At 45.9% G+C, this 144,179-nt stretch overlaps 4 protein-coding genes across 7 annotated transcripts in view; 2 read left to right on the top strand and 2 right to left on the bottom strand.

Annotated features, from left to right (window-relative positions):
• Positions 1 to 23,190, top strand: part of eif2d (eukaryotic translation initiation factor 2D) — a 34,033-nt gene extending 10,843 nt beyond the window's left edge. Inside the window, exons 5-15 of the mRNA XM_055655046.1 lie at positions 1,563 to 1,670; positions 2,669 to 3,012; positions 4,413 to 4,530; positions 6,694 to 6,739; positions 12,094 to 12,197; positions 13,471 to 13,623; positions 16,695 to 16,784; positions 17,613 to 17,708; positions 19,514 to 19,634; positions 21,610 to 21,784; positions 22,699 to 23,190. Coding sequence (XP_055511021.1) covers positions 1,563 to 1,670; positions 2,669 to 3,012; positions 4,413 to 4,530; positions 6,694 to 6,739; positions 12,094 to 12,197; positions 13,471 to 13,623; positions 16,695 to 16,784; positions 17,613 to 17,708; positions 19,514 to 19,634; positions 21,610 to 21,784; positions 22,699 to 22,772 — 1,429 coding nt within the window. The 3' untranslated portion in view covers positions 22,773 to 23,190. The remainder of the gene's footprint in view (positions 1 to 1,562; positions 1,671 to 2,668; positions 3,013 to 4,412; positions 4,531 to 6,693; positions 6,740 to 12,093; positions 12,198 to 13,470; positions 13,624 to 16,694; positions 16,785 to 17,612; positions 17,709 to 19,513; positions 19,635 to 21,609; positions 21,785 to 22,698) is intronic.
• Positions 23,191 to 26,471: 3,281 nt separating this feature from the next.
• LOC129709001 (TBC1 domain family member 30-like) lies at positions 26,472 to 45,921 on the bottom strand. Its single transcript, XM_055655130.1, has 11 exons — positions 45,771 to 45,921; positions 44,446 to 44,507; positions 42,398 to 42,463; positions 40,596 to 40,712; positions 39,682 to 39,867; positions 38,305 to 38,473; positions 36,236 to 36,404; positions 35,350 to 35,446; positions 32,203 to 32,300; positions 32,003 to 32,112; positions 26,472 to 28,595 (listed from the first exon to the last, which is right to left on the bottom strand). The coding sequence occupies exons 1-11, from the start codon at positions 45,919 to 45,921 to the stop codon at positions 28,090 to 28,092; spliced, it is 1,731 nt and encodes a 576-aa protein (XP_055511105.1). The 3' UTR covers positions 26,472 to 28,089.
• A 4,470-nt stretch (positions 45,922 to 50,391) lies between these two features.
• LOC129708951 (ras association domain-containing protein 5-like) lies at positions 50,392 to 130,778 on the bottom strand. Of its 4 annotated transcripts, none has more exons than XM_055655030.1 (6): positions 130,524 to 130,778; positions 97,809 to 97,930; positions 61,512 to 61,622; positions 60,560 to 60,857; positions 59,581 to 59,696; positions 50,392 to 55,354 (listed from the first exon to the last, which is right to left on the bottom strand). In XM_055655030.1, exons 2-6 carry the CDS (start codon positions 97,827 to 97,829, stop codon positions 55,148 to 55,150), a joined length of 753 nt encoding a protein of 250 aa, XP_055511005.1. In that variant the 5' UTR covers positions 97,830 to 97,930; positions 130,524 to 130,778; the 3' UTR covers positions 50,392 to 55,147. The 4 variants fall into 4 exon arrangements, with proteins under 4 accessions (XP_055511005.1, XP_055511003.1, XP_055511004.1 ...); XM_055655028.1 differs by lacking the exon at positions 130,524 to 130,778 and adding an exon at positions 120,621 to 121,146; XM_055655029.1 differs by lacking the exons at positions 97,809 to 97,930; positions 130,524 to 130,778 and adding an exon at positions 88,247 to 89,200.
• A 404-nt stretch (positions 130,779 to 131,182) lies between these two features.
• On the top strand, positions 131,183 to 142,410 carry psma5 (proteasome 20S subunit alpha 5). The gene is made up of 9 exons (XM_055655027.1): positions 131,183 to 131,337; positions 134,122 to 134,188; positions 135,215 to 135,341; positions 136,138 to 136,205; positions 136,589 to 136,696; positions 137,945 to 138,003; positions 139,832 to 139,934; positions 140,997 to 141,083; positions 142,101 to 142,410. Exons 1-9 carry the CDS (start codon positions 131,309 to 131,311, stop codon positions 142,176 to 142,178), a joined length of 726 nt encoding a protein of 241 aa, XP_055511002.1. The 5' UTR covers positions 131,183 to 131,308; the 3' UTR covers positions 142,179 to 142,410.
• Positions 142,411 to 144,179: the final 1,769 nt, after the last annotated feature.

Raw genomic sequence — 144,179 nt, 5'->3', positions numbered from 1 at the left:
AGTCTGGAAATAGGCAACGTTTCCTTCGCTCCATGCAAAGAGATGAACAATCACCGCTATAGGAAATAGGCAACGTTTTGGGCCGAAACCCTTTCGGGTTTCGGCCCGAAACGTTGCCTATTTCCTTCTCTCCATAGACGCTGCCTCACCCGCTGAGTTCCTCCAGCAATTTTGTCTGCCTTCCATTTTCCAGCATCTGCAGTTCCTTCTTGAACATCTGCAGTTGCTTTCTGCACATGAAAAAATAATTGCTGCCTTACAGCGCCAGAGACCCATGTTCAATCCTGACTATAGTCTGATGGAGTTGGTACGTTTCCCCGCGGCCTGCGTGGGTTTTCTCCGGGTGCTCCGGTTTCCTCCCACATTCCAAAGATCTACAGGTTGGTAGATCCAGTGGCTTCTCTAAATTGTCCCTAGTGTGTAGGATAGAATGTGTCCATGTGGGCCGAAGGGCCTGTTTCCACACAGTCTCTCTAAAACTAAAACTAAATATGGATACAATTGCTAGTTTTAATAGACATTTGCACAGATATATGTTTAGTTTGTTTATAGATACAACTTGGAAACAGGCCTTTCAGCCCACCAAGTCAATGCTGACCATCGATCACTTGTTCTATGCTATCCCACTTTCTCATCCACTCCCTACACACTAGGGGGCAATTTACAGAGGGGCCGATTAACCTACAAACCCGCACGTCTTTGGGATGTGGGAGGAAACCGGAGCGCCCGGAGAAAAGCCACATGGTCACAGGGAGAGCGTGCAAACACCGTACAGCCAGCACCTATAGCCAGGATTCAACCTGGGACTGTGGCGCTGTAAGGCAGCAACTCTACCGCTGTGCAACCGTGCTGCCCTCTTTAACAAAGCCGTGATGCGTCCACCGTAAATCCTCTTTATGGGTCAGTGTCAGTTTTAGTTTGACGACGTTTCTATGACACCCTCAGCATGTGCTTGCTTTGTGGACGGGCCTGTGTTGGCACACGCACTTGTTGGCAGTCTCTGCTCTTACAACACAAATAAAAGAATGGAATGTTACAAGGCCAGAACGTGGGAAATGTCGGTGTAGAGGCACAAGAGACTGTAGATGCTGGAACCGTGGGCAGCAAACAAGCTGCTGGGCAAACTAAGTGTGTCAAGGAGGGAAAGCAGGCAGCCAGCGCTGGAGGCCAAGTCATTGGGCATTTTTAAAACAGAGATTGACAGGTTCTTGATTAGTACGGGTGCAAGAGGTAATGGGGAGAAGGCAGGAGAATGTGAATGAGAGGGGCAGATAGATCGGCCATGATAGACTCGATGGGCCGAATGGTCTAATTCTGCTCCTGTGACCCATGAGCATGACAACGTCTTGTGTCAGGACCCTTCCTGTCACCCATTGCGTTTGCCAACCTTCTGTTTAGCGTCTGAGTGACTGCTGCAGCCAAATGTGGGTTCATCTACTGCATCTAATAGTAAAATTACATTTCAAAAACACATTCCCCCTCAACAACTGAAGGGACTTGGAAAATGAAAGTTCAAATGAATGTTGCACTATAGTTTGACTTTGTGTTCTGGTGTTTTCCAGAGCCCCCGTGGCGATCGGCTTGGCCAACATGTCGACAGCAGAGATGCTTGCGGCTGGAATGAAAGGGAGAGGCCTCACCATCCTCCATGCATACCTGGACCAGCTGTGGTAAGAGAGCACGCTGCTCCATGCAGATGTGTCAAACTCAATGCTCACATTTATATCAAGAAGGCTTGTGTACAAAAACAGGGGTGTAATGCTGGAGCTCTATAAGGCGCTGGTCAGGCTGCATGTGGAATATTGTGAGCAGTTTTGGGCCCCGTATCTGAGGAAGGATGTGCCGGCTCTGGAGAGGGTCCACAGGAGGTTTACAAGAATGATCTCAGGAATGAGTGGGTTAACCTATGATGAGGGTTTGTCAGACTTATGAGCCTGTCTCACTTAGGCGACTTTTTATGCGACTGCAGGAGACTATGCAGTCGCCACATGTTCACGGGTGGTTGCCGGGGAGTTGCCTTCATGGTCGTGAGGAGTTCCCGCATTCTGGGAACTAGTCGCGGCCTCATTATGGTCGCCGCGAATGTTTCAACCCGTTGCAAAATTAGCGGCGACTAGACTGAAGCGGCGGTCTCAGCTCACCGGAGCTCCAGCGCGGCGACCCAGGCAAGGCATCGCCCGCTCCACGATAGCGCTCCAGCGCTGTGCCGCCGCCGAAGCCGAGGTTATGGGCGGTCCGCGACAGGAAACGCCGCTCCAGGCCCGCTAGTAGGCCGCGAGGACGGGTCGAAGCTGCAGCCCGGAGAAAAGCTGCCTCTCCGACCAGGTAGGGACCATGAAAAGCAGTTTCCCCTTTCCCCCCACCCCCCACCCCCCCCCCCCCCCCCCCCCCCCACCCCCACACAAAAAAGTCTAGACCTCCAAACAAAAGTGGAAGTGGTGGAGGCAGGTTCGATTTTATCATTTAAAAATAAATTGGATAGGTATAGGCGTGAAAGGAATGGAGGGTTATGGTCTGAGTGCAGGTAGATGGGACTAGGGGAGAATACGTGTTGGGCACGGACTAGAAGGGCCGAGTGGCCTGTTTCCGTGCTATAATTGTTACATGGTTATATGGGTTGCTTCCCACTCCATCTCTAAACTAATGCAGCTGAATGATTTCTCTGCAGGGCGTTTGGGGAGAAGATGCATCCACCTGTGATCGTGCGTGAGCTCAGTGACCAGCAGGAGGGGGAGGAGGAGGAGGAGGGGATGACTGAAGCAGTTGGCGTGGGGAATGGGGCGGTGAACCTGCCCGTGACGGTGTCGGACGCAGACGCGGACACTCCAGACCTGGGTGATCTGCGTCTAGACGTGGAGACGGAGCAGGAAGGGGTGACCTCGCGGGCGAGCCAGGCCGGGGCTGGAGCCGGGGACGATGGTGTGGACGACCCAGAGACTCTTTCCTTGGCGCAAACGTCCACCGATGCCGGGAGTGCGCGGGAGGCTGCACACGCCGTCGTCACCACGCCCGGTATGAGGGGGTTAATGACATCTTGGCGCAGCGGGCAGAGTATCAACGCCACTGCGATCCCACCATCCATCCCCTCCACTCTGGTCCTAGACTCTCCCACTAGTGCAAACATCCTCTCCATTTCCAATCGATCCAAACCTTTCATAGGCCATCATAGTTCTATGTTATCCCACTTTCCCCTCCACTCCCTACACTTGAGGGGCCATCTTACAGAGGGGCCGAATAACCTACAAAACCCGCACGCCTTTGGGGTGTGAGAGCGAGCTGGAGCTCCCGGAGAGAAAACCCACGCAGTCACAGGGAGAACGTACAAACTCCACACAGACAGTGCCTGTAGTCAGGATCGAACCTGTGTCTCTGGTGTGGTGAGGCAGTGGCTCAACCCGCTGCACCACTGAGCCATCCCTAGAGGTATAAGAAAAAACCTTGGACAGGGTCAAAATCAGTAGAAACATAGATATTAGGTGCAGGAGTAGGCCATTCGGCCCTTCGAGCCTGCACCGCCATTTAATATGATCATGGCTGATCATCCAACTCAGTATCCCGTGCCTGCCTTCTCTCCATACCCCCTGATCCCCTTGGCCACAAGGGCCGTGGATTAAATTGAATAGTTTCTTAACATGAAGATGTAACGTGTTGCAGAGCTGTGGACAGGGTGTCATCAAGGAGAGGAATAGAATTAGGCCATTCAGCCCATCAAGTCTACTCCACCATTGAATCATGGCTGATCTATCTCTCCCTCCTAACCCCATTCTCCTGCCTTCTCCTCATAAGCCCTGACACCCTGACGATGGGGAAAGCTGTTCAGTCTGTCTACATACACTGTATATATTGCGGTTCCTTCTTAAACATTACTCCATCAGGTATCCATGCACCTGTATAAATGTTTCTTAAACGTTGCGATATCTGCCTCAACACCTCCAGCAACTTGTTCCATACACCACCCACGCTTTGGGTTCTTAAAAAAGTGATCACCTGGTTTCCTTTTAAATCTTCCCCCCCCCCCTCACCTTATACCTATGTCCTCTGGTTCTCGATTGCGTGACTCTGGGCAAAAAAACACGATGTGTTTACCTGATCTATTCCTCTCATGGCAGCTTCTGGGCTGGACAGATTGCAACCTTAAAAGTATCCCCTGACTTGGACTCCACAGCCGTCTGTGGCAAACAATGAGCTCACTAGTGTATTCCTGGAGTGAAAATAGCTGTCCCGTTTACGCGACATGTCGCGGGGTGAAGCCTGTATGGCCGTGAGTGGTCGCCCAAAGAGCCGTACCTTGTTCTGGTCGCCGCTGGATTTTCGGCGACCTGCTGCGACTGTGACGGGTGCCGGCAAGTCGCCGAAAAAAATGGCGTAAGTGGGACAGGCCCTTCATTTAACATCCCATCCTGTTGTTACAGCACAGATGGACGAGCTGCTTCACCAGTGTTTCCTGCACGCGCTGAAGCGTAAAGTGAAGAAAGCAGACCTGCCGCTGCTCACTAGCACCTTTCTGAAGATGTACATGTACCCATGTTGGTGAGTGTGTCGTTCACTGCCCCTGCAGCAACTTGACACTAATTCCTCCACACAATGCAACCTGTTAGAAGATTGAGGGGGGATCTTATAGAAACTTACACAATTCTTAAGGGGTTGGACAGGCAGGAAGATTGTTCGCGATGTTGGCGAAGTCCAGAACAAGGGGACCTGTTTAAGGATAAGGGGGAAGTCTTTTAGGACCGAGATGAGACAAACATTTTGGTGGTGAATCTGTGGAATTCTCTGCCACAGAACGTAGTTGAGGCCACAGTTCATTGGCTATATTTAAGAGGGAGTTAGATGTGGCTAAGGGGATCAGGGGGTACGGAGAGAAGGCAGGTACAGGATACTGAGTTGGATGATCAGCCATGATCATACTGAATGGCGGTGCAGGCTCGAAGGGCCGAATGGCCTCTACTCCTGCACCTATTGTCTATGTTTCTATGTAAAAGTGCAGGTGTCAAGCACGGCCGAGTTATAAGCTGCCATCTTCTTCTTCTTCTTCTTCTTCTTCTTGCGTAGGCAGTGCACAGCCTAAAGTTGTGGGTCAACTTGTTATATTTGATCTATTTGTTTGTGCACGTCAAGTTGATTGCATTAGTGGAAACAGGGCAGACCAAGTGCAGGTTGCCATCTCAGGCTATAGGTCAGGTAAACGCGCTGAGTTTTTTGCCCCGAGTCGGGCAATCGAGAACCAGAGGACATGGGTATTAGCTGAGGGGGGGAAGGTTAAAAAGGAACCCAAGTGGTCACTTTTTTTAAGAACCCAAAGCGTGGGTGATGTGTGGAACAAGTTGCTGGTGGTGTTGAGGCAGGGATATCGCAACGTTTAAGAAACATTTATACAGGTGCATGGATAAGATAGATTTAGATTGATACAGGCCAAACACAGGCAGGTGGGACTAGTGTAGATGGGGCATGTTGGGCAGTGTGGACAAGTTGGGCCGAAGGGACCTGTTTCCACGCTGTATCACTCTATTACTCTACCACGTTAGAATTTAATTGCTGACAAAAGAAGAAACAAAGAACTGCAGGTGCTGGGATCTTGAGCAAAACACAAAGTATTTGAGGAAAGGATACAACGTGATGGAGTAATGTTTAAGAAGGAACCGCAATATATACAGTGTATGTAGACAGACGGAACAGTTTTCCCCATCGCCCACCCCTTCTCTCCACTGCCGTTGTAATAAATCCAGCAGCTGCCGTTTGTAGAGCGGTCTCCGGGATGAATGACTACACCTGTGCATCAATCCACCTCGTGGAAGTGTAACATGTCCGTCCCATCTTCACAGGTTATAAGAGATGGCCAGATATTTTAAAACATTGGATGATGGTCCCAGGGCAGCACAGTGGCGCGGCGGGTGGAACCACTGCTTCTCAGCGCCAGACACCCGGGTTCTATCCCCGGTGGAACAGTTACGTTCTCACTTGAATGCTCTATGATCTGTTGCTGGATCTGTGGAGGAACTGAAGTCCAGCAGGACTGTTCCACCACTCTAACTATTCCTCTCCATTACAATCCTGACCTCACGGTGCTGTCTGTGTGGAGTTTGCACGTTTTCTCCCTTTGACCACCTGCGTTTCCACCAGGTGCACTGGTTTCCTTCCACTTCCCAAAGACGTGCGGGTTTGTAGGTTAATCGGCCCCTCTGTAAATTGCTGCTAGTGTGTGGGGGGTGGATGGGAAAGTGGGATAGTATAGAACTAGTGTGTGAACGGGTGATCGATGGGTGGTCAGCATGGACTCACTGGGCTGAAGGGCCTGTTCCCACGTTGTATCTCTAAACTAAACTAAAATCCCAAATTACATAGAAGATAGAGAAGTACAGCACAGGAACAGGCCCTTCGGCCCGCAATGTCTGTGTTGAATACCATGCCAAGTTAAACTGATCCCTGTTAGCATGTAATCCCTCCATTCCCTGTATATCCATCTAAATAAGCCTCATAAACGCCACTATGGCGCCTGCCTCCACCGCCATCTCTGTGTAAAAAAAACTTGCCCCGCACATCTCCTTTAAACTTTGTCCCTCTCACCTTGAACGCTTGCTCTCTGGTGTTTAACATTTCCACACTGGGGGGGGGGGGGGGGAAGATTCTGACTGCCTACTAATTGTAAGTCAACGTTGATTCACTGTACGATTGTTCTGGTTCCTCCTTGCACAGCCCTGAAGGCAGAAGCGTGGACATCAAGAAGTCAAGCTACAAGAAGGTAGGCCAAGGGTGTTTTATCCCCGGTAGAACAGTGACGTTCTCACTTGAATGCTCTATGATCTGTTGCTGGATCTGTGGAGGAGCTGAAGTCCAGCAGGACTGTTCCACCACTCTAACTATTCCTCTCCATTACAATATTGCACCTTTTTTTGTTTTCCTTCAATTGGTACATTGTCAAAGTCATTCTAGACTAATAGAAGCTTTCTATTTTTGGACATGCGAGATGTCCGCTCTCCTCGATGAACTTGTTCTCCGTCCCCCACATGTCCTCTGCGTCCCACTGTACTGATCAGGGAACAATAGGTGCAGGAGTAGAGGCCATTCAGCCCATCGAGTCCACGCCGACCATTGATCACCCGTTCACATTGAAACATATAAAGGCAGGAAACATGTTCCCGATGTTGGGGGAGTCCAGAACCAGGGGCCACGCACAGTTTAAGAATAAGGGGTAAGCTATTTAAAACGGAGACGAGGAAACACTTTTTCTCACAGAGAGTTGTGAGTCTGTGGAATTCTCTGCCTCAGAGGGCGGTGGAGGCCGGTTCTCTGGATGCTTTCAAGAGAGAGCTAGATAGGGCTCTTAAAGATGGCGGAGTCAGGGGGTATGGGGAGAAGGCAGGAACAGAGTACTGATTGGGGATGATCAGCCATGATCACATCGAATGGCAGTGCAGGCTCGAAGGGCCGAGTGGCCTCTATTCCTGCACCTATTGTCTATTGTCACACCAGTTCTGTTATCCCACTTTCTCATCCTCTCCCTCGGGGCAATTTACAGCGGGAAAATAACCTACAAACCCGTAGGAAACCCACGCGCTCACAGGGAGAACATGCAAACTCCACACAGACAGCACCCGAGGTCGGGAGTGAACCCGGGACTCTGTGAGGCAGCAACTCCACCAGCTGCTCCACGGTGCCACACTGTTAAGAGTATTCTTTTTCCTAAAGTCTCATCCTTCTGTTTTCCGTCGTGAATCCTTCACTTTACTTGGCATTCATTGACATTTTCCAGGATCACGGATTTGTTTTCATTTCTGTAAGCTTGGCACAAAAGTGACCCAAATAGACACAAAATGCTGGAGTAACTCAGCGGGACAGGCAGCCTCTCCAGAGAGAAGGAACGGGTGACATTTGGGTCTGAAGAAGGGTCTCGACCCCGAAACATCACCCATTCCTTCTCTCCAGAGATGCTGCCTCTCCCGCTGAGTTACTCCGGCATTTTGTGTCTGTCTTCGAATTAAACCAGCATCTGCAGTTCTCTCCCACACAAAAGTAAACTATGTATCTGTGTCATATGTGTTTCATATGAAGAAAAACTAGAAAGACTGGATAGGCTCCGCTTGTACTCGCTAGAATTTAGAAGATTGAGGGGAGATCTTATAGAAACATACAAAATTCTTAAGGGGTTGGACAGGCTAGATGCAGGAAGATTGTTCCCGATGTTGGGGAGGTCCAGAACAAGGGGTCACAGTTTAACGATAAAGGGGAAATCTTTTAGGACTGAGATGAGAAAAACATTTTTCACACAGAGAGTGGTGAATCTCTGGAATTCTCTGCCGCAGAATGTAGTTGAGGCCAGTTCATTGGCTATATTTAAGAAGGAGTTAGATGTGGCCCTCGTGGCTAAAGGGATCAGGGGGTAGGGAGAGAAAGCAGGTACAAGATACTGAGTTGGATGATCAGCCATGATCATATTGAATGGCGGTGCAGGCTCGAAGGGCCGAATGGCCTACTCCTGCACCTATTTTCTATGTTTCTACAATGTGAACCATCCTGCTTTAAAGTTACCTCTTCAACTAGGTAGACAAAATTGCTGGAGAATCTCAGCGGGTGCAGCAGCATCTATAGGAGCGAAGGAAATAGGCAACGTTTCGGGACGAAACCCTTTTGGAAATAGGCAACGTTTCGGGCCGAAACCCTTTTGGAAATAGGCAACGTTTCGGGCCGAAACCCTTTTGGAAATAGGCAACGTTTCGGGACGAAACCCTTTTGGAAATAGGCAACGTTTCGGGCCGAAATCCTTTTGGAAATAGGCAACGTTTCGGGACGAAACCCTTTTGGAAATAGGCAACGTTTCGGGCCGAAATCCTTTTGGAAATAGGTAACGTTTCGGGACGAAACCCTTTTGGAAATAGGCAACGTTTCGGGCCGAAACCCAGAAGGGTTTCGGCCCGAAACGTTGCCTATTTCCTTCGCTCCAGCTGAGTTTCTCCAGCTTTTTTGTCTACCTTCGATTTTCCAGCATCTGCAGTTCCTTCTTAAACACCTCTTCAACTAAACCAACTGGCCTCTTGCCTGATATATTCTCCAGTTGCTTTGTGTAACCACGGCAACTGTTATTGCTACGTCAGACGCACTATTAATACATGTTGCTATCTCCCAAAAGGAATTCTTGTGATGTCAATAAATGTTTTGTCAGCTCTCAGAACGTGAGCCAAAGAGCACTTCAACGCGCTTGCTCTCCGTTTGTTATTCACCCATGTTTGGAAACAACTTCACAAGTTGCTGGCAGCGGCTGCCTGGAGATCTGCGATCTTGTAGCGCAGGGTCAGGCTGACTTGGCCCCAGTTACAACGCAGTTCTGGTCTAGAGGTGGAAGCAGACATCAAGAATAATGGCCATTATTAATGTAATCATACAGCTGTGAAACACTGTGTGCTGATGGCCTCTATTATACTGGAGCTGCCCTCACCGATTAACATAGAAACATAGACAATAGGTGCAGGAGGAGGCCATTCGGCCCTTCAGCACCGCCATTCATTGTGATCATGGCTGATCGTCCCCAATCAATAACCCGTGCCTGCCTTCTCCCCATATCCCTTGACTCCACTAGCCCCTAGAGCTCTATCTAACTCTCTCTTAAATCCGTCCAGTGACTTGGCCTCCACTGCCCTCTGTGGCAGGGAATTCCACAAATTCACAACTCTCTGGGTGAAAAAGTTTTTTCTCACCTCAGTCTTAAATGACCTCCCCTTTATTCTAAGACTGTGGCCCCTGGTTCTGGACTCGCCCAACATTGGGAGCATTTTTCCTGCATCTAGCTTGTCCAGTCCTTTTATAATTTTATATGTTTCTATAAGATCCCCCCCCTCATCCTTCTAAACTCTAGTGAACACAAGTCTAGTCATGTCAATCTTTGTTCGTATGACAGTCCCGCCATCCCAGGGATCAATCTGGTGAACCTACGCTGCACTGCCTCAATCACAAGGATGTCCTTCCTCAAATTAGGAGACCAGAACTGTACACAATACTCCAGGTGTGGTCTCACCAGAGCCCTATACAACTGCAGAAGAACTGCAGTCCACGATTAGTGCAGGAGTTGGGGGTTACGGGGAGAAGGCAGGAGAATGGGGTTAGGATGGAGAGATAGATCAGCCATGATCGAATGGCGGAGTAGACTTGATGGGCCGAATGGCCTAATTCTGCTCCTATTACTTATGACCTTATGAGGACTCAGGGCTGTGGTTGGCCTGAACCCTGTACATTTTGAGTTATTGGTTATTTAATAGACCAGCACAGAAACAGGCCCTTCGGCCCACAATGTCTGTGCCAAACACGATGCCACCTCCAACTCTTAAGGGCCTGTCTCACTGAACAAGTTTACCCAAGAGCTCTCCCGAGTTAAAAAAAAAAAAATCAAACTTGTGATAAGTACGTAGAATGCACGTAGCGGGTACGTCGGAGCCCGGGGCGTCTCTTAGCGGCTCGTAACGCTAACGGCAGGTACTCGGGAAACGTGGTAAGCACGGGAAGACTCGAGAAGTTTTTTCAACATGTTGAAAAATGTCCACTAGAGCCCCGAGTGCCGACGAGTGGCCATTACCGTAAATCACTGAGTTCGAATCAGTGGAAACTCGGGAGAATTTCCTCGTACAGTTTCTATAGATGCTGCTGCATCCGCTGAGTTTCTCCAGCACTTTTGTCTACCTTCGATTTTCCAGCATCTGCAGTTCCTTCTTAAACATTCTGATAGACCTCTTCTGCACCGTCTCCAAAGCCTCCACATCCTTCCCCTAATGGGGCAACGAGGACTGGCCACAATATTACAAACGCTTCCAAACCAACATTTTATAAAGCTGCGTCATGACCTCCGGACTGACCTGTCCTGACCATACCACATGCCTTCTTTGTCACCCAAGGGATCTCGGAGTCCATGTCCCTAACTACCTGAAAGTGGAACCACTCTAATGATAATAATAATGTATTTTACTTATGGGCGCCTTTCAGGACTCTCAAGAACCCCTTACAGTCAAAACAAGCAAACCACAAATATACAAATAAAATGAAACAAAAACAAGAAGTATTAGGGACAGCAATAATACATAATTCGAAGAGGAGCAGCGAGAGCTAGTCGCCCCAGCGTTCACTCTCACTTCCGGCGGCCATCTTGGTAACCGAACAATCAAAAACACATTTTAACAACAAATGCCATTGAGGGTCACTCCATTGATTGGATACTTTCCCCTTGCATTCGGCCTCCCAAAGCGCACCACCTCAAGAAGGCACGTTGGCGCAGCGGTAGAGTTGCTGCCTTACAGGGCCAAAGACCCAGGATCGATCCCGACTACAGACGTACGGAGTTTGCACAGTTCCCCCTGTGACCGTGTGGGTTTTCTCCAGGTGCTCCAGTTTCCTCCCACACTCCAAAGACGTGCAGGTTTGTCGGTCAATTAGCTTTGGGAAAAGGTTGTAAATTGTCCCTAATGTGCAGGACAGTGTCAGTGTGCGGGGATCGTTGGTGGGCGCGGACACGGTGGGCCGAAGGGTCTGTTTCTGCGCTGTATCTCTAAACTAAACTAAACTAAACTTCTCGCTTGCCTGGACGAAACCATCCGCCACTTCTCCCCCCAGTTCTTTAAGGGCCTGTCCCAATTGCATGCGTTTGGCGCGACCAAACGGAAGCGGAGTTCACGCGAAGTTCGCGCTAAGTACGCGCGTGACGCCATTTACATCATACTTACCAATCAGCTGGGCAGGCGGCGGGTCAACTGAATTTGGGCGTCACACAGCATCAGGCGGTGACATCATCACGTAACGCCACGCGCTAGGCGTACGCCTCAAGACTGTCAAGACGCTGCGTACGACCGCAATGCGCCTGCGTGCCGACAGGCCGTTGGCGCGCGAAGATTTCGGACACTGTCAGATTTTCGGAGTCCCGCGCAATGTCGGGACCAGCCCCGCACAACTCCGCGCTTCTAAGTGGGACCGGCCCCGCGCGGCCATACGGTGCCCGCACGCCTCAAGCGACCACGTTTGGTCGCGCCAATCGCATGCAAGTGGGACAGGCCCTTTAGCTGATCTAAAGCACACTGTATACTTTGACAAATGATTACGTTGTGGAATCTCACCCCTCAGCTCTCCAGGTTTCTCCAGGCCATGCAGCACAAGCAGATCATCCAGATGAGGGAATTCTCCAAAGGAGTGGAAAGCATCGCAGTTGTGAACTGGCACCACACAGAGTACGTACGCAGAGCCGAACCACCGGTCACTGTAACCTCACCTGTACCCGTACACCCAACGCCGCCCGCTCGCCGTGACGTCACCGTAACCCCATCTGTACCCGTACACGGGAGGCTGCTCTTAAACATTCATTGTGCTGCTCACCTCAGCAAATATCCTCAACATCTCTCTCACATGCAATGGGAATGGTTTAGGAGTAACTCAGCGGGTCAGGCAGCATCTGTGGCGAACATGGATAGGTGACGTTTCACAGAGTGCTGGAGTAACTCAGCGGGTCAGGCAGCATCTATGGAGCTAAGGAAATAGGAAACGTTTCGGGCCGAAACCCATAAGGGTTTCGGCCCGAAACGTTGCCTATTTCCAGAAGGATTTCGGCCCGAAACATTGCCTATTTCCTTAGCTCCATAGATGCTGCTGCACCATAACTGAGTGGGTCAGGCAGCATCTGTGGAGAACATGGATAGGTGACGTTTCACAGAGTGCTGGAGTAACTCAGCGGGTCAGGCAGCATCTGTGGAGAACATGGATAGGTGACGTTTCAGAGAGTGCTGGAGTAACTCAGCGGGTCAGGCAGCATCTGTGGAGAACATGGATAGGTGACGTTTCACAGAGTGCTGGAGTAACTCAGCGGGTCAGGCAGCATCTGTGGGGAACATGGATAGGTGACGTTTCACAGAGTGCTGGAGTAGCTCAGCGGGTCAGGCACCATCTGTGGAGAACATGGATAGGTGACGTTTCAAATTGGGATCTTCAGTGTCTGAAGAAAGGTCCCGACCTGAAACGTCACCGATCCTTTATCTCCAAAGATGCCGCCTGACCCGCTGAGTTGCTCCAACACTTTCTATCCCTCTTCAGTCCCAATATATGTTAGGTTTAGGATTATTACTGTCGTATGTACCGAGGTTCAGTGAAAAGCTTTGTATTGCCTGCTATCTAAACAGATACCGGACATAAATACAATCGTCAAACTCCATTCCAATAGGTAGAACAAAGGGGAAGATACAGAGTGCAGATTATAGTTCTCAGCATCGTAGCGCATCAGTTCCACAGACAAAGTCCAATGTCCGCAATGGGGTAGAGGTGAATCGGACAGTACCCTAGCTTATGGAAGGGCCGTTCAGAAGCCTGATAGCAGAGGGGACGAGGCTGTCCCTGAGTCTGGTGGTGCGCGCTTTCAAGCTTCTGTACCTTCTGCCGGACTATTTGGAATAGTTGTGAAGTTGACTTGCCTCCAGGTCGTGTAGAAATGTACTTTTATCTTTCCGCTCACAGACTGAGGTCCTTCACGGTTCCTGAGGAGGCCCCAGGTGATGAGACGCCGCAGGCTGCGAGTGAGACCGAGGTGGTCTACCAGCCTCCGGAGATCTGCTCCTACTACAGCATTCCCAGTAGACTGGTTCCCTTGTTTCAGCACGCGGGACTCAAGTAAGTCTGTTTCAAGCTTCGTCCTGTACACAACCATATAACCATATAACAATTACAGCACGGAAACAGGCCATCTCGGCCCTACAAGTCCATGCCGAACAAATTTTTTCCCCTTAGTCCCACCTGCCTGCACTCATACCATAACCCTCCATTCCCTTCTCATCCATATGCCTATCCAATTTATTTTTAAATGATACCAACGAACCTGCCTCCACCACTTCCACTGGGAGCTCATTCCACACCGCCACCACTCTCTGCGTAAAGAAGTTCCCCCTCATATTACCCCTAAACTTCAGTCCCTTAATTCTGAAGTCATGTCCTCTTGTTTGAATCTTCCCTATTCTCAAAGGGAAAAGCTTGTCCACAACATCTCTTGTCTGTCGGGACAGAGGATTGTAGAACTCAATGCGCGGGGCTGAGAGGGAGAGCGACTTCGGAGGCCACTTTCTCACTTGGAGGTCAAGACGGGATCTCCAATAAGCTGCCAGAGCGAGCTGTAGAGTCGGAGGCAATTCTGACTTGTGATTGAATTCTGACCATCGATGGCCCTCGTTATACGTTATCCCATTTTCACATCCACTCCCTACACACCAGGGACAGTTCACCCACAAACCCCGCGCGCCTTTGGGATGTGGGAGGAAACCAGAGCACCCAGAGGAAACCCACGCTGTTACAGGGAGAACGTGCAAACTCCACACGGGCAGCACTCGAGCTCAGGATTGGACCTGATTCTCTGGCGCTGTGAGGCAGCAGCCCCACCCGCTGCTGACGGCCACGGGTCAGTAGCAACGTTCATGCTCTGATCAACGACACGGTCACAGCCCAGGCTCTGCCGTGAAAAGCAAGCGGTTTTTGGTTTACAACTTTGGGTGGACAAAAGGGCTGGAGAAACTCAGCGGGTGCAGCAGCATCTATGGAGCGAAGGAAATAGGCAACGTTTCGGGCCGAAACCCGGAAGGGTTTCGTCCCGAAACGTTACCTATTTCCAGAAGGGTTTCGTCCCGAAACGTTATCTATTTCCAGAAGGGTTTCGTCCCGAAATGTTACCTATTTCCAGAAGGGTTTCGTCCCGAAATGTTACCTATTTCCAGAAGGGTTTCGTCCCGAAACCCTGGACCGAGGATTGGACCTGATTCTCTGGCGCTGTGAGGCAGCAGCCCCACCCGCTGCACCACTGGGACGCTTAGAAGACATTTTGGATGGAAATAGACAACAGACAATAGGTGCATGAGTAGACCATTCGGCCCTTCGAGCCAGCACCGCCATTCAATGTGATCATGGCTGATCATCCCCAATCAGTACCCCGTTCCTGCCTTCTCCCCATATCCCCTGACTCCGCTATTTTTAAGAGCCCTATCTAGCTCCCTCTCTTGAAAGCATCCAGAGAACCGGCCTCCACCGGCCTCTGAGGCAGAGAATTCCACAGACTCACAACTCTCTGTGAGGAAAAAGTCTCCGTTCTCAATGGCTTACTCCTTATCCTTAAACTGTGGCCCCTGGTTCTGGACTCCCCCAACAAGAAGGGTATAGTGGGCAATGGGCCAAATGGGACTAGCCCAGCATGCCGACTTGGCTAGCATGGGCAAGATGGGCGGAAGGGTCTGTTTCCATGCTGCACATTTGCTCAGTCATGTAAGACAAGTGAATCAGCGACTACCTGTGTCTATCTTGGGTGTAAAGCAGCATCTGCACTTCCTTCCGACACGACCTCCCGGTTGCTCAGCACTTCAACTCCTCCTCCCATTCCTTATCCGACCTCTCTGTCCTGGGTCTCCTCCATGGCCAAAGCGAGCAACACCGATAAATTGGAGGAACAGCACCTCGTATTCCGCTTGGGGAGTCTGCATCCTGGGGGCATGAACATTGAATTCTCCCAATTTTGTTAGCCCTTGCTGTCTCCTCCCCTTCTCAGCCCTCGTGCTCCTCCTCCTCCTTTTTCTTCTTCTCCCCGCTCCCCCCCCCCCCCCCCCCACCCCCATCAGTCTGAAGAAGGGTTTCGGCCCGAAACGTTGCCCATTTCCTTCGCTCCATAGATGCTGCTGCACCCGCTGAGTTTCTCCAGCATTTTCCGACACACTTGCTTCACCTGCACGCCTCCCCCTTGTTGGGTCAATGATCCTGTAGCAATGAATCTACAGCCTGGCTGGGTTGTTGACGGTTACACAATGAACGACCCGAGACACATTGATGGCGTCATTGAGCGGCCAAGCATCGAGAGGGTGCGTCTGCTGGCTTGTTGCAGTTGACTGCTGACGGCCACAGGTCAGTAGCAACGTTCATGCTCTGATCAACGACACGGTCACAGCCCAGGCTCTGCCGTGAAAAGCAAGTGGTTTTTGGTTTACAACTTTGGGCTTTGCACAATCGCCTATTATCATTTGGATGTGGGTGGACAAAAGGGCTGGAGAAACTCAGCGGGTGCAGCAGCATCTATGGAGCGAAGGAAATAGGCAACGTTTTGGGCCGAAACCCGGAAGGGTTTCGTCCCGAAACGTTACCTATTTCCAGAAGGGTTTCGTCCCGAAACGTTGCCTATTTCCAGAAGGGTTTCGTCCCGAAACATTGCCTATTTCCTTAGCTCCATAGATGCTGCTGCACCATAACTCAGTGGGTCAGGCAGTATCTGTGGGGAACATGGATAGGTGATGTTTCACAGAGTGCTGGAGTAACTCAGCGGGACCTTTTCCTTTTCTCCACAGATGCTGCCTGACCCGCTGAGTTACTCCAGCACCTTTTGTCTTTGGTCAGTGTAAACCAGCATCTGCATTTCCGTTTTACCACCTATCACTTGCCAGACTTTGTCCAGTTCCCACCTCTCTTCAGGCCTTCGTCCGCCTCCTACAATCAATATAAAGAAGGACCCTGCCCCTCCCCAGATGCTGCCTGACCCACTGAGTTTACGTTTAATACACTTCGTTTTTAACGAACTTCAAGGGCCTGATGGCAAATGTATGTTTGCTGCAGATGTTTCTGCCGTTTTGTGAACACATTCCTTGCTAACATTAGAGGGGTCAGTATTGCAGCATTCCCACCTCCTCCGCTGGTAAATATATCTTATTTTTCTTTTGTAGAAAAGATGCCGAACTCTCCAGTGTCGATGTTAAAAATATCGTCACAGATTACGTCAAATCCAATGAGCTGATAGATGACTGCAATAAAAAGTAAGTGACAAGTGTGGAAACGTTCATCAAAAAACAGATCCAGCTTTAGATACGTCTGTGGAATCTGTCATAGAAACATAGACAATAGGTGCAGGAGTAGAGGCCATTCGGCCCTTCGAGCCTGCACCGCCACTCAATATGACCATGGCTGATCATCCAACTCAGTATCCTGTACCTGCCTTCTCTCCATATCCCCTGATCTCTTTAGCCACAAGGGCCACATCTAACTCCCTCTCAAATATAGCCAATGAACTGTGGCCTCAACTACCTTCTGTTATGACAATAGACAATAGGCGCAGGAGTAGGCCATTCGGCCCTTCGAGCAATTACTGCTCTGAGCCCTGAATTGATGGAAATCCACATCGTGTCACACAAATCTGGTTTAAACTGGACTAAATCTGGATGTTGGGGAAGTCCAGAACAAGGGGTCACAGTTTGAGAATAAGGGGGAAGTCTTTTAGGACCGAGATGAGGAAAACATTTTTCACACAGAGAGTGGTGAATCTGTGGAATTCTCTGTCACAGAAGGTAGTTAAGGCCACAGTTCATTGGCTATATTTAAGACGTAGTTAGATGTGGCCCTTGTGGCTAAAGGGATCAGGGGGTATGGAGAGAAGGCAGGTACAGGATACTGAGTTGGATGATCAGCCATGATCATATTGAATGGTGGTGCAGTCTCGAAGGGCCAAATGGCCTCTATTCCTGCACCTATTGTCTATGTTTCTAAACAGTTGTCTAATACATTTAGTAATGTTGATACAAGTGCAAGATTAGTTTCATTGTTGTTACTGTATTTGGGTGATAACTATGCTTTTGTTTGTCCGCCAGTTACGTAATTATTAATCCCACCCTGTGTGACTGTGTATTGGAACCATCGGAGTATCACAATGTGTCCAAACTCAAATGGGATGACCTCTTTACCAGGTGAGTCATTACAACTCTGCAGTAAAGCTGTAACGTTGCAATGTCATTCACTGAGTTAAGGTAACAATAAGATTCACATCAACTGCCATTTCTATATCTTTAATGTACAAAAACATTCCAGAGTGCCCCAACAAAATGTGGAATGGGAGTAAGGTCTTCACCAGTGATTAGTGTTGAGAGGAATGGCAAACATATTGATGGGAACGACACAGGGAACTGCAGGCGTTGGAACCGGCAGCAAACGCAGAGTGCTGGAGTAGCTCAGCGGGTCAGGCAGCATCTGTGGAGATCATGGATAGGTGACGTTTCACAGAGTGCTGGAGTAACTCAGCGGGTGCAGCAGCATCTATGGAGCTAAGGAAATAGGCAAACGTTGCCTATTTCCAGAAGGGTTTCGGCCCGAAACGTTGCCTATTTCCTTAGGAAGATTTGCGGCCCGAACTCGTTTGCAGGCTATTGTGGGGAACATGGATAGGTGGTTTCACAGCTGGAGTAACTCAGTGGGTCGCAGCATCTGTGGAGAACATGGATGCCTACGTTTCACAGAGTGCTGGAGTAACTCAGCGGGTCCATAGATGGTGCGTTTCACCTGGAGTAACTCAGTGTCAGGGTCAGGCAGCATCTGTGGAGAACATGGATAGGTGACGTTTCACAGAGTGCTGGAGTAACTCAGTGGGTCAGGCAGCATCTGTGGAGAACATGGATAGGTGACGTTTCACAGAGTGCTGGAGTAACTCAGCGGGTCAGGCAGCATCTGTGGGAAACATGGACGTTTCGAGGCGGGACCTGGAGAATCTGATTGGGTCTGAAGATGGGTCCCGACCTGAAACATCACCTGTCCATTTTCTCCAGATGCTGCCTGACCCGTTGGACTTTACAGGGTTTATAGATACAGCGCAGAAACAGGCCCTTCGTCCCACTGAGTCCGTGCCGACCAGCGATCACCTCCTACACTAACACTATCCCACACGCTAGAGACAGTTTAGAATTTTACCAAAGCCAATTAACCTACAATCCTGCACGTCTTTGGAATGTGGGAGGAAACGCACGCAGTCACGGGGAGAACGTACAAACTCCGCACAGACAGCAACCCGTAGTCTGGATGGAACCCGGGTCTCTGGCGCTGTGAGGCAGCAGCTCTACCCGCTGCGCCGCCCCAAGCTGACGAACATGCTGAGTCACTCCAGCATTTAGTGTCGATTTTCCATGTTTAAATAAATCTGTTCCCGTCATTCATTCATAACTCTCTCCAGCCATCGAGAGAGAGCAGGAGGGGACATAATGTCGCCTGCCTTTTTGAAATGCAGAGCGTGCAGGCTCACGGGAGCGAGGGGAGTTAATTCCCTCAAAGGAAAGGGTTTAATGAACAAAGAAACATAGAAAAAGAGGTACAGCAGGAGGAGGCCATTCGGCCCTTCGAGCCAGCACCGTTCATTGTGATTATGGCTGATCGTCCCCTATCAATAACCCGTGCCTGCCTTCTCCCCATATCCCTTGACCCCACTAGCCCCTAGAGCTCTATCTAACTCTCTCTTAAATCCATCCAGTGACTTGGCCTCCATTGCCCTCTGTGGCAGGGAATTCCACAAATTCACAACTCTCTGGGTGAAAAAGTTTTATCTCACCTCAGTTTTAAATGACCTCCCCTTTATTCTAAGACTGTGTGTGGCCCCTGGTTCTGGACTCGCCCAACATTGGGAACATTTTTCCTGCATCGAGCTTGTCCAGTCCTTTTAACATTGAATCAACTCCTTGCTGAATCTGATGTAATGCTGGAACGGATTAGAGCTGCTGGTGTTTTACAGATGCTTGCAGAGGCTGCAGAAATGTCACCAAGTGACGTTCCCAGGGCAGAGGCCATTCGTTCGGAAGGGGGACATCAAAGCAATTATCATTGATGTGGCCCAGCGTGCATCCAACAAGAAGGTCAGTGACTGAGAGCTGCATCCCAGCCCGTGCATTCCCAATTAACGGCGGTACGCCAGGATTTGCTGCACTCTCATTTCAACAGCTCCTGTGCAGGAAGGAGCTGCAGATGCTGGTCTAAATGGAAGATAGACACAAAGTGCTGGAGTAACTCAGCGGGACAGGCAGCATCTCTGGAGAGAAGGAATGGGTGACGTTTCGGGTCGAGACCCTTCTTCCAACATTTCAACAGCTTATATTAACTGGGGCAGCGGTAGAGTTGCTGCCTCACAGCGCCAGAGACCCGGGCTTGATCCTGACTACTGGTGCTGTCTGTACGGAGTTTGGATGTTCTCATAGTCTCATATGTGATGGGAGCAGAATTAGGCCATTCGGCCCATCGAGTCTACTCCGCCATTCAATCACGGCTGATCTATCTCTCCCTCCTAACCCCATTCTCCTGCCTTCTCCCCATATCCCCTGACACCCACACTGATCAAGAATCTATCTTTGCCTTGTAGATAGACACAAAAATATAGATGAAATAAATTTTAAAATATCCACTGACTTGTGGCCTCCACAGCCGTCTGTGGCAAAGAATTCCACAGATTCACCACCCTCTGACTAAAGAAATTCCTCCTCATTTCCTTCTGAAAGGAACGTCTCCTTTAATTCTGAGGCTGTGCCCTCTGGCTCTAGACTCTCAGTATCCTGTTCCTGCCCTCCCACTACTTTGGAACATCTAATCCTCTTAAATATAGCCACATGGCCCAACTCTATCCACCGATTCACCCTCTCTGTGTGAAAAAGGTTTTCCTCATCTCGGTCCTAAAAGATTTCCCCCCCTTAAACTGTGACCCAGTTCTTTTCGGGAACAACATCTAGCCTGTCCAACCCCTTAAGAATTTTGTAAGTTTCTATAAGATCCCCCCTCAATCTTCTAAATTCTGTACAAGCCGGTCTATCCAGTCTGTGTTCATATGTCCTGACATCCCAGGGATCAGTCTGGTGAACCTTCTCTGTACTCCCTCTATGGCAAGAATGTCTTTCCTCAGATTAGGGGTGGAATACTCCAGGTGTGGGCTGAAGACCCTGTACAACTCCTCTCCACATCCCACGCCTGCCCCCAACTCACCCCCCCCCCCATCCTTCATCCTTCGAAACTCCAGCGAGGACAGGCCCAGTGCCGACAAACGCCATGGCTGCATGAGTTTAGTCCGGGATCTGCGGTTTCTTCCTACACTCCATAGACGCACAGTTTTGTAACATTGTCCCTAGTGTGTGTAGGCTTGTGTTAATGTGCAGGGATCGCTGGTCGGTGTGGAATCAGTGGGCTGAAGGGCCTGTTTCCACGCTGTATCTCTAAGCTGAGCTGGGCAATTTCCCTGACTCTTTTGTTCTGCATCCATGGATCCCACTGTGAATCTGCCGACTCCACTCTTTGATCATATCTCACTGTGATTAAAATAAAAGATTGTTTACAGAAACAAAATGGGGAGGATCTCAGCGGGTCAGGCAGCATCTGTGGAGGGAGGTGACGTTTTGGGTCGGGACCCTTCTTCAGACTGATTGTAGAAGGGAGTGAACTACACGTCGCGCTGCCTCGGCAAGGCCAGCAGCATCATCAAGGACCAGTCTCACCCCCGGCCACTCCCTCTTCTCCCCTCTCCCATCGGGCAAGAGGTACAGAAGTGTGAAAACGAACGCACGCACACACACCTCCAGATTCAGGGACAGTTTCTTCCCGGCTGTTATCAGGCAACTGAATCGTCCTCTCACCAACTAGAGAGCGGTCCTGAACTCCCATCTACTTCATTGGTGACCCTCAGACTATCTTTGATCGGACTTTGCTGGACTTTACCTTGCATTAAACGTTATTCCCTTTATCCTGTATCTGTACACGATTGTAATCTTTCCGCTGACTGGATAGCACGCAACAGGGAGTTGGATAGGCTGTGGTTTGTGAAATAGAAATCCATCCTTTGCTTGTTGACAGGTAACTTTGATCAAAAACCTGGACGTGTACGGCATCGATGCTCAGACGTTTGGAAACCTCCTCCAGCAGCGAGCTCAGGCCAGCGTGACTTACAACACGGCCCCTGGGACAAAGGACAAACTGGACCTGCAGATTCAAGGCAACCAGGTCCACCACATCGCCAAGATCCTCACAGGCAAGTACTTGCAGTTTAGTTTGTAACATGGGTGCAGGAGTAGGCCCTTCGGCCCTTCCAGCCAGCACCGCCATTCAATATGATCCAGTATCAGTACCCCGTTCCTGCTTTCTCCCCATATCCCTTGATTCCGTTAGCCCCAAGAGCTCTATCTAACTCTCCCTGCATCTCCCAGTTTAGAGATACAGCACGGAAACAGGCCCTTCGGCCCATCGAGCCCGCGCCGACCAGCGATAACCCTTTTCACACTAGTTCCATATTATCCCATCTTCTCGTCCACTCCCGACACACTCGAGACAGTTTACAGAAGGAAAATTAACCTGCAAACCCGCACGCCTTTAGGATGTGGGAGGGACCGGGAGCGCCCGGAGGAATCCCACGCGGTCACAGGGAGAACGTGCAAACTCCACAGTGGCAGCATCCGAGGTTAGGATCGAACCCGGGTATCTGGTGCCACCCTAGCCAACCTTGTCAGGGGTTACGGGGAGAAGGCAGGAGAATGGGGTTGAGAGAGAGAGAGAGAGAGACAGATCAGCCATGATTCCTGGGATGTCAGCACTTTCATATCAAGAAAGACTGGATAGACTCGGCTTGTACTCGCTAGAATTTAGAAGATTGGGGGGGGATCTTATAGAAACTTACAAAATTCTAAACAGGCCAGATGCAGGAAGATTGTTCCTGATGTTGGGGAAGTCTAGAACGAGGGGTCACAGTTTAAGGATAAGGGGGAAATCTTTTAGGACCTATTTTCTATGTTTCCGTGTTTCTATGATTGAATGGCGGTGTAGGACTTGATGGGCCGAATGGCCTAATTCTAGTCCTATCACTTATGAACTGTGTGGGCATGGTTCGCAGAGGGGTTTCTGCATAAATGTTGTATTGCAGCTAAGTATTGTTTTGTCATCTTGTTACAGAGGAATACAAGATCCTGTCGAAATATATCGAGGGCTTGGATAAGGCCCCAAAAGTTGGCAAGAAGAGGAGGTGACGTTGAATCATCCAACCGCAGTAACGGCCGTAAGCAGCTGCCGGCATCAGTCTCGTACAGAACTCTTTCAATAATGATATCCAGCAGCCGGTGAAACACGGAGATGTTACCCGTCCCGCCCAGTTACTCCGGCTTTCTGTGTCTATCTTCGGTTAAGAACCCAGCTTGGTGTTTGCAGACTCGTCCACTGGAAGAAGCAGTCTGGAAAGCACCAGGATTCACCGACAGCTGCCCAAACCTGGCAGGGGATGGAGTGATTTGTGTTTGCTCCAGGCAGGGCAAGATAGTTGGTGACCCACAGCCCGCTGTGTCCAATATTCTTCAGGGGACGTCACTGCTGGAGAAAAACTCATTGTGCAAAGCTCTTGAGGTGAAGGGCACCGTTAACTTGGAATTGCAATAAAAAACCACAGACACTGGTGCTTCTGGCAGCGTGTTTTAATTCAGACGGAGCGTTCATTGTTTTAATTCGCACACATCTGTGGGTGTCGCTGGTAATGTCTGCGTTCGTTGGCCATTCCAGAGCAGCTGAAAGCAAATGTCCTCCAGCGAGCAAGATCGGCCACTCGACGAGAAAGACGGTAGTACGGTCATGGGCAGATTTCCGGCCCCATTCCCGTAACCGGCTTCCGTCTCCGCGCCAAAGATCCCGTCGGAGCGGAGCAAAGATACTCGTGCGGAGACGGAAGCCGGTTTACGGAAACACCCTCGTGAAAATACAAGTTCTTTGGGGAAAATCTCCTCGTTTTCAGAATGATAATTTATTAACACAAACTGTTCCCCCCGCAATGTTGATTACACTGCGGGTCGGGTCGGGTCCGGTTACGGAAATGGATGAGGAAAAGTACCCACGTTCCGCTCTGTTGCGGCTACTACACGTCAGCCTCAGTCTGAAGAAGGGGTTTGGGCCCGAAAATCGAAGGTAGACAAAAGTGCTGGAGAAACTCAGCGGGTGCGGCAGCATCTATGGAGCGAAGGAAATAGGCAACGTTTCGGGACGAAACCCTTCCGGGTTTCGGCCCGAAACGTTACCTATTTCCAGAAGGGTTTCGTCCCGAAAAGTTGCCTATTTCCAGAAGGGTTTCGTCCCGAAACGTTGCCTATTTCCTTCGCTCCATAGATGCTGCCGCACCCGCTGAGTTTCTCCAGAACTTTTGTCTACCTTCGATTTTCCAGCATCTGCAGTTCCTTCTTAAACCCATTGCATTCAGCAGGAGTGGTCTATCTTGCTCCGCTATAGGATCTATGGCTGAAAGCAAGAGAGGGTGGGTGGGGGGGGTCAAATACTTTAGAGAGGCAGGTACAGAGTGGAGACAGTCCCTTCGGCCCATCGAGTCCAGGCCGACCAGCACCGTCCTACACACTAGGGACAATGTTACAGCTTCATGAAACCTGCACGTCGGTCTTTGGAGTGTGGGAGGAAACCGGAGCATGCGGAGAGAACCCACGCAGGTCACGGGGAGAACGTGCAAACTCCGTACAGACAGCACCCGTAGTCAGGATGGAACCCGGGTGTCTGGCGCTGTGAGGCAGCAGCTCCACCCGCTGCACAGATGCTGCCTGACTTCCATTCCCTATTAATTCTGATTTCTAACATTCCCAGCATTTGGCTTTTGTATAATAAATGTTTGGGTTCTGTAGTTAGAAAACTATAGAGTTTGTTGATCTATTTACAGAGACTGCATGTCTGCGTGAAGCAACAAGGCGGTTTGTGGGCATTCACAGCAAGTGAGGCATCTTTTTGTTCAATGAAACACAACTCACAACAAACACATTTCATGGCAAGACCTTATAATCCCACTGACGTATCTGGACGTTGTTTTCAGTTTTCAAGACATGTTTTCCAGAGAGTGTTAGACTTAGCTCTTAGAACTAATGGAATCGAGGGATATGGGAAGCACTGACTTTGGATGATCAGCCTTGATCAAATTGAATGGCGGTGCTGGGCCGAATGGCCTCATCCTGCATCTAGTGTTTATGTTTCTTCTAAAATGGAAGTATTTTATGATCAATGCACAGAAATCCACACTTCATGTATCAAATAATTTTATGCTGCATTGGTGACCAATGTAATATTAATGTAATCTAGGATGCTTTGATCATAACTCGATCATAACTCGAAATTCCGTGAAGCCTCTGTCCCACTTAGGCGATTTTGTTCAGCGTCAGCAGGTGACTAGGCGGTGGCCACGTGGTTGCGGGGAGAAGCCTGTACGGTCGTGAGTCGTCTCCTCAAGTCGCCTAAAGAGTCGTAACGTTTCTCTCGTCGCCGCTGGATTTTGAAATGTTCAAAACTTTTTGGCGACTGTGGGCTTGACGTACTTGTCCTGTCGTGGGTGCTGTTGTAGATTGTCGCTAGGATGATGCGGGTTGCCGGCAGGTGAAGGTTGTCGCCTGTGTGGTCGTAGGTGTGGCGGTAGACGGACGTCCTAGGTCGCAACGATTGGGTTGTCGGTTGCCGGAATTTGCCGTGGCTTGATGTCGACTAGGTGGGAGCTTGCCATAGACATTATTGTAGAGGGGGGGGTCCAGTTACTGGTTTTACGGCGACCTGCTACATCTATGACAGTCGCTAAAAAACATTGCCCGAGTGGGACAGGCCCTTCATGCACAAAAATTGTACAATATTTTGTAATTGGGAAAGATTTCTAACAAGCATTTTTTTTTTTTTTTTTCCTCGAACATGTTGCTCAGTTGAATTGTTCCTAAGCTAAAATTCTGCAAAGGGAAATCTATCTATCCTGATGTTTCAATAATCATTCATCTAGTCTCTCCTCTTCTGCCTTGGATATTAGTCGTTACTTTTTACGGACGTGCTCGAGACCAAACATAGACTTTTTGACGGTTTTTGCCGAGCACTATTTTAACTCTTCCCATTCCCATACTGACCTTTCTGTCCTGAGAAAGACACAGAGTGCTGGAGTAACTCAGCGAGTCAGGCAGCATCTGTGGAGAACATGGATAGGTGACGTTTCACAGAGTGCTGGAGTAACTCAGCGGGTCAGGCAGCATCTGTGGAGAACATGGATAGGTGACGTTTCACAGAGTGCTGGAGTAACTCAGCGGGTCAGGCAGCATCTGTGGAGAACATGGATAGGTGACGTTTCACAGAGTGCTGGAGTAACTCAGCGGGTCAGGCAGCATCTGTGGAGAACATGGATAGGTGACGTTTCACAGAGTGCTGGAGTAACTCAGCGGGTCAGGCAGCATCTGTGGAGAACATGGATAGGTGACGTTTCACAGAGTGCTGGAGTAACTCAGCGGGTCAGGCAGCATCTGTGGAGAACATGGATAGGTGACGTTTCACAGAGTGCTGGAATAACTCAGCGGGTCAGGCAGCATCCGTGGAGAACATGGATAGGTGACATTTCACAGAGTGCTGGAGTAACTCAGTGGGTCAGGCAGCATCTGTGGAGAACATGGATAGGTGACGTTTCACAGAGTGCTGGAGTAACTCAGCGGGTGCAGTAGCATCTATGGAGCTAAGGAAATAGGCAACGTTTCGGGCCGAAACCATTCCGGGTTTTGGCCCAAAACGTTGCCTATTTCCTCTGTCCTGGGCCTCCTCCATTGTCTGAGTGGGGTCACACACAAATTGGAGGAACAACACCTCGTATTCCAGCGGTATGAACATTGAATTCTCCAACTTTAGATAACTAACCAAACCCCACACCCCTTCTCCTCTCCCCCCCCACCTGGACTCGCACCCATTTCTCCCCTCGCCTTCCCCTTCCACCTACATTCCTTCCTCTGGCTTCACAATTTGTTCCTCTTTGAACTTTCTCTTGCGCCTTTTGCCTTTTCTTCTCTGGCCACCCTGTCACTTACATAGAAACATAGACAATAGGTGCAGGAGGAGGCCATTCGGCCCTTCGAGCCAGCACCGCCATTCATTGTGATCATGGCTGATCGTCCCCTATCAATAACCCGTGCCTGCCTTCTCCCCATATCCCTTGACTCCACTAGCCCCTAGAGCTCTATCTAACTCTCTCTTAAATCCATCCAGTGATTTGGCCTCCACTGCCCTCTGTGGCAGGGAATTCCACAAATTCACAACTCTCTGGGTGAAAAGGTTTTTTCTCACCTCAGTCTTAAATGACCTCCCCTTTATTCTAAGAGCTTTACCCGTCCCCTCTGTCAATGTTTGCACAAAACATGACGTCAAGACCACTTGAATCCACATCCATCCATTGCCTACATATCCATGTACCTATCCTAATGTTTCTTTAAACGCCACTATTGTACCAGCCTCCACCACCACCACCAGTGAATTCCAGGCACCCATCACCCTCTGTGTAACAAAAGAGCCCGCACATCTCCTTTAAACTTTGTCCCTCTCACCTTAAAGCCCCGCCATCTATATTTAGCTTTTCCATCCTGGGAAAATGGTTCTGCCGATCTACTCTATCCACGCCTCTCATAATTGTACACACCCCGACCAAGTCTCCCTGACACCTCTAGTGTTGCAGGGGAAACAATACAAGTCTGTCCAACCTCCCCCTGTAGCTAATACTCCCTCATCCAGACATCGATCTGGTAAACCTCCTCTCCCAAGCCTCCACTCACTGTGATGGGGTGCCCAGAACTGCACGCAATACTCCAGGTGTGGTCTCACTAGGGGCAATACTCCAGGTGTGGTCTCACTAGGGGCCTGTGATGCGGTGCCCAGAACTGCATGTTAGAAGATGTTGTCAAGTTTGAAAGGGTTCAGAGAAGATTTACGAGGATGTTGCCAGGACTAGAGGGTGTGAGCTAGGCTGGGTCTCTATTCCTTGGAGCGCAGGAGGATGAGGGGTGATCTTATAGAGGTGTACAAAATCATGAGAGGAATGGATCGGGTAGATGTACAGTGTCTCTTGCCCAGAGTTGGGGAATCGAGGACCAGAGGGGGGCAAAGATTTAATAGGGAGGTGACATTTCCATGGGTGTGTGGAACGAGCTGACAAAGGAGGTAGTTGAGGCAGGAAGTATCGCAACATTTAAGAAGCAATTAGACAGGTACATGGATAGGACAGGTTTAGAGGGATATTGTCCAAATGCGAGCAAGTGTGACTGGTGTAGTTGGGGCATGTTAGACGGTGGGGGCAAGTAGGGCCGAAGGGCCTGTTTCCACGCTGTATCACTGATTTTCCTCTCTTCCCCTCAGCCACCCACCTCCCGTCCCTGCCACATGCTCCGAGTCATTGGCTGAGTTGGGACATGTGAACGGTGCCTCTGATCGCTGTGTTCTTGTGACCGAGGGGTTTGGTGAAGAGATTCGCCGGCAGAGGCGCGTTGGTGCGTTTCCCCGTCGGATCGGCGGTGGAAGCGTTTGTCTTCAGCGGCGAGGAGATGTCCGGGGGGCCGGCGATGGGCCGGGTCGTTGCTCCGATATGTGAAGAGTTTGGAGCAGCGTTTCGACCGCCGACGGCCCACCTCCATCCCTCTCCCACCACGGTTCCGAGCGCTTCCCGTCCCGATCCCAGGACGTTCCCGGATTTTCCCAGCTTCCCTCCGGGGGAGGGCGGGCAGAGTCGGCCGTTTTGGGAGGGTCCGCCTTGTAGACGTCGTTGGTCTCCTGGAGCAAACTGACCGTGTCGCTGCAAGCTGACCGCCCCTTCGAGCCCCGACACAAGGTTCTGCGGGACACCTGCAAACACCACGGAGCCAGCAGCCTCTTCCTCTGCTCCTTGTGCCCCGTCTCAGACGTCTCACCCAGCTGGTGGCCTCCATTACCCCTGGCCTTGGTACCATTCTCCAGCCTTTGGTCAGCGAGGAAACGGTTCATATTCTTGGTCTTGCTGGGGTACGGCAGTGTCGTGCCTGATTGGGAATCCGAGCTGCCTGTGGGAAGAGGAATTGTAAATCCATTCATAGAACCATTTGCTGAACACCTCCGCTCAGTCCACCTTAACCTGCCTGATCTCCAGGTGACCCAGCACTTCAACTCCCCCTCCCATTCCCACACTGACCTCTCTGTCCTGGGCCTCCTCCATGGCCAGAGTGAGGCCCAGCGCAAATTGGAGGAACAGCACCTCATATTTAGCTGGGGCAGCTTACACCCCAGTGGTGTGAACATTGACTTCTCTAACTTCAAGTAGCCCTTGCTTTCCCTCTCTCTCCATCCCTCCCCCATCCCAGTTTAATCTCTGTAATACTTCATTGTCACTATCCCCTGGCTAACAATCATCTATTCTACATTATTCTTGAACCTCGTTCCCCTTTAATGCATCATTTTCACACCTTACCCTTCCTTATCTCTGTGTCTCCCAGGAATCACTCCAGCACTTTGTGTCCGTCTTCCAAATAACTCCCAAGATAAACACAAAGCGCTGGAGTAACTCAGCGGGACAGGCGGCATCTCTGGAGAGAAGGAATGGGTGACGTTTCAGGTTAAGACCTTTCTTCAGCCTGAAAGTCGGGGGAGAGGGAGACACAGAGATAAGGAAGGGGAAGGTGCGAAAACAACAGATCAAAGCAGATGATGATCAAGGAGATGTAGACTGGTTCATTGTTGAGGGGAAGGTGACAACGAGGCGTACACTGTAATAGGGCGGCACGGTGGCGCAGCGGTAGAGTTGCTGCCTCACAGCGAATGCAGCGCCAGAGGCCCGGGTTCGATCCCGACTACGGGCGCTGTCTGTACGGAGTTTGCACGTTCTCCCCGTGACCTGCGTGGGTTTTCTCAGAGATCTTTGGTTTCCTCCCACATTCTAAAGACGTACAGGTTTGTAGGTTCATTGGCTTGGTGTAAATGTAAAAATGGTCCCTAGTGTGACAATAGACAATAGGTGCAGGAGTAGAGGCCATTCGGCCCTTCGAGCCAGCACCGCCATTCAATGTGATCATGGCTGATCATCCCCAATCAGTACCCCGTTCCTGCCTTCTCCCCATATCCCTGACTCCGCTATCTTTAAGAGCCCTATCTAGCTCTCTCTTGAAAGCATCCAGAGAACTGGCCTCCACCGCCCTCTGAGGCAGAGAATTCCACAGACTCACCACTCTCTGTGAGAAAAAGTGTCTCCTCGTCTCCGTTCTAAATGGTGTGTGTAGGGTAGTGTTAGTGTGCAGGGATCGCTGGTCGGTACAGACTCGGTGGGCCGAAGGGCCTGTTTCTGCGCTGTATCTCTAAACTAAACTAATCAGGACAGTGAAACTAATTGGAGAACGGGGGGGGGGGGGGGGGGGGGGGGGGGAGGGGATACAATAAACTACAACTTCCTAAATACAGACGTCCTAAATCAATAACCAGGAGTAGACACGAGGATCTGTGTCAATGTCACCCTCCCAGATACCGGTGGTGCAGCGGGTAGAGCTGCTGCCTCACAGCGCCAGAGACCCGGGTTCGATCCCGACTACGGGCGCTGTCTGTACGGAGTTTGCAAGTTCTCCGGGACGTGCAGGTTTAGCTTGGTGTAAATGTAAATGATCCCTAGTGTGTGTAGGATAGTGTTAGTGTGCGGGGATCGCTGGCGGGCGCGGACTCGGTGGGCCGAAGGGCCTGTTTCCGCGTTGTATCTCTAAACTAAACATAACCACACGCGGGGGGGGGAGCTCCCAGCCGCCACGACTGATTCACGGGCGTCGTTCCTGAAATAGCTCGGCAGCAGAATCTTCTCACGGGCGATAAAGATAACGGCTGCTGATGGTGAGAGCTACATCCAGGTGTCGATATTTAACACCTTCACTTTTTAATTAACATCCAGACTTCCTGTGTTATGATCAGTGTCTAAGAAAGAATTGCAGATGCTGGAAAAATCGAAGGCAGACAAAAATGCTGGAGAAACTCAGCGGGTGAGGCAGCATCCTTCGCTCCATAAATGGCCTGTTGGCCTTTATAACAAGAGGAATCGAGCATAGGAGCAAAGAGATCCTTCTGCAGTTGTATAGGGCCCTTGTACACTCTGGAGTTTAGAAGGATGAGAGGAGATATCATTGAGACATATAAGATTGTTAAGGGTTTGGACACGCTAGAGGCAGGAAACATGTCCCCGATGTTGGGGGAGTCCAGAACCAGGGGCCACGCACAGTTTAAGAATAAGGGGTAAGCCATTTAGAAAGGAGACGAGGGAACACTTTTTCTCAGAGAGTTGTGAGTCTGTGGAATTCTCTGCCTCAGAGGGCGGTGGAGGCCGGTTCTCTGGATGCTTTCAAGAGAGAGCTAGATAGGGCTCTTAAAGATAGCGGAGTCAGGGGATATGGGGAGAAGGCAGGAACGGGGTACTGATTGGGGATGATCAGCCATGATAACATTGAATGATGGTGCTAGCTCGAAGGGCCGAATGGCCTCTACTCCTGCACCTATTGTCTATTGTCTTCATCTTCTTTCTAAAGGAACATCCTTTAATTCTGAGGCCGTGCCCTCTGGTCCTAGACTCTCTCGCTGGTTGAAACATCCTCTCCACATCCACTCTATCCGGGCCGTTAGCCGGTGCGGCAACAACATTAAGTACAGGCCACTGCTGACTTCCCGGCACCCGCGGTTCCAGAGCCGTGTTGCCGGAGTATCCGTGTTGCCGGATTATCCAACAGAGGTCACGGCCTCTGAGAGGAGTCCAACGGTACCGGAATGTTCCGCCTATGCCGTCGGGGGGGGGGGGGGGGGGCTGAGACGCGGGCCGGCAAAGTCGGCAATGGGAACGGATCTGGCCGCTGAGGTCGAGATCGGCCCCCTCGCCCGGCCTGGACGACACATTTTCTCGGGGAGTTCCGGGGAGGGATTTCAAGCGCTGCCTAGTGATTATTTCCGGATTAGAGGATTTGCGGTTGCGGGATGGTTGTCAGGCGGTTGCCGGGGGGTTGTCAGGCGGTTGCCGGGGGGGTTGTCGTGGGGTTGTCGGGCGGCCAGGGGTTTGTCGGGTGGTTGCCAGGGGGTTGTCGGGGCGGTTGCCAGGGGGTTGTCGGGGCGGTTGCCAGGGGGTTGTCGGGCGGTTGCCCGGGGGGTTGTCGGGCGGTTGCCAGGGGGTTGTCGGGCGGTTGCCGGGGGGGTTGTCGGCCGGTTGCCGGGGGGGGTTGTCGGGCGGTTGCCGGGGGTTGTGCCAGGGGGTTGTCGGGCGGTTGGCCGGGGGGTTGTCGGGTGGTTGCCGTGGGGGGGGTTGTCGGGCGGTTGCCGGGGGGTTGCCGGGGGGGTTGTCGGGCGGTTGCCAGGGGGGTTGTCGGGCGGTTGCCAGGGGGTTGTCGGGCGGTTGCCAGGGGGTTGTCGGGCGGTTGCCGGGCGGGCGGTCGGCGAGACTCCAGCATCACCCCAGTACCTGTGTTATGCTGGTTCTGTGTCTGTGCGTAACCAACAGCAGCCAGGAAGGTGCAGTGACCATTGGTCTCGCTGCCTGTCTTCCTCAACGATGGGTCATTGGGCCGGACACTAGGGACAAGGCAGAAAAGTCACATCACCCTCCCTGCCGGCACACGCATGGACAATTACAGCTCATTGTTACAGCGGCAACCATGATACCTGGCAACGCTGGGCTTGGTCTGCGGAGGCCCACGGCTGTATTTCTCCCTCAGTTCCCTCACTTTAAGGGACGGAAACGCAGCCATTGATCGCACCGCCTGTAAGATACACAACAGTGCACAGTAACACAACGAGGGTCCCACCCAGAAACGTCACCTATCCAAGTTCTCCACAGATGCTGCCTGACCTGCTGAGTTACTCCAGCACTCTGTGAAACGTCACCTATCCATGTTCTCCACAGATGCTGCCTGACCCACTGAGTTATGGTGCAGCAGGAAATAGGCAACGTTTTGGGCCGAAATCCTTCTGGAAATAGGCAACGTTTCAGGCCGAAACCCTTCTGGGTTTCGGCCCGAAACGTTGCCTATTTCCTTAGCTCCATAGATGCTGCTGCACCCGCTGAGTTACTCCAGCACTCTGTGTCTTTTTTTCACAATAATGTTACTGGGACGAGGTGGTTGGAGTTATGAGGTGAGAACAGATTGGCTCGTACAGAGTGTGGTAAACCAGCTTTATAACATGGGCCCAAAATACGACTCCAGCTTCTTGTCACAGACAATAGAGGTTGTCCATGTCTGATAGGGACGGGGGGGGGGGTGGGGGCTGGGTTGCTGCTGGCAACTTGGGGTGGAGTGGGGATGCACCATCCTCTCTCTGTTGCAAAGGCTGGAGGAATGAGGGCAGGGACATCATAGGAGCCATTCGGCCCATCGAGTCTACTCCGCCATTCAATCATGGCTGATCTATCTCTCCCTCAACACCATTCTCCTGCCTTCTCCCCATAACCCCTTACCAATAAAGAATCTGTCTATCTCTGCCTTAAAAATACACAAAGACTTGGCCCCCACAGCCGTCTGTGGCAATGAATTCCACAGATTCACCACCATCTGACTAAAGAAATTCCTCCCCATCTTCTTTCTAAAGGATCGTCCTTTAAATCTGAGGCCGTGCCCTCTGGTTCTAGACTCTCCCACTAGTGGAAACATCCTCTCCACATCCACTCTATCCAAGCATTTCACTGTTGGGTGAGTTTCAATGAGGTCTCCCCCTCATCCCTCGTCCAGCGATTACAAGCTGTGCTATTCCATTTGCACCTGCACCTGCACCAGCCCCACCTGCACCAGCCCCCCCTGCACCTGCACCAGCCCACCTGCCTGCACCCCACCGGCCCCACCTGCACCCGGCCCCTGCACCAGCCCCACCACCAGCCCCACCTGCACCGCCCCCCACCTGCACCAGCCCCCCCCTGCACCTGCCCCCAGCCCCCCCCTGCACCTGCACCCAGCCCCACCTGCACCTGCACCAGCCCCACCTGCACCAGCCCCACCTGCACCAGCCCCACCTGCACCAGCCCCACCTGCACCAGCCCCCCCTGCACCTGCACCAGCCCCCCCTGCACCTGCACCAGCCCCCCCTGCACCTGCACCGGCCCCACCTGCACCAGCCCCACCTGCACCTGCACCAGCCCCACCTGCACCAGCCCCACCTGCACCAGCCCCCCCTGCACCTGCACCAGCCCCACCTGCACCTGCACCGGCCCCACCTGCACCAGCCCCACCTGCACCGGCCCCACCTGCACCAGCCCCCCCTGCACCTGCACCAGCCCCCACCTGCACCTGCACCAGCCCCACCTGCACCGGCCCCACCTGCACCGGCCCCACCTGCACCGGCCCCACCTGCACCGGCCCCACCTGCACCAGCCCCACCTGCACCGGCCCCACCTGCACCGGCCCCACCTGCACCAGCCCCACCTGCACCTGCACCGGCCCCACCTGCACCGGCCCCACCTGCACCAGCCCCACCTGCACCTGCACCGGCCCCACCTGCACCAGCCCCACCTGCACCGGCCCCACCTGCACCGGCCCCACCTGCACCGGCCCCACCTGCACCGGCCCCACCTGCACCGGCCCCACCTGCACCAGCCCCACCTGCACCTGCACCGGCCCCACCTGCACCAGCCCCACCTGCACCTGCACCGGCCCCACCTGCACCAGCCCCACCTGCACCGGCCCCACCTGCACCGGCCCCACCTGCACCTGCACCGGCCCCACCTGCACCGGCCCCACCTGCACCAGCCCCACCTGCACCTGCACCGGCCCCACCTGCACCGGCCCCACCTGCACCAGCCCCACCTGCACCAGCCCCCACCTGCACCAGCCCCACCTGCACCTGCACCAGCCCCACCTGCACCGGCCCCACCTGCACCAGCCCCACCTGCACCTGCACCGGCCCCACCTGCACCGGCCCCACCTGCACCGGCCCCACCTGCACCGGCCCCACCTGCACCAGCCCCACCTGCACCTGCACCGGCCCCACCTGCACCACCCCCACCTGCACCAGCCCCACCCCCACCTGCACCGGCCCCACCTGCACCAGCCCCACCTGCACCAGCCCCACCTGCACCTGCACCGGCCCCACCTGCACCACCCCCACCTGCACCAGCCCCACCCCACCTGCTGCACCGGCCCCACCTGCACCACCCCCACCTGCACCAGCCCCACCAGCCCCACCCCCACCTGCACCACCCCCACCTGCACCGGCCCCACCTGCACCAGCCCCACCCCCACCTGCACCACCCCCACCTGCACCAGCCCCACCTGCACCAGCCCCTCCTGCACCAGCCCCACCCCCACCTGCACCAGCCCCACCCCCACCTGCACCAGCCCCACCCCCACCTGCACCAGCCCCTCCTGCACCAGCCCCACCCCCACCAGCCCCACCTGCACCAGCCCCACCCCACCAGCACCAGCCCCCCACCTGCACCTGCACCAGCCCCACCCCCACCTGCACCACCCCCACCTGCACCAGCCCCACCTGCACCAGCCCCACCCCCACCTGCACCAGCCCCTCCTGCACCAGCCCCTCCTGCACCTGCACCAGCCCCACCCCCACCTGCACCAGCCCCTCCTGCACCTGCACCAGCCCCACCCCCACCTGCACCAGCCCCACCCCCACCAGCCCCACCCCCACCAGCCCCACCCCCACCCCCACCTGCACCGGCCCCCACCCCCCACCCCCACCCCCACCTGCACCGGCCCCACCCCCACCAGCCCCACCCCCACCAGCCCCCACCCCCACCAGCCCCACCCCCACCAGCCCCTCCTGCACCAGCCCCACCTGCATCATTCCCACCTATATCAGTCTCACCTGCATGAGTCCCACGGGTTCCAGAACCTTCCTTGCCATCATCTCCCGGCTTAACCCGAACGAAACCTCCTCGATACTCTGGCACCGCCCGATCCACCTGTGACACAAAGCGGCTGAGAGTCGCGCAGGAACGTGAAATTGTCATCACAGAACAACAAACTACCCACTTGCAGCGGCACAGCAGTGTAAACACATCACTGCATTACTCCTTGTAACACAGGAGGCTGACGGGCATCTTATAGTTTAGTTTAGAGATACAGCGCGGAAACAGGCCCTTTGGCCCACCGAGTCCGCGCCGACCAGCGATCCCCGCACACTAACACTATCCTACACACACACACTGGGGACAATTTACATTTACACCAAGCCAATTAACCTACAAACCCGCATGTCTTTGGAGTGTGGGAGGAAACGGAAGATCTCGGAGAAAACCCGCGCATGTCACGGGGAGAACGTGCAAACTCCGTACAGACAGCACCCGCAGTCGGGATCGAACCTGGGTCTCTGGCGCTGTGAGGCAGCAGCTCTACCCACTGCTCCACCGTGACGAGCTTATGTATAAATTCATGAGGGGAATAGATAGGGTGAACGTACAGAGTCTTTTACCCAGAGTTGAGGAATCAAGAACCAGGGACATGGGTTGAAGGTGAGAGGGGAAAGATCTTATAAGATTTAAGAGGGACAACTTTTCACACTTCCTATAATCTTGGTTATAATAATGAAGTGCGATATAAATCAGAACGATTGTTTTCTCCTCAGGTTCAAGTTACGTTACATTTATTGTCACATACACCAATGAGTGCAGTGATATATCAGTTACTATGTAGCCACACAAATAAAATATCAATGTTCCATCCTCCACATGTTTCCGGCACATTCCACCTACTCTGCCAGCTGAGCCCATATCGCCAGGGCAACCCGCAGCATCACCTCCGAACCCTCGAAGAAGATGGCATCGAAGATCCAGATGACGGAGTCTTTGGGCAGACAGGAGGTGAAGAGGGTGAGGAGCCAGTGCATGGTGACCACACTGTGGAGCGGCAACACACACCTCCCTGTGGGAGACAAGGGCGGGCACACGTCAACATCCAACACTGTCACACACAGTTCACAAGCTCTAGGTGTCAGCTGATCTACATCAGTGAGACCAAGCGTAGGCTTGGCGATCGCTTCGCCCAACACCTCCGCTCGGTCCGCATTAACCAACCTGATCTCCCGGTGGCTCAGCACTTCAACCCCCTCCCATTCCCAATCCGACCTTTCTGTCCTGGGTCTCCTCCATGGCCAGAGTGAGCACCACCGTAAATTGGAGGAGCAGCACCTCATATTCAGCTTGGGCAGTCTGCACCCTAGCGGCATAAACATTGACTTCTCCAATTTCCGGTAGCCCTTGCTGTCTCCTCCCCTTCTCAGCTCTCCCTCAACCCTCGGGCTCCTCCTATTCCTTTCTCCTTTCTTCTTCCCACCCTACATCAGTCTGAAGAAGGGGTTTGGCCTGAAACGTTGTCCATTTCCTTTGCTCCATAGATGATGCTGCACCCGCTGGGTTTCTCCAGCATTTTTGTCCACCTCATAACTCACACACTTCCCCCGGCAGGCCAAGGCAACACCACACGGTCAGGCGGAACATGTTCGAGTTGGGAAACTTCGGACAGATTGTAGTGGAGGGTGGGGAAAGCTGGAAGAGAGGTGGGCAAAGCTGGGACAAAGCCTGGTGAGTGATTGGCGGACTCACTCATGTGGTGGGATCGTAGATCGTGAAGATGGTTGTGGAAGATTCCAGTGGGGTCTTCTTGTTTAAGATGGCCAGCCCTGGCCAGCAGTCTGTTCGGTTTTTCATCTTTTTGTTATTTTAGTGTTTGTTAAAAGTTAGATTTAATGTAATTCGGTTTATTTTATGCGGGGGGGGGGGGGATCTGGGATTGCTCCCACCGTGGCCTGCGGACTCACCAACAAGGGCTCGCATTCACGGGAGAGGCAAGTCGGGAGCTCCAACGCAGAAGGTTCGACCAGCCCCGACGCGAGGTTTCATCGCCCAGCGCGCGGAGCTGACAAGCCTCGACAAGAAGGGCCTGAACGCCACCGGCTACGGGAGTCAAAATTATCCCGTCAACGGAGGCCCATGACCGAGGAAGAACAATAGGGAAGGACAAACTTTATTTGGCCTTCCATCACAGTGAGGAATGTGCAGGAGTCACTGTGGTGGATGTTGATGTTCAAATGTGTTTTTTGAGTCTGTTGCTTTTTTTAAATTGTATGACTGACCTGGCCAGTGAAATTCCTCATATGTTGCAAAACATACTTGGCGAAAAAAATCTGATTCTGATTCTGAAAAGAAGGAACTGTAGATGCTGGAAAAATCGAAGGTGGACAAAAATGCTGGAGAAACTCAGCGGGTGCAGCAGCATCTATGGAGTGAAGGAAATAGGCAACGTTTCGGGCCGAAACCCTTCCGGGTTTCGGCCCGAAACGTTGCCTATTTCCAAAAGGATTTCGGCCCGAAACGTTGCCTATTTCCAGAAGGGTTTCGGCCCGAAACGTTGCCTATTTCCAAAAGGATTTCGGCCCGAAACGTTGCCTATTTCCAAAAGGATTTCGGCCCGAAACGTTGCCTATTTCCAAAAGAGCGAAGGAAAAAGGCAACGTTTCGGGCCGAAACCCTTGGGTCTCCACAGATGCTGCCTCACCAGCTGAGTTACTCCAGCACTCTGTGAAACGTCACCTATCCATGTGCTCCATAGATGCTGCCTGACCCGCTGAGTTACTCCAGCACTCTGTGAAACGTCACCTATCCATGTTCTCCACAGATGCTGCCTGACCCGCTGAGTTACTCCAGCACTCTGTGAAACGTCACCTATCCATGTTCTCCACAGATGCTGCCTGACCCACTGAGTTAGTTACTCCAGCACTCTGTGCCTTTAATTGAAGTGCAAGGACCCTGTGCTCCACACTCACCATCGCTAGCTTGCTTGGCCGCCCGGTACAGATGTTCCAGATGTTGCCAGAGGTCGGGCAGCTGGATCTTGAGCAGCTCATGAAAGACGGTCACGTCAACAGTCAGGGCGCTGATGCTGTTGGCAAAGTAACTGTCTGGAAGCACGTGGTCCAGGAGATAGAGGAGGACCTGGAGGGGGGGAGACAAGGCATGTAAACGGCAAGAGAACAGAATGTGAATACACAATACAGAATATGGAACAGGACATGGACAGGGGAAAGGAGAAGGTAGACACAAGTGCTGGAGAATCTCAGCGGGTGCAGCAGCATCTATGGAGCGAAGGAAATAGGCAACGTTTCGGGACGAAATCCTTTTGGAAATAGGCAACGTTTCGGGACGAAACCCTTCCGGGTTTCGGCACGAAACGTCGCCTATTTCCTACGCTCCATAGATGCTGAGTTTCTCCAGCACTTTTGTCTACCTTCGATTTTCCAGCATCTGCAGTTCCTTCTTAAACAGGGAAAAGGAGACACAGGAACTGCAGTCGCTGGTTTACTAAAAAAAACACACAAAGTGCTGGAGTAACTCAGGCAGCCTCTCATTCTGTGGAGAACATGGACAGGTCTATCCATATACTCCAGACATGCTGCCTGACCCGTGGAGTTGCTCCAGCACTCTGTGTCTTTCTTCGATGGGAGTGGGGAGATGGTTTGGTTCAGTGATGCCCAACCAAAGGGGCCATAGCAAATCTCAGTGGGGCCACAGGTTCAATGAAGGGGGCCACAGAGCTACCACCCTGTTTTGCCTCCAAAATGTCAGTTCTAATAAATTTAAATCTATGTAGTTGAAATATATTTTTAATGTATGATTATAAATAGTTGTTTTATTGAACCCACAAAATATTTTAGATGTTTGTGATAGAATAAACAAGAATATATAATTAATAGACATTGATATTTATGGAAGGTACTTTAATATTGAAGTACTTTTTTTCCGCTAATAATGTCGGGGGGGGGGGGGGGGGGGGGGGGGGGGGGGGGGGGGGGGGGGGCACAGAAAAATTACAAGATCCCAATGGGGCCATGAGCTAAAAAAGGTTGTGAACCACTGGTTTAGTTGCCCATTAGAAGATTGAGGGGGGATCTTATAGAAACGTACAAAATTCTCTGCCACAGAAGGTAGTTGAGGCAACAGTTCATTGGCTATATTTAAGAGGGAGTTAGATGTGGCCCTTGTGGCTAAAGGGATCAGGGGGGATGGAGAGAAGGCAGGTACAGGATACTGAGTTGGATGATCAGCCATGATCATATTGAATGGCGGTGCAGGCTCGAAGGGCCGAGTGGCCTACTCCTGCACCTATTGTCATGTTTCTATGTTCCAACAATGTGGTGACTGACCTTTAAGGCTGCTCCCTCGTCGCTCCCCATGGCGGCGAGGATGACAGCCGCTGGCGTGATGAATCCCTGGCAGTAGCCCGTGTGTTGGTTCCAGCGAGCGTACGCCACCAGCAGGCGCTTGAGCGCGGCCAGGAAACGTTTCAGGTCAGCGCCGCCGTATTGCTTCAGGCTGGACTGGCGCAGATCCTGCAAGCAAACGTCCAGAGAAAACATCAGTAGCACAGTGGTGCAGCAGCAGTTACTGCATGGGGGCGCAGCGACAGTGTTGCTGCATGGGGGCGCAGCGGTAGAGTTGCTGCATGGGGGCGCAGCGGGAGAGTTACTGCATGGGGGCGCAATGAAGAGAACAAAATAGTTCTGATTTATATCGCATTACATTATTATAACCAAGATTATAGAAAGTATGAAAAGTTGTCCCTCAAATCCAACTGAACTGGAGTTTAGAGGAATGAGGGGGAACCTCATTGAAACTTACAGAATAGTGAAAGGCCTGGATAGAGTGGATGTGGAGAGGATGTTTCCACTAGTGGGAGAGTCTAGGACTAGAGGGCACGGCCACAGAATTTTAAGGACGATCCTTTAGGAAGGAGATGAGGAGGAATTTCTTGAGTCAGAGGGTGGTGAATCTGTAGGATTCATTGCCACAGACGGCTGTGGAGGCCACAAGTCAGTGGATATTTTTAAAGCCGAGATAGATAGATTCTTGATTAGTGCGGGTGTCAGGGGTTATGGGGAGAAGGCAGGAGAATGGGGTTAGGAGGGAGAGATACATAGATCAGCCATGATTGAATGTTGGAGTAGGTTTGATGGACCGAATGGCCTAATTCTGCTCCTGGAACTGATGAACATTGACAGCCAGTGAGTGAGAGGGAGGGGGGGGGGGGGGGGGGGGGGGGGGGCTTGTGATGACGTACCTTCTCCACTCGCACTCCCAACACATCCTGGTCCAGGCCCGCCATCACCCTCTCCACTGTCTTCCCCCAATCCACAGCGATGGTGTCGAGATAGTGATCAGCCATCATCACCCACATCTGCAACAGGAGGGGACAGAGATTGAGCAAGGATGTTGGCAGGACTTGAGGGTGTGAGCTACAGGGAGAGGTTGAGCAGGCTGGGTCTCTATTCCATGCAGCGCGGGAGGATGAGGGGTGATATTATAGAGGTGTATAAAATCATGAGAGGAATAGATCGGGTAGACGCACAGAGTCTCTTGCCCAGAGTAGGGGAATCGAGGATCAGAGGACATGGGTTCAAGGTGAAGGGGAAATGACTTAATAGAAATCTGCGGGGCAACTTTTCACACAAAGGGTGGTGGATGTATTGAACAAGATGCCAGAGGAGGTAGTTGCTTTAAGATAAGGTAAGGACTTTAAGAAACAGTTAGACTTACAAACTTACAAAATTCTTAATGGGGTTGGACAGGCTAGATGCAGGAAGATTGTTCCCGATGTTAGGGAAGTCCAGGACAAGGGATCACAGCTTAAGGATAAGGGGGAAATCCTTTAAAACCGAGATGAGAAGAACTTTTTTCACGCAGAGAGTGGTGAATCTCTGGAACTCTCTGCCACAGAGGGTAGCTGAGGCCAGTTCATTGGCTATATTTAAGAGGGAGTTAGATGTGGCCCTTGTGGCTAAGGGGATCAGGGGGTATGGAGAGAAGGCAGGTACGGGATACTGAGTTGGATGATCAGCCATGATCATATTGAATGGCGGTGCAGGCTCGAAGGGCCGAATGGCCTACTCCTGCACCTAATTTCTATGTTTCTATGTTTCTAGACAGGTATATGGATAGGACAGGTTTGGAGGGATATGGACCAAATGCAGGCAGGTGGGACTAGTGTAGCTGGGACATGTTGGCCAGTGTGGGCAAGTTGGGCTGAAGGGCCTGTTTCCGTGCTGTATCATTCTATCAAGCCAACATGAGCCCACAGACGAACACTGTGTCCGCGTCCACAGTTTGTTACCAATTGCGCTAAATATTCCTAACAACATTACAGACGGCAGATGCTTGCATCTAACAAGCTGTATCTGTGAATATCAAATTCCAGAGGACACAGCTTTAAGGTGATCTCCTGTGTGGAGCGTAGTGTAGATGTGCGGGGATCGCAGGTCCCTAGTGTGTGTGGGGGGGGTCGGTAGAGTTGTGAAGTTTCAAGGAGATGTTTCAATGAGGAGGAATCTCTTTGGTCAGAGGGTGGTGAATCTGTAGGATTCATTGCCACAGACGGCTGTGGAGGCCACAAGTCTGGGTATATTTAAGGCAGAGATAGATAGGTTCTTGATTGGTGCGGGTGTCAGGGGTTAGGGGGAGAAGGCAGGAGAATGGGGTTAGGAGGGAGAGATAGATCAGCCATCGGTAGACAAAAGTGCTGGAGAAACTCAGCGGGTGCAGCAGCATCTATGGAGCGAAGGAAATAGGCAACGTTTCGGGCCGAAACCCGAAAGGGTTTCGGCCCGAAACGTTGCCTATTTCCTATAGCAGTGATTGTTCATCTCTTTGCATGGGGCGAAGGAAACATTGCCTATTTCCTTCGCTCCATAGATGCTGCTGCACCCGCTGAGTTTCTCCAGCATTTTTGTCTACCTTCGATTTTCCAGCATCTGGCAGTTCCTTCTTGAAAACGATAGATCAGCCATGAGGGAATGGCAGAGTAGACTTGATGGGCCGAATGGCCTAATTCTACTCCTATCACTTGTGACCTTATACACCACTCACCCGCTGTCTCCATGCAGAGGGTATTCCAGCTGGGAGCCACACGATTGGCCTGCAAGTGTCCACCCACTGAAAACACAAACACACACATACACACAGCGGGAAGGTCAGTGTTTGCAAACGTAGCATATTTACATTTAGTTTAGTATAGACACACAGCGCGGAAACAGGCCCTTCGACCCACCGAGTCCATGCCTACCAGCGATCCCCGCACACACACACACACTAGGGACAATTTACATTTATACCAAGCCAATTAACCTACAAACCTGCACGTCTTTGGAGTGTGGGAGGAAACCGATGATTGATCGCACATCAATCAATACTGGACTTTCCCACTCGTCACTTTAACTTCATGTTTAAAAGGGAGTTAGATGTGGCCCTTGTGGCTAAAGGGATCAGGGGGTATGGAGAGAAGGCAGGGATGGGATACTGAGTTGGATGATCAGCCATGATCATATTGAATGGTGGTGTAGGCTCGAAGGGCCGAATGGCCTCTACTCCTGCACCTATTGTCTATGTTTCTATGTTTCTGTGTATCTTGTGTGTTAATGACAGTTGGCGGATCAATTTCCCTCCTGGGATCAATAACGTTCTATCGTATGGTATCATCGTATCCTGGAGAAACCCACGCAGGTCATGGGGAGAACGTACAAACTCCGTACAGGCAGCACCCGTAGTCGGGATCGAACCTGGGTCTCGGGCGCTGTAAGGCAGCAGCTCTACCCGCTGCGCCACCGTGCGGCCCTAATGCTGCAATCGTGAGCAAAACACAAAGTGTCGGAGAAGCTCAGCTGGTCAGGCAGCATCTGTGGATAAATGGGCAGGCAACGTTGGGAGAACAGAGATGAGGAGGAATGGGTGGTGAATCTGTGGATTTCATTGCCACGGGCGGCTGTGGAGGCAAGGAGGATTTTTAAAGCGGAGTTTAATATGTTCTTGATTAGTGCGGGTGTCAGGGGTTATGGGGAGAAGGCAGGAGAATGGGGTTGAGAGGGAGAGATAGATCGAATGGGCCGAATGGCCTAATTCTGCTCCTGCCTCATGCTTTTGGGTCAGGGCCCTTCGTCAGACCAGAGTCAGGGGGAAGGGAAACAAGAGATATAGGGTTAGGATTATATCTCTCGTTTTTCCGCTCCCCTGACTCTCAGTCTGTAGAAGGGTCTCGACCTGAAATGTCACCCATTCCTTCTCTGCAGAGATGCTGCCCGTCCCGCTGAGTTACAGAAACATAGTTACTCCAGTATATTGCGTCTATCTTCGGTTTAAACCAGCATCTGCAGTTCCTTTACTACACATGTTGATAGTCCAATAGTGGTGAGCTGCAGTTTGTGACGTTAGAAGTGTTTTCTGGAGCTGGGGATTGGTGGGTCGAAAGGCCTGTTTCCGCACTGTATCTCTAAACTAAACTGGTCCATGCCTCGAGAGTCGTATTCAATGCCGCTGCCAACAATAGATAGACACAAAAAGCTGGAGTAACTCAGCGGGACAGGCAGCATCCCTGGAGAGAAGAAATGGGTGACTTTTCGGGTCGAGAACCACCTTCAGACCCAAATATTCCTTCTCTCCAGAGATGCTGCCTGTCCCGCTGAGTTACTCCAGCATTTTAAACAATAGAAAATAGACAATTGGTGCAGGAGTAGAGGCCATTCGGCCCTTCGATCCAGCACCGCCATTCAATGTGATCATGGCTGACCATCCCCAATCAGTACCCCGTTCCTGCCTTCTCCCCATATCCCCTGACTCCGCTATCTTTAAGAGCCCTATCTAGCTCTCTCTTGAAAGCATCCAGAGAACTGGCCTCCACCGCTCTCTGAGGCTGAGAATTCCACAGACTCACAACTCTCTGTGAGAAAAAGTGTTTCCTCGTCTCCGTTCTAAATGGCTTACCCCTTATTCTTAAACTGTGTGGCCCCTGGTTCTGGACTCCCCCAACATCGGGAACATGTTTCCTGCCTCTAGCGTGTCCAAAGCCTTAGTAATCTTGTCTCTATCTTCGGTGAAAACCAGCACCTGCAGTTCATTCCCACACATTTCTGCTGCCAACAAACCTGCTGAAAGCCATCGTGATCCACCAGGTTTCCTCCGCCTCGCTTTAGCCTCGTGTCAACGCCTGGAGACACCAACACACAGTTAACACAACGCAGACGCCCCTCACAGCTGACACACACAAATAACACACAGCGGAAAAGCTGTCTGCCAAATAGTTCAAGTCAGGGGTTATGGGGAGAAGGCAGGAGAATGGGGTTAGGAGGGAGAGATAGATCAGCCGTGATTGAATGGCGGAGTGGACTCGATGGGCCGAATGGACTAATTTTGATCCAATGGGATGGGGGAGATCTTGGGGCAAATAACATCAGGGACCCCCTCCCCCCCAACCTGACCATGGATCCGGGACGGGGGGGGTGGGGGGGATGTGAGAGGGGTTGGGGTGAAAGACTGAGGGGGGGGGGGAGAGAGTAGGGGACACACAATATCAGAGACCCCTCTCCCTGGGCACTGAGTGGGGTGGTGGGGGTTATGGAGGGGGAGGGGGTGTGAGGAGGTAGAGGAGAGGGGAGGGGAGGGGAGGAGAGGGGGGAGGGGGGGCTCGATCGGGGTCAGAGGGGGGGGGAAGGTAGAGGATGTGGGAGAAACGGGAGAGGGGATGGAGGAGAGGGGGGGAGGGGGAGAGAGAGGAGAGAGGGGAGAGGGGAGAGAGGGGAGAGAGGGAGAGAGGGGAGAGGGGGGGAGAGGGGGAGAGAGGAGAGAGAGGGGAGAGGGGAGAGAGGGAGAGGGGGGAGAGGGGGAGAGGAGGGGAGACGGGAGAGGGGGAGAGGGGGAGAGAGGGAGGGAGAGAGGGAGAGGGAGAGGGGAGAGAGGGAGAGGGGAGAGGGGGAGGGGAGAGGGGGAGGGGAGGAGGGGGGGGGGGGAGAGAGGGGGGAGGGGAGAGGGAGGGGGGGGGGAGGGGAGAGGGAAGGTGAGGGGAGGGAGGAGGGGAGAGAGGGAGGAGAGGAGGGGAGGGGAGGAGAGGAGGAGAGAGGGGAGAAGAGGAGGGAGAGAGAGAGGGGGAGAGGAGGAGAGGGGGAGGGAGAGAGGGGAGAGGGAGAAGAGAAATAGGGAGGGGAGAAAGAGGGGGGGGGAGAGAGGGAGGGAGATAGATTGTAGAGAGGGAAGGGGAGAGAGGGAGGGCGAAAAGAAGGGGGGAGAGAGGGGGAGAGGGGGTGAGAGAGAGAGGGAGAGAGAGGAGAGAGGGAGAGAGGGGAGAGAGAGGGGGAGAGAGAGGGAGAGAGAGGAGAGAGAGAGAGAGAAGGGGGGAGAGAGAGGGGAGAGGGGAGGATGGGGAGAGGGGAGAGAGGGGAGAGGGGAGGGGAGAGAGAGGGGCCGGTGCCGCTACCTGTGTCCGTGTCCCGGGGCCGCTGTAGACGAGGCGCTGCCCGGGAGATTCGCCTCCTTTTCCGCAGGACTTCGCCGACGACCTGCCCGAGGCTGCGGCTCCTCCAGCGGCCGCTGTCCCGCCCCGAGGCCGCTCGGCCCGCCGCGCTCATGCCCGCCCCGACCCCCGACCCCCCGACCCGCAGCCCCCCGCTCCCCACCCGCCCGCTCGATCCCGGCGTTAATGCAGCGGCTGCTCGTCGCCCGTCCCCGACCCAGCGCTGCTGCACCTCCTCCTCTCCTCCCCCTCCCCCCCGTCCCTCTCTCCTCCCTCCCTCTCTCTCTCTCCTCTCTCTCTCTCTCCCTCTCTCTCTCTCTCTCTCCCTCTCTCTCTCTCTCTTTCTCTCTCTTTCTTTCTCTCTCTCTCTCTCTTCTCTCTTTCACTCTCTCTCGTTCTCTCTTGTTCTCTCTTTTCCTCGCTCTTTTCCTCTCTCCCTCTCACTCTCTCCCTCTCTCTTTTTCTTTCTTTCTCTCTCTTTCTTCCTCTCTCTCTCCCCTCTCTCTCTCTCTCCCTTCCCCTCTCTCTCTCTCCCTCTCTCTCCCTCTCTCTCTCCCTTTCTCCCCCTCCTTCCCCCTTATCTCCTCTCTCTCTCCCCCCCTTCTCTCTCTCCCCCCCCCTCCCCTGTCCCCTCTCTCTCACCCTATGCCAGGGTCCCGGCAGCTGCACAAACTCTACAAGGGTCATTCCCTCCACAGACGCTGCCTGACCCTGCTGAGTTCCTCCAGCGCCATGCGATTGCCCCCCCCCCCCAGAATACCAGGGCTAAAGATGATTTATTCCCCCCCCAACGGTTTAGGGGAGGTGGGCGTGAGAAGTTAAAATTAATCTCCCACATTGTCGACTCAAGGAACTGCAGAAGCTGGGATCATGAGTGAAAACCGCAGAGTGCTGGAGGAACTCCGGAGGTCAGGCAGCATCTGTGGTGGGAGTGGACTGACGACGTTATGGGTCAGGACCCTTGGGCAAGACTGGAGTGGTCAGAAGAAAGGTCCCACCCCCAAATATCACCTGTCCATTCCCTCCACAGACGCCGCCTGACCCACTCAGTTCCTCCAGCGCCTTGTGTTGAACATTCTGTCGATGCGATTATGAGAAGCATAGAAATGGTAGACAGTCAGAACCTTCTCCCCAGGATGGAAAATAAACAAATACTAGCGAGATATGGGGGTGGGGTGGGGGGGGAAAGAAAGCTGGAAACATAGAAACATAGACAATAGGTGCAGGAGTAGAGGCCATTCGGCCCTTCGAGCCTGCACCATTCGCCATTCAATATGATCACGGCTGATCATCCAACTTAGTATCCCGTACCTGCCTTCTCTCCATACCCCCTGATCCCTTTAGCCACAAGGGCCACATCTAACTCCCTCTTAAATATAGCCAATGAACTGGCCTCGACTACCCTCTGCGGCAGAGATTTCCAGAGATTCACCACTCGGGACAGGGCAGGACAACTGAGGCAGCACGGTGGTGCAGCGGGTAGAGCTGCTGCCTCACAGCGCCAGAGACCCGGGTTCCACCCTGACTACAGGCGCTGTCTGTACGGAGTTTGCACGTTCTCCCCGTGACCTGCGTGGGTTTTCTCCGGGTGCTCCGGTTTCCTCCCACACTCCCAGACGTGCTGGTTTGCAAGTTAGTTTGCTTGGGTAAATATCGTGAAATTGTCCCTGGTGTGTGTGGGATAGTGCTAGTGTACGGGGAGAACGTGGTCACGGTGGGCCGAAGGGCCTGTTTCCACGCTGTACCTCTAAAGTCTAAAGACAATAGACAATAGGTGCAGGAGTAGGCCATTCGGCCCTTCGAGCCAGCACCGCTATTCACTTTGATCATGGCTGATCATCCCCAATCAGTACCCCGTTCCTGCCTTCTCCCCATATCCCCTGACTCCCCTATCTTTAAGAGCCCTATGTAGCTCTCTCTTGAAAGCATCCAGAGAACCGGCCTCCACCGCCCTCTGAGGCAGAGAATTCCACAGACTCACCACACTCTGTGAGAAAAAGTGTTTCCTCGTCTCCGTTCTAAATGGCCGACCCCTTATTCTTAAAGCCAGGTCAGTAATAGATGAGGGGGGATTTTGATCGGCTGATGATTGGACCAAGGCTTGAGATGAACAGACAGGAGCTGCGAGATGAAGGAGAGGTATTCCTGTTGCTGTCCACCAGAGGGTGAAGTCTTCACACTCAGTACGAGTGCTGTGTGCTGGCCGGCTGGCTGCATGGACCGACCCTCACCCCCTATACACAGCGAAGATAGACACAAGGTGCTGGAGTAACTCAGTGAGTCAGGCAGCATCTCTGCAGGAAAGGAATAGGTGACGTTTTCGGGACGAGGCCAAACATTTACATCAATCTTTCACAGCGGCAGGATGATAAATAAACTTTTGAATTATATGGATTGTGAACATATAAAATAATGTGAGGCATAGATAGGGTAGATAGTAGCGGTAGAGTTGCTGCCTCACAGCAACAGAGACCCAGGTTCGATCCTGGCTACAGGTGCTGTCTGTACGGAGTTTGCACGTTTTCCCCAGTGACCGCCTGGGTTTTCTCCGGGTGCTCCGGTTTCCTCCCACATCACAAAGACGTGCGGGTTTGTAGGTTAATCGGCCCCTCTGTAAATTGCCCCCTAGTGTGTAGGGAGTGGATGAGAAAGTGGGATAGTATAGAACTGGTGTGAACGGGTGATCGATGGTCAGCACGGACTCAGTGGGCTGAAGGGCCTGTTTCCGTGCTGTATCTCTAAACTAGTGTTACCAACCGTCCCGTATTAGCCGGGACATCCCGTATATTGGGCTAAATTGGTTTGTCCCGTACGGGACCGCCCTTGTCCCGTATTTGACCGCTACTACTCGGGTCGAGGGGACTGTCGGGTCGGAGCGCCGCTTCCGGAGCCCCGCCTCACCCGTCCCGACATAGTGCAGCCCGTGGAGCGCAGCAGCAGCAGCAGCAGCAGCGCCTCGACCGTGGCCCCGTCGGTCGGTCGGCAGCCCGGCCAGCTGTCTGACCTTCGGACCTTCACTTACCGACACCACCCTCCTTCTCACAGCCGATCATCGGTTCATGAGTTGGACGGGGTGCCGGACTTTGCGCGCGGCCCCCAGGCCAAAATTCCTCAGCTGGCTCCACCCGCCGGCTGGGCTTTGTGTGTAGTCCAGCACCCGGGGCCAACTCATCATTCACCCAGACACGGCCCAGTCGGTCAACCAATTGCCGTGGGGAATTTGACCCGTATTTTGACCTTTTGTCGCCTATTTGTGAGTGTGACAGTTGTCATCTTTAAACTAAATAAAACAGAAGTGATCAGGAACTATTCCCATTGGGGAGTTTTATCCGTGTGGTTAGGTACTTGTGTTAAGACTCGTCTCAAACAAGGAAGTGGTGAATTTAATTTTCACGAAACTAAAGGGAGTTTTCCCTTCTGCATTTTATTCCTCTGCACAAGTTGTATCTCCGTCAGAATCCAGAACGTTTTCCCAGGTAGATCCCTCGGTAAAGATCCCTCGGTGGTTATGTCCTGTAGACTCCCCCTGGTCTCCAACTGTCGGGGGCTGCCTGTACGGAGCTTGTACACTCTCCCCGTGACCTCCGTCCCTAGTGTGTGGGACAGTGCTGGTGTACGAGGTAATCGCTGGTCGGCACGGACGCGGTGGGCCGAAGGGCCTGTTTCCGCGCTGTATCTCTAAAGTCTACGTCCTAGCCCCGTATGAGTTGACCCCAAAATACTCCACCTCACACCTGTCGGGCTTCACCTACACCTGTCCACGCTCCTCCCCAACCTTCACCTGACCTACATCCTGCAGATTGCGTACAGTTTTGGTCTCCTAATCTGAGGAAAGACATTCTTGCCATAGAGGGAGTACAGAGAAGGTTCACCAGACTGATTCCTGGGATGGCAGGACTTTCATATGAAGAAAGACTGGATAGACTCGGCTTGTACTCGCTAGAATTTAGAAGATTGAGGGGGGATCTTATAGAAACTTACAAAATTCTTAAGGGGTTGGACAGGCTAGATGCAGGAAGATTGTTCCCGATGTTGGTGATGTCCAGAACAAGGCGTGAGAACATTTTTTTTTTCACACAGAGTGGTGAGTCTGGCCATTTTGCAACTTTTAACTTCTTTAATTGTAGCTCACTCAGATAGTCGAAAGGTTTAGGGAAGTGATAGCTATAAAAACAAGAATACTTTTTCAACAGATGGGTAGATTTTCAGACCATGACAATCAGTGATTATGAGCTCCAGATCATAGCACATCCTTTGATTTCATGCCGCTAACGGCAGGACTTTCCCATCTTTACTTTCCCAGCTCCAGCGCCAGCGAGTTTGTGTATATTCAGCACTGTAACCACAGTCAGTGGAGAATTGTGAATCCACCACAGATCAGGACTGGATCCCAAAACTGCAGCATATGTGGAAACGGGGCTGATAGTGCAAAAAACAAGTCATTACAGCTGCAAGCTGGACTCACCATCAAGACAGTAAGGAAATTGCAGTGTTAGCATTATTTATATATATATATTTATTTAGTGTGTATGTGTGTGTGTGTGTATATATATTTAATTACTGTAAATAGCACAGTTCCAAAGGATTCTTGTTCAAAGTTTCAAATTTATTCAAAGAAAACGTCATCAAATATAATTCTTGTATAATCTTCCAGTTTTTACAATTCTGACAAATACATTTTGTAATGAAAAAGGACCATATAGACTATCAGCAGTTTGCCAGCAGAGATGCTGATCTCTCTTCAGTATAAGGTTTGTTGATCATTTATTTAACATTTACACCGTGGTTTACTTTTCTACCCGTAGAGATTTATTGGCAGCATCTTCAGTGCTGAAACGACTCGCCACTAAGCAAGTTCATCGTCATTGACCTCCCCGACATAACAATCAAAGCATTAATACACGGTCTTACTGGCCACTTTATTCTACTGGGTCAAGTCATTTGCTGTGGCCGTTTGATTTCATGTTGGAAAGGGGAACATTATTATGTTGGCACCAGCAAAAATAAAGAATAAATCATAGCCTGCAAAATACATCAATTACAAAAATAGATAACAAGACAAATGCACCTCACACACAGGGTTTAAATCTGTAATACTTCCGTGTTATGTTCGCTTGCAAACCGCCCGTGATGGGGAAAGATTGATGCACCTATCAATAAAGCAAGAGTCCTGGCCTTTGCTCTCTGGAAGAACACGGTCTTTGATTCATTTCATTCTGTACAAAAGTATGTGTAAGTAAATCTAACATGATTTGATGAATATGATGCCCCAAAGTCACGTTGCAGGACACTACGGGGCAGATCCTGTGACAGCCTAACACTCCTTATTTATTCAACATCCTCTCTTTATCTTAAACTAATTTATGTAACAAATAATACAAATGCAATTACTTCTCTTTCAAAGGTACTTTGGAAAATTCCTTACAATATTTTAATCAGATAAACACACCGCTAACAGAGTGAGCTGATTTATATTTGTATAAAAATGACAGTTTTTGCATAATTTAAGATCTGGTAATGAGATTGTAGGTTTATATCAACAGTGACTGAACACGTGATCTCGTAAAGCAGCAAAGATCAGACGTGAATCAGATATTTCACTATTACCCATTTGTGTGGGGTGGATACAGTATCAGGGGAACCTTCAATGGTAGGTGGGCCCTGTTGCACAAAGGTAAGTTTGTACAATGAATTAAAATGCATAATATCCACACTTGCATTTCCTCTCGCTCAAGGAAAATGCTTCCATGCTGTAATGTTTACAACGAGCTACTCCTGTTCTCCAGCAGCACCGGCCAAGGCACAGAGTGATAGTACACGTCCCGACATAATACTGAACATCACTGCCCTCTCACACAAGCATTGTTCCGCTGTTATGATGACTGTCAAAGATACCTTGCTTTCTCATAAGTGTTCAGCGTCTACACCAGTCACCAATAATAATCCCTCTGCAGTGTCTAGCCACTCCTGAAAGATCAGCTGATTCTGAAAGGAAGGACTTGTTTGTATTCATCGAAGGTAGACACAAAATGGTGGAGTAACTCAGAGGGTGAGGCAGCATCTCTGGAGAGAAGGAATGGGCATCGCCCATTCCTTCTCTCCAGAGATGTTGCCTCACCCGCTGAGTTACTCCACCATTTTGTGTCTACCTTCGATGAATCTCGACCCGAAAGGTCACCCATTCCGTTGGGTCTTGGCCTGAAATGTCACCCAATGAATGGCGGTGCTGGCTCAAAGGGCCGAATGGCCTCCTCCTGCACCTATTTTCTATGTTTCTATTCCTTCTCTCCAGAGATGCTGCCTCACCCGCTGAGTTACCCCATCATTTTGTGTCTACCTTCGATGAATCTTGACCCAAAACGTCACCCATTCCTTCTCTCCAGAGTTGCTGCCTCACCCGCTGTGTTACTCCAGCATTTTGTGTCTACCTTTGATTTAAATCAGCATCTGCAGTTCTTTCTTACACGACTTGTATTCATCTCTATCTGCCATTTTATGGGGCCAGCACACGCCGCAGCTTTGCAGCTGGATAGTTACTTTGAAAATCTGTGTGGTAACCATACTGAGTGTAACAAAGTTCCTCACAGTTATAGGATCCACGATCAATAATCTTAAATGGAATCGACCGGGAGATTAATGTTGGCCTGAGTAGTGGCTGAATTCTCTGCTAATTTTCAAATTTGATGGCCAAAATTATTTTTAATGGTTTATTTGTTTCTTAATTATTGGTCCACAGACTTTCAAACATCAAGAATTAGATATTTAGCTTATGTTATGCTTACAGTAATCTTTAAATACACCTTTATTCATATTTAAGTTAAATAGGTCACTTACAAATTTGATCGTTGAGGCTCTTATTGTATTTGAAAATGTCTCAGCTGCATTGTCCAATAGTTGGGAGTTAAGTGAATTTTGTAAAAAGAAAAAAAAAAAAAAAAAAAGAAACCGATTTTAAAAAGAGATTAGTTAACTATTTACTCTGAAAAAAGTATGGGAAAAATCTATACATGCAAGATAAAATCTAAGGTGCTGGGAAACTCAGTGGGTCAGGCTGCACCGGGGAAAAGAATGGACAGACAACATTTCAGTTCCGGACTTGTTCACTGATGGGAGTGTCGCGACCCGAAATGTCACCTATCCATGTTCTCCACAGATGCTGCCTGACCCGCTGAGTTTCTCCAGCATTTTTGTCTACCCTTGATTTTTCCAGCATTTGCAGTTCTTTCTTAGGCATAAATATAAAACAGTTTCATAATGAACAGCAATGCAAAAATAACGTGAATATTCTTAGTTAAATAAACCTGGGCAAGACATTAAACAAAATACTCAGGTTGCCCGACAGTGATAATGTTTATCAAGTACCAATGCAAAAAAAAGCCTAACAAAGACAATCTGAACATTCTCAGTTTGAAGAAGGACCTCAACCTGAAACGTCACCTATACCTCTTCTCCAGAGATGCTGCTTGTCCCGCTGAGTTACTCCAGCACTCGGTGTCTGTCTTTGGTGTAAACCAGCACCTGCAGTTCAGTCCTGCACAAGCGGATTGAACAGTAGGCAGAGTCATGAATGGTGTAGGTGTCAAGGTCGGCATTAATAGTGAGTGAATCAGCGCACGTTCAGATGTCACATTCTTCCGCTGTGTTTAAATCACAAGCTTCATTCACCCTGCTGGATTTGATGACTTCTTCTCTCAGACCTCGACGGCCCATCACTGCTGGTTCATCTACAACCTTCTCTCCCCAAATCCTGCCTCTCCCCGTTCAGCAACTTGCCCGGGTGTCTGGTCTGGTCACCTCTCCTAAATATTACATATTTGTCCCAGAACCCGTTTGCCTTTGGCTTTTATGAGGAGTCTTGAGGACCATTACTGAGAATAAGACATTATTTACACTCGGCCTCTATTGAAATCTGATTATTTTTATTGAAATTAGCCAGTACTGTTAAAACACTCGGAGATTATTTGCAGTTATAGATAAAACTTCCTCTATTCTGCTGCTTAAAGAGTCTAATGCAAGGGTTCCCAACCTGGGTTAAATGTACATTTATGGGGTGAATTTGTTGATTGTGGATTTGTACATATTTGTTCTCATTGACTGACTGTGTTTGGTTCTGGTATACGGGTATCTGTTCATCATTAGTTGTTCATAAATAAGTGAAATAACATTGTTATGTGCTATTAAAGTTGCCGGGGGTAAACGGGCCAAATAAGGTTGAGAACCCCTGGTCTAATGTGATAATTGCACTTCCCACACAAGTTATCCATTTGGCCTTTGAGAAAGATGATAAAAGTTCGACCACACCCTAACACAAGATGCTTGAGTGCGGAAAAATCCTTAAGGTCGACACGCTGGAGCTCTTTCTAGGTTCTAAACGTAATTTGGAGCAGCTAAATCACAGGATTATATAAAGAATGGTCTCTCAATAAAGATTTATTTTTAAATTAGACTAATATATCAGAACTAATACAATACAGAATCAATGCTAGAGGAAGTGGAACGGCACACGACCAAAAGCAGATTTCAGCAGGTCACTAGAATAAAAAATGCAAAACTATTTCCCAATATTTGGAAGCAGCAACTGTAACGAAAAGATGATTTATTCAGAAAATTTAGGGACATTTCTATCAATATTATTGTTTTTTTTGTATGGTTAGAGATGTATTATTAATGACAAACAGGGTGTGTGTTGAATGTTTTATGTAACGAGGCGTTTGGCCACTTGCCTGTAACTAGAGATCTTCATTGTCCATGACACAACACAACTCTCCTTAAGAGATCCAATCCAGAAAGTTGTATACATTGGGACAACTGTGGATACAATGGGATTCTATCCAATTACGCAGAGCTCTCAGGCATGCATCACTCGCTTAAAGATTGTTTTTTTTCTTTGAAATGAACAAGAATTAGTTAGGTATAACATGCAGAAAAAGCTACCAATATTTGGTGAGCAGTCATAAAGATGCTGGAGATAATGGTTTGGTGCACAGCAGAACAGCCAACACAACCTTGATGCATTCAGTCCACTCTGTGGTCTCGGAATGGCATGGTGATTTTTGCCATACCCAAATGTACAGGCGATTTCCAATCTTGACATTAAAAAGCAAAGAAATACACAAGCGCAGATGGGTTTTAGATTCACAGTATTCTTTGAATAGACTTTAAAGATGGCCCATAATATGTTTTGCCTTCAGGGGTTTTTATATCAAACAATGTTAAGAAAAAGCGACGGTTCCTTTGGTCAGTCCAAAGTGGGAGCTCCAGCAGGCTGTAACGTTGCTCATAGCTGTGGCTATGTTGATGCCTTCTTGCACTTGCCCCTTGACATAATCTGCTCAAATGACTCAAGCAATACTTAAAGATAGATTCATACTCAGAGTCTGGTGTCTCTGTGACCCGGTTAGCCTGGTTTCCCCCGCTGCCTTCAAGGCTTGCTCCAGCTTCCGACGAAACGCAAGGAACTTCTGCTGTGCCTGGTGGATCCGTTCCTTTTCCTCTTTCTCCAGTATGATGAGGAAATTTGACAATTCAGGCACACTAAAGGCATCCCACTGCAGAAATGAAAAAGTTCCTAAAGGTTAATAGGATCATTCCAAAGTATAAATTGAATGTTTCACAATTGTTTAAATTTGACCATGGATTAAAGTAGGCAAAAGAGAAGGTAGTGGAGGAACAGCAAAAACTTCCTGTAGTTAGGTTAGTTACCAGACCCACTGTGTTGTTTCTTGGACTGAAGTTGGGCTGAAGGGCCTGTTTCCATGTGGTATAACTTTATGACTGCTGAGGATGGGAAGAAATTGCCAAAATAGTGATAGTGGGACAGGAACAGAGAATTTCTTAAATTACACCCTTGTTCAAAAACTGGGGAAATGGATACAGTTACAGAACCCCAGCAACTGTGGTTAATGGGTGATTCTTTTCCAGTGGTGCAGCGGTAGAGTTGCTGCCTCACAGCAAATGCAGCACCAGAGACCCAGGTTCGATCCTGACTACGGGGGGGGGGGGGGCTGTCTGTACGGAGTTTGTACGTTCTCCCCGTGACCTGCGTGGGTTTTCTCCGAGATCTTCAGTTTCCTCCCACACTCCAAAGACGTGCAGGTTTGTAGGTGAATTGGCTTGGTAAATGTAAAAATTGGCCCAAGTGTGTGTTGGATAGTGTTAATGTGCGGGGATCACTGGTCGGCGCAGACTCGGTGGGCCGAAGGGCCTGTTTCCACACTGTATCTCTAAACTAAACTGCAGAATAACAGGAAATTTCAAAACATAATAATCTGTAAAAAATAGTATTGATCAATGTGATCTAATTAATGTAAACAGCATGGTGTAAAGACAATATAGTACTTGCTTAACCTATTTCGAGACCTTTAAAGAGATTACAGAGAAGGTTAATAAGGGCCATGCAGTAGATAAGGTATGTGGGGATTTATGAAAGGCATACTTAATAGTCTGGTCACAAGGTTAAATGCTTTGAAATAAAAGAGTCAGTGGCCTCCGGACGAAACAACGGTTTTGGTAAATGTTTCTTGCTTGGACCGGAGGAAGTGATAGTTTCCAAGGGAGGGGTTGGAACTTCTGACTGGTTTTATAATAATAATTTGCCTGCACAGTCGACCTTTTCAAAACTCCCAGATGATAAATTTGCAGGTAAAGTGAACGCGGCGAGGATAGAGACAGCTGTCGAGAGGACAAGCTGATGGAAATGGGTAGACAAATGTCAAATGAAATTAATACAAAGAATTGTGGCAATATTTCCTGTTAGGATGAAAGGGATCAGTTAAAAGGACACAAAGTGCTGGGGTAACTCAGCGGGTCGGGCAGTATGACCTAGTGATTTATTCCAGCACTTTGTGTCACACAGAGAGTGGTGAATCTGTGGAACTCTCTGCCACAGAAGGTAATTGAGGCCAGTTCATTGGTTATATTTAAGAGGGAGTTAGATGTGGCCCTTGTGGCTAAAGGGATCAGGGGGTATGGAGAGGAGGCAGGTACAGGATACTGAGTTGGATGATCAGCCATGATCATATTGAATGGCGGTGCAGGCTCGAAGGGCCGAATGGTCTACTCCTGCACCTATTTTCTATGTTTATGTATTCTACTCTGATCAAGAAGGCTCATCAGCGTCTCTTCTTCCTGAGGAGACTGAAGAAGGTCCATCTGTCTCCTCAGATCCTGGTGAACTTCTACCGCTGCACCATCGAGAGCATCCTTACCAACTGCATCACAGTATGGTATGGCAACTGCTCTGTCTCCGACCGGAAGGCATTGCAGAGGGTGGTGAAAATTGCCCAACGCATCACCGGTTCCACGCTCCCCTCCATTGAGTCTGTCCAAAGCAAGCGCTGTCTGCGGAGGGCGCTCAGCATCGCCAAGGACTGCTCTCACCCCAACCATGGACTGTTTACCCTCCTACCATCCGGGAGGCGCTACAGGTCTCTCTGTTGCTGAACCAGCAGGTCGAGGAACAGCTTCTTTCCGGCGGCTGTCACTCTACTCAACAACGTACCTCGGTGACTGCCAATCACCACCCCCACTCCCCCGGACACTTATTATTATTTATTCAAATCGTTTGCTATGTCGCTCTTCAAGGGAGATGCTAAATGCATTTCGTTGTCTCTGTACTGTACATTGACAATGACAATTAAATTGAATCTGAATCTGAATCTGAATTTATGTTTCTATGTGTCCTTTTGTGTAAATCAGCATTGGCAGTTCCTTGTTTCTACAGGGATGAGTTAAATTGTTAGATACAATTCTATTAAAAGGATGCAGGATGCAGGCTGACAGAGGCGTAGGTGTGGATGTACATGAATGTTTCTGATAGCGGGACATTTTGAGATGGCAAATCATGAAGGATGTCTGACCTCACAAATGTTGGCAGAATTGTACAAAGCAAAGGAAACTTTCCAAAAGACTAGGTCAGCGACCTCTGGAGTAGGGCTGCTAATCGTGACCAAGGCACTTCGTGAAAGAGACACAGACCTTAGGATGATTTCACACATCATGGACCTAGGCTTCAGGGAAAAGGCTGTTGATACTGGTTGCCTCTTAGAGCAAAGAGGTGACGCGAGACGTGATGGAGGTGTTCAAAATAACGAGGGATTTCGATAGCTAGAAACGGTTTCAATTTGATACAGGCCAGGTGGCAGAGTGTTTCAATTAGTAAACTAGTCGCCAGGCATAAGGGCCATTGATCAAGAGACGAGTTTGAATATCACCTTGGCGTATTTAAATCTAAGTAATTAACTTTAAAAATTCTGGAATAAAAAAATGTATATAAACTAATCGCCATGACAGTAACCATAAAACTGCAGATGTTATAAAAACCCACCTGCTCTATTAATACACCTAAGGTAGATAAAAATGCTGGAGTAAATCAGCAGGTGCAGCAGCATCTATGGAGCGAAGGAAATAGGCAACGTTTCGGGCCGAAACCCTTCCGGGTTTCGGCCCGAAACGTTGCCTATTTCCAGAAGGGTTTCAGCCCGAAACGTTGCCTATTTCCAGAAGGGTTTCGGCCCGAAACGTTGCCTATTTCCAGAAGGGTTTCGGCCCGAAACGTTGCCTATTTCCTTCGCTCCATAGATGCTGCTGCACCCACTGAGTTTCTCCAGCATTTTTGTCTACCATCGATTTTCCAGCATCTGCAGTTCCTACTTAATACACCTAATGTCCTTCAGGGAAGGGAATCCACCATCCTTATCTGGTCTGGCCTTTTTACGCGACTCCAGAAACACCAATATAATAGACTTTAAACTGTCTCAAAGGCAGTTAAATGGCAATTAGTTGTAGACGAGAAGTGCTATTAATGTTCCCAAGCCATGAACGAATGAAAGAAAGAGATGAAAGGTTTGTGAACCAGAGGACATGGATGTAAATGGCAGCAGAGTGGAATGTGACGAAGGAACCCTGCATTTACACTGGCAGGTGGTGCAGCAGTGAAGTTGCTGCTTCACAGCGTCCGAGACCCGGGTTTGATCCTAACTACGGGTATTGTCTGTATGGAGTTTGTGCGTTCCCCCTGTGATCACGTGGGCTTTCTCCAGCTGCTCCGGTTTGTAGGCTAATTGACGTTGGTACGATAGTGTTAGTGTACGGGGTGATTGCTGTACGGTGGGACGAAGGGCCAGTTTCTGCGCTCAGTCTCTCAAGTCTAAATTGGTTGGCACGGAGACGCATTGCCAGTCTGGGTTAGCGGGAGCAGAATCAAATCAGCACTTTCATTAATAAATTTGAAGAGTAATCAAAAGAAAAAGGATTTACAGGTCCGTGGATTTAGTTCAGGGAGTGCGACTCAAAGACTTTGTGCTTTCTCCGTTCCTTGAATGTATTCCGTGCAACATTAGCAAGGACTCGGAAAGAAAGGAATGCCAGGCCTGTGCTGTTTCCTGATTATTGGGATTTTGAGCAGCAGTTTTTGTTGTCAGTGTCTCTGAGACTTGCTCTGCTTCAATAACTCATATCATCTTGCACAGGACACTCCCACTCCACGCACACACATTTCACAGACATTACACTTGTAATGCTGCCGTTTTTCCAGCAAGCGCCACTGAATAAATTACAGTTCTTCACACGTGTTGGAATACCATGAAAAAGGAAGAGCTTCTGTTGCACCAGTAGATTGGTGCCAGCAACACAAGATGGTGACTCATTGACACCTCAAAGGTGATTAGTGATAAATTATGTACCAGAACATTAAAAAAAGAATTACAACTAAACACAAGCCAAGCTGCTCTTTTCTTTCTGCAAACAAGGGGGGGAATAAATGACAAACGCCTACCTCAACTTCCCCCGTTTCGTTCTCCTTCAATGCAAAACTTGACGCTTCGGTGTCTGGACCAGCCAGCAGACGGATTAGAAGCGGCTGCTCATTTCCTTTCAGTTTCTGCAGGTGGACTAGAAATGTTTCAAATGTGTGGGTTTGATTTATAGCAAAACAATAGACAAAGCAACAAACAAATTCCTAACTGAGGCAAGCTAATGCACAAGAGGAGGAAGAGGCCATTCGGCCCCTCAGGTTTACTCTACCATTGAATATAATCATAAGGACAGAGGGACATGGTGTAGCAGTAGAGCTGCTACCTCACAGCGCCAGGGACCCGTACTCGATCCCGACTACTGGTGCTGCCTGTACGGAGTTTGGACGTTCTCACCGTGACAATGTAGGTTTTCTCCGGGTGCTCCGATTTCCTTCCACATTCCAAAGATGTGCAGGTTTGTAGATTGGCTTTTGTAAATTGACGCTAGTGTGTAGGATGTAACTAGTGTACAGATGATTGTATGTCAGCATGTGCTTAGTGGGCCGAAGGGCCTGTTTCCATGCTGTATCTCTACGTGGGTAGATGGTTGGATAAAGGCCTGAGATGAAAAGACAAAAATGTCAGATATGGAGAGAAGAGGCATGAAATGTGAAGCCACAGGCAGGAAGGAAGTGAGAGACATAGGTAGGTGACATTTTGGTTCTTTATGGGCTGTTTATTTATGTGAATAACCCCTCTCTGGCTTTAAAATGGAGGGTATTCTGGAATTCTAGTCTTTGTCCATCTTTAGATTAAAGGGCGTCCCACTTACGCCATTTTTTTCGGCAACTTGCTGGCACCCGTCATAGTTGCAGCAGGTTGCCGAAAATTTTCAACATGTTGAAAATCCAGTGGCGACCAGAAAAAGGTACGACTCTTTGAGCGACTACTCACCACCATACAGGCCTCACCCTGCGTGTTCTAACATATTATGGAAAGTACAAACAGATATTTAATTACCATCATTCCCTTTTTTTGTCTGGTAGAAGAGAGCATATTTTTGTGGATTATCGATGACCATGAACTTCTTGAGCAAGCCTATGATCACTTGGTTGGCCGTGGTGCTGCCGCTGATGTGAAGCTGTTTGATAGCATCCAGCGGCAGGTAGAATGATGTGCGTTTGTCTGTTATTTCCGCTGGATTCACTTCCTTCAGCACGTCGTAGATTGACTGTGGTCTGATGCCTGCTGGGACAGTGACAGGGCGGCGCAGTTTGAGGTGCACCTTGATGAAGCCCGTGTAACTACCGTCTGAATTCTGAAAAATAACACCATCATTAGAATTCAGAAAGAAACTCACGATTCACGAGTTGAACTCCATATATACCTTGGACATCAGACAATAGACAATAGGTGCAGGAGTAGGCCATTTGGCCCTTCGAGCCAGCACCGCCATTCAAAGTGTTCATGGTTGATCATACTCAATCAGTACCCCGTTGCTGCCTTCTCCCCATATCCCTTCACTCCGCTATCTTTAAGAGCTCTATCTGACTCTCTGATCTCTCATTCCCTATGGCATTGATAAAGAGTGGGAGAGTGAGATGCCAAATTTAAAGAGCAAATGATCAGGAAGCTGAGTGGCAGTTCAAGTCGTCCAGCAAATATAAATATAGCAGACCAGATAAAGGCAACGTATTGACTCTCTGATACTAACGACCACCATGGAAAAGGTACAGCGCGTTCCTTTGGAGGTGGAGAGGAACCGACTACTGACAGTCAGATTGTCCGGGAGGAAGCTTAAAGATAGTAGCTCACAGGTATCTCTGGACTCATTTCCATACACATTTATCCACTGCAAATACAGCATGCTCCATTCTGGATTCCACAGGAAATTCAACAGCACATTGTGTTCAAATCATATTTACCTTGGTATTTATAACAATGGCTACATTTACATTTTAATTGTACTTACCAAGCGCATTCCCAAACAGTTTTTGACGGTTCCATTATATTCTTCTATTTTTTGTTTAATCTCCTTTTCCGTAAGGACCAGTGGTTTCTCTTCCTCTTTAGTTGCCACATTCTGAAACATAAAAATAAGTCATAGTTCAGAAGGGCTTTGTACATTTTTAGTCCCCTTCCACTGTTGTTATCGGTACTTTCTCTGGAGCTCCGACACCATATTCTACACGGTATATTGCACTAGCTGATGTAGTATGGCAGGATTTTGTCTATATATCATGCAAAATAAAGTTTGTATCGCAGTATATGTAACAGTAATAAACCAATATCAACTCCAAAATCATCACTCACTAACTTGAACTCCATCAGTATCATTTGCCAAGTGAACACTTACAAATTGTTTTGAGACAGGATAGTTAAAATAATCTTGTGATCCAATACTTTGAAATGCAACCCTTGCAGTTTTCTGTCTGAAGAAAGGTTTCGGCCCGAAACGTTGCATATTTCCTTCGCTCCATAGATGCTGCCTCACCCACTGAGTTTCTCCAGCATTTTTGTCTACCTTGCAGTTTTCTGGTGACTCTCAAAAGTCCCTGTAAGGAACCTGTTTGTTGATTGTTCATTTCCCTTCACTGATGGATGCTGCCTGGCCTGCTGAGATCCAGCAGTAGTTTTGTCTTTTTGCCCAGTAAGGAAGCAGTGTAGTTGCATAGTGTGTTCAAGAAGGAACTGCAGATGCTGGAAGATCGAAGGTACACACAAAATTGCTGGAGAAACTCAGCGGGTGCAGCAGCATCTATGGAGCGAAGGAAATAGGAGACGTTTCTCCTATTTAGGAAATAGGAAATGTCGCCTATTTCCTTCGCTCCATAGATGCTGCTGCACCCGCTGAGTTTCTCCAGCAATTTTATGTACCTTAGTTGCATAGTGTGTCTTGTTATCCGAACCCGCTACTCACTGAACTCACGACAGCTCCATTTTGGACAATAGTTGTGAGATCCTTCATTAACACAAACAGAAGGGCCAATGGCTATTGGCGATATCTGTCTGAACTTCTAAAATTGGACTCAAAGATTGCAGACACTTGAGCCCAGCTCATGCCACTATTAAAATAACAAAATTCTGCCCATTTTAAGTCCCCAAAAAATAACAATCCATCCAATTTCTTCTCCAGAGTTCAAAAGAAGAATGTTGTTATGAAGCATTGTCTTCAAAATAGACTGTGGGATGGTGCAGTCCATTTTAACTGGGGCTATTTGTATCCGCTTAAATAATATTGCAGTTCTATTTTACAGGAGATATCTGGGTGTTGTGGAGGTTCCCAAGCAAGAGCTTCCTCAGGGACCAATCTGAAGACAAAAGAGCTGCAGATGGTAACTTGATTTGATTGTCACTCCTAAATACCTATGCTGCCATAAAATGATGAAGGAATAAAAAGTAAATGTGTCAAAGGTGGTGGCGTTGGAAGCTCCATACAATCAGCTAACCTTAACAACAACAGTAGAGTTGCTGCCTTACGGTGCTTGCAGCGCCAGAGACCCGGGTTCCATCCCGACTACGGGCGCTGTCTGTACGGAGTTTGTACGTTCTCCCCGTGACTGCATGGGTTTTCTCTGAGATCTTCAGTTTCCTCCCACACTCCAAAGACGTACAGGTTTGTAGGCTAACTGGCTTGGTGTATTTGTAAATTGTCCCTTGTGTGTGTTGGATAGTGTTAATGTGCGGGGATGGCTGGTCGGCAGGCCGAAGGGCCTTTTCCCGTGCTGTATCTCTAAAATTAATAAAACTAATACTGAACATTGTCCCAGAAGCACAAAGTATCCAACTATTAATATCACCAAAAGCAATTTCTAACATTGTCATGAAATACATTGGCTTAGACAAAAGTGCTGGAGAAACTCAGCAGGGTGCAGCAGCATCTATGGAGCGAAGGAAATAGGCAACGTTTCGGCCCGAAACGTTGCCTATTTCCTTCGCTCCATAGATGCTGCTGCACCCGCTGAGTTTCTCCAGCACTTTTGTCTACCTTCGTTTCTCCAGCATCTGCAGTTGCTTCTTAAATACATTGGCTTAACTTGCGACAGGCACATAAACCATGGAACAAGTGGAAACATCTATGCAGTACGCTGCAGAGGGGCTGTGCAGGATCATTGGGGAAAGAGGCAGGCCTGCCTTATACAGGAATGGGCACGTCCTACCCATGGTCAATTGTAAACTCAAAGTAAGTAATCCTCTCAAGAAAATAAAGTCAAAAACGTAAGTATGACATTAAATAGATATGCCAAACACTAAAAAAAATAATCAAAAATTGGACAAATGGGAAGGATGTGATTGCACTGGAGGGGGTGCAGAGAGGATAATGGCTGGAATGGGATGTTTTAGTGATAAGCATGGCTAACCTGGGTGGGGGTGTCTGTAGAGAAGGAGGCTGAGGGATGATCTGAATGAGCTATATAAAATTATGAAATTAAAAAGGGCACACAGTGAAATACTCTTTCCCTTTGCCAAGGTAGGTTACAGGATGTGTGTGTGTGTGTGTGTGTGTGTGTGTGTGTGTGTGTGTGTGTGTGTGTGTGTGTGTGTGGTGTGTGTGGTGTGTGTGTGTGTGTGTGTGTGTGTGTGTGTGTGTGTGTGTGTGTGTGTGTGTGTGTGTGTGTGTGTGTGTGTGTGTGTGTGTGTGTGTGTGTGTGTGTGTGTGCGCATAACTTAAAAAGCAACTGGAAAATGTGATTAACAGAGAGGGTGCATTTCTATGCTGCATGACAGTCATTCAATGATTCCAAACACATGTTGAATTAAGCAATAAAATGTCCCAAAGAGTGATCCATCAGTGGATGACCAAGGACATTCAAAATAGTTTCAGATAAGAGGCTTCAAACTTTGCCAAATATAGCAATAAGGATGAGAAGAGTACTTTGATGCCGAAATGCATGACCAATAATAGATGAAGGGGGAGGCACAATGAGAATAAATGAATAATTATGGGAAAAAATGATTATAAATTCTATGACAATGTAAAAAGGATCAGTTATTTAGAATTGGGATGAAGAGAAATCTCTTGAGGCAGTGAGTTGCAAATCTGCAGATATGTGACCACAGAGTGCAGCTGCGAAGCTCAGACATTAAATATCGTCAAGCCTGGGATGAATAGATTTTAGACAGTAGGCAATCAGAGGGAGAGAGGGTGAGGTGATTGTACAGGAAAGTGGCAGAGGTGCCAGACTGCCAATAATGGTATTGAACAGTGGGGTAAGGTTGGGTACTCAGGCATACACAATTCCTTTTTAAATATGCTTCTGTGCTGCCCTGCTCCCATGATGTTCCTAACTCCACTGCTTGGCCTGTTTGGTATGGCCATAACCGGCAGTCTCGGAGCCATGATAACTGGGAAGCGTCTGCTGAACACCGCACCAGCTGCATCACCCTCAGCCGGTCTAACCTCCTCCATGTGTTGGAAGGAACTGCAGATGCTGGTTTAAAAAGGTAGACAAAAAATGCTGGAGTAACTCAGTGGGTCCGGCAGGCAGCATCTCTGGAGAGAAGGAATTTCGGGACTTGACCCTTCTTCAGTATCTTTAAACTCCTCGATGAATGCATTATTGGAATATGAACTTCCGCAGATTTCCTAGCTCTTTGTTCTTAAGTTGCATGAGATTTCATTTCCATTATTGTTCATTTTTTAACATTTTTAATTGTTTTAATTTGCTCCACAACAAGAACATCAAACACAATTTCATAATCTTTCAGAAAAAGGCAACCAGATGAAAGGTAACCTATTTGTTTCTTGTTTCCCGATTGTCAAGCTACCCATCCTGGCTGAGGCGAGCGAGTCCAGCACAAAACATGAAAAGTTCAAAATAAAAATACTGCAGTTGCTGGAAATCCATAATTAAATAGAAACTTATATATTGATTGCTCCCATTTCTGCAGATATGCAAACCATTTAACGACATTTTCTATATTGTTTCAAACCATGAATACAATAGGGTGGGTTCTGGTGACTGGAGCTCAGCTACATCTTGCTTCTACCAATTCACTTTTGATCTCATATTTAAAATGGAGCACTTGCCAATATTCAATTATGGATGAACATTCTCTAGATGTTCCATTCACACAATATTGAAATGAAATATGTTGGAATGTGATTACCTGTTTCCATCAATAATGCAAGATTTAAAATTAAGTAATTACACAGTTAAATCAATCTTCCTGCTCACTGGTTATTAGATGTGTAATTAAGTTATTCCAAGTTGGATTTATCATTCTGCAGCTGAACTGAACACAGTAAATGGGTCGGCTTGCTCTGCCTTTCAATGTAATTACAGTATAGTTCTGTTTACAATTAACTATCCTGTTATAATTGTTTCTTACCCCAGAATGCTGTGATCTTGTGATTACAAATTCCCAAAATGTCAACCGCAATTATTTTTCACTGCAAGAAAATAGTTTTTTAAATTCAAAATATTTTAGAGGTTAACTTTGCTAATCGTTAGTTTTGGCACATGCTTCAAATGGTGACAATGTCACAATGTAAGTGGAATTCTAATAAAGGCATTGTGTGGAATAAATAAATAATTTGAAGCAGATTAATGCTATTGTACTTGATAGATACAAGAGCATGATAGAACATGTTCTGCTTTCTTCTGTCAACAGACAAATGGACTACTGAAAATAACAGCATAAAGGCCCCTATTCTAGTCATTCAGAATTAAACTACACCTGGGTTTTTGAAATTCCTGAAATGGTAAATATATTGACATTGGTTTTGGAATAATTGCCATGGGATGTCAACAGACATTTAGAATTATTGAATTGTTCCAATATGTGAGGCCATTCAGCCCATTGAACAGGGCCAGTTCTCTGCAAGAGCAACCCACTCAATCCAATTCTCATGTCTTCTTTCCTCAAAGTCCAACAGGAATCTACCCTTGTCATGCAGTGACATTGAGATCCTGACTACTAGGTGCATGAAAGAGCTTTCCTCACATCACTCTTATTTGTGTATCATCTTCTGCCATTGGAAACCTTATTCATGCTGCCCAAAGGTCCAAGGTACTGCCACAGCTGGTGAATCACATCCTGTTATTAGTGACAACAGTCAGATACAGGAACATACGTAGCAATTCAATTAAACATATCAAACTAGATAATGCACAGTAGTAACTTTCTAGCGTAACTGAGTTAGACTGTAAATATAATTAGTTAATTAACAATGTTTATTCCTCTGACTATAAGATCTAGCACCATTTCAGAAACTCCTTCCCTTTGATTTCTATCAACACATCTTCCTAATAGATAACTGGTTACTGAAGGACTATTACAAACAATAATATTCCAAACTGCATGGCTTTCCATGTAATGAGTTTCTTCAAATTGATATCAGTGATACAGGACCTACGACACACCAGATACAAATCATTCAATGATTAATATTCTTATCTTTCTGCATATATGTGGTGAAAGACAGCTACATTTTGTTCCAATAAATGAAACCATTAACGTATGTCATTATTTCTTAGATTGATTTTGATAGTTCTGTTCATTTGTAAACCAACGAATTTCCACACCGACCTCCAGCAGTGATTCCAGTAACTTGAATCAAAAACATCCCTCCAAAGTTTTTAAGAAGGAACTGCAGATGCTGGAAAATTGAAGGTGGACAAAAATGCTGGAGAAACTCAGCGGGTGAGACTTCCCGCCCCCACATCAGTCTGAAGGAAGGGTCTCGACCCGAAACGTCGTCTATTTCCTTCGCTCCATAGACGCTGAGTTTCTCCAGCATTTTTGTCTACCTCCAAAGTTTTTGATGCTCTTGTTCAAACATAAATTATTCCTTTTATTCATTTCTGTTCAAAATACTAACTTTTTTTAAATTTTAATGTCAGGGTTGGTTCAAAGTTAATTGACCTGTTGCTCATGTCCAACAGTTGCTATTTTTAATTTGACAATTGCTTAATGTTTTGAGGCATTGAAAAACAAAAACTGGCAATGCCACAAATATTGTGTACGGACTGCCACACTCGATTATCTGATAACCCCCAGTTGAGTAAGGTACGAGTGCAAACTCATAAATTTACCCATCGTCACATATCCACTCCAATGCATCACCACACTCACCAATTGATTTAATCCCATAGTTGAGTAAGCACAGCTAGAGGGTACTCTTCAATCTTTGCTTCATTTTGGGTACTTTGAATGGCTTCCTATGTAGATAAACTGCATGTTTTACAATACTGCAGCAATAGAAGTTTCACTCTTTAAAGGTTGAAGTGTCGAGACAGCAGTTGTCTGATATTAACCCACCCCTTCTCTTCCCTTCCCCCAAATGCCATTCAGAGTGACTGATTTGGTTGGTTGAAACTAAATTGTATATCAATACATCTCGGAGGCATTTTTATCCTCTGGTCTGCTGATTCTGCAATAAAGACAGCTGCCTGCGGGTGATCTGTGAAGATTTATTTTGATCTACATTGGACTCCAGTGCCATAAACTGTGCTGAGCAGATTTAACTTCCATTCTCTCTCAGAATTTCAATTTGCACATTCATGACTTGAAAGCAGAAATGGGCATTTGAAATATGGTATTTAATTACAACCAACAAGCTGCTAGTGCATCTTCTCCTGCTTGTGTTTACAGGCAGCATAGTTGGTTATTTGCTGTCAAATTACACCACAGAAGCCAAATTAACATTTCTTCGTTAAAGAGCATAACACGAGAAAGAACATCTGGAGAATAATTAACTCCAATTTTAAATGGGTCTTTTGTTTTTGCCCAGAGCGAAATTTGTCTGGCCACAGTACTCAGCAGAAAGCATTGCATGATTGTGACAATGTCCAGCTCATCTTTATCCCAGTTAAATTAATGGATACAATTTTAATTTAGTTTAAAAAATACAGCATGGAAACAGGTCCTCCAGGACTCCAAATCCACATCAACTGTTGGTCAGTTTCTAGACAAAGGTCCCTGCCTAATATTATTCCATGAGCACAGGAGCAAAAGAATTAGAAGCAGGAGCAGAGCCACTTTGGGCCTGAGGCCTATGTCACCTTTCATCAGCTGACCCTCCACCTGTGCCATTTTGCTGCATTATCCCAATTCAGCAATTCCCGCAACATCCAGAAATCCACAAAGTGAGAGTTATGAAGACTGGATGGTTATTTGGAGAGTATTTGTAGATTGAGGGGCACGGGGAACTGGCACAGAAGGGGAGATGAGGCCTGGGATGATCATATTGAATGGCACGCCAAGCTAGAGGGTTCAAGCAACCTGTTTCTGCTCCAATTACATGTCCTCACATTTGTCCACATTATATTCCACCTGCAACATTTCATCTAGTGACCTAGCTTGTACGTATCCTCTTGAAGCCTGCTTACATCCTTAACAAACAATCTCACCAATTTTTGGACCACCAGAAAATATTGTCTTCAGCCAAATGATCAAAATGGATTGTAAATAGTTGGCCCATCACCAGTGGTACCTCACTCATCACAGCCCAGCAATTTGAGAAAGAACAGTTTTGTTATCATTCCTTGCCTTCCGTCAACCAGCCCACAATCCACAGCAGGGCATTATCCATAATTCCATGTGGTCTCAACTCGATGACCCCGCATTGGAATTTATTGATTGCCTTATGAAAATTAAAACTCCATACCCACTTGGTCTCTCTTATCTATTCTACTAGTTAAATCCTCAAAGAAGTCCAATAGATTGGACAAATATAATCTTTCACATATTCATACTGTTTTAATACATTTAATAATTCATACATTTTCTTTTTTAATGTCTGGTATTGCATTCTTAATTATCGATCAGGCATTCCTCCTACAACTAAAGTTAGCTAAACAGATCAATAACCTTCATTACAGATCAGTAGTCTGCTTCACAATTCTAAACAAAACAAATTTCATGGAACATTGTGTTATTCCAAGGTAACTAATTTTCAAGGCATGTTTAGAAGGATTGGGGGGGGGGGGGGGGGGGGGGGGGGTCACATTGTAATCCACTGGATAATGAAAAGCTTAGATAGAATGGATGTGGAAAGGATGTTTCCAGTAATGGGAGAGTCTCGGACCAGAAGGCACGGCCTCAGAATAAAAGGACGTGCCTTTAGAATGGAGATGAGGAGGAATTTATTTGGTTAGAGGGAGCTGAATCTGTGGAATTCATTGCCGCAATGGCTGTGGAAACCAAGACATTGGCCGATTTCTCAAATGGAGATTGATGGGTTCTTGATTAGTAAGAGTGTCAAAGGAAAGGGGGGGAAGCGGTTGAGTGGGAAAGATAGATCAACCATGATTGAATGGGAGAGTAGACTCGATGGGCTGAATGGCCTAATTCTGCTTCTATGTCTTATTGTGTTAAAGCTCCAGAACATATCATCGTGCTTTATCTGAGCCACATTGGAATTACATTTAACAGTGGCTTTCCACCAGGACCCCAAACATATATCTCATCTTCATGATCAATCCCAGTGACTAGCAATCACATTGTTTTAACATTCAAGATTGGCTGAGGGCATCCAACACAGAACAAACCAGTAACAGAACCAGTAACCAAAAAAAGGTCTTTGATTCACAAAGATAATGCTGGTTCTCTCCCCACAGATGCAGTCTGACCTGCTGAGTATTTCCAGCATTTGCTGTGCTTATTTCAGAGCAAAGCTGGAACAGAATCACAGGATTGCCAAGTCTCTGTGGCTTATTTCTAGATTATGTTGAGAATTCAAGAAATCAGCCTCTGGGGAACACCATTATTTGTATCTAACAGGCATTTAACATTCATGTAATGAATTTGTTATGTACTGTCAGTGCTCAGGGACCAGGTCAAATACTGTACATAGTTACACACATATTTTGTGATCTTGTTGCTTTTGGTACCAAAGGAATGCGTTGAGACTGCAAAAGAATTAGATTATATCTTTCTCCACGAGTAACTCGCCTGTCATTTGACCCATCTGTAGGGACCAGTAATATTTCTTTACTGAGGACAAACAGAAATATATCTCTTTTAAGCAGTGCATTTCAAATCCAGTCATTTTTAGCAGCACCACCCACTAACACATGAAACGGCCAAACTGAATGTGGAAGGATTACGAGTGGAATTCATTTAACGCCTTATGTCAGCAACACAGAAAATAAAACTTGAAATTTGTCATGGAAGATCTGAGTAAAAATTAATTTCCCCAACTAGTCTTATAATAATTCTAAATGCCTCCTTTCATTTGCTGCTCCAGTCAAAACTAAACTACAAAGCCCCAGGGTATTGCAGCAAATCTATTTCTGGAACAAGCAGTGCCAGCCTTGACTCAATTTATTTTTCATTCAATTTGTCTTTCAACTTAACGCCCGGCAACTAATAAAAAAGAAAAATGTAATAAGAAAGTCAAGTGAATAGGATCTAAATTGTCAAAATAAATGAGACCAATATATAAAATGCAATTTTCTTCACTTTTTTGCTTTAGATTTGTTAATCAATCTCCAGATATTGGATGACAAAATGATTAATTTAGTATCAATACCAAATCAGCCCTCTTTCTTTTGAGAGCTGGGAAATTACAATAAAGTGTATATCTTCCAGAAATTCCTTGACCTGAAACATTAGCTGTTTATCTGTCTGATCTGATGAGTGTTTCCAGCCTTTTCTGTTTTAACAGAAGCATTAGGACTGTAAATACTCAGACAGATGCGCTAAAATTAGTTCAGCGACACACCCAAAACATTTCTGCTTTGCAATCAGAAAGAGTTTGTCCCATAAAAGCATTTCTCCCCTGGCAGTCAGACACATTATGGCTCCATGAAGGAGAGAGGGGCTACAAAGAGAGAAAGATAACCCAGGCTATCTGAAAAGCACATCGCAATGCAGGTGAATGAAATACGTGCCGGGGGATAGTCCTGATCACCAGTCTCTGGAGACCTACCAGGTCACAACAGAAGCCTCAAGCCTTCTACTCTGGGAGTGATAATCCTTCAATGCCCATCATTAATACTACACAAAATGTCAACATCAAGCCACTTGCCCCAGAAGATATACTCATCCAGAGACATGACAACATACACACACACACACACACACAATCGTATCCCCATCCAAACTCTGCACTAACCCACACCAGCCCTACTACCATTGGCTTTCTAGTCCCTCCACTGCTAAACAGAAGTCAAGCTCAAATGTGGGACAAATTTCACCCAGAGAGTTGTGAATCAGTGGAATTATCTGCCACAGAAGGCAGTGGAGACCAATTTACTGGATGTATTCAAGAGAGAGTTCGATATAGCTCTTGAGGCTAACGGAATCAAGGGATATGGGGAGAAAGCAGGAACGGGGTGCAGATTTTTAATGTTCAGCCATGATCATATTGAACGGCGGTGCTGGCTCGAAGGGTCGAATGGCCTACACCTGCACCTATTTTCTATGTTTCTAATAAAGTGATCTAATGTCCTTCATGCAATTTATTTAGATTAAAAGAGAAAAACTAGAAGGGAGATAGAAGTCCCTGGTGAGTGTATTGTCTCATTAACATAGAGAAGTTAGTTCCCCTTCTCACAGGCACATCACCATTGGTTCCACCAGGGATGCTCATGCACAGGTCACATTCATTGTGAATCATGCAATCCCTTTGATTTGAGCAATGTACAAGGATGTTGCCAGAACTAGAGGGTCTGAGCTATAGGAAGAGGTTGAGTAGGATGGGACTCTATTCCTTGGAGCGCAGGAGAATGAAAGGTGATCTTATAGAGATGTATGAGATCATGAGAGGAATAGATTGGGTAGATGCACAGAGTCTCTTGCCCAGAGTAGAGGAATCAAGGACCAGAGGACATGGCTTTAAGGTAAATGGGAAAAAGATTTAATAAGAATCTGAGGGGTAACTTTTTTGCACAAAGGGTGTGGGTGTATGGAACAAGCTGCCAAAAGAGGTAGTTGAGGCAGGGACTATCCCAACATTTAAGAAACAGTTAGACAGATGCATGCTGGTGTTGGAAAGTTGGGCCAAAGGGCCTGTTTCCACACTGTATCATTCTATCTCGCTTCTATTTTGTAGGTTGTGTGGTTATGTCTCCCAGCCTCTCACTCATCAGAGCTACAAGTGAACATTAGATGCTGGACCAGATAGAGATGTGGATTATTGTGACTGAAACCCAACAGCACGACCTTAGGAACTCGCGATGCATGGAATGAGCAAACCAGGCAATTCCAACACACAGGAACGCAAGATGCCGCAGAGAGCGGGTGGACCATCATGAGGCGCTGCCATCAAGGATCCATCCCCACCATCCGGGCTATGCCCTCTTCTCACTGCTACCATTGGACAGGAGGCACAGAAATCTGAAGGCCCACATCCCCAGGTTCAAGAACAGCTACTTTCTTGCAACCATCAAGTTGTTGAACTGATCTGCACAACCCTAATCCTGCCCCAGCAATGGCACTTTATGGACCACCTCTTGCACAACCATAGGCTTGTTTCCTAGTTGTGCTTTGCACTGATGTCTTGCTTTTGCATGTTTTTCTTTTCAGTCAGAGGCATACGTGCTGAATGATGGCCCGCCCGCCTTTACCCCATATCTCTCTGAATCTTTCCACCCATGTATCTGCCCAAAAGTCTTTTAGATGCTGTGATAATACCCGTCTCAACTACCTCCTCTAGCAGCTCATTCCATACACCCAACACCCTCAATGTGATAAAGTTGCCCCTCAGGTTCTTATTCATTCTTTCCCCTCTCACCGTAATCCTACATCCTATGGTTCTTGATTCCCCCCACCTTGGGTAAAAGTGTCCATTCACTCTATCAATCCCCCTCATGATTTTATACAAGTCTGTTAGAGCAACAGGTTTTTTTTAAATTCATGTTCTTCAGCATCTGGACATCATCGGCAGACCAGACTATATTACCCGTTTCCAATGACCCTGGAGAAATAAGTAAGTAAGTAAGTATTATTTATATAGCACGTTTTAAGTCAACTCGCATTGACACCAAAGTGCTTTACATAAAATAGATAATAAGTTTCCATACAAACCATAAAAAAAAGGTTAAAAAAAAATAAAGAAAATGGACACAACACATTATAGAGTTCAACACAAACGTCCCCCCACAGCAGAATCAAACATTTAACCAGAAAGAAAGCTAGACACACACAACTGAGCAGCTTGCTGGACCATTTCAGAGAAGATTGACGATTCATCCACACTGGGTTGGTCTAGAGATAGATAGATAGATATAATTTATTGCCACACAACCAGGGTCGGTGGAAATTTGGGTTGTCAGCAGCAGTACAATAATAAAGAACACACGATTCACAACAAAACTGTAACACAAACATCCACCACAACAATCATCACTGTGGTGGAAGGCACAAAATTTGGCCAGTCCTTCTCCATTTCCCCTCCGTGGACAGGACCAGAGTCCAGAGTCAGTCCAGGATCGGCTCTTCCTCACCGGAGACCGCGGCTTTAAGATGGTGTAGGCCGATCGGTCGAGATTTAAAGACTCCGCCGCAGCCAGAAGCACCGTAGACTGCAGGACCGGCGGTCGAAGCTCCCCTCCAGGGGTGATTGTGAGTCCATTCCGGACCCGAGGTAGAAGTTGGCCGCGGGCCGGCAGTGATGGCTTCTTCTTCCCCCGGGTCCCCCACGAGGGATCCCGGGCTGTAGACACCGCGCCAGCTGGAACTCTGCAGACTGCCGAGTCTGCAGACACCGCGCAGCATGGACTCTCGTTGTGGAGAGGGTGAGCCCTCGCTGGGGCTCGCTTCAGGCTGCCGGCAGCCCCGGGCCAGCGAAACGGAGCGCTCCCCTGCAGCGAGCCCCAGCGAGGGCTCACCCTCTCCACAACGAGAGTCCACGCTGCGCGTAGATCAGGTTGTAGAAGGATCTCACATTTCCCACCCTGATAGACATTAATGAATCACATGGGTTTTTTCTCCACAATCAAATAGTTAATGTGATCATCATTACTAAGACTACCAGTTTTTTAGTTTAGAGATACAGTGCAGAAACAGACCCTTCGGCTCACCGAGTTTGGATTAACACAATCGATAACGTTTTATTATTAATGTTTTATGTGTCATTCCTAACTGTCACTGTATGTCATGTTGTCATTTGTGGGCGGAGCACCAAGGCCTATTCCTTGTATGTGAATACTTGGCCAATGAACTTATTCATTCTCTCATTCATTACAGATATCATGGGATGTTAAGCAGAATATTTGAAGTTTGGAGCAGAAACTTGTTCAGAAGCTGAAAGTACACTAGGTAAAGAAAAGTGGATGGAATTGCATACAATTTACTATAGCCAATTTTGTGCTACAAGCCAAGCTGAAATTTATTACTAAGTTTCTGAAAGTATTTTATAAAATATATCATAAACACATCAATACAGAATCTCCATTTGGATAAAGTTCACTTTATTTTTATTTAACAACTAATCCAATGTAGTATGCATGAATTAAAAGCCTCTCCTGAAAAATCATGTTGTTTAAAGTGTTGACCACAGAATTAATTTCAAAAGTTCTTGTATGTTGCTTCAGGACACAACTTCCCCTTTCTCTGCCGTGTGAAGGCTGGTGAAATATCTGTGAATATAACTGAAATGGAGAAACTAAATAACCCACCCCACAAATGTTTGAAGTATTGGCCATTGTAAAAGCAGCCTGCGGAGAGATGATTCTCTGCAGACCTCACTTCATTCCTTTGTTCCCACCTTGGTACACTGGACAAAGACCAGGTAACCATCACATCATTCCCAAAGCCATCATTCAGTTGCACGTCACCGGATGTGAAATATCTCACAGTTCTGCAAATGCAACTAGTTCCACTTTTATCATAGTTATGATGCAATCTTGTTGTTGATATGAATGCACTTCCTTTTAAACATTGTTCTGAACAATGCAATATAAACTACCTCTAAAGTTTCATTTGGATGTTAAACTGTCAAATATTTCCAACACAATACATGATAATTCACCCCTAATGTCCAAACTCGCATACCTATGTTGTAACTCAGGGGACAGGCAGCATCTCTGGAGAAAAGGAATGGGTGGGCCAAGACCCTTCTTCAGTCTGAAGGAGTGTCGCAACCCGAAAGGTCACCCATTCCTTCTCTCTGGAGACGCTGCCTGTCCTGTTGAGTTACTCCAGCTTTTTGTCTCTCTCTTTGGTTTAAACCAGCATCTGCAGTTCCTTCCTTTTTACTTTCAATGCTTTTTTTGAAGTAAAAAATATTAGTTTTATAAAAACAGATGGAGATGTCAGTAAAATCATATTTCGGATATTATATATTTGAGCTTTCCTGTCAAAAGACATAACAACGGGAACAAATGGCTGTTTATACCTCCAGCCTGCTGTGCAAGCTTCAGCTGTGCCAAAGCTCCATCGCCTTGGAGTGCCGTTCAATGGGTGTGGCACAAATGTCACCCATAAAAGGCCATCTAATACTCTCGTCTAAGAGTGGGTTCAAAATGGCCATTGGTCAGAGGCTCCAATGGGCCAAACTGAGTGCAATTGGAACTACCATTGACAAATTAATCTCAGGAGATAGAGGATTAAGGAAGGACAGCAACACATGATTGAGGAGGATACACAATGACCCAAAAAAAATCATTATCATGCTTCAGTCGAGTTAAATTCCAATTGGATGACAATGGGGAAGGTAGAATGACACAAATGAACCTAAGAAATAACATGGTTGCATCTAAGAAATTTAGATCTGCTTTTACAGCTGAGATTGGTACCACTTGGTTGAAGGTTGTTCAGTGTTGCACAAACTGGAATGAATTCTCCGAGTCACATTGTCAGATGCTTCCTTAGTAACAACCTGGAATGTAGGAGAAGTGCTAGAGTAATTTCCACTGCCTTGCAGCAGTCGTCTCTAGATCAGGCAACAAACATTTCTTGTGATGTTGATGTTAACAAAGAGATTCAGGCAAAGTAAGACAGGGATATTTAAAGTTCAGCCATAACAAGTATAATTTCAACCCAAATATATTTTTTGGGGAAATGCTGTTTTCTATACTCTTTCCTGTCCTATTCCCTGCTCCACCATATGAGTATGTCACTGAATGTGCACCCTAGAATGTCATCTCCAACAAGATTACATATAGAGCTGGTTCGGACAGACTGCAGCCTTTCAACAAAGTGGTTCACCAAGTGGGAGTTCACCACTATGTTCTCAAGGACAAATAGTCATGGACAACATTTAGAATTTGCCAAAATCCCACAACTGGGTTAATTTTTTTTAAATTTGCAAAATATCCTGGAACATATTCATATGTTAAATGCATGAGAAAAATACAAGCTGCTGTTACGTGTTGTGGAGCTCGGTGAGTGGATCTTTCTCAGTTCACTCTCCCTCGCTTTATCCCAGTTAGTCTTCCAATGCCTTCACCATTTTATCCCAAACTCCTCAAAAGGTCAATTTGCCTCTGCCATGCAAGTGAGCCGAGCAGCCTGCTAATATTCATAAGATGAATACACAGGTAACCTTCGGTCTGCTTCATCTGTTAAATCTTCATAGGTCACCTGTTAAGCCTTAGATGTGCTCAAACGGTCTTAATATGTTTACATTTGGCTCAACAGCAACATTATTATCGTAAAAACTCAGAATTTCATGAGGTTTGTATCGTTTTGCTATACGTTAATTCCATGATACTGTGGCAAAGAAGTTATGGAGGTTCTCCCTGTGGTCCATGTCGACATATTTACTCTACAACCAAACAAAGTCACCCATTATCTGGCGATCATATTGCTGGTGATGGAAATTTTTGTTCGCACCATTGACACTGAGGAACTGACGGAGAGGATTGTTCACAAATTTGCTTCTTTGGTTCACACCAAAGCTCATAAAGTACTTTATTGGCTGTAAGCCACTTGGAACGCTGAGGTGGCAAAAAGCTGATAACGACGTGTCTTTATATACATCCAGATCAGCCAACAAGCACTTCCATGGTTTAGAATGGTTTAGCAAAGTAGTGTCAGCAACCATGCAAGCTTAACATTGCGCTGAATCACATGTTGTATGACTAATAAAGAATTTGCACAAAACAATTTATCAATTTATTTGGCACAAGGTAAATAAAAAGTTCCACAACTGCAATGTGACTCTGACGTCCATCAGCTTGATCACCGACCCAAACACAACACCACATTCACTCCCAGCAGCTAATCACAACGCATCATAAGTCATAAGGTCATAAGTGATAGGAGTACAATTAGGCTATTCGGCTATTGTGTCCATTATGCCAGATCCAACCCTAACGCCTCTCTCACCTCCTCCAATTGACCAAAGTCCTCTCAAAGCCGTCCTGTACAGAGTGGATAAGGCGGCTTTAGTGGACAAGGTCAATGCCACTGCACACAAGGGGCGGGTTGACTGGCACACAAAATCAATTCCATCCATTTGTCCAAGAAACGTCTTGGCCAATGTACTGAGTGGCTACACCCTGCTCAGTCCCGTAGCTGAATCATTCAAACATTCCATGGATCAATATTTCTCTGGACCTTCATTATTTATAAAGTATTCCAGTCTACTTTTTTCCCCAGAGAAAACTAGGCAGCCTCACTTCTGTTTACACTGAAACTCATTTACCAGAGTAACTTTCTGAATTCATATTTCCATCTGCTGTCTCTCCAATTCCCCAATCTTTAAGTCTTCTGCAAACATAGATCAATAGCTTTCTATCCTTTAATGTAAGCCATCAATAAACACATAGTATTAGTTCCAGTACTGATCTTTCCAACACCAGTCCTCACATTCTGCCAGTTAAAGCCACTGTCTATTATACTTATCCTCATCTCCTGCCACTGAGCTAAGTTCCTAAACAAATCAATGTTGTCTTACATTCCATACGTGTCAATTCTTTAAACAATTCTACACGAGAAAAATTAACAAACGCTTTTAAGTGGTCAATAATAAAATCAAGACATTCCTCCGAATCTTACTTTAGTCCAGTTTTAAAAAACTAAATGAGGTTTTTCCCAAATACCATCGATGCTTTGCAAATCCTTGGTCTATTTGGGTTAAAATATAAAGTGCTCTGTTATTTTGTGTATTGGCCAAAGGAATGTTACAACTGGCCACAAAATGCAAGTAATTCAACTCAATTACATTGTGTCAGCAAATCATTAATATTGATTTGTCACATCGTTCCATGATGCAGAGTAACTAAATGTGGGGCTGCAATAACATTAAAGCCATTACAAGTGTGGAAAAAAGGTTTGGCTGCAAAAACTTGTTTAACTTGCTTATTATTCTATTACCAGTCTCACAATTGCTGCCTATACCACATGCCAGCTGGAGTGAATATAGACGGATATGTTGGATGAATACATGGCTAGTGGAAAGATATAGATTTAAATTCCTGAAGCATTTGTGGGGAAGTGGGACCACGACAAACTGGCAGGATGTACTTGAGAAGGACAAGGATGTCCGTGGGGAGAAAAAAAGACAAAATGCTGGAGTAACTCAGCGGGTCAGGCAGCATCTCTGGGGAGGAATTTCTAGTGCAGTTGGAGTGAGTTTAAACTAAACCACATGACAGCCGGGAATCTATCAAGGGAGTTGAGGAAAGAGAAACAAGGAAAGAAACAAAAACAGAAGATAAAAAACAATAGGGGAAGGCAACGAAATTAAGGGCAAAAAACAAATGGAACATTAGGACGAAATAATGCTAAGGGGACTAAGAATGTGAACAGATATGCCTAAAGGCTTTGTGTCTTAATGTGCGGAGCATTTGCATTAAAGTGATGAATTAATGAAGCAAACAGATGTTAATGATACGATGGAACGGGGACTGTGGAGGCAAGGCTGCAGTAGGACTAGATTCAGCAGTATTTAATATCCAGTAAGAACAGGCAACGAGGGAAAGGAGATGGGATATCAGGTTGAGGAGGAGATTACTGTAAATGGTTCAGCTCAGAGTTAGAATCTGTATGGGGACAGCTGAAGGGTTAGTAGGGTTCGTATAGAAACCCCCAAACAGTCTTGGCATTGTTAGAGAAAGAAAGAGACAGGAAACATGAGACCTATGCAATAAGGGTACATCTGGGCATGACCAGGTTTGTATCATGGAGCTTTAGAGAAGGAAGAATTGCTGAGGCCTTGGCAAATATATGTATATCATCAACCATGAGGCAGGTTTCCAGGTGGGCTGCAGGGACAAACCAGGGTACAACAGGAGACCAGAGGGACAAACTCTTCACACAACGGGCAGACTATATAGCAGATAGACACAAAGTGCTGGAGTAACTCAGTGGGTCAGGCAGCATCTCTGGAGATGGGTGATGTTTCAGGTCAGGACCCTTTTTCAGACTTTCCCAGACCACTGAAAAAGAGTCCCGACCCAAAACATCACCCATCCTTTTTCTCCAGAGATGCTGCCTGACCCGTTGAGTTACTCCAGCACGTTGTCTATCTTTTGTATATACCAGTATCTGTAATTCTTTGTTTCTACAGCTTGGATGGATTGATTTACCAGAGGAAGCTGGTGGACACAATGGTTTGCAATACATTAGATAAGAAATGTTCAAGGGATATGGATCAAGCACAGGCAGATGGGACTCGAACCAAGAAACTGCAGATGCTAGTTTACAAAAAAAGACAAAGTGCTGGAGTAACTCAGCGGGTCAGGCATAATCTCTGGAGAACATAGATAGGTGATGTTCAGAAGGGACTAGGCCAGCTATAGACCATATCAACATGCATGAGTTGGGCCTACGAGCCTGGTTCTGTACAGTGTGACTATGACTCTCACCGTAGTCACTGGTTATTTTAATCAACACTTACATTGGGCGAACTGTATTCTGGAGGCGGGACCCCTGGTGCATGTATGGGATGATCTTCTGAACCAACCACAGAAGAACTAAAGTAGAAAGTAGGTCATAGTAGATGGAGTATTATGTAATGAAAGATGATTTATCTGCAATCTCATTGTGCAAGGCCCTTGGGGAGGACTGGTAATAATGGGGTAGAAATCTTTATTAATGGTTCTGAGTCTAGAGTTTTGAATTTAAATATTGGAAACTATGATGGTATATGAAAAGAATGGGTTAAGATCGGATGGGGAATATAGATTATGGGGTTAAATGTGGATTGGCAATGGCAAGCATTTAAGGAGCCCAAAGATGACCTGCAATTGTTCATTCCTGCTTGGTGTAAAAATAAGGCATGAACGGTGGCTCAACCATGGCTAACAAAGGAAACTAAGGAGAGGATCCAATGTTGTGCCAAATGAATTGGCCTGAAAAAAATCAGCATACATGAGGACAGCTGAGAACTCAGCAAAAAATGACCAAGAGATTGATCAGGAGCAGAAAAATCAAAGATGAGTGCAAGCTTGCCGAGAACATTAAACTGATTGTAAATGCTTCTTTACATGTGCAAAGACAAAAAGATTAATAAGAAAAATGGAGGTCTTTTACAGTTCGAAACAAGGGAATGTACAATAGGGAACAAAAATGGCAGACCAATTGGACTAATGCTTTGGATCGGTCTTCACAATGTATAACACAGATCTTCCTGGAAATGTTAAGAGATTCAAGATTCAAGAAATGTTAGGGAATTGAGGGCTGAGTGGGAGGGAGAAGCTGAAGTAGGGAAATTGATGGGATTGAAGCTGACAAATTGTCAGAGTCCAATCGTCTGCATTACGGAGTACATAGATATATAGACAATAGGTGCAGGAGTAGGCCCTTCGAGCCAGCACCGCCATTCAATGTGATCATGGCTGATCTTGCACAATCAGTATCCCGTTCCTACCTTCTCCCCATAACCCTCGATTCCACTAGCCCTAAGCGCTCTATCTAACTCTCTCTTGAATGCATCCAGTGAATCGGCCTCCACTGCCTTCTGAGGAAAAGAATTCCACAAATTCACAAGTGTGTGAAAAGGTCTTTCCTCATCTCAGTTCTATAGGAAATGACACTACAAAATGATCGAATTGGTGGTTATTTTCCACCATTCTTCGAGATCAGTTCCTACAAATTGGGTAAAGCCACTAATTAATAAAAAGAAAGAGAGACCAAAAACCATGATATCATGGAACAAATACTGCTTTACTGAGGAAATAATGATGTTGAAATCAGTACCAGGATTAGTCAGTCAGCATGAGTTTACAAAAGGGAAATCATGCTTGACATTTACTGGATTTTTGTTTTGAGTATGTAACCAGTAGAGTGGATGGGGAAAAACCAGTGGGTGCAGTGTGTGACAACTTCCAGAAGGCATTCGATAAAGTCACACAAGGGATTAATATACAACATTTATAGCAGGTGGGATTGTGTGCACTGATATGAATAGAGATTTGGTGGACGGAGGAAGAATAAATTGATCTTTTGCAAGTTGCAAGAGGTGATTAGTGGAATACCATAGGGTTCAGTGCTACCTCAACATACGGTAAGGGTTTAGATGAGAGAAGCTTACCAGCAACACAAAGTTGAGTGCAAGTGTGGGTGTGGGGGGAGTGCAGGAAGAGCTCAGAGTGACTAGGACTAGTGATCAAGGGAATAGGTAAATACATGGTAGAGCAGAGTAAGTAGATAATGCCAGGTTTCCCCTTTGGTCACAAAACCAGAAAGGCAGAGTGTTTTCCAAATGGTGACAGATTAGGAAAGGGACAGGAACAACAGACCTGGCCATCTTTATGCACCAAGCAGTGAAAATAAGTCAGCAGGTGAAGCAAGCAGTTAAAGAAGACAAATGTCATGTTGGTCTTCACTGTGAATGACTTTGAGGATAAGTGCAGGATTTCTTACTGCACTTATACAGGGGAAAAATGTTTTTGCTATGCAGGGTTCCTGGATGTCCTATGTAGAGAGATTGGGAAGATTAGGCATAGTTTAGCAGAACTAGAGGGATCTCATTAAAACTTTAACATGTTGCCAAGACTGGATAGGCAAGATGCAGGAAAGATATTCTCAATCGTGGGGAAGACCAGAACCATGGTCAAGTCTCAGGATCCATAGTCAAGCTCAGGGGTAGGCCATTTGGGAGTGAGACAAGGAGAAAATTAATCACCCAAAGACTTACGAATCTGCAGAAAGCTCGAGCTCTGAAGGAGATTGAGGCTAAATCGTCACATATTTTAAGAAGGAATTAGATATCAGGGTTGAAAAGATCAAGGAATATGGAGAGAAAGCGGGAATGGGGGTTTAGATAATCACCATGGGGAATGGTGGAGAAGGTTGAAAGGACCAAATAACCTACTACACACAGGCAACACTCCTAAAAAGAAAACAAGCAAAACTTGGGTATTCTCTTCCTGGAGGGATTGTTCAATGCAGAGAATATTGTATGTGTACGGCTTGTTGTAGCTAATCACACATAGACTGAATAGAGGTTACCAAAGGTTTTTGTAAACTAAGATTTTAATTAAAAAAAACATTTATTGGAATCCATCTTAAAAGTATAGTACCACTTATACTTGAAGGAAAAAAATAATTTAATGGTTAAATTGGTAAAATTATCGTTTAAATGTTTGTATTGCTGGCACAGATGAGCACACAACAAATACCATGTGGTGCACTAACTCATCGGGCACCTAATCTTTAGCTTAGCCAAAAACCCATTTCAAATCAAGTCTATGCCAACTGAACATACATCAACATGTGTGGGAATGAACTGCAGATGCTGGTTTAAATCGAAGATAAGACACAAAATGCTGGAGTAACTCCGCGGGACAGGCAGCATCTCTGGAGAGTAGGAATGGGTGATGTTTCAGGTCGAGAGCCTTCTTCAGACGTCATCATGTCCATACTTCAACATGTACTGCTGTGGTTTATGAATAGGCTGTGCATTTTTACATATTAACCCAGAGAAACTAATAAAAAAAGTCCTTGAGTCCTAAATGGAAAATCATACTTTCGGCTTTTTCCCCAGTGTGCTGTTAATATACATCCGACCTACAGAAATTACATCTTTATTAATTTTGCTTTAAGAATGCCACATGGAGCTTTCATTTTTTTCTTATATGTAGTCGAGCTTTAGAGAGAACACAAGCTGAGGAAAGCTTTCCTTCAATCAAAAATACCCAATTATTCTGAGCGTTAATAAACACTGAGAAAATACTCCTACAGTGAGTTAAAAAACAGACCAGTCAGTCCCTGTTTTATCAGCACCACTGGTGGAAACTGGGCACAATCCAAAAAACTACAGACGCTGGAGATCTGAAGGTAAATCCCAAAATGGAGGAAACAGAACAGGTTTAGCTAAATGTAGAAGGAGAAACAGATACAGTTTCAGGTCAAAGGCCCTTCATCGAGGAGAAACATGTAACTACAAATGCTGTTTGACAAAAAAAAAGACACAAAGCACTGGAGTACCTCAGCAAGTCAGGCAGCATCACTAGAGATGTGGAGATGGGGGGGTTGGGGGCTCCACCAGAGCCCAGCCTGTGAATGCGGAGCAGAACAGACAGCCAACCATGTTATCTTTGAGTGCCCACTCTACCACCCACCAAATGGTGCTCAGGGCCTGGACACAGAGACAACAACCTGGCTGCTCAACACCCGGCTTGAGATCTAACTTCCTTTGATTTATTTCTGTTTCATTCGCAAGAAGAAGACTGGAAGGGTGATGTTTTAGGTTGGGGCCATTCTTCAGGCCGATTGTGGTGTGGGGGGAGGAAGGTGAAAGCATGATTTTAGATTTATTTGAAGGATACAGCATGGAAACACGCCTTTCAGCCAACTGAGTCTGCACCAACCAACCATCACCCCATACATTAGCACAGTCCCACACATTAGGGACAACTTACAATTTTACCAAAGCCTATTAACCTACAAACCTGTATGTCTTTGGAGCGTGGGAGAAAACTGAAGCACCTGGAAAAAACGTACGCGGTCACAGGGAGAACATACTAACTCCGTACAGACAACATCCATAGTCAGGTTTTAACCTGGGTCTCTGGTGTTGTAAGGCAACAGCTCTACCTCTGTGCCACTGTGTAGAGCAGAAGAAATCCTGGCAAGTGATAGGTGCTGGCTCGAAGGGCCGAATGGCCTCCTCCTGCACCTGTTTTCTATGAAAGAGGTAAGAGGGGATCTTGATAGGCGGATGGTTGGACAAAGCCCAGGATAACAAGAATAAAGGTGTGAGGTAGGGATAGACGAGGTGAGAATAATGAAGCCACAGGAAGGAATGGGGGTGGAAGAGGAAGGAACAAAATGGGTATGTCCAGGTGGGAGAAAAGGAAATGGGGGGGGGGGGGGGGGGGGGGGGGAAAGGAAGGGAAAAAAAGTTTATCTGTAGGGTAGTTATGTACAATTGGAGATAGACAAAACGCTGGAGTATCTCAGCAGGACAGGCAGCATCTCTGGAGAGAAGGAATGGGTGACGCTTTGGGTCGCGACCCTTCTTCAGATTAGAATTCAAAAATTGGCCAATTCAATGTTCATTCCATCTAGTTGTAAGCTACACGAGCAGCATACGAGGTGTTGTTCCTCCAGTTTCCATGTGGCCTCTCTCTGGCAATGGTGGAGGCCCAGGACAGAAAGGTAAGTGTGGGAATGAGAGGGGGAATTTAAAATGGTTAGCAACCAGAAGATCCAGTAGGCCTTGGTGGACAAAGTGTTAGCGTTCGGCAAAACGGTCGTCAAGTCTACGCTTGGGCAGGGGCTGGGGACATAGTGCTTTCTATTGTGTGTTTGCAAAATGTACAGAAATGGGAGAATCTGTAAAGAGTGTGTGCAGTTTCAATAAATAAACTTAAAATGAATTCCTGCATTTTAAAACCCCTAGGAAATTCAAAAGCGTAACATCCCACTGAGTGCACAATGTAGAGGCTTTTGTACATTGTCACAAATGAACCAATTTGTACACAATGATAATTTGTCAATACAGGTACACGTGTATAACAAAAATAAAGCAAGGTAGACTACTACACAAAGCAACTGCCTTGGTAACTACTTAACTATTCACAACATTTACACAAACTACACCTGTCTTTCAGTGAACAGAGGGAGCAAATGAAAGATGATAGGGTTTCCATCACAGCTTGGCATATCACGACCAAGAAATCAATCACGTAATGAGTTTTTCTTCACCGCTGTGTGATTGAACATTGATTTTGCACACAGTAAATCATTTTACGACTATTTCCTGGTTGAATCATGCCAATCAGCCACTTCTTAACTGGAGTAACTATTGCTATTTTGTTGCAATTTCACATCAGGGATGAACATCAGTTTGCAGTGTTGGTCTTAGCATTGTGTTCAGCACGGACAATGTGGGACAAAGGGCTGTTCTTGCACTATATGCTTAACATGTTCCATGTCTTAACATCTGTCCATGCAAAACACTCATGGAGAACTTAGATCATGTTGATCTGAGGGTACCCGTTAGCAGACACACCCGAGATAACTTGGTCTCATTCCATCAGGACCAACATCAAAGGTCTACAGAGTAGGTAGGATACTGACCTTCACCCTTCCGGCACCAAGAACAACTCCATCGCAATTAAAACACAAATCCCCAATCCCAATCACCACCCCTTGATCCATGTCTCCCAATTCTAGAGCCCCTGTCTTTATCACTGCTTCATATTCATATTACATTACCTCTGTGCATTTATTTTAAACAAAATGAAAGGTGTATTTTCTTGTTAATGGGGAATTGACCCAAACAATCCAATGAGGCTAGATCAGAGGCTCTTGACAACAATTTGTTAAACATGAACGCACATCATATAAGGTTTTTGGAAAAAAAATCATATAATGGGGGGAGTTTAAATTGAAGGCTATTTTTTTGCAAGGATCTCCGATCTAGTATCATTGGATTGTTTGGGCCATTTCCCCATATGAAAATATGACTTTCACATTTAAAATGTCCTTTTTAGATGGTGCACATATCAACTTAATGCTTAATGCTTCCAAGATTTATTAATTAAATGTCTTCTAAGACAGTTAGTTGTATTATTAATGTAATTAATACATCTTTGATCTAGTAGTGGTACCAGATTAATTCCTGGGGGTAAACATCCAACATCATTGTTAATTCTGAATTAATTATTGGTATCAGACACTTTGCTGGCCCCTTTTGTGACGATGGGGTATTGTGACGTCAGGAAGGCCACCACAGATCTATCATGTTGATAATGATTAAGGGAAAATGATCAAAATCTACTAAATAGCAAAAAAACAAAGTGAGAGTCTGATCCAAATCTGAAGAAATCTAAGTACTCGTGTCCACTCAGATTTAAGACTTTCAGTTATTGATCAGCTATTCTTTTCACTCATTATGTTACATTTGCCGTGGACAGTCAACCTATTTAATCTGTTAAACAAAGCACATGGGTTCACAAGACCAGACTTAAAGCAACATCATCTAAAAACAAAGTATTGAAGATTAGTTTGCAGAATTCTCTGTATCACTGTGAGGCGCGAGTGGTATTGGTATAGATATTATTTCCATGAACATCAGTTACCAAGTTCATTAACTTCATAAAGCATAAACTAAATAACCATTTGTGCCTTTGGATATGAAAATTGAATTGTCATTATTTTTATAGACGTTTATTTTTTGAAGTTCTTAATACTATCATGTATCATATTCCTTTCTGGGTCTGAACAGTCACTACAATTTGCACATCTGTCTGCACTGGAGACCCACGTACAGTACATGAGCAGTAACAAATAGGACATCTGGTAGGATGAGAATTATATTGTTTTACAAATTGGTGATTTATCAGTCCCTTGGAAGCTGATGTGATGCAGGAATAGTCAGAGAAGGCAAAGTATTAAATGACAAAAAATTGAGTTATGAGATGTTTCTCATAATTGCTAAGCAGATGGATTTTAGTGTTGGATCCAAGTTTACGGGCAAGGTTGGAGTGTGCTCTACTTCCAGACTGCACTGGTCGTCCTATATGATTGAGTAAACCTATTAATTATTGGCAGCTATTTTACTTTTATATATTATTTGAATGAAAATGCGAGATAAATTAACATTCCTGGAGTTTGCTGATGTTTAACAGCTTTCTTGATAATCCAGAGAATTGTTTTTAAAAACTGTAAAATGTCAACATTAATGGAGTAGACCGGAGCTGCAGCCCTTCATGTTGCATTTTGCTGACGGGTCGTCCATGGCTCAATATATATTTAAATCATATTTGACAGTGCGGTAGATGTTTTATGACTATATATGTAAACAGAAATTCACTAAAAGCTAAATCATTCAAATCAATATGAAACGTATGTGGGTTTAGGGAACCATGGAAGCAATGAATTTTTTTAATCAGAATTCTTAAGTGCCCAAACAATGGTTTTAATTAGATAATATATAATAAATGTATCAATTTTTTAATTAAAATATACATCATAATTTTTCTGTAATATCTTATTTTGCCTGAAAATTTGTTATCTTATGTTTGCTTCCATGTGAAATCCAATTTTAACTTGTGCCGACTGTTGTAATTAAAATACAACAAATGATATGAGAGACTAGCTGGGATACGGGTTCTTGCACTAGAAACAGATTCAACTAAAGCATCAATTTGAATTTCACAAAATGCTGACACTTCCTCATACAAAATAGTGCAACATAAAACACCAACTAAAGCAGCACCATTTTGTACCCTTTCTGAACATTCACACGGACAGTTCTGACGTTTGTTTTCATATTATTAGCAATTTTGCATGGCAAATAAAATAATTTATTTTTAAAAATTTAGGTAAAATCTTTGAATGCAAATAAAAAGTACAGAACTTACTGATTTCATGGTTGATACAGAATGTCATTCAATGAAATATATAAAAAGTTACCTTTTCTACAAGCTTGTTCTGAGGCTTCCTGAAGAAAGAGGTTTTGGCAGTAAAGAAACAATCTTCTAAATCTTCATCTAAGCTGCAATATCCACTGCTCATACTTGTATTCCACGTTCCATCAATTTTGTGATAAAAAATCATCAGAATATCCAAGAGGATTTAGTATGCTCTTTAACAGATCTTAAAGTTTAAAACACTGCACCACCGTACAGTGATTTCCCAATACAGGCAGAAGGTGCCTTGCACAAGTCAGGAAAGAGGTATCGTACAACATATACACGTAGAATCTTCACTATTCCGGCCAGCTGCAGCTGCTTTTTTTAACTTCAGTTGTCGTTAATGTTTAACAACTTAATCCTCTATAGGTTTGATGTCTTTGCCTCTGACACTGAATTTCTGTATTTACACATGGGCTGTGCACTTAGCTTTCACTGCCATTTAAAAAGTCATTCCTGGCAGCCGCTTTAACATGGTGTAGTTGAACGTCTGACTGTGGAGCTGTTGGCTGCTGTGCTGCACTCCATCTGTGGCTAATCAGCTATCTGCATGCACACACGAGCTGAGTGAGGTCAGCTCCTTCCTGGCTTCTCATTCTATGTATTTCAACAAAGCAAAGCCACATCCTGCTTCAAGATTTAAAATGCTAAGCTCACACATACATGTCAATATATTACATGTTTAAATGTCCTTGAAATTCATGATGAATATATAACATTGCTTTCCTTCTCAGCGCTGCCATTCTTAAACAATGCACCGAGCACTTAATTATGTTCCTGCGTACACCACCACCACCAGGGTTCCATTTAACCTCAAATTATCAGGTAATTTTTAAAAACAAGTTTTCTATGGCTCAATATCTTACGTAACAAAACTGCACAATGTAATAAAAAAATAATTCATACTGACAAAACCCTTCATGTGAGCAGGGTAATCTGGTGCAATGTCATGCAATATTTTAAAATCAGGAATGCATTATAACATAGTAATATTATTGACTGGATTGTTGAGGCATTTAAAAATATGAAAGGGTATATTGCAAAGTTAACGATCATAATATCTGTTGCCATACAAATCTAGCATGCACTCAGAATTAGCTTTATTGAATATAACACAATTGTCCTAGTAACCTAATCTTTTCAAAGCGTCATAATGGAACAGCCATGCCAGAGGATTTCCCTTCAGTTACTAATCCCAACATCAAGCAGAAAAGTATAAAATTATTTAAAAATAATCCTGCTTTTGTTCAATCTTTTGAAATTAATAGTTAATTTTCCCATCAATTAAGAATTAATTCAATGTAGAAGTTAAATCCAGTCTTGTCTTAATTTATAGGTTCATAACTTCAATAAATTCCATTATGAAATGACATTAATCTTTGGTTGGTTTTGTCTGCTGAACTATTTTTTAAAAAGCGTTTGAATAGAGATACACTGGTATCACGGTTAGTACTTCGAGCACGTTCCAAGGACTGAGAACGCTAATGAAATTAGTGCTCTAAGGAGTCATTACAGTTTTATACACTAGCAACACCTGCAAACCCAGTACAAATCCCCGCATTCCCTGTGTGCTATTCTGCCAGGAACTCGGCACAAATCCCAACCTTCCCTGTGCACGATTCTGCCAGGAACCTGGTGCAAATCATGCAAATGATGGAAAATAGGAGCAGGCAGCAAGGGGTTTGGGGATACAATACAAATGTGGTATTGCATTTGGGTGATCACTTTGACAGCAATGTGTGGTAAGGAATTCCACAGATTTTTCCCCCATCAAACCCAACCCCAATTTCTGAAAGATACAAAAGCCTCCAGTCACCGTACCCCTCAGGCACACTGGAAGCTTACATCTCATGACTAGGATGACCTTGTGTGCACCAGAGTTGCCAGGCTTTTCAATTGAATAATGATCAAAACAAATGTACATTTGACCACTGTAGCACTCTCTCAGTACTATACTCAGTTTATATTTGGACTATGTTCTCAAATCTTTGGAGTAGCTCATCGACCCATACTTTTCCTGACTCCAGAAATCACAGGTAAGGGAACAACATTGAACCAGGGGCCAGCAGCGGGTAATGCTTCATGGAATTGGTCCACCAGTTGGTCCACCAGTTAGATCAGCCATAATGACCACATTTAACCCTGGAACTACATAAATTAATTGGTATTAGTCAGATAATGCCATCCTAAACCCCTCTGGGCATAGAGGTGAACTAACGTCCGACTTAGTCATGCTGACATTAACAAGTGGAAATTGAATTGCAAATCAATTACTCACATTACGCAATTCCATGTGTAGGAAGGAACTGCAGATGCTGGTTTATACCAAAAATAGACACAAAATGCTGGAGTAACTCAGTGGGTCAGGCAGCATCTCTGGCGAAACGGAATCCTCTTCAGATTCTTCAGTCTGAAGAAGAGTTCTGACCCGAAACGTCACAGATTCCTTTTTTCCCTGATCCACTGAGTTACTCCACCATTTTGTGTCTTATATAATTCTAAACCTGTTGGCACGCACCACCACTAAACATGCTAGATTTAAAATTTAAAGATAAAGCCCTTGTTTTATAAATGGCTACAAACTACTTTTGTAACTTTATAATGTAATTAGGATACAACATACCCAGTAGCACAGTGAAAAACCTATGAGTTTCACAAATTCATTGCTCTGCCAGCTAGTAAACAGTTCTGAAGTAGTCAAGTATTATTTTATATCATTGACTTCAAATATTTGTTCTGCTTCTCCCTCCACAATTGATCCTTAGAGTATTTGCAACATTTTGGCTTGTATTTTAGATGGCACAATATTTCTTTCAGATTAAGTATTATGACTGATGGGGCTAGTATTGCAACAATATGATAATCAGGAAATGCCTTCTTCTTCTTTGTAAATCGTCATGGTATCTGACCAGCAAATGTCACCCCCTACACTACATTCTTCCTCAATTTTAAAAAACTGGAAAAAAATCAGCAAGGATGGTACGTACATTCATATTCTAAACCTACATGATTTTGCCCCATGGTGAAAGTGCCACTTACCATTAAAACACATTGTCAGAATACCAGTTTAAATTTTTTAATTCAGTCAAAAATAGGAAATTAGAACTGTCACAGAGCAAAGACCAACTAACCAAAGAAAAACAAAATCAGGAACTCGGCAGTTCAGGCACAGCAACTGTGAAGGGAAATGGACAGATGACATTTCAGGTCAGGACCATTCTTCAGACTCAAAAGACTTATGAATGCACACAAAAAAATGTTTCTTACTTTAAATATGCATGTTTACTGATAATTGTCCACCTATACCATTCACTGGTAAGATTTTTTACATTGTTGTCATGCATTCCTTGGACACAAGCCATCATCCCCCTATCTTTAGCTGCTACTGCACCTGCCAGCCACAAAGCAGCCAACTCTGCTGCATATTTACTGCTCACTTCTCACCACAGACCACATGTGCAGTACCGTTAGCATAGTAAGTATTTATGGAGGTAGACCAACAGTCAGTTTGCAAAAGTGTTTCTTAAATCTTTCAGAAACCTGGAGGAGAGTTAAAGTAGTGATAGAACAACTTTAGGATTTTTTTAATTATTCGCAGAATGAGTTTATCACTATTTAGGATCATGTCTATTTTGGCCATCGTTGACTTGCTGGATCATTTCAGGGATAGGTTAAAAGTGGACCACATTACTGTGTGCCTAGCGTCTTATATATGTCAGGTAGGATAAGGAGCACAGATTTCCTTCCCTGGATGAAGTTAGTGACAAGTGAGTTTTAACAACAGCCCAAACATTTCATGGTTGCCATTATTAACATTTTTTTACTCCGTGTTATTATACCACTGCTTTCTGTCACAGACTTTTTTTTTAAACAAACATTGGACACTTCTTCAGGCCTACCAGGAAAGGTTCAGTGCCCAGCTTGGTTCTTTTTCTCATTTTCACTCTCTTCTCCATTTTATATATGTGACAGCAAACACACTTCTATATTTGTAGTTAAGATCAGGGCAAAATGATCTGCACAGCAACTTCTTTGTTTCAAAGCAGAACGTTAACTTTTATTGGTGGAACAGGTTCTTTTCCAAATTTCCTTTTTTTCTTACCCTGTAGATCAATTCAGTTAACAATATTCTCCACGACTAAGTTAGTATTTGGCAGACCATTCCATCTGTGGAAAAGATCTTTCTTCTTCTCGCCCAATATCCAAAACCAGTTTCCATTGAATGCTTCTGGCTAACCTGCTCCCTTCCTATCCCAGAGCTACTAAAGATAATGCAACAACCCTATCACTGTCTCAACTGAAATCAGTTAATCCAGCAGAGATTTCACAATAAACCTGGAATTCACAGATACGTACATTCTGCGTTTACCTTTGGGGACGCTAATGCTTTGCTTTTACTAGATTATATATAACTAGCAAATATACAAATTACAATTTGGAAACAATTTATTAAAAAATACATCATTTATTTTTAAAATATTTGGGTAGCTGTGATATCATTGGGCATTTTGTCGAGACTATTGGTTGCTATTAACTGCATGACCAGGCTTCAAAGAGAGTCCAAAGATGACTTTAGGAGTGGGCAGGGAAACGTGCTGCTGCTGGTGAGAGATACCTCACGACAGCTGCACACTAATGTTTACATTTTGCGCTGGAATTAAATCGAAGCAGGAGCTCACCAACAATAATCAGAATTCATGAAGGAATGCCAGAACTACACAAGACAACTGCAACTATGATTTTGCCTGTGATTTGAATGGTGCCCAAATATTTTATTTGGTGGTTACGGCTGTATAAACACAAAATATTGGGACTGGCAATTCTTAATAATCCAAGATTCAAGTTCTTGAGACGAATGTAATGTAACACAGGAGGCAGGGATTCTACAATTTTCTACAATGGTTGAAAGATGGTGTCAAGATAGCACGTTCTAAATTACTCTGAATTCTCACAATAATTGCCCAGAATTTTAACTTGTGGAGAGGAAGTGGGGAGGTTCAGCTATTGTCTGCAATATTTGATCTACATTTGTTATTCCACCTGTTGCAATATGTTTTCACCTGGCGTGCGTCTTTGCACAGATATAACCCCTATTTAAATACCTAGCTGTATAATCTACCAATCTGACCAAAAAAACCTAGTTAAATGAGGTGCATACAAAATTAGTTTGCTCCCCGATAAAGAACCCTACCCACTTCCTGTTGTTGAGCTGTAGAGTGTTTTGTGAAGTTATATTTGAATCTCGTTTTAAGGGTGAACCAACAGTGGATGTACTTAAGGAATAATTCAGTAATTGACTATGCTTCCTATGGAAATTTGCAATATTTACAGTTAATGTCCGGATGAATGCTAATGAGAGAAGCAAAAACAGGAGATGAGATAAGAAAATGAGATTACATAGTATGAAGGACAAAATAAAGTAGATCTATATCAATCATTTGTCAAAATAACAGTGGTTATTTTATTGAGGGAATGGTCAGACTGCCCTGCAGAGTAGAAGCATTGAAACCTCTTTCCAAAGGTGCTTCTAATGTGCAAAACGTAAATGGGTCAGATTAATGTTTTAAAATGTCAAACCAATATGTTTAAGAAGGAACTGCAGATGCTGGAAAATCGAAGGTTGACAAAATGCTGGAGAAACTCAGTGGGTGCAGCAGCATCTATGGAGCGAAGGAAATAGGCAACGTTTCAGGCCTTCGCTCCATAGATGCTGCTGCTCCCGCTGAGTTTCTCCAGTATTTTTATCAAACCAATATATTATTTGCAGGTGAAAGTGCAACCAAAAACACAATGCTGAAATGAAGCTCCAACAATAATTTTCTATTTTATATCAATACTGGGACTGGGACTGAGTTTGAGGGAAAACAGTGGGGAGGGAGGGGAGTGTTTGGTGGTTTTCGGTTCCAAACACACCTGGATTGGATAAGCAGGCAAGATCAGAAGCAGAATGGGGCTGGGGTAGGGGCGTGGGGGAAAAGCTATTTGATGGGCCAGGTCCAGATGATAGGTACTGGACTTCATTTGGAAACATTAAAAAATTAGCACTATGCTGTAAAGACCTAATCACTAGAGCACTTTTCCAATTTTCCCAGCTCCCTGCTTCCATCCAGTTCTCCATAAGGAGCATTCTGAGCGGAATACTGTCATCCTGTGACAGTATCGGCCACACGAGAGGGAATGATGGTCATTGACGACTGCCCAGCAGAGTTGAAGCATTGAAACCTCTTTCCAAAGGTGCCACAGCCTGACCTGCTGGTTTTTCCAACATTTTCTATTTTCGTTGAAGATTTCCAGCACCTGCAGTTACTTTTTGATTTTCTGTCAGAATGATTTGCTTAATTTCAATAAGAGTATTTTTTGAAGGACCATATTCTCAGAACTATGTAGCCAAATAAAACCACATGCTTATTTGAAAATTGAAATCCCCGTCCCACACGACAGATGAACACATACAATCCCTCCTCTGGCCAAGTCATGCTACTGCACCGGTTCAAGGCCTATTTGTACAACACCTCTCCAATCCAAGGGGGTGAACATGCATGCTCTTTCTTTGAAAATATCATTTATTCCTCTAAACCAACAATTTATCAGTAGTTAACAGCATAGCAATGCTGTTTCCATTTATATTCACATTAAAAGCAAAAAAAACTGCTGGAGGCATCTGGTTCACATGAAAGATCTCAACCTGAAACATCAACAGCCCATTCTCTCCATGGATGCTGCTCAACCAGCAGCTCCTTTTTTGCCCCCGATACCAGCATTTGCAGTTTTGTTTCTCTACAATAACAACATTAGATCAAGTCCCAGTTCCATTGTGAAGGCCATAGAAGCATATCCTGGGACTGGAAAATAGGTGAAGAGAGCAGTGGGGATTTTAATCTGTGTCTACTACTATCATATGATCAGCACGCCAACTTTATATTGTGTAGCTATTTAAATAATTGCTATCTGCATTGAGTGATAACCACAACATCTTTATACAATATGGTATGAGATCATTACTTTGATCTGGAATGTTTGTTTTGTGATTGGTTAGTGACAGACAGGTTTAGATGCGTGATTGATGGTGAATAAATACTTAGATTGGAGCTTTGTGGACATCTCCCAGACTCCCTCCCCTCTTCTCATCCTCTTTTTTTCACAACTATTCCTGTTTTTCCAGTTGGTCACTAGCCAGCACTGTCTCTTCATGATGGAAAGATTATACATCACGGAGCACGATGCAATGATCACGGCGGTCATCCTCTGCGGAACTCACGTCAACACTAGAACCAGCAATGTTCCAAACGTGTCATTAGTCTGCTCGATACCATTGTGTGGCAGCATGATGCTCATCGAATGCCTGTTGTGTTTGAGCGCATGTGAAGGCACAGGACATATTTATTGTCAGTGGATAGCCTTTGTTGTACACAAACTACTCATCACTTCAGCTGACAGCTCAATTATGACTGCAACAAGAGACTGTCTGAGAATGAAGGCATCATGATTGCTGCCTGAAGGCTGGACACTGGCCTTCCCAATGCACTACTGAGGTCACACACCAGTACAAGGCAGGGTTGTCATATGATACTCACTGTGTCACTCGTGCCCTAGACCCAGGGAAAGAGTGCAATTCCAGCAAAGCCATATCCTCTTAGGAAGAGAATAAAATGTGGGATTTCTTCAGTGGATTTAATTGACCAGCAAACTTCAAATAACTTGGGTATGGTTGGCTTTGAAGCTGTGCATTCAACTTGTATTATTCTAGCAACTTTGCATACCTGAAAAATTCCTAAATGTGACCGCTGGTAGGTTCAAGAGTAGCCCATCAAAGCTGCTCGACCATTTTTGTCCTGTGTGCAATTGCTCTGCACTCCTGTCTAGCCATGGTTTTCTTTCTCTCTCTTTCTTCTTCAACATATTCAGAGATTTTGTTTATATCATCCTTTGAGAGATTTGTGAACAACAGGGGGAAAAATCCTCTTCATCTCAATCTTAAATGGGCAATCTCTTATTTTCAAAGTGTGACATCAAGTTGTGGATTCTCCCACAAGAGGAAGCATCCACCTGTCAAGATGCCCCAGGATCTATGTTTCAAGTTGAAATGAATTATGCTACAGATAAAATTCGACTCATTACCACAAAAATGATATAATTTACTCAAAAATTAATCAAACAATACAAGTAAATATCCAAGAAGGAACTGCAGATGCTGGAAAATCGAAGGTAGACAAAAATGCTGGAGAAACTCAGCGGGTGAGGCAGCATCTATGGAGCGAAGGAAATAGGCAACGTTTCGGGTCGAACCTTCTTCAGACTTCAGTCTTCTTCAGACTTCAGACTTCAGTCTGAAGAAGGGTTTCGACCCGAAACGTTGCCTATTTCCTTCGCTCCATAGATGCTGCCTCACCCGCTAAGTTTCTCCAGCATTTTTGTCTACCAAGTAAATATCTATACAACTCCAGAACGTTTTTATTTATTTCCATAGCAACCCACCCATTTATTTTGCATTACTAAGTACTTAATAACAGCTTAGAGGTTTTTTTCAAGCACAACAAATCTTGGGATGCCAATTACTTGCTAACAGAAAGATCTAGTGAAAACAATTAAAAAAACACCACATTACACTAGAACACTTTTATACTTCACATAGACTTATTAACAAATAAATTAGAACTGAAAATCTACAGAAATTGATGCAATTTTTCTAAACAAATTAATAACGACTTAAAAACATGCAAGTCAAGAGCCAGAACAAAATTCTTCAGCACTTAAAAAGTAACATTAGATCAGAGGTACACGAGAGCCAATGGCCTCCTGGAAGCAATCTTCTATCACACACCAGGTGCAAGTCATTGTGTACGAATACAGTAACCCTGGCATAAAGCTTCCTCTGTCTGCTCTATTTTAAGAGATTAGCACAGATTTTAAAGGAGGACACTCAATCAGACTAGGAGAGGTGTATGGGCTACAGACTTGCATACAACACCACCGACAAATGCGGTACAGGGTTAGAATGGGGATTATGGAGTTAATATCAAGCAATTCAAGACTGCTTGCACAGGGTGGCACAGTGGTAGAGTTGCTGCCTCACAGTGCCAGAAACCCAGGTTCGATCCTGTACTGTATGGAGCTTGTACATTCTCCCCGTGACCGTGTGGGTTTTCTCCAGTTTCCTCTCACATTCCAAAGACATGCAGGTTTGTACATTAATTGCCTTCTGTAAATTGTCCTTAGTGTGTAGAACAAAACTAGTGTACGGGTGATCGTTGGTTTGCACGGGCTTGGTGGGCCGAAGGGCCTATTTCCACTTTGCATTTCTAAACTAAACTAAAGCTTGTTCTGCCATTCAGGAAGATCATTGCTGTTCCAACTCATTTCCTTCCCCGACATTCCTTGAACTAATATCCAGATATCTGTCCATCCCTTCTTTGAACCTCCACAGCCCTATGGAGCAGCGCATTCCAAATGACTCGCCACTCTCTGAGTAAAGATATCTCTCCTCATTTCCCTCCTCTGGCCAAGAATTCAAAGGGTGAACCATAGAAATTTAGTGTGTAAATGCAAATATTAACAATAAGTACCTTGCTTTCAAGCTGCACCATTTTAACTTCAACAGCGATGCTTTCTTCTGAAAGTTGCTCCCATTGCTGGCAGTCGAGTTTGATGAAGTTCCTGCATCCCTGATGAGCGGTGTAATTGCAATCTGTTTAGGCAGAGGCATAGAGTCAAAATTAAATTAAATGCAGCCAGCCAATGTCAATTCTGTATTTAATTTAAGATGAGATTAAATCAATTATAGTGGACTACTCAATGTATGTTTTGCAATATCTAAGGAACATTGGAATTGAAGGACCAGAAAACAAATCAAGCTTGATCTAAATTCACCTTCCTGCTGCATAGACCATCTCCTCTGTTCAATAGACAATAGACAATAGGTGCAGGAGTAGGCCATTTGGCCCTTCGAGCCAACACCAGCATTCAATGTGATCATGGCTGATCATCCCCAACAGTACCCCGTACCTGCCTTCTCCCCATATACCCTGACTCCGCTATTTTTAAGAGCCCTATCTAGCTCTCTCTTGAAAGCATCCAGTCAATGAACATCGCGGTATAGAGATGTGACATGATAATTTACATTTATAAAGCCCTTCAAACAGTTACAAGTTTTAATATATGGTGAATTAAAACTCTCAGATTTTCTATCAACCATGTCTTTTTGACAACCCTGTCAACATTTGAAAGGCAAAATTCTATAAAACACACTACACATTTTTCAACCTGAAGGTTCAGATTCCCAATAAATCCATTGCATCCATAAGTTTGAGAAAGACATGACTGGCATGTAAAGAACATAGCACAATTCTTGCACAGGATGTTTTAAGCAGCTTCTAGTTGAGAATCAAGAGTTAACTACAATACAAAAAAAATGAGTTATACTTTTTTCAGTGTTATATCTTTAGGAAAATGTAATCTTATAGGAAACATGAATGAGCTAGATTGTGCTTAATTGCAGCTTGCACTTCAGTTTCCCCTGGTACAATCACTGCAGCAAAAATGGCATGAAATTGGTTGTAAAACATGGGGGGGGGAGAAATCACAATTAGGCCAAATATCTAGGACAGGGTTCGGCAACCTACGGCACACGGACCGAATACGGCCCGTAACCTGAAAAACCTGAACACCCCCCTCCCACAGCACCTCTCACCCAATGTTGGCAGCCCTGGTTTCTCTCATCTCATTGATCGTAACACAGTCTAATCAGAGTCCAGACCATGTTGCACGTTCAATCCACCAGAGGGTGCAATTGAGTGACTAAACTGCATATGGGAGAATGAGTCTCTCTATCTGCAGATGACAAATGAATATGGACTGACTTCCTCCTGATTGCAGCAAAGGTCAGCATCTCCCATCTGATGCTCATAAACGTCAACAATTCCCACTCATTTTCATAATAGAGGTGAAATGGGTCTATTAAAATTCTTTGGAGATTTTAAGAGTCACAATGTGACCTTTCACTATTTTAATAGCTTCATTAATTTTGATCTTTAATGTTTTAATGAGCATGTAAATCTGAAGGATGTCATTTTGCTTTGTCTATTAGAGGGATCTAAATGTTATGGTGTTGTGTGAACAAAGCTTTGAGAACAAATGGATCAATCTTAAGCTTTTAAAAAAAAAAGTAAATGATGCATTTATATAGCACCCCAAATGCTCTTGGAGTATTCCAATGCATTTCAAAGGCCAACAGATTCTTTCTAAAAGACGATTCGCTACATATTTGAGCAAACATATTTTAACACCACTTGTAAAAGTGAAGCATACAAGGGGCTGCTGGAGGAACTCAGCAGGTCAGCCTGCTTTGTTTTGCCTTCCATCACAGCGAGGAGGAGATGCGCAAGCGAGAGGTGGGTACAGTGTTGTGTCTTGGGTCTTTTTTTTCTTGTATGTATGACTGCAGAAACAACATTTCACTTGAACCTCTATGAGGTTCAAGTGACATTACTCCCACTAGTTCTCCACTGTTGTTGCTATCTGCACAACATCTCACGCTTATTGAGTTCCACTCTTCGCCATACTTTATCAGATTCCATAATCTGACCTTTTGGAGTGTTCACTTATAACCTTGCAGCCTATGTTGCCTTCACCGCCCGTCCCTCTTCGCCTGGATCCACCTATCACTTGTCAGCTCTTGCCCCACCACTCCCTCTCACCCCTTTATATTGGCCATCTCCCCTCTACTCCTTCAACCCAGATGAAACATAGAAACATAGAAAATAGTTGCAGGAGTAGGCCATTCTGCCCTTCGAGCCTGCGCCGCCATTCAATATGATCCTGGCTGATCATTCAACTCAGTATCCCGTACCTGCCTTCTCTCCATACCCCCTGATCCCTTTAGCCACAAGGGCCACATCTAACTCCCTCTTAAATATAGCCAATGAACTGGCCTCAACTACATTCTGTGGCAGAGAATTCCAGAGATTCACCACTCTGTGTAAAAAATGTTTTTCTCATCTCAGTCCTAAAAGATTTCCCCTATATCCTTAAACTGTGACCCCTTGTTCTGGACCTCCCCAACATCGGGAACAATCTTCCTGCATCTAGCCTGTCCAACCCCTTAAGAATTTTGTAAGTTTCTATAAGATCCCCCCTCAATCTTCTAAATTCTAGCGGGTACAAGCCGAGTCTATCCAGCCTTCCTTCATAGTCCTGACATCCTAGGAATCAGTCTGGCGAACCTTGTCTGTACTCCCTCTATGGCAAGAATGTCCTTCCTCAGATTAGGAGACCAAAACTGTACGCAATACAATGAAGGGTCTCGACCCAAAATGTCAACTGCCTAAATTTCCTCCAGGTTCATCCAGTAGCTCTGTTTTTGCTCCAGAGACCAGTTTCTGCAGTCGCTTGTGTCTCCTTTTATAAAAGTTTGTAATTTTAATATGAATGTAAAACAGCCGGCTAACAGACAGAATAGCAAACTTAGTTGAAGGGTCATCATGCTTCAGGGGAACCACTCTCCCACTAGGTTTTTGCTTTCACCATGCTTATTAGTTTCCCACAAGCTGTCAGAGTCATATCTATATTCAATTGACAAAATAAAGCCATCCAATGTCTTTAACTTAAAAATCCAGTGTGGGTTGGTGGTGGTAGAAAGGAAAGAGGGCTGGATTTTGGGGAGAAATCTGGAAAAATCTCCCCCATTCTTCCCAGTTGTGTTTTGATAAAGACTCCTTTTTCTCATAAATATGAAGCATAAATCACTTCATTTGAGGAACTGAGCCAATTCTGTCAGATTAAAAAAAATCAGATAACGTTAAACAGAAGTGATTCAGCTGCTACTCTTCAGCATGAAAGGGTTTTCAGTAGCTCCAATTTGAACATTCAGCTCCGGCACTGCTGCAATTTGATTCCATCAGTGACATGCACATTTGTTATTTAGAAGCACCATGTGCTCTTTAAGGAGACAACATTGGCAGCACAGTGGTGCAGCGGTAGTGTTGCTGCCTTACAGCGCCAGAGAACCAGGTTCAATACTATCTATGGGTGCTGTCTGTACGGAATTTGCATATTCTTCCTGTGACCACAGGGGCTCCCTCTGTGTGCTCCAGTTTTCTCCCACATTCCCAAGACGCCCATGTTTATAGGCTAATTGGATTCTGTAAATTGTCCCTAGTGTGTAGCACAGAACTAGCGTATGGGTGATCCCTGGTCGGTATGGACTCAGAGGGCCGAAGGGCCTGTTTCCACTGTATGTCTAAACTAAACTGATCAGCTAACATACCTCAATATTATCTTGCTGATGTTTAAGCTGTAAGCAATTTTGCCAAGTAGACAGTGCATTCAGATAGTATTCAGACCCCTTTACTTTTTCCACATTTTGTTACGTTACAGGCTTATTTTAAAATAGATTACATTCATTTGTTTTATCATCAACCTACACATAATACCCCAGAATGAAGAAGCGTTTAGGTGTTTAGAAAATTTTCCAAAGTAATTAAAAAGAAACAACTGAAATATCACATTTACATAAGTATTCAGTCCTTTTGCTGTGACACTCAAAATTGAGCTTAGGTTCATCGTTTCCATTGATTATCCTTGAGATGTTTCTACAACTTGATTAGAGTCCACCAGTGGTAAATTAAATTGACTGGGCATGATTTGGAAAGGCACACACCTATCTATATAAGATCCCACAGTTGACAGGGCACGTCAGAGAAAAAACCAAGCCATGAAGAACGATAGAATTAGGTGCAGGAGTAGGCCCTCCGAGACAGGATTGAGCCTTGAGCCACAGATCTGGGGAATGGGTGATCATCCAACTCAGTATTTCTGCAGCATTGCAGGTCCCTCTGATCCCCTTGGCCACAAGGGCATCATCTAATTCTTTAAATAGCCAATGAACTGGCCTCAACCACTCTCTCATAGAACTTCCCGCCCGGCCAAACTGAGCAATCTGTGGAAAAAAGGGCCTCTGGTTTTAAAGGGTGACCCCTTATCCTTATGCTGAGAACCTGGACTTTTCCAACAGGACAACATATCTTCCAGCACTCCACCAATCAACCCCTTTATTTGTACAGTGGCTGGATGGAGATCCACTCTCAGTAAAAGGTTTTAGAGAGCTTAAACCAAGTCTTGTCCAGTCTTTTCTGATGCTCTGGTCTGATGAAACCAGGATTGTCTGGTGAACCTTTGTATTGTATTCCCTCTATGGCAATTTATTGTCATTCCTCAATTTGAGACAACGAAATGCATTTTCCTTACAGGGCAGTATCGTCTCAAAAAACCCTATCACTGCAAGAAAACCTAATAAAAATAAATAATCAAAATAATAAATGAAATAATAAAACATTATTAAAACTAAAATTGAACCTGAATTAAAAATTTAAAAAAAAGCATAAACACATAAAGTCCACAACACAACATAAATGGCACCCAGGTGAGGAAGGTACCATAGTCCAGCCAGCCTCCCCTCCGTGTTCATCCGTGGTCGTGGCCTTCCGAAGAATTGTTTGTCGACCCCCGAGACCCGATGTGTTGAGGCCCTCAGATCCGGGGAAGGGTGTAAAAACAATTTCGCCGCACGCCGTCCCCCCGATCACGGTGGCATCCTCCTCCTAAATAGAAGAACTTTGGAACCACCAGTACCTCCTAGATCCGCCCTCCCAAACTGAGCAATCTGCCGGAGTCTGGCCAGCTCCTGAGGTGTCCAGAACCCGAGAACCTTTCGTGGGCAGAGTCACAGGACCCCGCTTTGTAGTACAGTGGCTGGAGCGAAGCCCTCCGCGTTGGGACTCTGCAGCCGCAGCTACAGGGATGTCGGCAGCTGGGTCCAGCACTCCGATTGAACTCTTTCCTGAATGCCAAGCGTCACGTCTGTAGGAAACCAGGCACCACTCATCACCTGGCCAATACCATACCCACAGTGAAGCATGGTGGTGGCAGCATCATGTTGTGGGGATGTGCAGGAACTGGGAGACAAGGCAGGATCGAGGGAAAGATGAACGGAGGAAAGTACAGAGAGATCCTTGATGAAAACCTGCTCCAGAGAGTTCTGGACCTAAGAGTGGGGCGGAGGTTCACCTTCCAACAGGACTATAACCCTAAGCACACAGCCAAGACAATGCAGCAGTGGCTTTGTGACAAGTCTGGAAATGTCCTTGAGTGGCCCAGCAGAGCCTGGACTTGAACCCGATCGAACACCTCTGGAGGGACCTGAAAATAGCTGTGCATCGACACTCCCCATCCAACCCGACAGAGTTTGTGAGGATCTGCAGAGAAGAATGGGAGAAATTACCCAAATACAGGTGTGCCAAGCTTGTAGCGTCATACCCAAGAAGACTTGAGGCTGTAATCGCTGCTAAAGGTGCCTCAAAAAAGTACTGAGTAAAGGGTCTGAATACTTATGTAAATGTGATATTTCAGTTATTTATTTTTAATTACTTTACTAACTGCCTGTTTTCACTTTTTTATTATGGAGTATTGTGTGTAGATGATTAAAAACATTGAATTGAATCCATTTTAGAATATAAGGCTGTAACGTAACAAAATGTGGAAAAAGTGAAGGTGTCTAAATGCACTGTATATTTTTTAAAACACAGCATGTTATATGAATCATACTTTGAATAGCTAGGAAATTTCCCTTGCTCAGGGTTTGTTGGACAGGGAAGTTTCCCTTGCTCAATAACAGATGATCCATACTAGGGTTTTTTTTTTGACGTGGTCAGTCATCTGACACTTCTGGTTATCCAGAGTTAAATTTAACTGCAGAATCGTGCACAACGCTTTTTGGCCTTATTCATCGAGTTCTTCCCTAAAGCATCTACAGAATATTACCCAAAGTAATTGAGACATTGTTTTATATTATAAAGTGGCTAGGGTGTTCTGGCCTTACTGGAAACTAGAGGAGAAAACTGGCATGGTTTTACAAACCAATATTATTAGTAGAGGCCTCAACAGATCAAAATTCCTCTTTAGCCATGTTCAAACTGCTCATGTTCCAAGTCATTAACATGGGTTTTGTAAAAGTATTTCCATTTGTTATTTCTGTGGCAATTCAATTTACAGTACATCTGCTAAACTTATTAATTTGGTATTTAAAACTTAACATGCTCCAAAGTTCCATTTTCTCCAAACCCAAATTCCCCAGTTCTGGAGTGTCTCTATAGATTATTTACATCTATTCAATTGGGAGATGTTTAAATCTGGGCCAAAGATCCTGTGAATTAAACTTCATTGATTTTCCAGAATGCTTAAATCTTGAGGGAATCCTTTCCATTCGATTCCAAATGTTTACTGTACAATTCCTGAGCAGTTCAGGCATTTATAAAAACAGTATTTACAACTATTCACGTAATCAATGTATGTTTCAGACCTTGATCTAAAACAAGATTTATTTTAATAGCCTTTTTTTCAAAACTAATCTGTTTAAACTTTCAAATGTGTAGAACAACTACTAGCATGGCAAAATTCAATTATTTTTCTCAAACAAAATACAAAGTGTTTTGGGGCAACACGGTGGCGCAGCAGTAGAGTTGCTGCCTTATAGCAAATGCAGAGTTGGAGACTCGGGTTCCATCCCGACTACGGTTGCTGTCTGTACGGAGTTTGTATGTTCTCCCCTTGACCTGCATGGGTTTGCTCCTTAGTCTTCAGTTGTCCTTAGTGGGTGTGTGATGGGATCACTGGTCAGCACGGACCCGGTGGGCCGAAGGGCCTGTTTCCGTGCTGTATCGCTAAATTAAATTAATTTAAACTAAAAGTCATGTTCATTCATCCCATTTCATCAAGTGGGATTTGAAAGTCCTGAAACTACTTGTGGGTTGAATATTTCACAGGAGTTTGGGCAGAATTCAACCACCAAGAATGTTATTGCAGAAATGAGGTAGACTATGTAAATAAGTGAAGAGATGCAAGTTATATTAGGGTTGGCAACAGGTGGTTGGAGGAGTATAATGTGGGAAAATAAGAGGTGTCCCACTTCAACAGCAAAAGCAGAATCTTGAATGAAATAAATGTATGGTAGTTTTTAAATTGTGTAGGAAGAATCTGCAGATGCTGGTTCAAACCGAAGATATATACAAAAAGCTGGAGTCAAAGGCCTGTCCCACATGGACCACCTATTCCACGAGTTTAGAAGACCCTAGACGAGTTGAAAAAAATGTCAAGGTCCTGTTGACAAGCCGAAATAAAAGACCTCCTACGACCTCCTATGACGATGTCCGCGACCTCCTACGACCTCCCTCGACCTCAGTCTTCCACACCTAAGACCAACTACGACTAGCTACGAGTGGAAAATGATCACATGATAAAATGGTGTCATGTTTGCATTTTTTTCCTCGGGCCAGTTACTGACCTATGACGACCTACGACTACCATCACGACCTACTACGACCTACCTACGAGTAAAAAGTATCAATTTTTTCCATGCTGGCCTTTGTTTTTTTACTCGTGGACATTTTTTATCAGGCTGGAAAAAAAGCCGCGGCCTTCTTGAGGCCACGAGTACGCGGAGACCACTCACGAGCATGAGGAAGAGTTACGAAGACCTCCTAGGACCTCGTGGCGACCATGCTGCGAGTCCGAGTCAAGGGCAAACTCGGCAGAGGTCGCCAATTGGGTCGTGAAAGTAGGACAGGGGCTTAACTCAGCAGGACAGGCAGCATCTCTGGAGAGAAGGAATGGGTGAGGTATCAGGTCTGAAGAAGGATCTCGACCCGAAAAGTCACCCATTCCTTCTCTCCAGAGATGCTGTCTGACCCACTGTGTTACACCAGCTTTTTGTGCCCATCTTCTGCAGTTTTTAAATTCATGATTTTGGATTATTAATCTGGGTCCCAGTCCAATAACCATTATCCCACTACGTTCTATGGCAGGTGATTACTGTAAATGACAGCTGAATGTGTGGAGTGAAATGATTTGTAATGAAAATCAACTTATCTTCCTCTTTCAGGCACTAGCTAACAACGTGCATCTAAGATCATGTGACATTTCTTATAACATTGTCTGTTGTTAATGTGAGTGGCAACAACACCTCAGCATTGTGTACAATTGAACAAAGTGATGTATTGGTATCTTTAGCTCAGATTCTATTTCAAGGCAGAAATTCACTAACAATCTCCAAATAAATTGCTGGAACGGTTTACTACATCACATGAAATTTTCCATGTTTCCTAAAACTTAACTGTGGAGTCAGAATCAGCCTCCACAATAAAAATAGAAAATGCTGCGCGTCTTCAACAAGTCCAGTACGTCATGATGCAGCTTTATAAAACTTTGGTCAGGCCACATTTGGAGTATTGTGTGCAGATCTGGTCGCCCCATTACAGGAAGGATGTAAGGGTTTTGAAAAGGGTGCAGAAGAGGTTTACCAGAATGCTGTCTGGATTAAGAGGTATTAGTTATCAGGAGAGGTTGGGCAGACTCTGCATTGTCCAAGGTTATAGGGAGACCTGATGGAAGTATATCAAATTATAAGAGACATAGATAATAATAATAATAAATTTTATTTATGGGCGCCTTTCAAGAGTCTCAAGGACACCTTGAAGAGAGGCAGGTGCCTGCAACATGCTTCCAGGGGTGCTGGTGGAGGTATATATGGCATTGAAGAGGCTTATTGACAGGCATATGGATATGTGGAGAATGGAGGAATATAGATTATATGCAGGCAGGTAAGTTGGTCTTGGCATCATGTTCGTCACAGACATTGTGGGCCAAAGGCCTGTTCTTGTGATGTACAGTGCCCTCCATAATGTTTGGGACAAAGACACATCATTTATTTATTTACCTCTGTACTCCACAATTTGAGATTTGTAATAGAAAAAGAAAAATCACATGTGGTTAAAGTGCACAATGTCAGATTTTATTAAAGGGTTTTAAAAAAAATACATTTTGGTTTCACCATGTAGAAATTACAGCTGTGTTTGTACGTAGTCCCCCCCCCCCCCCCCCCCCCCATTTCAGGGCACCATAATGTTTGGGACACATAGCTTCACAGGTGTTTGTAATTGCTCATGTGTGTTTAACTGCCTCCTTAATGCAGGTATAAGAGAGCTCTCAGCACGTAGTCTTTCCTCCAGTCTTTCCATCAGCCAAACCTTAGGCTTACCAAATTCAACTGTTTGGAACATCATTAAGAAGAAAGATAGCACTGGTGAGCTTAATAATCGCAAAGGGACTGGCAGACCAAGGAAGACCTCCACAGCTGATGACAGAATAATTCTCTCTATAATAAAGAAAAATCCCCAAACACCTGTCCGACAGATCAGAAACACTCTTCAGGAGTCAGGTGTGGATTTGTCAATGACCACTGTCCACAGAAGACTTCATGAACAGAAATACAGAAGCTACACTGCAAGATAACCACTGGTTAGCCGCAAGAATAGGATGCGCAGGTTACAGTTCACCAAGAAGTACTTAAAAGAGCAACCACAGTTCTGCAAAAAGGTCTTGTGGACAGATGAGATGAAGATTGCTGGCAAGAGCAAAGTATGGAGGAGAGAAGGAACTGCCGAAGATCCAAAGCATACCACCTCATCTGTGAAATACAGTGGTGGGGGTGTTATGGCCTGGGCATGTATGGCTGATGAAAGTACTGACTCACTTATCTTCATTGATGATACAACTGCTAATGGTAGTAGCATAATGAAGTGTATAGACACATCCTATCTGCTCAAGTTCAAACAAATGCCTCAAAACACATTGGCTGGCGGTTCATTCTACAGCATGACAATGATCCCAAACATACTGCTAAAGCAACAAACGAGTTTTTCAAAGCTAAAAAATGGCCAATTCTTGAGTGGTCAAGTCAATCACCCGATCTGAACCCAATTGAGCATGCCTTTTATATGCTGCAGAGAAAACGGAAGGTGTACTAGCCCCCAAAACAGGGATAAGCCAAAGATGGCTGCAATACAGGCCTGGCAGAGCATCACCAGAGAAGACATCCAGCAACTGGTGATGTCCATGAATCGCAGACTTCAAGCAGTTATTGCATGCAAAGGATATGCACCAAAATATTAAACATGAATATCTTCATTTACATGACATTGCTGAGTTCCAAACATTATGGTGCCCTGAAATGGGATGACTATGTATACACACTGCTGTAATTTCTACATGGTGAACCCAAAATGTATAAAAATAGCCTAAATTAAAAAACTGAAAATGCGCACTTTAACCACATGTGATTTTTTCTATTACAAATCTCAAATTATGAAAACATGGAGTACAGAGGCAAACAAATAATTGATGGGTCTTTGTACCAAACATGATGGAGGGCACTGTATATTCTATATGGCATAATTGGAAAGAGATAAATAGTTTATTTTGTCAATAACCCATCATCGATTTTAAAATGTGCACATTCTTGTCACAATTACTGGAGAAAACGACAAAATATTTGAAAAAGTGTCCATAATAAAACTACCCCTTATAATAGAAGGGAAACATTGAACAGGTGAATCCAGTTGCATATAGAGTCAGTGTAGTTGAGTGATGATATTAAGTTACTCGTGTTCTCAGATATTTAAGATACAATTATACCTTATACAATAAAACTTAAATGTTACTACACAAATATTAACTCTTAAAGAAAAGAAACTGGGGCTTGGTTTGGGAATGGCGTAAAGTGATGAAAGAATGAGAAAAGCTGAGATGTTATTCCAAAGATGAAACTCGGTGCTGCCAAGCTCTGGCTGAAGGGTTTCAGATTTCCCAGCATTTGACCCAGACCGTCAACATCATCCGGCCAGGCCGATCCTGCAGTATCAACCCAGTGCCGCTGCCAGGACAACGGGTCTTTATGGCCAAATTAAGACCATTATTTTTAACAACTTTGAAGTTGAAGGGGACACGACAGTACTAGAAATATGAACTGCCTCCGTGTAATTCCTGCACTCTTGTATTTAAGTATGAATGTGCCTATGAATTGTCAGATTTTTACTAAACTGCATGCAAAAACATAATTTCACTGTACCTAGGTACATGCAACAATAAAGTCCCATTGAAACAACGGGACATATTTTAATCTCACAGTGTATGTGCAACACCCTAGTGTGACAAACAGCTGGTAGCTTAATAAGTACGACTATGAAAGTATGCACTAGAACCTGTACTAGAACCTGCGCAAAATTAGGGAAATAAAATGCACAACTCTTATGTTGTGGAAAATCCCAGGCAAAGTTAAATGTGCACGAGTATAAATGGGGAATTTTACTAAAAAACAAAGGCTAAAAATTCCACCAGCTATTTCTGCTTTATCTTAGATTTGTTTTGAGCTGGGAAAATTTGAAATGACAGATTCCCTTAATGACAAAATATGCATGGTTCTTGGAGCTGCAATCAGTTCCCTAAACAAAAATCTGGAATGGAATTTCCATCATGTTAATTTTTAAACATAATGTTCCTACTCCTCTGCAGTCAAAAGGCACCATTTTCCAATTAAAAATGTTAGTTCATGGTCATTTTTAAAAAAAACACCTCCTTTCTGCCAAATAGCACAAAGTAAAATAGAAAAGTTTTGTTTTCACTGATAAGCTTGTTTACTTGTTGCACAGTATGTTGCTCACTAGTATGGTATAATAACATCTACAATGAACCCAGTACTTTGAAGGGAAATGCTGAAAGGGTTAGCATGTACGTTTCAGCTTGTCCTATTTCAGCTCTAACCACACACCTACCCATGTTCCTGACCTTTGTTATCCCAAACCCGACTCTGACCCTGTTCCTGGCCCCAGCTGCACACCAGCTCACGTTCCCAATGATGTGTATAGAAGTTGGGAGGTCATGTTGCAGTTGTATAAGACGTTGGTGAGGCCATATTTAGAGTATTGTGTTCAGTTCTGGCCACCGTTATAGGAAAGATGTTGTCAAGCTGGAAAGGGTACAAAGAAGATTTACAAGGATGTTGCCAGGACTGGAGGGTCTGAGCTATAGGGAAAGGTTGAGTAGGCTGGGTCTCTATTCCTTGGTGCTCAGGAGGATGAGGGGTGATCTTATAGAGGTGTATAAAATCTTGAGAGGAATAGATCGGGTAGATGCACAGTGTCTCTTGCCCAGAGTAGGACCAGAGAGCATAAGTTTAAGGTGAAGGGGAAATGATTTAATAGGAATCTGAGGGGCAACTTTTTCATGGGTGTATGGAACAAGCTGCCAGAGGAGGTAGTTGAGGCTGGGATTATGTCAACATTTAAGAAGCAGTTGAACGGGTACATGGAAAGGACAGGTTTGTAGGGATATGGACCAAATGCTGGCTGGTGGGACTAGTGTAGCTGGAACATGTTGGCTGGTGTGGCGTTGGGTCAAAGGGCCTGATTCCACGCTATATCACTCTATGACTCTATGTGTAGCTAACCTATCAAATATGCTGATCAACAGATAGGAGGTCCACATATAAAAGGACTAAATGCTGGATGCCTGATCGTCTGGATTTCCAAGCAATTGGAAGCCAGCTTTCGTGCTTTACTATACATGGTTTCCAAGAAACACCTTTTAAGACAGGAAAATGGAATGATAGTGCACCATTAATAGTTGCTGATGGAAATAAAGGGACGTAAAGAAAAGGAATTGAACATTGGATTTCAACAAAAAGATGACAATTTAACATTTTACTCACTTAAGGACTAGAATCCAATGTAGATCAATGAGGATGGAGATGATAATGAAATGAACCTCAAGTGTTTGGTAAGAGGTAGTTTAAAGCGGATGGAAAATGGGAATCTAGTCAGAATAAGATTGGGATAGTTACCGTACATGAGACACGCTTCGGCGAGGTCTTCAATGGTCAGATACATTTCATGATTTAAAAGGAAGGATAATCACTTCTGCCTTAAAGACTGACTGAGGAATAGGATGGAATTTATTCTGCAAGCTGATGGCAGCAGTTTTGCTTTTTATAATGTGCAGCGAGAGGACAAATGTTGGAGTTCAATCAACTGTGATTCGGATAAAAACAGAAAGATCCAGAGGTGAAAAGGTAAATCTTTTGTCATCAGTCTGTAAGTAAGGAACAGATAGAACCAAGAACAGATCCTTGGGGGGAGATTCATGAATGTGGGAGATTGAATTCATTCCACAAAGCTGTAAAACAGATGGCTCCTGTGGATGAGAGTATTACAGAGGGGTTGTGGAAAAGAAAAGAGATATTTTAGCATGCCAGCTCAACACCAACCGAAATGTCACCTTTCCTTTTTATCCAGAAATGCTGACTGACCCGCTGGGTTACTCCAGCACTTTATGCCTATCTTTTCCAAAACAAGCACTTCCCTCTGACTTCTGCCAGGACAAATGTTACCAAAAGCTGCCTTGAAAAATTGCAATATTCTCTGTGATTTCCTTGCTTGTGACCACTCAAAGAATAGAAGAATTTGCTGAGAAGGCATTATGTAACTCATTAACACAAAGGTAACCAAACACCAATAGGTAAAGTAGTACAAAACCTCCTGAACAACTCTTGCCCCTAGCCCGCCAAGTAACCCCGGCCCTTCCAATGACAGACTCCACAGTTCTGGATTGAAAACAAGTTATCCTTGAATTGGAAATAACTCATATTTTCAGAATTCCTGGCACTCTTGGCATAGGTACCGACAACAGCCAGTTCTAGGAAAACAACAGCAGGTTTTGAGACCCCCATGTGAATGCAGAAGCCCTGAATTTGCTGATCATGCTCTGCCACCTAAGTTCCTCGCAGCAATTTGGTACTAAACTATAAGTTTTACTTGGTTATGAAAACAAAAGGCAAGTTAGTAATTTTTTTAAACTTATTTGTGTTTGCTGCAACATTTTTGCTCTGAAGTTTTCAATTATATATGTTTTTTAATAAATTGCTTTATGATGACATATTAAAACAGGTATTCTTATGGAGGGAGAACAGGGAAATGATATGGAGTTAGAGGATCTGCATGATCACGTTGCTCCTATGGTTTATCTTTCACCTGCACACACATTTATTCCACTGACAGCAAAGGTGCACTAACTCTAATGATGATTAACTGTGACCACCTTTAAAAATCATTCGATATGGTATTCCATTCGAAGCCTTTTGCTGATGAGTTTTGCACAAAATTATAAATCTCAAGCAAATGGTCAAATAACTCGATAATCTGGAACTGCATAATATTTTTTAAATTATATTTGTGATGCTCATAATTTAATGCATACAATAGTATATTTCAAAATATATAAAATCTTAATTTCATCCCACACATAGGAGTATTCTTGAGTTTTAATTGCTAACAGTCTGCTGTTTATTACTTGGAACACAGAGCCATTTATAATGCTTCATTTGATTCAATTAAATCGCAAAGACCCCAGTGGAGACAAATCTTGTTATGGAATTGTATTTGACCTCCTCACGCAGTGTTTGGCAGAGACCATCGTTTACTACAGATAGCTGTTGACGGGCTCAATGATAAATGTCTGCGGCACACAGCTGCCGCATCATTCCCACACTTCCTACAAAGCGCACTCCCCATTGCAGCCGTAAAGACACAAAGGTGCAGGAAATGCAGGGAACGGGCAAAACCATGCTCTCTTTTGTATCCCTGCAACCACCTCATGATTAACTAGCCCAATCAACTTCCATATTGGAAGTGACCCTGAACTACAAAGTGCAGACTGATCATGGACGAGGGATCAGCTTAAAAATGATATCAACAAAGAGGTTGAAATCTGGGTCTTAATTCATTGCCTGAAAGGGCAATGGTAGCATAGATACAAGGTACTTGGATGCACAGTCAATGTCAGGTAACCTATGGACCAAGGGCAGGTAAGAATTAACCCAAAGTCTATATCTGGTTGGCAGACACAATGGGATGAATCCTCCGAGCCTTAAATTGTGGTGACCGTACAAATATGATTGTCTACTTAGCTAACAATGACAGCACTATTGCTGGCACCAGATCCCCCACAGCTAACACATTTGCAAAAGGGGAAATATGCCACAAGTCCCAAATAATTTTAAACCAGTTTCCGAATGTCAATAGCATGTGCAATAAATACACTGTTGACTGAAAACACAACAGTGCATGTTGTGTACAACTGTAAAAAGATTTAGAATGCCAGTGTAATGCCCCAAAGTCACTCCATTTGTTAGATTTGCAAATGTTAGTGGCCAAAGGTAGTATATCATAATGATATACTACATTAAATTCTTAATGAGTGATAGGACAAAGGCTCATTGCCACAATTTCTCAAAGATGGGTCTGCGCCAAGATCACGTACTCAAGGGGTTTGTACTTTTGTACATTTATCTGTTTCCTCCATTATCATAGAAAAATTCATTCATTTTCATTTTACATCTTGTAATGCAGTTAGTTACCTGTTCTATTTGGGTCCAATGAGCCACACATGAGTTGACATCAGTATAGCCTCATTTTATCACTAACATAAGGAACTATTTATTCCAACTATTCACTATGTTCTGTGCACTCACTCAAGTCTCAGTGGTCATAAATCCACATTCCCAGGACTTTTAAATTATTTCACAAGATGCAAACATCACTGGAAAAAACAGCAGATTGCCCATTTCCAACTGCTTTTGAAAGCAGTTCCTTCCCTGAAGAACATGAAGGAACCAGGATGTTTTAAATAATTATTTTGTATTTTCATATTCTACATTATTCATACCATATAGGTTAAAAAATGAGCATAACTTTCATAAATACATTAGCATTTTGTATTGAATATAATATCTTAGACATGCCTATATTGCTGAACATTCATGATTTTGGTTACTAATTTAACCCTCAAAAGATCAAGATTATTCAAACTCACTTTTTGTTGCTTAATTCAGCTTAGTTGCCATTATTGAATTAATTTAGCTGTCCTATATTACCTAATATTTTTGTGTAATTTTTCAAATGTTGATATATCAAACATCTTCTCAATTTAATCACAGCATCTGTACATGCAGTGGTAGCACTCATTTAGCACCTTAAACCTGGCTAAATGAGGATTTCCAATTGCTAGTGAGCATTGTAGTTACAGATTCAATGTTCATCAAGTGTTCACACATTCACGTAAACCTTGGCCCTTCATTGCCTTGATCATTTGATGTCTGGCCAACTTTATACCAAATATACCAGCTTGTATCAGAAAAGAGCCAAAGACTAAACAAAATGTATCTGATAAATATTATAATAACAGGAACATTTCTAACTTGTACTGCCCAGGACAAAAACAATGCACTTGCCAATTTGCCTGGGTCAAATTAACTTGCAGCATTGCAAGCAGGAACGATGTTGGCAGCTTTAATCAAAACCGACCTGCTTATCGTCAATTTTGAGTCTATTGTTCACTTTTCCCATCTAATACTCTGCACCCTATTTTATGACTTCCCTATCTCATGAACCAGGACTGGTTCATTGGCAGTTTTGAAAATAAATGTTTTTCATTTTGGTGTTTGTCTTCCTTCAGGTTTAAGTAACCGAAAAAAACAACTGAGTGAAAATTAAAAGTAAATCAATTGCGTTAAAGCCTTAGGTAGACACAAAATGCTGGAGTAGCTCAGCGGGTGAGGCAGCATCTATGGAGAGAAGGAATTGGCGACGTTTCGGGTTGAGACCCTTCTTCAGACCGATGTCGGGGAGGGGGTGGGGCAAAGAAAGAATGTAGGCGGAGACAGTGGGACTAGTGGGAGAACTGTTCCTCCAATTCGCACTGGGCCTCACTCTGACAATAGAGGCCCAGGACAGAATGGTCAGATTGGGAATGGAGGGGGAGTTGAAGTGCTGGGTCACTGGGAGATCAGCTTGGTTAAGACAGACTGAGCGGAGGTGTTCAGTGAAATGATCGCAGAGCCTGCGCTTGGTCTCGCCGATGTAGAGAAATTGACACCTGGAACAGCGGATGCCGTAGATGAGGTTGAAGGAGGTGCAAGTGGACCTCTGCCTTACCTGGAAATACTTTTTGGGTTCTTGGATGGAGTCGAGGGGGGAGCTAAAAAGACAGGTGTTGCATCTCCTGCGGTTGCAGGGGAAAGTACCTGGAGAGGGGGTGGTTTGGGTGGGAAGGGACGAGTTGACCAGGGAGTTACGCAGGGAACGGTCTCTACGGAAAGCAGAAAGAGGTGGAGATGGGAAGATGTGGCCAGTAGTGGGATCCCTTTGGAGGTGGTGAAAATGTTGGAGGATTATATGTTGTTGGCTGATGGGGTGGAAGGCGAGGACAAGGGGGACTCTGTTCTTGTTACAAGTGGAGGGAGGGGGAGTAAGAGCGGAGCTACGGGATAGCAAAGGAGACCCTAGTGAGAGCCTCAACCATAATGGAAGAGGGGAAACCCCGTTCCCTAATGAATGAGGACATTTCCGATGTCCTGGTATAGAAAACCTCGTCATGGGCACATAGACGGAGGAATTGGGAGTAGGGAATAGAATCTTTACAAGAAGCAGGGTGGGAATAAGTGTAGTCAAGAAAGCTATGGGAGTCAGTAGGTTTGTAGTAGATGTCGCTCTTTTTTAAATTTATTGAGATTTGAAACTCGGTGAGAGTGCCAGGATTTATCATCCATCCCTAATTACACGTGAACTGAGGAGGCGGTTATGGTCAAGCACATGAGTGGATCTAGATTCACGTATAGGCTCTATCAGGCAGGGACAGCAGATCTCCTGCCTGTGGGGGCCACATGAGTGGCAAGGGCGTTTTGTGTAAAGACACGTACAAACACTGCTGAGTATGACACTATTCAATGTTTCGACACCGAGAATGGATGATGAGGTTTTGTTTAAACAATTTTTGTTTTTTTGGTATTGTTGTTAAGAATAACATTGATTTTGGCGAGGAAATTCCTTCCTTGAAGCACATTCGTGAACTGGATGCTTTTTAAAACAATCTGCTGGTTACTGAGAATACCTTTAATTCCCAGTTGTCCTGATGCCATGTGAACTCTTATCTCTGGACCAATGATCCAGGTCATTCGCTGCAGGTCTGCTAATGTAATTACCTTGCCTTTACACCACATAGATTTATATTCATGCTTTTAATATTTATTCAGCACTTCTTTATAACTAGACCATTGATTAAATGATCCCGATTCAGGAGATAACCAGTTCACAATGATAACCTATAGTGCAATCCAAATAGGTTATGTAAAAGATAACACACCTGTTTATAATGATATCTGTTAATAAACACCTTTACTAGGTAATACTTTAATGGTCGTGAAGACTCAACCATTAGAGTGAGATTACATTTCTGAAACTGGCCATTTTAAAAAGAACAATATGTGTTGTGATTCTATGACTGTTGGCAGATCAATTTCCCTCTTGGGATAAATAAAGTCCTCGTATCATTGCATCATACTAATAAGAATGATGATATAAATTGGTCAAGCCAGTTAATTAGAGGATATCACAATGTTGAAGTGAAATAGCACAACACATTTTTAAGGAAATAATTAGCAACAGTTCCAATCTACCATGGCACGTAACCAATAACAAAAAGATCTGCCCACAAAATAGAACCAACGACAAATGTAATTTACTATAGGGAATTTGTACTTTTCTTACAGTTGCTAACTATATAAAGCAACTATATTCAACTTATGCTAAACCAAACATAGTTCCTTGAAATAACTGTAATTATAATATGCTCTTTGGTTTATGAGTAATACATTTCAAGAAAAAAAAGGCACCCCTAACTTCAGTAACTATAACTACAGGAAAACATCAACTCATCCAACCAGGAGCGAGCAGCAAACTGGTATTACAACACTTCCAGGGACAAAACTGAAATCCAATATTTTAAGTTTCAAACAGTGGGTTACATACCTTTCGCACAAGGCATATTTATTGGCAGTCTGCTAAATGTTCTGTGACAAATAAATACTTTACATATTTGTCAGGTCCCCATTCTATCAGGGTATTGCATGTCACAAGTATGCAGTGTTCTTGCCAAATTTGTGCATGCCACAGGCAGACAGTCTTACTCCACATGTAAGACAAATAACTCACAAATCATACTTGTGCTAAGGAGGCTGTATATGTGCTCCTCAGACACTAATCATTTGTATCTCCTCAAATGGACCAGTTTGAGAAACGAGTAATTCTTCCTTTGTTCTCCCAGTGCATTTTTGAAAATGTAGTGGTTTACCTGTATGGTACACCATCACTAAATTCGATACCAATTAAGGATTTGCAGATGAAACAATCAATAAACACAGATTACTCCCATGGTTTCTTAGTCAGACTGCCATCTCCCATCCTCCAGTTGTGCCAAAACAAGACTCTGCTGCACATAATGTGCACCAGGACCTCTCACCTCTGGCAACAATAACATTTAAAGTCATCACCCACGTTTTTGAAAGTCCCTTCACTCTCACTCTTCACCCTACCAACCTCACATCCTGTAGGATGCCAGTATTTCTCCCGCATTGGCCTCTTGTCCTGTTGAGATTTACTTCCCGGCATCATTGACAACTGTGCAGTCATCAATCCATGCCTCAGCCTCAAGAATCTCTCCCCAAAACCTCTCCACTTCCCCACCGCTCTCCAACTTTATGATCCTCATTAAAACTTATTTATTTGTTGTGGCATCTCTTTTTATGGCTTTGCATCACATTCTGTTCAACATCAACCAACGGGGCACAATGGGATGTTTAACTACATTCAACACATTATATAATAGCGAGTTGGGCCGAAGGGTCTGTTTCGATTATTAGATATTCTATTATTAGCAGCTTCGGCAATGTAACAGAAACATGCATTCCCCATCCTCAGAAGGCATTCTTTTGAACAGTTTGCAATTTAAGAGCGCTGTTATACTCTACTTTGGGCCAGGTTAGTAGACCAGAATTATACAATGATTGGCAATCACATTAAGATGAATGCTGCACTAAATGCATTATTGAGTCTGGATATACCAATACAGGTGCCTTTTTGTAAATGAATACAAACACACACATAGCTCTACCTCATGGGCAGTTCCATTACGGCAGCATTAGCTCAACCACGTTTCTTCAGGCCAGACCACAATTGCCCTCCCTCAAACTCTATACAGAATAAATCAAAATTGCATGGTGCATCATCAATCCGTCACCTGTTTCTCCCATTTTACCTTATGCTACATAATTTCTGCAGCAGGTCATTCAGCAACATATTTTTCTTATTTGTGTTTTTTCCAAGACCTGGGCATGGTGAGAACCTATTAGCAGATCACACATGACTTGGTGTAAGGAGGTGTTGCTGAGGAATGGATCTGAACAAACTGGGGCGAGCAGTGCAGCCACTCAGCACTGGCGTGCAGGACAGTCAGAACCCTTTCCCCTGATGGAGGAAATATCAAAGACTACAGGGCAAAGTTTAAAGAAGATGTGAGGGAAGTTTTTTTTATTTACACAGAGAGAGCTGGGTGTCCGGAATGCGTTGCCAAGGATGGTGATGGATAATGGCATTTAAGAGGCTTTGAGATAGGCACATGAATATGTTAGGGAACGGGGGGGGGGGGGGGATATGGATCATGTGCAGACAGATTAGATTAATTTATCCTGGCATTACGTTCAGCACAAACATTGTGAACCAAAGGGCCTGTTCCCGAGCCGTACTGTTCTATATACCTGTGAGTTTTCAGACTGGAGAACCACGAGCGCTTTAATGAATCAGCACCCAGTGTGGCAGCATTAAGTACCAGTGTACTGGGCAGTTGCTGACAGCTCTTCTTGTGGAACAGTTGGTGTAATATCTCAGGCAAAGTGTACACACGTACATACAAGACTGGGACATTTTAAAACCTTAACGCCAGCAGCTGCTTTGTTATGGGAGCAACTGATAAAAATAAACAGAAGCAAAATTCTGCACACACTGGGAATATGATATTAAACCAGAAAAGTTTGGAAAAGATCCGTCAAGATACATGTGTAAAAAGAACACGTTTCATCTTAATTGACCCTTCATCAACCCAACTCTTTTTTCTCCACAGGTTGTCAGACCTGCTGTAGTTTGTACATTTACTGTTATCAGTCAGGGGACTGGGGATGGTTATTCAGAGAGCAGCCATTATTGAACGGCAGAGTAGACTCGATGGGCCGAATGGCCTATTTCGACCTATAACGTGAGCTTATAATTACTTTCAGGCAGTCTCGAAATGTCATGGATCATTCTGTTTGTTAAAACATTGGAAAACATCACAAGGTAATTTAAAGATGATAAAGGGTTAACAGAAAAACACGAGCAAAGATTGTGACAAGAGAAAGTATTAAATTTAGTTGAAAACAATTCTCGGTATAAGACTTTAAGAACGAACTGCAGATGCTGGAAAATCGAAGGTAGACAAAAATGCTGGAGAAACTCAGCGGGTGCAGCAGCATCTATGGAGCGAAGGAAATAGGCAACGTTTCAGGCCATAGATGCTGCTGCACCCGCCGAGTTTCTCCAGCATTTTTGTCTACCCTCTATTCTCGGTATAAGATTCCACTGACATTGTGGACAGGCAGAGAGCTCAGGCCAATCCCCGTAAATAAAATGCAACTCAAGAAAAACAAGTTAAAACGGTCTTGCAGTCTTCACTACATAAAGCATTCGCAGGCACCGGCTAAAAGGAGCGTAGGAGATTGAGGGGAGACCTGATCGAAGTACATAAAATGATGGTAGGCATGGATAGGGTAGACATATAGCAGTGATGCTCCTCGGGGTGGAAGTCAAAGACTCGATGCCTTAGCTTTAAGGTGAGAGAGGCAGCGTTTAAAGGAAGTTTAAATAGTTAGAAACACCTTCAACAAATTGTAACCCAAGGGAAAATAAGTCAATGGGATCATGCAGATTTCTCAGAACAACTAGCGGCTGGATTATTCGTCCTTTTCAAAGGAGTCTGGAAAGTCAAGTGAGTGTTTAATTGTCAAATACACCGCGTGGAACCACTGAGCCTCGGGTGCATTACATTACATAGTCACTATGATAGTGTGGGTCTAGCGGACGCCGGGTGCACACTTTATCGTGTGGACGATCTACTGTGTCTCCGGGTGCGTTGCATTAGTGTCCCCCGGTGCATTGTATCGTGTGGGTCAATTTGCCCATGGGTATGACTGTGTATTACTTGCATTAGATTACACCCCGATGCATTACTGTGCCCCCCGGTACATTGTATTGCATTACTGTGCCCCCGGGTGCATTGCATTGTTGTGCCCCCTGGTGTATTGCATTACTGTGCCCCCGGGTGCATGCATTGTTGTGCCCCCTGGTGTATTCCATTACTGTGCCCCCGGGTGCATCGCATTAATTGCTGTGCCAAGGGTACATTGCATTACTGTGCCCCCGGTACATTGCATTGTACCTGAACCTCCTGTTGCATGCCCCGAGAAGCATCACTGCTATCTGCCAGCTGCAGTGTAAGCGGAGCGGCACGGACACTGTCCGCGGGTTGAGGTGCCCGGTGCCCCGGTCCCCCCCGCCCTGTCTCCCCGCACTCACTGTGGCAGCGGATAGCCGGCGCCCCCGGCCCGATGGCTCTGCCGCACAGGTCGCACCAGGTGTGCAGGGCGCACGGCCTGAAGAAGCGGTGGCCCTCGCCCCTCTCCTCGGGCACCCGCGGGTCGTCGGCCTGCTGGAAGATGGTGCGGACATCCCGCGGCCGCTGGACACCCACCTTCAGCCGGAGCCGCCAACCTTGGCCCCCGGCCCCGGTCCCCGCCGCTCCCCCTGCCCGGCCCGGGGGCGACCTGGGGCCGCCGCTGCCCAGCCTGAGCGCGGCGCAGCGGAGGATGAGCTGGTCGGGGGGTGATCCGCGGGCGATCCTGGGCCGGGGGCGCAGGTACTCGGGGCCGAGCGGGTGGCGGAGGTGGGCGCTGACCAGAGGCGGCGGGTGTGGCGACTGCTGCGGGGCTGACACCGTCTGCATGGCGATGGTGGTGGTGTTGTTGTTGTGGCCGCGCGCTGCTCGCTCGTTGATGCTGATGCTCCTGCTGTCCGGTGCCCGCGGCCGTTGGGCTTTGGTTGGGCGCGCGCGCGCCGCCGCCGTTGCCCTTTAAACGCCGCGCGAGCCCCTCCCCCGCCCCCTACCCCCCCCGCCCCGAGCCCCTCCCCCCCCCCCCGCCCCCTACAGCCCCGCCCCCGAGCCCCTCCCCCCCGCCCCCTACAGCCCCCCCTCCCCCCCGCCCCTACAGCCCCGCCCCGAGCCCCTCCTCCCCGCCCCGCCCCCTACAGCCCCGCCCCCTACAGCCCCGCCCCGAGCCCCTCCTCCTCCCTCCTCCCCCCTCCCCACTCACTCACCCCCTCCCCACCAAAGATCCTATAGCTTTGCTATAGGAGCTTTGCTATAGGAGCTTTGCTATAGGAGCTTTGCTATAGGAGCTTTGCTATAGGAGCTTTGCTATAGGAGCTTTGCTCCCCACCCCCTCCTCACTCACTCCTCAACTCACAAACACACACTCACTCCCCCTCTCTCCACACTCACTCCCCACTCACTCCCTCCCCATCCCTCAACAAACACTCACTCCCCCCCCTCCCCACTCACTCCCTCCTCACCCCCCTTCCCCCTCACTCCACACTCACTCCCCACCCCCTTCCCCCTCACCCCCACACTCCCCACTCCCCACCCCTTCCCCCTCACCACCTCCCCACCCACTCCTCACTCCCCCACCCCTTCCCCCCCCCCTCTCACTCACTCCCCACACTCACTCCCTCTCTCCACCACCACTCCCCCTCCCTCCACACTCACTCCTCCCCCACCCCCTCCTCCTCATTCATTCCTCACCCCCCCCACTAACCCCCTCAACAAACACTCATTCACCCCCTCCTCACTCACTCGCCATTCACTCACCCCCTCCTCACTCACCCCTCAATCATTCCTCACTCTCTCCCTCAGACAAACCCTCACTCACTCCCTCAGTCCCGCCTGACTCAGACCCACCCTTGCCCTGCTTACTCTGCTCATTCCATCCCCCAGACACACCCTCACTCCCCCTTCACCCTCACCCTCCTGTCCCTCAGACAGTCCTTTACTCCATCCTCACTCACTCCCCCAGACTCACCCTCTACTCCCTCCCTCCTCTCTCTCTCCCTCCCTCCCTCATACCCAACCTTATTCTCCTCAGTCTGCCCACTGCCACCTCACTCTGCTCACTCCCTCCTCTCTCACTCCCTCAGACCCACCCTCGCCCAACAGTTTATTTGTATTTTGTTGCTCCCAGTATCTCCAGCCTCCTGTGTCTGGAGTGAGCAAGCTGCAGAAACATCGTTGGAGCACTGTTTACTGTACATTCCCTTTCAGCCATCTGCCTTCCTCACAGTTGGGAAACCCCCATCTAACTGGTCAGACTTTTCTTGAAAGTACTCTACGTTGATAGGAAATGCTCTCAATTTGAAATGTGTGAGTTATTCCCCAACCAGTACTTTCCAATTTGGTCAACCTGAGGAGTACCTTCAGCAACAGACTGCTTCCACCAAGATGCAGAACAGAGCGCCACAGGAGATCCTTTTTCCCCTGTACAATTCAACCCCCTTCTGTCATGGGGGAGACTGACCTTCCTACCCCCAATCTTTGCACAACTCAATCCTTTTCACTCATCACATTGATTTCATGTTTCATGTGTCTTGTGTTTTATGACTGTTGGCAGATAAATGAAGTTCTATCGTTTACAAAAAATGACCACTTTAATGCCCATCTCTGATTTAGTTTAGTTTATCTTCGGCCCACCAAGTCCACACCAACCAGCGATCCCGGCACACTAGCACTATCCTACAAACTAGGGACAATTTACAATCTTTACCAAAGCCAGTTAACCTGCAATCCCGCACATCTTTGGAGTGTGGGAGAAAACCAGAGCACCCAGAGAAAACCCACACGGTCACAGGGAGAATGTACAAACTCCGTACAGTGAAGTGAGAGTGAATCGTTCCCTGGTGCTGAACCAACAGACTATATTTCTGGGTCTGAAGGAGGGTGTCGGCCCGAAACGTTGCCTATTTCCTTCGCTCCATAGATGCTGCTGCACCCGCTGAGTTTCTCCAGCTTTTTTGTGTACCTTCGATTTTCCAGCATCTGCAGTTCCTTCTTGAAGACTATATTTCTGAGCTTACAATGCCCTCCATAATGTTTTTTTATTAATGGCCATTTTTATACATTTTGGTTTCACCATGTAGAAATTACAGCAATGTTTATACATAGTCCCCCCCCATTTCAGGGCACCATAATGTTTGGGACACAGCAATGTCATGTAAGTGAAAGTAGTCTTGTTTAGTATTTTGTTCCATATCCTTTGCATGCAATGACAGCTTGAAGTCTGTGATTCATGGACATCACCAGTTGCTGGGTGTCTTCTCTGGTGATGCTCTGCCAGGCCTGTATTGCAGTCATCTTAAGTTTAAGCTTGATTTGGGGGCTAGTCCCCTTCAGTTTTCTCTTCAGCTTAAAAAAGGCATGGACAATTGGGTTCAGATCGGGTGATTGACTAGGCCACTCAAGAATTGACAATTTTTTGCTTTGAAAAACTCTTTTGTTGCTTTAGCAGTATGTTTGGGATCATTGTCTTGCTGTAGAATGAACCGGCAGCCAATGAGTTTTGAGGCATTTGTTTGAACTTGAGCAGATAGGATATGTCTATACACTTCAGAATTCATTATGCTACTACCATCAGCAGTTGTATCATCAATGAAGATAAGTGAGCCAGTACTTTCATCAGCCATACATGCCCAGGTCATAACACCCCCACCACCGTGTTTCACAGATGAGGTGGTATGCTTTGGATCTTGGGCAGTTCCTTCTCTCCTCCATACTTTGCTCGTGCCATCACTCTGATATAAGATAATCTTTGTCTCATCTGTCCACAAAACCTTTTTCCAGAACTGTAGTTGCTCTTTTAAGTATTTCTTGGCAAACTGTAACCTGTCCATCCCATTTTTGCGGCTAACCAGTGGTTTGCATCTTAGAAACATAGAAATTAGGTGCAGGAGTAGGCCATTCGGCCCTTCGAGCCTGCACCGCCATTCAATATGATCATGGCTGATCATCCAACTCAGTATCCCGTACCTGCCTTCTCTCCATACCCCCTGATCCCCTTAGCCACAAGGGCCACATCTAACTCCCTCTTAAATATAGCCAATGAACTGGCCTCAACTACCCTCTGTGGCAGAGAGTTCCAGAGATTCACCACTCTCTGTGTGAAAAAAATTCTTCTCATCTCGGTTTACATCTTGCAGTGCAGCCTCTGTATTTCTGTTCATGAAGTCTTCTGCGGACAATGTTCATTGACAAATCTACACATGAAGAGTGTTTCTGATCTGTTGGACAGGAATTTGGGGATTTTTCTTTATTAGAGGGAGAATTCTTCGGTCATCAGCTGTAGAGGTCTTCCTTGGTCTGCCATTCCCTTTGCGATTAGTAAGCTCACCAAGCTCTTTTTCTTCTTAATGATGTTCCAAACAGTTGATTTTTGTAAGCCTAATGTTTGGCTGATGATTCTAACAGTTTTATTCTTGTTTCGCAGTCTCATTGTGGTTGATTTGACTTTCATTGGCACAACTTTGGTCCTCATGTTGATAAACAGCAATAAAGGTTTCCAGAGGTGATGGAAAGACTGGAGGAAAGACTAGGTGCTGAGAGCTCTCTTATACCTGCATTAAGGAGGCAATTAAACACACCTGAGCAATTACAAATGCTCAGCTGTGAAGCCATGTGTCTCAATCATTATGGTGCCCTGAAATGGGGGGACTATGTATAAACTCAGCTGTAATTTCTACATGGTGAAACCAAATTGTATAAAAATGGCCTTTAATAAATTCTGTAACCTGGCCTTTAATAAATTCTGACAATGTGCACTTTAACCACATGTGGTTTTTTCTATTACAAATCTCAAATTGTGGAGTACAGAGGCAAATAAATAAATGATGGGTCTTTGTCCCAAACATTATGGAGGGCACTGTGTGTCTCTGATGTGAACAGAACAGAACAGAACTGTATACATTGCTGCTGGAAGGAATTTGTTGAACTTTCAACACTATACATGGTGATACCCCATCCAGTAATGCTGCACTGTGCAATGCAGCAATGCTCTTTGTTGCATTGGAGTCTTTGGGGATATTGTGCCTCTTAATTAAAGAAAAATAAAAATCTCTTGTGTGTGAGATACAGTGAGAATAATACATACATCAAGAGCCAGGGAACATAGTGGAAGCATAGAGGAGAAAGGAATGAAAGCAAAAATACAAATTAAGAAGCATAATAAGAGTGAGATAGGAAAGGAATGTAATACGGTACTTCAAGACAAAACAGTAGCAATATGAAGATAGACATAATAAGCTGGCGTAGCTGTGTGGGTCAAGCAGCATCTCTGGAGAAAAGGAATAGGTGAGGTTTGAAGAAGGGTCTCGACCCGAAATGTCAGCCATGCCTTTTCACCAGAGTTACTGTCTGACCCGCTGAGTTACTCCAGCTTTCTGTGTCTATCTTCGGTTTAAGATCTGCAGTTCCTTCCCACACAGTCGAAATGTGACTTCTTGTTGTACTTGTTTTGCGGTCTGTTCACCGCAAGAAACACGACCCATACACCACAACTGTCAGGCGTGCTCCTGATCAGAAAGGAAAAGGAGGTGGGCAAGGAAGCACCACTGGACGTGACATTCACAGAAGAAATTCCAACACGTCACTCATGTTGTCACAGTGCTGTGACCTTTACACTTGTGGCTGACAGTTGTTCTAGCAGCAGGCTGAACCTGCAACATAGCACATGCATATCACAGCCCAAAACACACCCACACATATACACACACACACACACACAGTCATGTCACAACCAAACTCAGATCCACACGCCCAGGAACGTCATAACTGAATCAGGCAGTCAAACACACACACACACACACACACACTCATCTCTTACCAATCAAATTGCATTTTTTGAAGAAGTAACCAAAACGGTCAATGAGGTCAAATTGTCTATATAGAGTCTATATTACTATAGCATATATTAATTTAGATGTAATAACACACCGCCAATAGCAACCTGGGTTAATCTGTAGTCCCAAAGAGTTGATTAATGACATCGATGACAGGAAATGTTCTTTTACTTGGATATACTATTGAAGGTCAGCGTTGGTCCTTACTCCTAAGGTCGGGTGCACAGTCTCCAGCTAAGGCGGTACTAACAACTGACCCTGGGGAAATATCCCTGTCATCCCCCCACTGTTGGCTGGCCGCTGGAGGTGAAGTCCCAGGGGAATCCAACCATACATCAGCAATGTGTCATCAAGGTTTCAAGGTCAGTTTATTGTCACATGTACCATAAGCTACAGTGAAATTTCAATTACCATATAGCCATACTAAAAAAAACCCCCACCAAGACACACTACATCAAAAGTAACATATACATCCACCACAGCGGATTCCCCACATTCCTCGCTGTGACGGAAGGCAATAAAGTCCAATCTTTTTCGTCTTTATTCTCCCGCGATCGGGGCTGTCGAACCATCCGCAGTGGGGGCGATAGAAGCTTCCCTAATCGTAGTGGTCAAAGCCCCTGCGGCTTGGAGTTCCCGAAGTCTGTCTCTAACCAGAGACCGTGAGCTCCATGATGTTAAAGTCCGCAGGCTCCCATGGTTGGAGCTGAGAGATCGATTCCTGGCAAAGGGATCACGAGCTCTGTGATAGTAAGACCCGCAGGCTCCTGCGGTGGAGCTCTCGAAGCCGGTCTCCAGCAAAGGCCGCCAACTCCTCGATGTTAGGCCGGAATTATGATACGGAAAAAAATTGCATCTCCGTCAAAGTAAGAGATTAGAAAAAGTTTCCCCCAACAACCCCCCCCACACACACATAAATCAAGCCAAACACTAAAAAACATACATTTAACACATATTAACAAACACAAAAAGGAAGGGACAGACTGTTGGAGAGGCAGCCACTGCTGCCGTCACCCTGCTCACCAGCTGAGAGAATGGAGCAGCTGGGCTTGTACACTCTGGAGTTTAGAAGGATGAGAGGGTATCTCTTTGAAACATATAAGATTGTTAAGGGCTTGGACACACAAGAGGCAGGAAACATGTTCCCGATGTTGGGGGAGTCCAGAACCAGTGGCCACAGTTTACGAATAAGGAGTAAGCCATTTAGAGCGGAGACGAGGAAATACTTTACCTATTGTCTATTGTCTGCCATTCACACTGAACAATTGACAGAGACAGCAAACCAGGAAGTAAAAAGCAAAACGTTTAACAGGGACAAGGATAGATACAAGAAATAGGAAGAAATAACTTCAGGCAAGCCACACCTGTGCTGGGAGTCAATGTTTCCTAATTTTCATCAGAACTGGAAAGGTGAGAAAACTAGAATGTTGCAAGTCTACTGAGGGTGTGGTTCAATGTTTTATTTATTGTCGTGTGTAGACATACAGGGAAAATGATCAGCCAGTCAAATCACATTGAATGGATACGATGCCATGGCAACTTCCAATTCTCTAAAGAGGGCAAATGGCTTACTCCTGCACCTATTGTCTATTGTCTGCCATTCACACTGAACAATTGTCAGAGACAGCAAACCAAATGGAATTCTTAAAAAGACTCCCACAAACGGGAACATGTTTAACTGGGCATGTCCAAAACCTTAACAATCTTATATAGGTCTCAATAAGATCAGGCAAGCCTCATCCTTCTAAACTGGTACAAGGCTGCTCCATTCTCTCAGCATATGACAGTTCCACCATCCCGGTAATTAACCGTGTAAACCTGCTGCACTGGGAGTCAATGTTTCCTAATTTTCATCAGAACTGGAAAGGTGAGAAAACTCGAATGTTGCAAGTTACTGAGGGTGTGGTTCAATGTTTTATTTATTGTCGTGTGTAGACATACAGGGAAAAGCTTGTTCTGCATGCTACCCAGTCAAATCACACTTCACATGAGTACATGACAGAGACGCACCACATTGCAGTCATCCTGCATTGTCATAACATCCTCCTCGCAGTTCACAGTCACCCAGCTTTGTAATTTTGGCTCAAGAGAAAGGCAAACAGTACGCTGTTCTGCCTTCTCCCCATATCCCCTGACTCCGCTATCTTTAAGAGCCCTATCTAGCTCTCTCATGAAAATATCCAGAGAACTGGCCTCCACTGCCCTCTGAGGCAGACCAATCCTGTTACTGCTATCCAAATGTGCCGCTATTTCATCTTTTATAATTGACTCCAGCATTTTCCCCACCACTGATGTCAGGCTAACTGGTCTATAATCCATGTTTTCTCTCTCCTGCCTGTCTTAAAAAGTAGGATGACATTAGCTACCCTCTAATCCGCAGGAACTGATCCTGAATCTATAGAACATTGGAAGATTATCACCAATGCATCCACGATTTCTAGAGCCACTTCCTTAAGTACCCTGGGATGCAGACCATCAGTCTACCCAACACCATTTCCTGCCTAATGTGGATTTCCTTCAGTTTCTGTCACCCCAAATCCTCTGGCCACTACTATATCAGGAAGATTGTTTGTGTCATCCTTAGTGAAGACAGATCCATAGTACCTGTTCAACTCATCTGCCATTCCCTTGTTCCCCATAATAAATTTACATTTTTCAGTCTTCAAGGGTCCTCTTCACATACCTAAAAAGGTTTTTACTATCCTCCTTTATATTCTTGGCTAGCTTACCTTCGTACTTCATCTTTTCTCCCCATATTGTCTTTTTAGATATCTTCTGTTGCTCTTTAAACATTGCCCAATCCTCTTGCTTTCCACTCATCTTTGCTACATTGTACTTCTTCTCTTTTATTTTTATACTGTCTCTGACGTCCCTTGTCAGCCAGTTGCCCCTTACTCCCTTTGGAATCTCTCTTCCTCTTTGGAATGACCTGATCCTGCACCTTCTGTATTATTCCTAGAAATACCTGCCATTGTTGTTCCACTGTCATCCCTGCTAGGGTATCTTTCTAGTCAACTTTGGCCAGCTCCTCCCTCATGACTCCATAGTCCCCTTTAATCAACTGTAACACTGACACCTCCGATCTACCCTTCTCCCTCTCCAGCATCTGCAGTTCCTTCCTATACACTCTTCTTCAGTCGTTAAATAACCTTTTTTTTAAATAACCCTTTTGGTTTAAAAAAACAAACGGAAACAGGTATTGATAAAAACACCGATTAGAAGCAGCAAAGTGGAGGCACAAGGAACTGCAGATGCTGCAATCCGGAACAAATAACGAAATACTGGAGGAACTCAGCGGGACAGGCAGCATCTGTGGGGGGAATGGACAGACGACGTTTCGAGTTGAGAGTTAAGAGTGCTTAATTGTCATATGTCCAGCAAAGGAACAATGAAGATGAACAAAACACACAAACAAACAATAATCAATAATACAAGAAATGAACAATCAGTGTTACTAGCACTCGCGGGCCGAGTCATTTCCCCGTGTTCTGGTTACCCGTGCCCCCCCCCCCCCCCCAAATCTTTTGTTCACATTGTTTGTCCCCAATCATTTCCACTTACCACATTAATTTCATGTTTCATGTATTTTGTGTTTTATGACGATTGGCAGATCAATTTCCCCCCTGGGATAAATAAAGTTCTATCCTATCGCATTGCATTATTGCTTGTGTGTATATTATACACACACATATACACACTAAACTTTTGTGTTTTTTTTTTACTATGTGTTATACTGCTGCAACTAAGAACCTCACTGTTCCATTTCAGGACATAGGACAATAGAACACTTAACTTGTCCAAGTTCAAGTGAGTTTATTGTCATGTGTCCCTGTATAGGACAATGAAATTCTTGCTTTGCTTAAGCACACAGAAAAATAGTAGGCATTTACTACACTGAAAATTCAAAGAGGTGCACAACTTCAACACCAGAGGAGGTTTCTTTGCGCCACTTGCTGGTTCCAAATCGTGTTACACAAGTTCAAGTCAAGTCAAGTCAAGTTTATTTGTCACATACACATACGAGATGTGCAGTGAAATGAAAGTGGCAATGCTCGCGGACTTTTGTGCAAAAGACAAACAACAAAACAACCAAACAAATTATAAACACAATCATAACACACATATTCTTTTACATAAGTTCATTCAAAGCAACAAAGAGAAAACTTTGAAAATAGGCGACGAATAAAATAATCAAATGGACAGTTAGATAGCGGTAATGTGAACACCACGACAAATATCACCTGCTGTACTGTAATGTGGCAGTGTAGGAGAATTAAAGGACAACGTGTGGCATTCAGTGATCCGGACATTGAAGGAAACGTTGCTTTACAAAGATAGACACAAAATACTGGAGTAACTCAGCGGGACAGGCAGCGTCTCTGGAGAGAAAGAAGGGTCTCGAACCGAAACGTCACCCGTCCCTTCTCTCCAGAGATGCTGCCTGTCCCGCCGAGTTACTCCAGCTTTTTCTGTCAGTCTTACTTGAAGGAGTGCAGGCAGTGAGGGGGTGGGGACGGATGACGGCCGGAACCAAGGGTCAGGATTGCCGCTCTCCACCCGGCGGAGCGTTAGTGGTGCAGCACAACCGCTCCTTCAGCTTGTCCCTTCACGTTGTAATATTCCCCTGGCTGCGGGCGGCGACCTGCGGGCTGTGTCCGTGCATTCCGGCCGCTGTGGCCGCTCCCTCCGGCCGCCGGTGACCAAAGGTCCGGTCGCCCCGGGTTCTTGCTGCTGACTGACCGAGACGCCGCCGGTGACTGACTGACAGCGGACGCGGCCAATCAGTGCTGCGATAGTGCCGGAAGGGGCGTCGGCGGTGACTGACTGACAGCGGATGCAGCCAATCAGTGCTGCGATAGTGCCGGAAGGGGCGTCGGCGGTGACTGACTGACAGCGGACGCGGCCAATCAGTGCGGCGATCGTGCCGGAAGGGGCGTCGGCGGTGACTGACTGACAGCGGACGCGGCCAATCAGTGCGGCGATCGTGCCGGAAGGGGCGTCGGCGATGACCGACTGACAGTGGACGCGGCCAATCAGTGCGGCGATGGCGCCGGAAGGGGCGTCGGCGGTGGCAGTGCCGGTGACTGACAGGAGAGGGGGCCAATTGGAGTTGAGGTAGTGGCGGAAGGGGCGGGTGAAGTACACTGTAGGCCGGGAGTGAGGAGGTGAAGCCGCTCCCGCCCGCAGTCACTCACTCGCTCGTCCGTCCGTCCCGCCTCGGCCCTCGCCGCTCCAGGCCACCGACCCGACTCCCTAGTACCGCCGTCATGTTCATCATCAGGTCCGAGTACGACAGGTGGGTGGCGCCGCTCGCTCTCTCGCTCGCTGCCCGGGCCCGGGAACCTTGGCCATGGGGCCTACACCTCACTCTCTGTGGAGCTGGGCCTCGGCCTCGGCTGTGTGTGCGCCTGGGCCTCGGGGAGCTGAGCCTGGTCTAGGAGCCCCCGGGCCCGGGCCGCTCCCGCTCCACAACCAGCGCCATTACAGGGAGCGAGAGTCCTTTCACTTTCTGCCGGAGCCGCCGCCGGCTGCTGAGTCACAGCCTGGGCCTTGGGACAGAGGCCCAGAGTCCGGGGCCACCCGCCGGCTCCTCTCCCCCCCGGCCGCGGCAGCAGGGAGCCCGGCTCCTCATTGCGCCCTGCACCGAGACACAGCTATAGGATCTTTGCTGGAGACACACCTGCATGATAATTCAAGCAGGAACACACCTGCATGATAATACACCTGTGTATAGTACACGTTTATACACTTGTATACAAAGGCACACAAAAATGCTGGAGAAACTCAGCGGGTGAAGCAGCATCTATGATGCTGCTTCACCCGCTGAGTTTCTCCAGCATTTCTGTGTACCTTCGATTTTCCAGCATCTGCAGTTCCTTCTTATACGCTAATATACATCCCAGACCCAGCTGCCGGGAGCTAAACTAAAGATCCTAGTATCTTTGAGCTAAACTCCATTCGGCCAACAAGTTTCAAGGATAATGTTTCTTGGTCCTGCAAAATATTCCAATTGGAATTTAAACTGGAGGTGGTGGAGGGAGGACTTAAGCCAGAAAGGGTTTTTCGGAAGAAAGAGCTACCTTAAATGTAGTTGCATCTGGTTTGGTAACTATGGTAGGGTAGAGATTACTCCATGCTTTAATTGTGCAGGGGAAGAACGAATTGTTGTACACATCTACTGTCTTGGTAGCTGGAATCTCAAATTGGATCGAATGCCCTCATCTGCTCCTAATTAGTTTGAGTTTGGGGGCAGACAAATCAATTCAAAGCAACCTTCAATTGTTCGCATGAAGATAGACACAAAATGCTGGAGTAATTCAGTGGAACAGGCAGCATTATTATCCATTATCAGAACTGACCTGGCAGACCCATTATTTCTGCCTGCTCCTGTCCCACTGAATTCATTTTCACAGATCACGACTCCATCCGATCCCCTCTGGATGATCCTTCCCGCACATCCAAATACTCTCATGTCACGCAGTCAGGATGCTCGGTGATCAGACTTGTGGCTTCCTCTTCCAGGTCCAATGTGTCCCCTTATGAGTGTTCCAGGATTTAATAGAATTTCTTCAAAGTTAACTAATCTTAAAGTGGAGATTTCGAAGCATGGAACTGCAGATGCTGGTTTACACCGAAGATAGACACAAAATGTTGGGGTAATTCAGCGGGACAGGCAACATCTCTGGAGAAAAGGAATAGGTGACATTTTCGGTTGAGACCGTTCATCATAAAGTTGACATTGACAGGTTCTTGATTAGTGCCAAAGGGTACCAAAGGCGAAGGGTGCCAAAGGATACAGGGAGGAGGCAGGAGAATGGGTTTGAGAGGGAAGGTTAGATCAGCCATGATTGAATGGCGGAGTAGACTAGAAGGGCTGAATGGCCTAATTCTGCTCCTTTGACATGAAATACCCTTCCATTCTCTGTTCTGCAGGGCAGTGGTACCATATTGTTAGTTCTGGTCCCACCCAAGTTGTCTCATCATCTTCCTGTTGCAACTGGATATTTAGTTGTATTTTTGAGTTCTTGGTACTGGGCCAAACAGATCAAGAGGAGTGTGGGATTGATAGTTCCTAGTAGTTCACACATGGACCTTGCTCTTCGTGTGAGTGATCATCAGGCCTCATTGTTTAATGTTGTGTATTAGACATATATTGTTGATGTTCAAGGCTGATGGTTGCTTTGAAGAAGCTGTTCTTGAACCTGGTGGCCACAGTTTTCAGTTTCCTGTACCACCTTCCCGATAGGTGTAAAATGAGAGCATGGTCAGGGTGATATTCTCTGGAGAACATGGATAGGTGACATCTTAGGTTGACACAGATTCAGTCTGAAGAAAAGTCTTGACCGAAACGTCACCTTTCCATGTTCCTCAGAGATGGTGCCTGACCTGCTGAGTTACACCAACACTCTGTGAAACGTCATCTATCCATGTTCTCCACAGATGCTGCCTGACCCACTGAGTTACTCCAGCACTCTGTGAAACGTCACCTATCCATGTTCTCCACAGTTGCTGCCTGACCCGCTGAGTTACTCCAGCACTCTGTGAAACGTCACCTATCCATGTTCTCCACAGATGCTGCCTGACCCACTGAGTTACTCCAGCACTCTGTGAAACGTCACCTATCCATGTTCTCCACAGATGCTGCCTATTACTCCAGCCTTTGTGTCTTTCCTTGGTAAACCAGCATCTACAGTTCCTTGTTTCTACATTGAAATACAAGTTATATGATCTTTAGTTTAGTTTTATTTTAGAGATACAGTATGGAAAGAGACCCTTCGGCCCACCAAGTCCGTGCCAACCAGCGATCACCCCATACGCTGAAACTATCCTACACACTCGGGACAATTTTCAATCTTTACAGAGAGCCAATTGACCTACAAACCTGTATGTCTTTGGAGGGTGTGAGGAAACTGAAGCACTCGAGCACACAGGCTGCAGAAGCAATTGGGGAATGTGCAATTGGAGGAAGTACAAGGGTGAGATTGTGGAGCTGAACCACATTAGCTGGGCTGAGTGATCACCTGTGTTGCGTGATTATCTTTGAAGAAATAACACACTATGGTTTCATTTTCCTTTTCAGAGGTGTTAACACGTTCTCTCCAGAAGGCCGGCTATTTCAAGTTGAATATGCTATCGAAGCCATTAAGGTATGTTTCTGTTGTAGAATGGGTGGGTAAAGCCCAACGATAGTCTCATGTTCTGGGGAAACGCACACTGGAAATGATGGTCAATTATTTTATTGGTTATACTTTTAATCTAAGGGAGAATTTCACACATAAAATTGTCCATTTCCAACCATGTTAAAACAGCCATGTTCGTATTACACCTTTCAGTGCGAGTCGTCCTAACACACTTCACAGCCAGTGTTTAGAGAGTAATACTGTGTGGAAACAGGCACTTTGGCCCAACGCCCACATTGGCCAACATGTCCCAGCTACACTAGTCCCACCTGCCTGCGTTTGGTCCATATCCCTCCAATCTTGTCCTATCCATGTACTTGTCTAACTGTTTCTTAAATGTTGGGATAGTCCCTGCCTCAACTACTTCCTCTGGCAGCTTGTTCCATACACCCACCACCCTTTGTGTGAAAAAGCTACTCCTCAGATTCCTATTGAACCCAAGATAGACACAAAAAGCTGGAGTAACTCAGCGGGTCTGTTTTTTGTGTTTTTTCTTCACACTAGTTCTGTTCTATTTTATCAAAACCCACTTAGCAATCCTCCACGTTCTCCATGGAGACTAGTGACAAATTTTATAGATACAGCATGTAAATAGGGCCTTCAGCCCTCCAAGTCCACGACAACCATCCATCAATTGTTCACACTAGTTTCATGTGTAGGAAGGAACTACAGATGCTGGTTTAAACCCAAGATAGACACAAAAAGTTAGAGTAACTCAGCGGGTCTGACTCACTGAGTTACTCTGGCTTTTTGTGTCTTTCTTCACACTAGTTCTATGTTATCCCACTTACTCATCCACTCTCCATAGACTAGTGACAAGGAGAATGTGCAACTCCACACGTCTAGTAGCCAAGGTCAGATCACAAGCAGTCTCTGGTGTTGTGAGACAGTGGCAGCTTCATGATGTTAGAGACGCCATCCTACTGTATTTTTAAACAAGGTCAATTTAATTTTGAAGAGATAGTGAAATTTATGCTCTTTCTGTTTCCACAGTTGGGCTCCACTGCGATCGGGATCCAGACAAGCGAGGGTGTTGTTCTCGCCGTCGAGAAGAGGATCACATCTTCACTGATGGAACCCAACAGCATCGAGAAAATAGTGGAAATTGATACACACATAGGTGGGTACATTGTGGAGGGGGGGGGGGGGGGGGGGGGGGGGGAAGAGCAATCAAAGACAATCAACCTTTTGTTACTAATTCCGACGGACTATTTTTGGTTTATTATTGTCACATGTACAGTGACAATACAGTGAAAAGCTTTGTCTTGCATGCTGCAATCAGATCAGACAATTTAGATTAGGTCCTTTATTTGTCATTCAGACCTTTCGGTCCGAACGAAATGTCGTTGCCTGTAGCCATACATATAATAATAAACAACAAAACACTATAAACACAAATTAACATCCACCACAGTGAGTTCACCAGGCACCTCCTCACTATGATGGAGGCAAAAGTCTTAAGGTTGCTGTTTCTTCCCTCATTCTCCCTCTGCGCTGAGGCGATATGTTGTTACCCCACCGGGCGATGGTAGTCAGTCCCGCGGCTCAACAGAGCTCCGCGAACGGGCCGGTTCAAGCTCCGCGGCCCGGGGTGGTCGAAGCTGCCGCCCTCCAGTTCAGCGGACGCAGCTGTTGCCGCGGGAGCTCTGGAAAACAAGCACCAGCCTGTGACCCGCGATAAATATATACATAAATACAATCAAAAGTATAATAGGTAGAGCAAAGGAGAAGATACTGAGCGTGGAATATAATTCCCAGCATTGTAGCAATATTGTGGTTCGTTTACTGAGGATAGACAATTTATAATTTTGTATGTTAAAAATAATTGATGTGCATTAAATATAAAAATGTTTGAAGTGAAACTACAAAACCTTTCTGTAAGGTTTTGTACTAAATGTTAATTATTTTCTTTGTAGGATGTGCAATGAGTGGATTAATAGCTGACGCCAAAACCTTGATCGACAAAGCACGTGTTGAGACGCAGGTAAATGTAAAGCCACGGATTCAACTTTGTTGTTGAAGTTTCTATGAGATCAGGTGTCCGCTAATTATTATTTGTGTTGACGTGGTCTTGGAAGAGCGCATGCTTTTTTGATCGCGAATATTTTATGTTCACTTTTAACTATTTTAACTTGAAGTTTCTTAAATTGGTAAAATGAATATTTTTTTTCCAAAGATAGACTAAAGTGCTGGAGTAACTGAGGGTGTCGGGCAGTATCTCTGCAGAAAAAGGCAAGGTGACGTTTCAAGTTGGGACTAAGCCCTTTTCTCTAGCAATGCTGTCTGCCCAGCTGAGTTACTCCGGCACTTTGGTATAAACCAGCATCTGCAGTTCTTTATTTCTAAAAATATTTTTCCGTTCTTTAGAATCACTGGTTTACCTACAATGAAAACATGACGGTTGAGAGTGTGACCCAGGCCGTCTCCAACCTGGCCTTGCAGTTTGGTGAAGAAGATGCAGACCCTGGTGCAATGGTAACAGTCCCGGCTACATCTGTACCCACTGTATCACAGGACTACACTACACCTGTACCCACTGTATTGTTACGTGAACATTGTATCACTGAAGGTTGTAATGGTCGTCCTTCACCGTCAAAACCCATGAAACGTAGTTCAAGCAACAAACTCACACAGGAAATCCAAAGTGCTGAGAAAATAGCGGGTCAGGCAGCATCTGTGGAGGGAATGGACAGGCGATGTTTCAGTTCAGGACCCTTCAGATGGTGAGGGGAGGTGTAGGAGGAAGAGGTGGTAAAGCTGGCAAAGATGGAATGAGGTGGGACAAAGCCTGGCAAGTGATAGGTGGGTGCAGGTGATTGGCAGATGGGTGAAGTAAATGACAAAGGCTGGAGGTGAAAAGGAGACAAACGGGTGTCAGATAAAGAAAGACGAGTGAAATGTAACGCTAGAGGGAGGGGTATGGGTGGAAGAGGAGGGGGGGGGGGCTGGGAGATGTGTGTACAGAGGAGGGGAAAGGAGCAAGTGACTGGGAGGAAGGAGTCCATGCTGTGATACAGGTGGAGGGGGTGGGGGGGGTGGTTGGGTATTACCTGAAATTGGAGAATTCAATGTTCATTCCATTGGCTTGTAAATTTATATTACCAGCATGCTTAATTTTGAATTGGCCAAATTGATATTTGCTGAGCACACTGAGTGGAGGTATTCGCGTTTGATCACACGAGTCCTCCATGGAAATGTTCCAACATGCACTATTTTAAACTGAGGGAGGCAGAGAAATGTAAAAGTAGGAATAGGCCATTCAGCCCCTCAGGCTGCTGCACCATTCAATAATTCATGGCTGATATTTACCTCGGTACCACTGTGTTGTACAAGGTCGATATCCCTTGATTCTCCTAAGCTCTAATAATTTGATCACTCGCTGCAAGACTAATTTTTAATTATTATTTATGATGGTTTAGGCGGCATAGTGGTACAGCTGGTAGAGCTGCTGCCTCTAGGCGCCAGAGACCCAGGGTCCTGCCTGTGTGGAGTTTCAACGTTCTTCTTGGATGTCCGATTTCATCCCACATCCCCAACACGGGTTTGGAGGTCAATTGGCTTTTCTAAATTGCCCTTGATGTGCAAGGAGTAGATTAGAAAGTGAGGTAACGTAGAACATGTGTAAACGGATGATTGGTATGGAATCGGTGGACTGAAAGGCCTGTTTGTGTGCTGTTTCTGTTAATTAAAACTTTATCTAATACAGTTTTGTTTTTCCCCCAGAGCCGACCGTTTGGCGTGGCGTTGCTGTTTGGAGGGATTGATGAAAAGGGACCACAAATGTGAGCGTAATTTCTCTTGAGAGTTTGTTACCTTATTCTAGATGGTTTATTCCAGCACGTTGATAGTGCCATGGCATACTATTTAAACTTGGATGATAATCTTGAGTTTCTTTCTGACTTTGGTACTGAAGAAAAGATTCATGGTTTTGTAACTCCCTAGTGTGTAGGGAGTGGATGAGAAAGAGGGATAACATAGAAGTAATGTGAATTATGATTGATGATCAGTATGGACTCGGTGGGCCGAAGGGTCTGTTTCCATGCTGCCTGCTTCAATCAATCAAACAAATCATGGAGAAACAAGAGAGTGCAAATAAAAAGACACACAGTACTGGAGTAACTCAGCGGGTCAGGCAGCATCTGTGGAGAACATGGATAGGTGACGTTTCACAGAGTGCTTTAGTAACTCAGTGGGTCAGGCAGCATCTGTGGAGAACATGAATAGGTGATGTTTCAGGTCATGACCCTTCAGGGACAATGGGGTCCTAACCTGAAATGTCACCCATCCAGATTGTACAGAGATGCTGCCTATTCAACCCTGGATAACTACCCGGAGATAATAATAATAATAATAAATTTTATTTATGGGCGCCTTTCAAGAGTCTCAAGGACACCTTACAAAAATTTAGCAGGTAGAGGAAAAACATGTAAGCGGAATGAAATAAATAGTAGAGACATGACTAGTACACAAATTAAAGACAGAATTCAATTCAAAACACAGTATGAGGCAATTCAAGCACAGATGAAAAGGGAGGAGGACGTGGGGCTAAGGATAGCCAGAGGTGAAGAAATGGGTCTTGAGGCGGGACTGGAAGATGGTGAGGGACACGGAATTGCGGATCAGTTGGGGGAGGGAGTTCCAGAGCCTGGGAGCTGCCCTGGAGAAGGCTCTGTCCCCAAAACTGTGGAGGTTGGATTTGTGGATGGAGAGGAGACCGGCTGATGTGGATCTGAGGGACCGTGAGGGTTGGTATGGGGAGAGGAGGTCAGTGAGATATGGGGGGGGGGGCAGATGGTGGAGGGCTTTGTAGGTGAGGACCAGGATTTTGTAGGTGATCCGATGGGAGATGGGAAGCCAGTGAAGTTATTTGAGGACTGGAGTGATGTGATGCCAGGATTTGGTGTGGGTGATGAGTCGGGCGGCTGCGTTCTGGACCAGTTGGAGTCGGTTGATGTAGGTGGAGCTGATGCCAAGGAGAAGCGAGTTGCAGTAGTCCAGTCGGGAGGAGATGAAGGCGTGGATAAGTCTTTCAGCAGCGGGAGGTGTGAGAGAGGGTCTGAGTTTGGCGATGTTGCGGAGATGGAAGAAGGAGGTTTTAATGACATGGCGGATGTGAGGCTCAAGGGAGAGGGTGGAATCAAAGATCACGCCAAGGTTACGGGCCTGGGGAGTTGGGGAGACCCTGGTGCCGTCGATGGTGAGAGTGGGGTTAATGATTTTGCTGAGTGTGGATTTGGAGCCTATGAGGAGGAATTCTGTTTTATCGCTGTTGAGTTTGAGGAAGTTATGTTGCATAGATAGACTAGAACGGGAGTCAAGGGTTATGGGGAGAAAGCAGAAAAATGGGATTAGGTGGCAGAGATCAGCCATGATTGAATGGCGGAGTATACTCGATGGGCTGAATGGCCTAATTTACTCCTATAACGTGAACTAGAGAGCAGTCTGAGCTATCTTTTATCATACCTTACTGGACTTTATTTTTAACTAAACGTTATTCCCTTTATCATGTATCTGTACACTGCGACCTTCTCGATTGTAATTATGTATCAGCTTTTCACTGCATCCCGGTACACGAGACAATAAACAAAAGTGTTTCAATGTCTTGAGCAGGTATCACATGGATCCGTCGGGGACCTTTGTACAGTGTGTTGCCAGAGCCATTGGTTCTGCTTCAGAGGGAGCGCAGAGTGCCCTGCAGGAGGTCTATCACAAGGTAGGCAGCCACTCACCTGTCTGTGGGGGGTGTAATCGCCCGTGTGTGGTACCCAGTCTCCGCTCCCACTGACGCGATATTCTCATGGCCAGTCCAGCCGAGGTTCTGGCGTACGATGATGGCTGATTGCAGCGTTCAGGGTGGGTAATAAACCTTGCGGTTCTGTATCTTTCCCAAGAATTAATTTAGTCATTGAGCTGTGCAGCATAGAAACAGGCCCATCGTCCTATCCCATCCTTGCCCAATCCCATTAGGGTGCTCGCCCCACTTGCCTGCATCTATTCCATATCCCTCTGTGTGTGAGTATCTGTCCAGATCCTCTTGAGATAGTCAATAGTCAATTTTAATTGTCACATACACCCGATGGTGCAGTGAAAAATGAATTTGCCAGCAGCGGTACAATTAAAAAAGAACACACAATACACAATAAGATTTAACACAAACATCCACCACAGCACTTCACTGTGGTGGAAGGCACAGTCAATCCTCCTCCTTGTTCACCCGGGGGCCATAAAACCCTCCATAGTTGTCGGATGTACAGGCCCTCTCGTCGGGAGGGTAGAACACACTCCACGGCTTAGAGGTCCCAAATCGGCACTTCAGGATGTAACAGTCCGCGGGCTAGTGCTCGGAGAGCTCCCTTCTGGCGACCCCCGGCAAGGGTTCACCGGCTCCGAGGTGAAAAGTCCACGCTGCGCCCGCTGCTGATATTCCGGGCCTGACTTCGGGAAAGGTTGCTCCAATCCATTGTGGTAGGCGGCGAGGGAGGCGACATGATAAAAAGTCGCCTCTCCGTGGAGGAGGAGGCCGAAAGCGGTTCCCCCCTTTTTTCAATTTAAATTGATCTCTGCTTAATTGGTTTCCCGTGTTATTGCTGTCATTTTTATGGAAATATATTGCCCTTTCTATTGAGTTAACATGTTTGCCACACGTTGTCTGGCTGGCCACTTGCAGGGGGATACACTTGAGCTGCAGTTTTAATGAGCAGTTGTTGTGATGAGTTTAAACCAACATTGGTAGTGGATGCACAAATGATGTTAACACTTGATTTTAAAATTTCAGTCGATGACATTAGACGACGCAAAGAAGGAAGCGCTCACCATCCTCAAACAAGTCATGGAGGAAAAGCTCAGCGCGACTAATATTGAGGTATGAACATTTGCGCTTGGTGATGCAGAGGTTCACATGTTATAGGAGTAGAATTAGGCCATTCGGCCCATCGAGTCTACTCCACCATTCGATCATGGCTGATCTCTGCCCCCTAATCCCATTTTCTGCCTTCTCCCCATAACCTTTCACACCCGTTCTAATCTGCCTTAAAAATATCCACTGATTTGGCCTCCACAGCCCTCTGTGGCAATGAGTTCCACAGATTCACTCCCCTCTGACTAAAGAAGTTCCTCCTCGCTTCCCTTTTAAAAGAGCACCCTTTAATCCTGAGGCTGTGACCTCAGGTCCTAGACACTCCCACTAGCGGAAATAACCTCTCCACATCCACTCTATCTGGGCCTTTCACTATTCTGTGTGTTTCAATGAGGTCCCCCCTCATTCTTCTAAACTCCAGTGAGTACAGGCCCAGTGCCGACTAATGCTCATCATAGGTTAACCTCATTCCTGGGATCATTCTTGTAAGCCTCCTATGGACCCTCTCCAGAGCCAGCACTTCCTTCCCCAGATATGGGGCTCACATCTGCCCACAGTATTCCAAATGCGGCCTGACCAGAGCCTCTTGGAGCCTCAGATGCAGTAAGCCGCCAGTGTGCTGGGACACTGCACTTCCAATTAGTGACTAAACATTGGCTGCTGAAGGTTGGGAAAGTTTATGCTGATCGCCTGAGCATGTGTGAGTGACGGGCAGCTATCTACCCACTGTGTCCCCTCGCAGCCCCCTCCCCCTCCCTGAGGTTGAAGACACTCCAGGACAAAAAAATAGGTAGAAAATATGATCCTGCATTTTGAAGCTCCTTGGAGCAGAATGCCAAGTTCCTGTTCTGTGCTGGTTCTCTGAGAGCCTGCCAAAAGTTGCAGCAAGATACTAGGAAGATGCCAAAGTCTCCTGCCTTGTTCCCGTAAGTTCCAGGGTATTTAATAAAGCTTAGAGCTGTACTATAGCTGGTAAGATCTGCAGTTTGCCAGACTCTGTTAACTGCTCCATTCTCTTTTCAGCTCGCAACAATAGAGCCTTTAAAAGTATTCCACATGTATACAAAGGAAGAGCTGGAGGAGGAAATTAAGAAAATTTGAATTTGGGCCCTGACTATTGTTTCCTCGAGCATCAATTCAAGCAATCAAAGTTCCAAGCTCCGGAGATTGTTGGTTTGTGGAATAGAACTTGTTGTAGGACTGAGCAATTTCAGATAAAGTTACTGCATATGTAATATGTTTTATCCTGGTTTTTGGGGAAATCTCTGTACATAGTGCATTGAAAACCATTATTATCAACCAAATGGGACGAAATAAATTTTTGTTACTGATGCTGTGTTGTCAAATCTTCTGTTTAAATATATAAACTCTTGTTAAAAGTTATAATTAATTTACTTGTCAATTTGTCCGACCAGCTGAGTCCCTCCAGCACTTTGTTTTTCTCTAGATTCCAGCATCTGCACGACAGGCAATAAGACAATGGGTGCAGGAGTAGGCCATTCAGCCCTTCAAGCCAGCACCGCCATTCAATGTGATCATTGTTGAGGTTTGCATCTGTGGATGTTTTTGGAAGAGTGAGGGGACAATTGAAACCCACAATCCTGAGGGTCTTCTCGGTGAAGGGAGACGATGGTTCCTCAAGGGGGATTCCAGAACCAAGGATTGTTGTTTAAAGATAAGGGAGTTACTCAGTTAAGATCAATGAGATTATACTGTTTCCAAGGGTTGGGAGTCTTTACAACTCTCTTCCACAAGGGGGCAGTAGAAGCAGAATGTTTTATGATCCGTTTGTGTTCATGTACTCGGGGACACAATTATCTGCTTGTTAGAGTTAATGTGCTTTCAGCTGTGAATAAGCAATTGTGGAAAACTGAAAAGAGGATCATAATGAACCCTTTAAAGTAAATATAGTATTCAATGTAAAAAGACTCAAATGCTGAAGTAAATCAGCAGGTTAGGCAGCATCTCTGGAGAGCATGCATAGGAGACCTTTGGGGTTAGGACCCTTCCTCAGACTGGTAGGTCTGAAGAGAGGTCCTGACCTGAAACGTCACCTATCCATGTTTTCCAGAGATGCTGCCTAACCGGCAGATTTACTTCAGCAATTTGTGTCTATTTCAAACTCCTATAGAGCCGCATCACGACTTCCTGACTCTTATACTCAATCCCCTGTCCAATCAAGACAACCATACCTTCTTTACCTCTCAGAAGATAAACACAAAATGCTGGAGTAACTCAGCGCAATAGGCAGCATCTCTGGAGAGAAGGACGGAGACGTTTCTGGGTCGAGACCCTTCTTCAGACCACTTGGGCTCCCATTTTTAAGAACTCGCCTCATTGATTTGTGTGGTTGGGGAAATAGCATCATGGAGTCTTTCAGCATGGAAACAGGCCCTTCGGCCCAACGCCCCATCTACACTAGTCCCATCTTCCTGCATTTGGCCCATATCCGTCTAAACCTGTCCTATCCATGTACCTGTCTAAATGTTTCTTAAACGTTGGGATAGTCCCAACCCCAACTACCTCCTCTGGCAGCTTGTTCCATACACCACCCTTTGCGTGAAAACGTTATCCCTCAGATTCCTATTAAATCTTTTCACCTTAAACGTATGTCCTCTGATATTTGATCCCCTGAATCTGGGCAAGAGACTCTGTGCATCTACCCAATCTATTCCTCTCATGATCTTATATGCCTCTACAAGATCACCCCTCATCCTTCTGTGCTCCATGGAATAGAGTCCCAGCCTGCTCAACCTCTCCATGTTGCTCACACCCTTTAGTCCTGGCAACATCCTCCTAAATATCTGCACCCTTTCCAGCTTGACAGCAAATGAGAGTAATAGACGCGGATGTGTTTGAACAGCAGACGTTACGGAGGTGATGAATGTTGCACGGAGTGGAGTGTTCCTGTTTGCAATTATAATCAGTTTGTCCCGGTATTACTCTCAATTGAAGGGTATGCATTTAATGCTGGTGTCGGGAGATAAAGTGCAGCAGGATATCCGGTGCCATGAGGCACTTGGCCAAAACATCATCTGTTTGAAATGAACCGTCACTGCTCGAGCAGGGACTTTCCAGTGTGTGGTTTTGTTATTGTGGGGG

This window comes from Leucoraja erinacea, chromosome 24 (genome assembly GCF_028641065.1).
Source record: "Leucoraja erinacea ecotype New England chromosome 24, Leri_hhj_1, whole genome shotgun sequence".
Lineage (NCBI taxonomy): Eukaryota > Metazoa > Chordata > Chondrichthyes > Rajiformes > Rajidae > Leucoraja > Leucoraja erinaceus.
The sequence above is the reverse complement of the archived record's forward strand: the minus strand, read 5'-3'. Positions and strand labels throughout refer to the sequence as shown.

Coding starts and splice junctions, on each gene's coding strand:
- LOC129709001 (XM_055655130.1), bottom strand. CDS start 45,921: ATGAGCGCGGCGGGCCGAGCGGCCTCGGGGCGGGACAGCGGCCGCTGG. Junction 32,113..32,202: donor ACCAAGCCCAGCGTTGCCAG/GTATCATGGTTG, acceptor CCTTGTCCCTAG/TGTCCGGCCCAATGACCCAT. Junction 28,596..32,002: donor ACAGAACCAGCATAACACAG/GTACTGGGGTGA, acceptor CTCTTCCCACAG/GCAGCTCGGATTCCCAATCA.
- LOC129708951 (XM_055655028.1), bottom strand. CDS start 121,047: ATGCAGACGGTGTCAGCCCCGCAGCAGTCGCCACACCCGCCGCCTCTG. Junction 60,858..61,511: donor ACTGTTTGGGAATGCGCTTG/GTAAGTACAATT, acceptor GTTATTTTTCAG/AATTCAGACGGTAGTTACAC. Junction 59,697..60,559: donor GACAAAAAAAGGGAATGATG/GTAATTAAATAT, acceptor AAACATTTCTAG/TCCACCTGCAGAAACTGAAA.
- psma5 (XM_055655027.1), top strand. CDS start 131,309: ATGTTCATCATCAGGTCCGAGTACGACAG. Junction 138,004..139,831: donor GATGAAAAGGGACCACAAAT/GTGAGCGTAATT, acceptor TGTCTTGAGCAG/GTATCACATGGATCCGTCGG. Junction 141,084..142,100: donor TCAGCGCGACTAATATTGAG/GTATGAACATTT, acceptor TTCTCTTTTCAG/CTCGCAACAATAGAGCCTTT.